At 39.0% G+C, this 131,403-nt stretch overlaps 4 protein-coding genes and 1 pseudogene across 7 annotated transcripts; 4 read left to right on the top strand and 1 right to left on the bottom strand.

The window, feature by feature from the left end:
• Nucleotides 1-10,733: 10,733 nt before the first annotated feature.
• Nucleotides 10,734-58,113, top strand: LOC104590383 (DNA/RNA polymerases superfamily protein). 4 transcript variants are annotated; one of them, XM_019196515.2, is made up of 14 exons: nt 10,734-10,937; nt 29,698-29,870; nt 32,438-32,611; nt 32,793-32,916; nt 33,017-33,117; nt 33,258-33,344; nt 34,611-34,706; nt 34,826-34,946; nt 35,384-35,512; nt 47,327-47,415; nt 47,686-47,797; nt 49,510-49,853; nt 56,413-56,750; nt 57,887-58,113. In XM_019196515.2, exons 1-14 carry the CDS (start codon nt 10,859-10,861, stop codon nt 58,005-58,007), a joined length of 2,088 nt encoding a protein of 695 aa, XP_019052060.2. In that variant the 5' UTR covers nt 10,734-10,858; the 3' UTR covers nt 58,008-58,113. The 4 variants fall into 4 exon arrangements, with proteins under 4 accessions (XP_019052060.2, XP_088750266.1, XP_010247336.1 ...); XM_010249034.3 differs by having other exon boundaries at nt 10,737-10,937; nt 47,324-47,415; XM_088894141.1 differs by having other exon boundaries at nt 10,845-10,937; nt 32,438-32,627; nt 47,324-47,415.
• An 8,779-nt stretch (nt 58,114-66,892) lies between these two features.
• Nucleotides 66,893-69,833, bottom strand: LOC104590384 (Phototropic-responsive NPH3 family protein). Its single transcript, XM_010249036.3, has 4 exons — nt 69,599-69,833; nt 69,404-69,473; nt 67,901-68,428; nt 66,893-67,747 (listed from the first exon to the last, which is right to left on the bottom strand). Exons 1-4 carry the CDS (start codon nt 69,730-69,732, stop codon nt 66,977-66,979), a joined length of 1,503 nt encoding a protein of 500 aa, XP_010247338.1. The 5' UTR covers nt 69,733-69,833; the 3' UTR covers nt 66,893-66,976.
• Nucleotides 69,834-80,002: 10,169 nt separating this feature from the next.
• Nucleotides 80,003-80,341, top strand: LOC148803772 (uncharacterized). Its single transcript, XM_088897777.1, has one exon. It carries the CDS (start codon nt 80,003-80,005, stop codon nt 80,339-80,341), a length of 339 nt encoding a protein of 112 aa, XP_088753903.1.
• Nucleotides 80,342-87,896: 7,555 nt separating this feature from the next.
• Nucleotides 87,897-88,717, top strand: LOC104590385 (Translation protein SH3-like family protein). Its single transcript, XM_010249037.3, has one exon. The coding sequence runs from the start codon at nt 87,979-87,981 to the stop codon at nt 88,417-88,419; it is 441 nt and encodes a 146-aa protein (XP_010247339.1). The 5' UTR covers nt 87,897-87,978; the 3' UTR covers nt 88,420-88,717.
• Nucleotides 88,718-123,545: 34,828 nt separating this feature from the next.
• Nucleotides 123,546-125,104, top strand: LOC104590386 (F-box/kelch-repeat protein At5g43190 pseudogene; annotated as a pseudogene).
• Nucleotides 125,105-131,403: the final 6,299 nt, after the last annotated feature.

Here is a 131,403-nt window from a genome sequence, read left to right as displayed (position 1 = left end):
CTTAGTTTTTCAATTCTCCCCCCATGTAGCTAGAATCCATAGAGAAGTGAAGCAAATAAAGTCTTGCAACTTACGTTTTGTTGACACCACCAACATTTTTGCTATAGATTGTAGCAAAGGGAAGCTCGCAGATAGCAATAGAGGCACCATAACTTGCAGTGAAATGTGACACATGCACACCACCGCTCCCAACAACTATCATGAAAAGGTCGAAATCGTAGTGTCGAGACTCCGTGTCATTTATATACTCCACTCGGACTGTGAAGCACCAAAGGGAGCTCTATAGTGTCCCGACTTTGTAATAATCGAGCCTTCACTCTTGTAATGGGTCCTCTATAGTGTCTAAGTTCTTCGGTGGGCATGGTGTATGCCCCCAACTTGAAAAAGATCTCCGCTTGCTTGGCATACATATATCCTAATATGAATGACCATTTCTTTGCTTCCATATATGATTTTGATTTTTGTGATTGTTTTGCTGCAAAACCAGCAAGTGACATAGAGACTTCAGCTTGAGATTTCTTAGTCTTCGAAGATCTTTTAGACCTGCGAACAGTATTAGAAGATTCTCTTGATTCCACTTTTGTATGGGGAGAAATTTGATTGAAAACAACTTTCTTTCTACGAAGGATAGAGTCGTTTCCACTTGATGACCCGAGTTCAATAACTCGAGGTTTTAGTTGCAATGGAGTGGAAGCATTTTCATTCTTTTCCTTTGAAACCTCGGTAGAGGTTTTGGAAATAGAGTTTTCTTCAGAGATGGTGACCATCATGACTGGTGCAGTTGAAGGAATGTGTAAATTAACTGGAATGGTACCAATCATGATTTGGGTAGGTGGAATTCCTAGCCCTGGGTTTGGTGATCTTAATTGGAGCAGTTACCCTTGATGTTGAGATCTTCGAGGTTGTAGAAACAACATTCTTGAGTGGAATAGTTTTAGGAGGCTCAAACCCTGTAGCCTTAACGGAGTTAAGCATAGCCTGTACATGTAGGCTTCTCCTTATAGGAGCTGTCTTAACGACCTTTTTCTTTTTCTCCTTCTTGATGTTCTTCTCAACCTTAGGAATTGAGGGCAAAGTAACAGCGAGGGGGTTCGTTTCCACTGTAAAAGTTGCCTTGTAGGAAGGTTTCTTCGAACACTTTGCCTTTCCCTTGTCCTTGGTAGTAAGCCGACGATAATACACAATTACTTTGGGAGCCATGCTTGTTAACCTGTGTTATAAAGAAATCATAAGTCTTTCAATAAAATCAAAGATGAAAGGGAGAATAGGGTCCCACCGGGCATGCCAAAATTATGTTTTGATCATAATTCATGAAAAAAGAACTTGAGTAGAATTAGAGTTTCCCTATTCACGGTGTATAAGTATGCACTATGTCTGGTAAAACCCCTTAATTATATTCCTTGAAGGAAATACCCTTTGATTTTGATTTTAGGTGAAAAAGATACTTTATAAGGGTTAAACCCAATAGCAGGTATAAGCAATCCTATCAACTTGGACTCTTAGTGGGTTATACCCATGAGTAGGCGATTGATCTGAAATTAAATATTTATAAATTTGAATTATATTTAGAATTGTTCTACATATTTTTTTTATTTTTGGGTTGTTTGTACGGTGGTAGTCTTACGAACAGCCCTCCTACTGATTCTTGAATGTCTTGTTTCAGTAATTTAATTTCAGATCATGTTCTTGAATTAAAAATCAAACCCTAGATTTATTCGAACCATATTGGACCAAACTGGTTGGACCGACTCTGTGGTCCGATGGGGCTGTTCTCAGTCCTAATTTTTCATTCATGGGTCCAGGAGTTGATGGTTAATTGCAAGATGCAATTCTGCCCACACTTGTAAAATCCAATTTTAATATGTTAAAACAGCTTTAGCCCATTTTAGCATAAAAGCTATATGGGTTGAACAACTTTTGCAATTCAGCACATATACCTAGATAATATTAATCAATAATATTATGAATTATTATGGGCTTAAATCATGGGTTTTATAGTTATTTAATTGATTGGATCAATTATGGTTTTCCTGCATGTGATGTATGGATGTGCGATGTGCAACGTTCATGGGCCATAAGCACTTGGCCCATGCTGATACGATAGTGGCTCTTGCGCACTCCATGGATGAATGCACATCATTGCTATGGTGTCCTAAAGATCGTTGGATGATCTCCATTTGTAGTGGGCCCCACACCAGCTTCCTTCCCAAGAGGAACCGTGCGGAACCCTAGCCGTTTAGGGCCTATCTAAATCTAGCTTTATGAAAGTCGGTGAGAGCCACTTTGGTTTGACCTAAATTAAACTAGGGCGTAATATTTCGTTCCCTCCACTAAAATATGAGTGAATGTGATAGAAAGATTCATATGATGAACTCTCTAAAAGCCTTCCATCATTAGCATGAAGATGGGTCATTCAGTAATGAGAAAATGCACCATAAAATTGGGCTATCCATTTGCTGCTGGATCTGTTGGGTTGTTTCATAAGATGATAGGGGTGTTATAGACCGATGTGGGAGGGGCCTATCCTAAAATGGAAGACTCTCTCATGGTACCTTGGCGTTCACAAATATGATGGGTGAGCACTCAATAGACAAAAAGGTTTAACCTAAAATGACAATGAACCTTGTATGACAGAGGCCAAAGGAAAAGCTCATAAGATGATTGGATATGATCCTTCACAGAAAGGTGGTGGGGTTATGCAGCTAAAAGCACTTCGCTCCATGCACCCTATGTGATTTCCCACATTTCTAGAAACATAATTCGCAGTCTTCGTCACTGAGATGGGAGGGAAATCTCAAAGATGAATAAATAAAAATGAAACATAGATTAAAAGCCATATCTATATAGATAACATGAATCAAATAAGGTTGTGGACTAATATTTGTTTTGCCCTTTATCAGAAATGTCAAACGGACAATTCGCTAAATTGTTGGACGACAACAAACTTAAGGGCCCAAATTATGCTGACTGGTACCGTAACCTTATGCTAGTCCTGACGTCCGAGAAATTGGACAATGTAGCTAAAAACTTGCCCCGAAACGTCCGGGTGATAGGGCTTTTGAAGCTCGTAAGAGGGACTATCAAGAATGGGAAGAGAAAAATTCCCTTGTTGAAGGGATGAGAGATCCATCCCATGGACGCCCAAAGATTGCGGAATAAGGGGCGAATTTCAAAAATTTTATCTCTCCCTTCAACTAGGAATCGTATTCCCTATTTAGAAAATCATATTTTCAAAGATCAATCTTGAACCATAAACTGAACCAGATCTGAACCAAAAGGAGTGGGAGAGGATTATACCTGATACGGAGAAATACTATCTCCCAATGGAGGTGTTCACGCCCAAGGAAGGATCCAAAATCTGCTCCCACTGAATGGCGCAGTGCAGGGTGGAGCAGAATCAGCAACGTTCTTCAAAAGAACTTGATCCTTCGTAAGGATCAACTGGACGACTTGAGTACAGCTCCAACCAATCTTTTCACAAAAGATTGAAATCAAGATCCAATCTTGATTGCTCCCAAGAACTGGAGATCGAACTGAAGGAAAGGCAAAAGCAGGAAGGTGGCGGCATGAGAGAATTCGCAGTATGCAGGAAATCTCTCAATCTCTCTTTCTTTAAAGAGAAGAATGCTATGGATGTTGTTGTGTCCTTCAAGGCTGCCGCCCCCTTCCCCTTTTATAATCTCAAAAGGATCAGCTCCTAATCAGATTAGGAGTTGCTAATCCAAATCATATTTGGGTTAGAAGTCCCTTAGTGATAAGGGATAATCCTTATCTTATCTGCAAATCAGATCAGCTGTCTCCTAATCTAATTAGGAGGTTTCCAGATCTAAATCTTTTTTAGATCTTGGACTCTCTGAGTGGATAGGGTCTAAGCCCAATCCTTTCAGCTGACCAACTTCAGAATTCGCCCCCTTTAGATGACTGATCAAATCAGCCCAGTTCGAAATGGGCTTAAGGCCCATTAAGGTTATGTACTCAAAAAACCTTCCAAATTGCTGCCCAGTTGGGCTTCCTTGTATGGAGTGGGACCCAAGCATTGATCTACACATTAGCCACAAGGGTTCAGCCCAGCCTTTGTTACAAGGCCTAGCCGAATGCACTGCTGAAGACAGTGTACCCCCTGAAACCCATCAAATGAGCTCTATGGGCCCAACACTTACACTAAGTGGTCCCTGGGCCAAGCCACCTTGTAACACCCAGGGACTGTGGGCAGATGCAAGATTAGCCCATCAGGCATTATCCTCAATGGTCTTACACTTAACCTCTCAGCCCATAATGATCATACACTGCCCGACAAGAGAGGACCTCTCCCTCGGCTGCAAGGAACAGTGTTGCACTCTCCACTTATATGGATCCCGGGAATTAAAACCTTATTGCAAACAATTTAGAAACCATACATATATACTTTTATATCTTATATAACATATATTTTGCAAAACAAATCTCAACGGTTGAAATCGGCTGCCGGCAGTCTTGGTTTCCATCAGTGAGAGTGCATCCCCGATCATTACCTTTGTCCGACAAAGGGGCTGATCCTGTCACTATGATCACCCACTCAGATGAATTCTCGGACTGTCCCAACATACCCAGGTTTTGACCCCCTCTAAGGATCTCACTGATTGGTACATCAAAGACAGCCCAATCCGACACCTAGTGTAGTATCATAATCGAGTGTAAGGGTTGGGTATAACTTTCCAGTTTTGCCCATCAATCTCCAAGGTCCAGGGCAATACTGGAAATCTGGTCCAGTTCAAAGATTCAATTAATCCTACACTGTATGTGCCTAGGGTCTCACCCTGGCAGCTGAGACAAGCCACCCCAACCGACTTGGTGGCACTACAGTGTCAGCCTTGTCAGGATAGGTCTCCCCAAACCGACCCACTGGCTGTGAACATTCTAAACTAACACGAGTCTCATTAAGTGTCCAGTTTAAGGGCATTACACAGAAACATACCAAGGGAACATGAATCAAATATGTATCTTTATTCATTTACAATAAACTCATAAAGTACATCATTCTGATTGAAGCTAAGGGCATACACAACTGTCTAACACTTGTCCGGTGCTACATCATAGCCTCCTTAGATAATCCGGTACAGCGACAGTTCGATCAGATCAAATTGTCCAAGGAAATCTTCGATAGTCTGAGGACGATGTATGAGGAGCATAATTGTTCTACTTGTCAGAAGGTCTTGAAACAATTCATGACGGCGTAGATGTCCAAGAATCAGCAAGTTCATGACCATTGTCTTAAGATGATGGGATACATCAATGAACTCGAGGCTCTTGGATCCGGACTTGATCATGTCACTAAGGTTAATGCCATCCTAAATTCTTTATCTCCTTCCTTCAATCAGTTCATCGTGAACTACAACGTGAATAAGCTAAATGTTAGCATCGAGAAACTCAGCAATATGTTGTAGGGGCTGAGGAACTGATAAAGAAGGATGAGCCCATTGCCATGCTTGTTGAATCTGGCAAATCGGTCAAGAGGAAGAGGAAGGCAAAGAAGAAGCCTCATAAGAGAGTTAGCAAGACCCAAAGGCAGAGGAAAGACAAAGCATCAGATATTTGTCACTTCTGCAAACAAGCCGACCACTGTAAGAGGAACTTACTGTCCTCAGTACCTGGAGACCAAGAAACAAGGTAATTTCGAATCCTTTGTCAAAGAAACCAATTTGTTGGTAACTTCTGCTTCCTGGTGTATTGACTCCGGAACTTCCACTCATGCATGTAATACATTGCAGGGGTTCCGGACAAGTAGAAGACTGAGTGATGGAGAGGTGATTCTTTACTTGGGGACTTGTACAAGTGTTGCAGCTACAGCCATAGGGACTGTAGAATTGTATTTCAGAGAATGATTAATTACACTAAAAGATTGTCATTATGTACATTATGATATTTAATGTAAATGAATAAAGTACATATTTGATTTATGTTATTATGGTGTGTTTCTGTGTAATACCCTTAAATTGAACACATATGAGACTTGTGTTAATTTAGAATCTTCACAGCCATTGGATAGATGTAGGGAGATTTATCTTGACAAGGCTGCCGCCAAGTTGGTTGGGGTGGCTTGTCTCAGCTGCTAGGGTGAGACCTGAGGTGCATACAGTATGGGTTTTCTTGAAACCCTGAATCGGACCAGAATTCTAGTATTGCCCTGGACCTTGGAGATAGATGGGCAGAACTGGAATGTTACACCTGACCCCTAGACTCGATTATGATATTACACTAGGTGTATGATTATGTTGTCTTTGATATGCCAATCAGTGAGATCCTTAGAGGGAGTGAAAACCTGGGTATGTTGGGACAGTTCGAGAATTCATTTGAGTGGGTGATCGTAGTGACAGGATCAGCCCCTTTGTCAGACAAAATGAATGATTGGGGATGCACTCTCTTTGATAGAAACCTAAACTGTCGGCAGTTGATTTCAACCATTGAAAATTGTTTTGTAAAATATATTTATATAGAGATATACATATAGATTATGGTTTCAAAATGTTTGTAAAAAGTTTTAATTTTCGGGATCGATGTGAGTAGAGAGTGCAGCATTGTACCTTGCAGCCGAGGGAGAGGTCATCTCTTGTCGGGCAGTGTTTGATCATTATGGGCTGAGAGGTTAAGTGTAAGACCATTGAGGGTAATACCTGATGGGCTAATCTTGCATCTGCCCACAGTCCTTGGGTTTTTATAAGGTGGCTTGACCCAAGGACCATTTAGTGTAAATGTTGGGCCCATTAAGAGCTCATGGTGATGGACTCAGGGGTTCACTGTTTCCTACAGTGAATTCAGCCAGGCCTTATAACAAAGGCTGGGCTGAACCCATGTGGCTGATGTGCATATCAATGTTTGGGTCCCACGCCATACAAGGATATCCAACTGGGCAGCAATTTGGAGGGTAAGTGAGCAGATTGACTTAATGGGCCTGAAGCCCAATTCGAACTGGTTTAATGAGATTAATTAAAAGATGGCGGTTCTGGGATTTATATCAGCAGATAGGATATGGGATTAACCCTATCCACTCAGAGAGTCTAGATCCAAATAAAGATTTGGATCAGGAAACTCCTAATAAGATTAGGAGGTTGATCTTTATCTGCAGATAAAATAAGGGATTATCCTTATCTCTTAAGGAGAGTCTATATCCAAATACAAGATTTTGATTAGGAAACTCCTAATGGGATTAGGAGAACCTCTCTTTAAGGCTATAAATAGGAGAGCAGGGTGAACTCTAAAAAAAACAAAAATCATCTAAGTGACTACTGATTTCCAAAGAGAGACAATATAGTTTGATTGCACTGTCTCCTTCTCTCCTTCTCTTGCCGCCATACTAGTTCGATCTCCACCTGTGGGAGCGATCGAGAAGAGTTCTTGATATTACCTTTTGGCAGAAAAGGTAATATGAAGTCGTGCTCTCTAGCCCTCCATCAGATTCTTGCTGAAGAATTTGGTTATTGTTGAAGAACCATCATGTTGATTCTGCTTCATCCTGCACTGTGTCATCTTCGATGGAATCAGTCTTTGGATCTTTCCTTGGGCGTGAACACCTTCATTGGAGGTTATATTATTTCGTATAAGGTATATCCCTCCACTCCCTTTTGGTTTCAGATTTGGTTTGGTTTAGGTTCAAGATTGATCATTGAAAATGCAATTTTCTAAAATAGAGAATGTGATTCCTACATGGGAGAAAGATAAATTTTTGAAATTTCGCCAAACCTTCCTATAGGGTTCGGTCATCCATATGATGGATCTTTCATCCCTTCATTGATAGTGGACATGACCCACTTTAAGATTTTAAACTTAAATATTTTGGCAATGGGCCCTACTGATATGTGGGACCCACTATGTTGATTTGTTAGTGGACGTGACCCACTTTAAGATTTAAAACTTAAATATTTTTACAGTGGGCCCCACTAGTTTGATTTGATAGTGAGAATTTAGATTATATTTTAGTTATCTATTTAGATATATATTTTTTATAACTAAGGTGGATAGGATCTACCGATTGAATCTTAACTAATTTAGTGGGTAATGTAATTCATCTTCTTAAAGTGGATAAGATCCACCTCATATGACAGTGGGTCCCTTTGTAATAGTTGGCAACAAACTGAAACAGTGGGGTCCTAGGGGTCTATCATTTACAAACGACAATATTGGTTTGTAGCAAATCAGTACATCTATCCTCCTTCTCAGGTCTGCAACACATGTGGTGTCCCCCTTTTAAGTGGATAAGATCCACTGATAGTGGGACCCAGCAGCCTACCATTTACAAGTGGCAATATTGATTGCAGCAAACCAGTACATCTGTCCTCCTTCTCAGGTCTACAACACATGTGGTGTCTTATTTTTAACTGACAGTGAGACCCAACAGTCTGCCACTTACAAGTGGCCATATAGTCTGCCATAGTAACATGTGCCCCCCTCTTCAAGTCTCCAACAGTGTTGCAACAGGTGGCAAAGTGCTAAACCAACACACCTGTTATATTTTTAGGTAGATAGTAGTGTGCAACAAGTGGCAAAGTGTTGTTATAGATCAGCACACCTGTCCCATTTTATGTGTATTGACAACACTGGGTTAGTCTACTGAAATATTTTGAGGTGGATAGAATCCATTGAAATATCAGAGGCTCCCCAGATATACATATATATTTAATTTGAAATAAGCTTTTGAGTTCTAACAGAACTCTAGAGAGAGAGAGAGAGAGAGAGAGAAAATAAGGAATGAAATAGATAAAATTTTAAAGTGATAGTAGGAAAGAATAAGATTTATACATGTATAAGCCTATCCTTACACCTCAATCAGTCGAACTTCAAATTCCCTCCTTTATTTTTTCTATTACTCTCTCTTCTTTGTTTTTTTCTCTTTCTTTCTTATCTCTTTCTCTCCTCCCTTCTCTCTATCTGCCACCCAATTCTCTTCTCCTCTCCCTCTTATATAGAGGGAGACAATTATGGGGTGGGGAGGTTAGAGCAACCTCCCCACTCTTCATACATGGGGTGGTTGCTTAACTCCGCCCATAACCAAAATTTAAAATTTAAACTTATGTGGAGTGGGCTAGCTATCAAATATGCCCCCATCGAGCTTTATTTATTTTTATTATTTTTTTACATCATATATTTTTAATAATAAACAATTGAGCATGCCTATAAACGGGCTCTTTGGTGTCTTCACAATTCTAATGGAATGATCGACTACTAATACAACGAATGATGTAATTCTTATTCTTGAATAACCTGGATAGTATTGATTACAAAGCCAACTAAATTCACTATCAAATCCAATGGACTGCTTCCCTTGAAAAACAAGCAAGCAATAAGTGTAATAGTGTATTCAGTAAAAAAAATAAAGGATTTCAATTTTTATGAAATAGAATTGTCTCTTAATTTGATATTTTGATCTAATAATGTTGATAGGGCATGAAAAATGGCCATTGGCAGCTGGGTCAACATTTCACTGACCCTACTCCTGTAGGTTGTTTATCTTGCAAGGTGGCATGGGCTTGTCACTGAAGCATTGGTTGTGGGCGTAAGCAGCCACAAGGAAAATGTTGACTGTCACCCTTGTGGTATCCCTCCACAAAGTTTGTTTGCCTTGAAATATGCATGCCTGAGACTCTGTAGGCCTAGAAAGCTGTATGGGGTGCCACTGAGAGCATTGATGTCTTGCCACTAAGAGCATTGATGGACAAGTCAAACCATTGCAACTTTGGTAATTGGCCTAAGCTTGCAAGGATGGTGCCCTTAACCTAGTTCCTTGAAATATCAACCCTTTCTAGTTCAATCAAGTTTGGGATTTGACTTGAAATTCTATTGCTTGCCAAGTTCACCAGTTTCAAACCCGAACCTTCACTGAACTCTGGAATCTCACATGTGATTTGATTGTTTAAGATGTCTACAAGCTCCATAGATATGATTTTGTTAGTGTTTAAAAGCGTTGATAATGGCCCATAGAGTTAATTTGAGTGGAGATCAATAGAGGAAAGCACATTTGGTAATGCAATCTCTAAAATGTTCAACCTCAATTGGTTGTATGTGAGCTTAATCTTATGTAAACTTGACATGTTTGTGAAGAAATTCAAAAACCCACCTTGAAGAAAGTTGTTAGAGAGGTCAGTGGAGTTCAAAAAAACCCCATTGTCCCAAGCATCGAATGTTACTTCTTTACCTGGCCGGAGTAAGCTTCAACGATGAAAAAGTCAACGATTGCCTCTTCTTGAGTCAATGGAGTGAAGGGACATTGAAAGAGGATGAAAAAATGACAAAGACTTTATAGGATTACTCTTTTCTGAGACGGATAGAGTTTGGATGAAAGATCAAAGAGCTGCATTCCTTGTACGATTGAGTTCGGGATTAGAAAAGGATAAATAGGTCGAAGGGAGTTTTTTGGTCGATTTTCAAATGATGGTATTCAGTAAAAATATATTAACTTACAAAAGGGTAAAATGGACATTTCAAAAAATTGATGCAATGGTTTAACGTTTTCCTTACGGAAGGGAGGTTTTGTCGGGGGAGGTTTTTGTTAAAATGAAACTAAAGGGGAGGCTTTTATGATTATCAGAAACCTTAGGGGATGTCTTTGCATTTTACCCATTTATCAAAAACGTCACCGGGTATAAGTATTTTACTATTTTACCTATTAAATAACACAAAATTGTTTATCAGTTTTGTCAACAACCAAACGTAGCTTTGAATTGGACGTCGAGGATCGAATGGGAAATTCAACGGAGGCAAACCAAAAAGACCGCGAAATGGATAAAAGTCTCTAGGTTTATAGTACAGGGCTGTATATCTTTTCCTCATTTCTCATTCCTTTTATCCCGTTGGTTTCTGAAGTCTGACAGACAGCAATTGGGGTAAGATGCAGACGGGCGAGACATCAGAGCAAGGAGCCAGGCCATGGCTATCATACCACACCGTATACACAAATGCCAAAGCAGGTATAGAATTCTTGATCGGTGTACAATTTTACGGTTCGAATAAATAAACCTATCGAAGAAATTTATCATTCAAATGGGTTCATCTCGGTGTTGTTTTTTCGACATTTTCTTTATATTCCATAAAAATATACCAATTGGGGGTTGGTATTGAAACAATATCTCGTTGAAAGTTGAAACTCTAGAAGGCAGGTTGGTGGCACTTACAATCATTATGAACTTATTTATTTGTTTTTTCTTTATGCAGAATGAATCATTAGATCTTACATTCTTTTGTGATTATTCGTTTGTTTTAGTAAACAAGAAATAGAGCAAATAAATAGACAACGACTACTAGATTGAACGCGGTTTGGCTATCTGTTCCTACGTCCACAGATGAACCCCGCCAAAATTTCACTAGGTTGTCAACTGGAATTACAAACCTAGCTTCTTCTTACTAGCTCTTGAAGAACAATAGTTCTCTCATTAACCGCAGTTTAATATCAATAGAGAACGAAAATACTCCGAACACCCTTGTATGGGCAGTAGTATCAGCAAATAATTGACTAACTCTACCCCTGCTGTTTGACTATTGTCTAATTGTCTTAAAGTACCCCTACTGTTTCTGACTTGCCATCGTTAAATCATAATAGAAAAAATAAAATATCGAATTTGCCCTCTACTATTTTTCAAAATTTCAAAATAAAACTCAATTGATAAAAAATTTCCAGAAGATGAATGACAGACGTTAAAGAGGAAAAAAATCAAATCAGGAACAACTGATGAATCTACAAACATATGGACTGAATAACAACTGACAAAACTTCTTTGAAAGAGAATGAGAAATCAAAACCACCTCTCCACACGTGGGTGCCAGAAACGTTCCCAGATGAAACAATGTATAGACAAACCTCTTTGAAAGATAACGAGTAAAGAAGAGATCCACGATGAGATATAACAAATAAAACAATCAAAAAGGGGGAAAATTGAAAAATCCAACCCCTCGTATTATCTTTGGTCAAAAAAATCCAAAATCTGATGCATTTGTTTCTATTGTTATTCCTTTTTTTTCATCTTTTATAGATCTCCCTATGATACTTAATGCATTTATTTTCTATCTGTTATTCCGAAAAAAGATCTTAGAAGAAGCACAGAAGCACAAGCGGAGGCCGAATGGGCTAGAAACAAAATGGGAGTGGGCAGGGGCAACGTGACTTCAAGGCGACAGTTTGGAACAAACATCGCGACTTTCCAAATTGCAACTTTCCATTCTCCAAATTGTCTTTCCAGATTCAAATCATTTTGGTTCAAAATGAAATAAATAGATAAGAGAAATTTTCTCCTTAGTTTTTCAATTCTCCCCTCATGTAGCTAGAATCCACAAAGAAGTGAAGCGAATAAAGTCTTGCAACTTAGGTTTGTTGACACTACCAGCATTTTTGCTTGAGATTGTAGCAAAGGGAAGCTCACAGATAGCAACAGAGTCACCATAACTTGTAGTGAAATGTGATACCCGCACACCACTGCTCCCAACAACTATTGTGAAAAGGTCGGAATCGTAGTGTCGAGGCTCCGTGCCGTTTTTGAACTCCTCTCGGACTGTGAAGAAATTATTCACTCCCCCATTGACTAAAATTGAATAATGGCAAGAAGAGAGGCAACCATCTATCCATTTACACCATTTGTCTCCAAAGCTGCACTCCCAAAGCACCTCTAATAGAAAGCTACACTACCAAATTGTAGGCCTTTTCAAGATCCAATTTGCAGACAAAACCTCGAGTTCCCGATCTTCTCATCTCCTCAACACACTCATTTGCTATTAAGATCTAATCAACTATTTGTCTTCCTTGAACAAAAGCATCCTGAGCTTGACTAGTGAGAGAGGGAAGCACATTTTTGATCCTCAAGGACAAGACCTTATCCAAAATCTTTTGTAGGTTTATTCCTCCAGTACTGATTGTTGGTTAGGTGAAGTTGTTGGACAATGTATGCCTCTAGCTCAATGAGAGCTCTTAAGGCAGCTCTCTTGACACTCCATGACCAATTGGTAATGGTGGCATGCCTTTTGATGCAGGATGAGGCATCTTATGGGTGAATGATGGGCCCATTAAAATTGCTCAGCAACCAAAGGCAGAGGTTATAACATTACTTATGGGAGTTAGGATTGTAAAGCAGAAATGCTTCTCCACTTCCATAAAAAATGAGGGCTTGTTTGTTTCTTCTAAACTCTTATATCTTAAGAGGAATTTTTTAATTTTAAGAGAAAATTGGGTGTTCGTTTCCTCTTATCTCTTATTTCTTAAAGTGCAATCATACAACCTTTTGTTTTCCAATTATACCCCCCAAAAGACAAACAAAAACTCTCATATATAGGGTCAAAATGGACATTTGATGATTTTCAGAATTCAGAATTTAAAACAACATTCTTTGCATTCAGAGTTCCAAGGAAAGAAAAGTTCACCAATACCAATATACCTCTTAATGTAATTATTGCACTTTTAGATGTCGGACTTCAGAGCAAACGAATAGGCCCTGACTCTTTAAACGCAATCAGGTGGAGCAGGAAAGTTGGCAGTGGACCATGGAGACTTGTTTATTTTTCAACAAGATAAGGGGAGCCATGGAGTTTATTATTTCAGCTCAGATCAGATTGATTCCAAGGGAACTAAATGTAATAGTTGATGGGCTTGCTAAATCAGGAATTTGCATTCCTGTACACCTTCTCATGTACCTTTTCTCTAATAAAAGTTTAGAGCTTCCTTAGAGAATTTTTTTTTAGAATTTAGTGAAGTTGAAATTGCAGGTTTGTCACTTTTCTTTTAGCCTAAGTTTTAGGTTGGCAAAACTTGTCATATTGGCATTTTGTGTCATTAGCTGTGACTCTCCTAAATGGATGAAGTCTGTATTGAACACTTGTTGAACTCCAATGCTCCATGGATTCTTGAGTGACAATTCCATGTGACACTTTATTTCTCTTTAATTATTCAACATAAATAAACAGCTAATGTACACAATGAATGCTATTTTCCTATAAAATGTTTTCAAGTAACAAAGACAAACTTCTAGACCTTTTCTAGAGGTTTATAATGTTAAGATTCAACAAATATGGATTGCTTTAGTAGTTTATTTATTTTTATCAATTTGTTTTAGTAGTTTATTCTTTCTATAAATGTGCTCATGAGTCCTTGTTTCTTTGTCTTGCTGAGCCAGGCTCCAGGACATGTGTCAGATTATGGTTCCTGTGTCCATGTCCATGTAACATCAGTCATTAGATAGGCTATTTAGTTATCTATACTAACATATGGATGGAATGACCTGGGGTAGTTGTATGTTGTGAACTTGTCTACATCTGGACATAACCAAAATTGATCTCCCCACTTAGCGGAATAGTGAATGTAAATTGATGGCTGTTCCTTGGGGATTTTAGGACCTGCAGAGGAGTTGCTTTTAGAGATGCATCATAGGAAATCTTCCTGACCTATTCAGGCCCTATTGGCTATGACAGCTTTCTCAGGGCTAAAATAAAAAGCATTATTACAAAAATTTAGGGTTATGATAGTTTTAGATGTTTAGAATATGGGGTGGAGGAAAACTCTTAGGTGGTAATCAGCTAGGTTAGGATGGTGGTGAGGACCCTTGGGAATTCCAAAGTTTTGTGAGGGAGTCTAGAGCTTTGGCATCAAAAGTTAACATCTTGCTTATGGATAGGAAGCTTCTCCTCCAGGATAGCTTTTTAACCGCAAAGGCAAGGTGCTTTGGCAGCTAATTCCTGGGGCTGTTTTTGGGTGTTTTGGATGGAGATGAACAGAAGAATGCTTGACAACTATAGGGACATCACAATTCACAGCTAAGATCTTCCCCTGGACCTCAGTCTACAGAAATTTTCAAAAATCCTCTCATACTTCTATTTTAGACCTCAGTTTTTTTCCCCTCTTTTGAGTTTTGTTCTTTTTTGTAAGTAAATATGAGAAGATTTCTACTTCAGAGATGCTCACTGTATGGGCCAGTTCCACCCTCTTCTCTGTTTTTTGGATATCAAAAAAAAAAAAAACACAAAAGAGTCATGCCATCAGTTAAACCATTAAAAATTCATTGGCACAACTACTTTTTGGCTTCAATGACAATACTCAAACCATCTTTTCCCTTTTTGGCCTTTCACATGTAGGGGTGGCAATTGGGCGGGTTTGGGTCAAGCTTCAACTCAACCCACCTAACCCATTAACATTTTAGCAAGTTTAGTTACATAAGATGTTAAAACTAACATATTCTAATCAACTTATCAAGACATAGCTTAATGGTAAAATTGTTTGTCTTTCATTTGGGTGTCTTGGGTTCAAATCACATTGAAAGCATTAATTTTTACATTAATAGAGGTGTATTTTCAATCCATGGCCGGGCTGCCCAACCTTGCCAATGGTTCAGTGAACTGACCGGTTCAGAGTGGTGAACTCCATTGGCGACTTGTCATATGTATATATATATATACAAACTCCATTGGCGACTTGTCAAGCTGGATTGGCTTGATAATGATCACACAGTGGAGTGGATGGTTGGTGCAGTATTCTGTGTGGACAGAACCTACTGTTTTAATGGCTGCAATCTCCAAATGGTCAATTGGTAGCCGATGTATTTACACCTCTAGAGGGTTGAGACAAGGGGATCCTCTTTCTCCTTTCCTTTTCACCTTGGTAGCCGATGTATTTAGTAGGCTCATTTCGAGAGCTGATGGGTTGGATATGTTTAGAGGATGGAGGGTAGGAAGAGAGGGTATTGTGGTGTCACACTTGCAATTTGCAGATGACAATCATTTTTTGTGAGTCTGGAGATCCCTCAAAGGCTAGAAACGTGAAAGTAGTAATAAAGTTGTTCGAATGCGTGTCGAAGATGAAGGTCAATTTTGAAAAGAGTTGTGTAGTGGGGGTAAATTTGGAGATGGAGGAATTGAGTGAGGTAGCAAAGTCCTTAGGTTGCCTTACATCTAGTTGGCCCTTGAAGTACTTGGGTATGCCTCTAGGAGATAATCCAAGAGAAGGAAGATTTTGGAATTCGATCGTAGAAAAATGCACAAAGAAGCTGGCAGTTTGGAAGAGAAACTACATTTCCCTTGGAGGTCGGATCACTTTAATTAGAGATACTCTTGCGAACTTGCGAACTTACCTTCTATCTATCTTTAGAATGCCACAAAAGGTGATTTTGAAGGTAGAGAAAGTCATGAGGGATTTCTTGTGGGAGTTAGGGGAAGGGAGGAAGGATCATGTGGTTAGGTGGGAAATAGTGTGTAGGAGGAAGGAGCAGGGGGGATTGGGATTAGGCAATCTAAGGAAGAAAAATACAGCATTATTAGGTAAATCGCTATGGAGGTGGCCTCTAGAAAGGGAGAGACTTTGGCATAAAGTGGTAAGGAGTGTGCATGGTGTTGTAGGCAATGGATGGGATGCTGGTGTATCTTGGCGTGCTACGCTGAAATCCCCATGGAAGTTTATTCATGGTATTCTTCCCGTTTTCCTGAACCTGATCAGGTATGATGTTAGTACTGGAGACAGGGTTTTGTTTTGGGAAGATGTTTGGATTGGTGACTGTGCCCTCAAGGACTTCTTTCCCTCCTTGTATTCCATCTCGTGTTTTAAATACGAGCCAATTCAAAGGTTTGTATCATTATCCTTTTCTTCTAGCATAAACTAGAATCTAGGTTTTAGAAGAGGTTTGAGAGATTCTGAGCTTGACCAGGCTGCTTTGCTTCTCAAAACTATTGATTTTGTTTGCTTGGACCCTCCTTCTGTAGACTCCCGCCATTACCTTCGGGTTCCTTTTCTTGTGCTTCCTTCTTTGCTTCCTTGTGCTCCTCTCCATTGCCTCAACCTTTTCATAACAAGGAAGTTTGGTCCAAACCTGTCCCTCCTAAAGTTGGAGCCCTTTGTTGGGAAGTCTCCCTCGGGAAAATCAACACTTTGGATGTTTTGCAAAAAAGAAGACCTAGTCTTTGTATCTCTCCTAACTGGTGCACCCTATGTGAAGCTAATGAGGAAAGTTGCTACCATATACTAATCATTTGTCCTTTTGTTGTAGGCCTTTGGGAAAAGCTTTTTGATCTTTTTGGGTGCAGGTGGACAAAACTGGTGCAAATTTGCATTCTTTTTGATCCTACAACTTTTAGGTGGCCAAAGAGAAGAGGAAGAGTTTTGTGGAGGTGTGTTAGAGTTGCTTTGGTGTGGACTGTGTAGGAGGAACGAAATGCTAGAATCTTTAATGACAAGGAGAGGGATCAAACATGTGTGTTAGAAAGTATCTTATGTAGGGCCATAAGTTGGGTAAAATCCTTGGATCTGTTTTCCACCTACACTTTCGATGACATAAGGAGAAATTGGGAACAACTAGCTAAAAGTTTTGCAATCAGAAGCAAGCCGATGGTGGATTGGAAGCCTCCTGATGTAGGCGTCATTAAACTAAATTTTGATGGTAGTAGTTTGGGCAACCTGGGGCCATCTGGAATAGGGGGAGTCTTCAGAAATGATGAGAGTCAGATTGTAGCTCCATTTTCTGGTCCTATAGGGTGGGGAGACTCTGTAAATGCAGAACTCCAAGCTGTGTTACAAGGAGTAGAATATGCAAGAGAGTTGGCAGTGAAGCATTTAATGATTGAAGGTGATTCCAAATTGGTTATTGGATGGCTAAAAGAACTAGAGACGACAGCCTGGCCGTACAGGGGGGCTTTGAGAAGATTTAAGTGGCTGACTTCAAATATTTAAGTCACAGTTCAATGGGAAAGAAGATCGACAAATGGGCTGGCAGACCTTCTAGCTAAACAAGGAATACATAGGAATCAACTCTTTCGGGCTCAATTGTAAGCTTTATGATGTAGTTTGGAGGCTGCACCCCGCGCCTCTTTGTGGGGAATTGTATGATGAATACTTAGTTCTTTATTTAATAAAGTTTTCATTATCATTATCTATCAAAAAAAAGAAAAAACTAAAGCACCGGGACTAGATGGTTTTATAATGGCTTTTTACCAAGATTGCTGGGACATTTTGAAACATGACCTCTAGAGAGTTTTCAATGAGTTCTTTGAGAGAGGTGTGATAAACCCTAGGTTGAAATCTACCTTTCTAGCTTTGGTTCCAAAGAAGAGTGGTGCTGTTCACTTAAAGGAGTTCGGACCTATTAGTTTGGTAAACAACATATAAAATTATTGCTAAGGTTCTCTTAAGGAGAATTAGGGTTGTGCTTCCTCACATCATTTCCTAGAACCAAGGTGCCTTTGTTAGTAATAGGCAAATTACTAATGAGAGTGTGGAGGACATGAAAAGGAGTGGGGGAAAAGGAATCGTGTGCAAGCTGGATCTAGAGAAGGCATGTGACTTGGTGGACTAGTCTTTTTTATTGCAAATTGTAGAGAACACTGATGTGGGCCCCACAGCTACAGTCCCACTGTGTTCGTATGGTAGAAGATGTTCTAGTCTGCCTAGGGTTAGCTATTGGTCATTTAGTTGTTTCAGTTGTTATTTATTTCAGTCTTATTTTTTGCTCTATTTGTTATGTAAAGACTTAGGGCAGATCTGTCCTTTCCATGTAATGAGCATAACCTATAAATATTAATTAAAGTGGCGGCGGCAGAACATTAAGCTTCTGCTCTTCTTTTCAACTCTTGTGTTCTATTGCTTCTCCTCCCTCTTCCTCTTCTTTCCTCTTACCTTTCTTCTTATTTTTGATCCTGAAATCCATTAGGGTTCAAGACTGATAACAATCCTGAACTTCTACTTGGTATCAGAGCTAGGGTTTCTCATGTGAGTCTAGTCCAGCCGACCACATGAGAACCATCTAAGGCTGGAAGCTGAGAAAGCAGGGTTCGTTGACTGGTTCTTGGAGATCTCCAGAGGATTAGCAGCTGTTTGAAGAAGTGCCACAATTGCAGCGAGTTGGTGATCAGGAAGAATCAAAGAAGGCTAGGGTTCGGGTAACCTTGGTAGGCAGCGAACTGCATCCTATTGTAAGTCTTTTATTTTCTAAGAGAGGTAATATCAGAGAAGATAGGTTGGACCTATCCAGCAAGGGTGGCCGAACCACTTTAGGGTTTTATCTCTCTATTCTCTAGGGTTTTGTCTTATCCCTGCGGCAAACCGTAATAGTTCTCCTCAACATTGATCAGTTTTAGGGTTTCATATTAACCCTAATACAAACCTTATCCGTATGGTACTGTCTGGAGTGTACGGCTTTTAGGACTGGTTAAAATCTCAAATTGGCTTCAGCATATCAGATTGTTCTTCAAACTGTTTTTCAGTTTTCTTTTGGGGTTTCGAACACTTCTAAAGGGGTGAAAACAGTTCGGACTGTTGCTGTTGTGTGTGGCTATTGATTTCAGATCAGTTTTATACATGTTTCATGCACATCTACTGTGAGTACAGATTGGTTCTATACTGATTTTGTGATTGTGGCTGGTAGTCCTAGTGCTGGTTTTGACTGTAGTAACCCTAATTTTGAGACTTCTGGTTCTTGACCGAAATGGAGTTTAAGAATTCGACAGAAGGCAGTTTTGGGAACAGTAGTTATGGTGGTGGTTCTGAGACAGGTTTTCAGATTACAACCGTAAAGTTTGATGGATCAAACTATTTGGAATGGGCCCAATCAGCCATGATGGCTATTGGGGGAAGGGGCAAAGTAGGGTATCTCTTGGGAGATGTGGTAGAACCTTCCAAGGGAGACCCTATGTATACCAAGTGGGTCCAAGAAAACTAATTGGTTATGACATGGCTCTGTAATTTTATGTAGCCCCATATCAGCCGAAATTACTTATGGGCAAAGACAGCCAAGGAGATATGGAATGTGATGAAAGAGACTTACTCCCAACCCCTTAATGTTGCCAGAGCATATGAATTGAAATGTGAGGTGAATTCCCTTAAACAATGAGAGAAACCGGTGTCGGTCTACTTCTCTACCTTGAAGTCCCTGTGGCATGAGATTGATCACTTAGAGACTCTTGAGTGGGGGAGTCTCAAAGATGCTCAGATACATAGAAAGCACATCGAGACAAACAGAGTGTTTGAGTTCCTGGCAGGACTGAATTCAGAATATGATATTGTGAGGCAGCAGATTTTGACCAGAGATAGTGTGACCCTCTCTCAGGCATACTCCTTAGTGCACAGTGAAGAGACCAGGAGGAAAGTCGTGATGCAACCTCAGCCGCTTACACCTGCCTTGGTAGCTGTCAAACCCAAAACAGAGGGTGATTCAGAGAGGGACAGAAAGAAGGAAGATAAAAGGGATGTGGTGTGTGAGCATTGCAAGAAACCTAAACACACAAAAGAAACATGTTGGAAGCTGCATCCACATTTGGTCCTGGCAAAGTTGAGAAATAAAAAGGGTAATGCTCATGTGGCTATGACTACTGATTCAGCATCCTCATCTGGCACAAGAGGCACACCATTAGAGACCTTAGCTGCAGTTCGGGCTGGTCTAATACAATTGGAGAAGGAAGTTGGCAGTTCAGCTCAGTTACCGCAGTCATCGTCAGCCCCGGCCACATTGGCCTTTGCACACTCAGGTACTCGAGCCTCAGCCTACCATGCCTCCGCTCCAGGTACTACTGAACCTTGTTGGGTAATAGATTCAGGTGCATCCGACCATATGACTAGCTTGCCCTCTTTGTTTACTACTTATTACTTATCTTCTGGTAGGGATAAAGTATCTATAGCTGATGGCTCTCTTGTCCCTATTTCTGGCAAGGGTGACATCAAACTATCGGATATTATATCCTTGTCCTCTGTCTTGCATGTTCCTAAACTGGATATTAACCTCCTTTCCGTTAGTAGTATTACCAAACATTTGAACTGCTCAGTAACTTTCTTTCCTGACCGATGTGTTTTTTAGGACCTGGAGACGAAGAAGGTGATTGGGACTGGCCGTAAGATGAATGGGATCTATCTGCTCGGGGAGAGTTCTCGTCGGGAAGAGTCAGTGGATAAGAAGTTACTTGTTTCTCAAGTTGTGAGTCCGGTTATGCTTTGGCATAACCGATTGGGTCATTTATCTTTTCGGTCCTTGAAGAGTCTGTTTCCTACTTTGTTTGAGTCTGTTGAGTCATCTTAGTTGAAGTGTGAAAGTTGTGAGTTTGCTAAACATTGTAGAAACTCTTATTCATTGAGTAATAAAAGGAGTAATAGTTCTTTAGATATTGTGCATACTGATGTTTGGGGGCCATATCACATTCCTTCTATGGGTGGGTACATGTATTTTTTGTTATTTGTTGATGACCACACCCGGTTTTCTTGGGTTTATCTTATGCGTTCACGAGATGAGGTGCCTGCCCTGACCCAAAACTTCCACCAAATGATCCTAACCCAGTTTGATGCCAGGATCAAAGTGCTTAGATCTGATAATGCAAAGGAATACTTTGCTAAGCCATTGGCATCGTATCTCCTTAATCATGGGGTTATCCACCAGAGCACTTGCCCTCATACACCTCAGCAGAATGGGGTTGCAGAAAGGAATAATAGGCACATCTTGGAGGTGGCTAGAAGTATTATGTTTACCTCCAATGTCCCTATTCGCTTCTGGGGTGATGCTATCCTTACGGCGGTATATTTTATTAATCGGATTCCTTCCCGGGTTCTTGATATGAAACCTCATTTTTCCCTTCTATACCCCAATGAGGAGTTGTTCACTATTCCTCTCAAGACATTTGGTTGTACCTGTTTTGTTCAGCTTCTCGGTCCCTATCACTCCAAGTTTGAACCCAAGGCCTCCAAATGCATATTTCTTGGTTATGCACAAACTCAAAAGGGTTATTGTTGTTATGATCCTGTCTTAGGGAAGAAGTTTGTATCCATGGATGTCACTTTCTTTGAGGAGACACCCTACTATTCTCGGGTCTCTCCTCAGGGGGAGAGTAGTGAGCATGGAGATTTGGGTCCTTTTCTTCAGGGGGAGTGCAGTGAGAACAGGGTTAATACTTTTGGGGCTGTTCCCTTACCTATTCCAGTTGGTGATGAGGGCTGCAGTAGCGAGGGTGGTCAGAGGGATCGGGTGTTGAGAGTCTATCACAGGCGATGCAGGCAGGTTGATTCCGATCATTAGCAGTCCCGGCTAGTTCCAACCTCTTCTACGGCTCCAAGTCCAGATATTGCAGTCCCAGGGCCCACAGAGACTCCTTCCATTGTTGCTACCTCACCCTCTGCAGATGACCTTGACCTTCTCATTGCCCTCCGTAAAGGAAAACGGCATTGCACCACATCTACAGCCCACTGCATCTCCTAGTTTTTGTCCTATGATCGCCTATCTCCCTCCTACAGGTCCTATCTCACCTCCGTTGCTGATGTCCCTATTTCGAGAACAATGCAAGAAGCCCTATCAGTCCCGGAGTGGATAGGTGCAATGCAAGTTGAAATGGATGCCCTGTTGAAAAATAATACCTGGGAGCTAGTTGACTTGCCCAAAGGAAAGAAACCAGTTGGATGCAGGTGGGTATTTACTGTGAAGCACAATGCGGATGGTTCCATTGAGAGGTACAAAGCTCGACTAGTTGCAAAAGGGTTCACTCAGACTTATGGTATAGACTACTTGGAGACATTTGCCCCGGTAGCCAAGATGACCACCATTCGGGTTCTATTATCTCTTGCAGCAAGCTACACTTGGCCTTTGTACCAAATGGATGTTAAGAATGCCTTCCTGAATGGGGACTTGCCGGAAGAGGTTTACATGCAGTTGCTTCCTGGATTCTATGATACAGAGGCAGGTAAGAAGGTTTGCCGACTCAATAAGGCATTGTATGGTTTGAAGCAGTCACCTAGAGCTTGGTTCGACAGATTCAGACTAGCCATTGGGAAGTTCGGTTATGTACAGAGGCCCAGTCAGATCATACACTGTTCATCAAGAGGGTGGAGTCGTCACTGACACTACTTGCAGTATATGTTGATGATATTGTGGTGATAGGAAATGACAACCATGAGATTGAGTCCCTCAAACAACTCCTTCATCAAGAGTTTGAGGTGAAAGATCTGGGTACACTACGGTATTTTTTGGGTATTGAGGTTGCTAGATCTAAACAAGGGATCTTTGTCTCTTAGAGGAAATGTTTTAGATATCTTGGCTGAAATTGGAAAGCTGGGTGTCAAACCTGCAGATACACCCATTGAACAGAACCACATGATTAGTGTAGAGAGTGGGGAGCTGCTTGAAGACAAAGTTATGTTCCAGCGGTTAGTGGGAAAGCTCCTATATCTATGCCTCACTCGGCCAGATATCAGTTATGCCGTTAGTGTTGTCAGTCAGTACATGCATTCTCCTAGAACCACGCACCTTCTAGCAGCAGAAAGAATACTAGCATACTTGAAGAGATGCCCGGGTAGAGGTATACTGTTCAAGAACAATGACCACATGAAGGTGGAAGTCTATACGGATGCCGATTGGGTTGGGAGTGTTGATGACAGAAGATCTACCTCTGGATATTGTGCTCTTGTGGGAGGTAACCTGGTCTCTTGGAGGAGTAAGAAATAGAGTGTTGTCTCCCGATCCAGTGCTGAAGCTGAGTACAGGTCAATGGCTAATGGAGTGGCTGAAATTCTTTGGCTGAGATCACTACTTGAGGAGTTGGGTATTGAGTATGAGAAGCCCCTGATGCTGTATTGTGATAATCAAGCGGCTATTAATATAGCACACAACCCAGTGCAGCATGACATGACTAAACATATTGAAGTTGATTGACACTTTGTACGAGAGAGGGTCTCATCACAAGAAGTGTCTCCCATACATCACCTCCAACATGCAGCTGGCATATATCCTCACCAAAGCTGTCCCACGAAAGAAGCTAGAGGTAGATCTATCCAAGTTGGGAATGATAAACATTTATTCCCAACTTGAGGGGGAGTGTAGAGAACAATGATGTGGGCCCCACAGCTACGGTCCCATTGTGTTCGTAGGGTAGAAGATGTTCTAGTATGCCTAGGGTTAGCTATTGGTCATTTAGTTGTTTCAGTTGTTATTTATTTCAGTCTTATTTTTTGCTCTATTTGTTATGTAAAGACTAAGGGCAGATTTGTCCTTTCCATGTAATGAGCATAACCTATAAATATTAATTAAAGTGGCGGCGGCAGAACATTAAGCTTTTGCTCCTCCTTTCAACTCTTGTGTTCTATTGCTTCTCCTCCATCTTCCTCTTCTTTCCTCTTACCTTTCTTCTTATTTTCGATCCTGAAATCCCTTAGGGTTCAAGACTGATAATAGTCTTGAACTTCTACTCAAATCTTGGAAAATTTTGGGTTCGGGGCTAAATGGTTTAAGTGGATTCAAGGTTGTTTAGAGTCTTGCAATTACTCTATCTTGGTGAATGGAGCAATGGTAGACCATTTCGCTGCAGTGAGAGGCCTTAGGCAAGGGGACCCCCTCTCCCCATTTTTGTTTACTTTAATTGTTGAAGTCTTGGGCAGACTAATTACTAGGGAAGATTCTAGACACCTAGTGAAGGGTTAGAGAGTGGGCAGAGATAGGGTACCAATCACTCATCTACAATTTGTTGATGATACCATTTTGTTTTGTGAGGGTGAGGAGATTAGTTGGGTCAAGAATTTGAAATTGGTGGTGCAACTCTTTGAAAAAATGTCAAACATAAGCGTGAATTTTGACAAAAGTTGTGTGGTGGGAATCAATATGGATGAGAGGGAGGTGGCAGAGGGAGCGGAAATTCTAGGATGTGTAACCTCTGAGTGGCCTCTAAATTATTTGGGACTGCCTTTAGGAGATAATCTGAGAAATAATAGCTTTTGGAATCCGGTGGTGAATAGGTTCACTAAGAGGCTAACTTCATGGAAGAAGAACTACCTATCTTTGGGTGGCAGAATCACTTTGATTAAGTCTACCTTGAATAGCTTGCTGATTTACTTCTTATTGGTTTTTAGGATCCCAGAAGGAGTGAGTAGGGTCTTGGAAAAATTGATGAGAGATTTACTATGGGAACCTATGGAAGGGAAAAGAGATCATAGTGTTGGGTGGGAGGTGGTTACCAAAAGTAAGGGGGTGGGTGGATTGGGTTTAGGAAGTATTAATGAGGCTTTACTTGGAAAATGGTTGTGGAGGTTGCCAATGGAAGAGGACAAGCTATGGGCTAAAGTGATTGTGAGCATTCATGGGTAAATGGTTGATGGTTGGGATGCTGGAGTTTTGACTAGGGCTACACAAGCTTCTCTTTGGAAATCTGTACATGCCATTCTTCCCTCTTTCTTGTCATTCATTAGGTATGACCTATGTTTTGGAAACCGGATAAATTTTGGGAACATATTTGGGTGGGAGTTGTGAGTTTGAAAGAAAAATTTGCTTCCTTGTATTCCATTTCTTTGTTTAAAAATGAGCCAGTGTCCACCGTTGTGGTACCTTTAGATTCTTGTCATGGTTTGGATTGGGATTTAGGTCTGAGAAGGGGCACTAGGGATGCTGAAGCCAACCGGGTTTCTGCCTTAATTCAGACCTTGGGTGGGGTGGTGTTGGACCTTGGGAGAAGGGATAGTAGACTTTGGACTCTGATCCCTTCGAGTGAGTTTTCTTGTGCTTTTTTTTTAAGGCTTTAACACAACCCTCTGATAGCTTGGGTATGGACTTTCCAATTTTGGAAGTTTGGGGTAAACTGATTCCCCCAAGGATTGGTGCTTTTCGTTGGGAAGCCTTTATGGGAAGATGTAATGCTTGTGACTTACTCCAGAAAAAAGACCTAATTGGTGCATCCTTTGTAAGCAAATGGTGAGAGCTTCTATCACTTACTAATTCTCTTGCTCCTTTGTTTCACATATTTGGGAATGGTTTTTCTCTTTGTTTGGTTGTAGATGGACACCCCCGGCAGATGTACAAAGTTTGTTTTTCCTCTTCCTTTTTCAGGTGGCCAAAGAAGAGGGGAAGAATTCTTTGGAGATGTGTCAGAGCTGCCATATGTTGGACAATTTGGGAGGAAAGAAATTCAAGGATTTTTAATGAAGAGAGGAATAAGGAGGCCATTATTGAAACAATTACTATTAGAGTGGTAAATTGGGCGAAGTCTCTAGAATTATTTGAGAATATCTCCACAGATATGTTGAGAAGAAATTGGAAAGAAGTGGCCACCTCAGCTCCTGTTAAAACCAAGACTAGCTCCCTTTGGTCTCCCCCAGTATCTGGTTTTACTAAGCTGAACTTTGATGGGAGTAGTGAAGGTAATCTGGGACCTTCTAGAATAGGAGGAACTTTTAGGGATGGAGAAAGGAAAACATTGTTCTTTTTCTTGGTCCTATTGGTGTAGGCGATTCTCTTCGAGCTGAGATCTTAGTGAAGGGATGGGATATCCATCACATGGACGCCTAAGTCTTGCGGAATGGATAGGACGAATTTCAAAAATTTCTCCCATCTTTGCAGGGAATCGAATTCCCTATATTTAGAAAAACATGTTTTTCAAGGATCAATCTTGAATCAAGAACCAAACCAGATCTGAACCAAAAGGGGTAGGAGGGAGGATGTACCTGATATAGAGAAGCAATATCTCCCAATGGAGGTGTTCACGCCCAAGGAAGGATCCAAAATCTGCTCCCACTGAAAATGACGCAGTGCATGATGGAGCAGAATCAACAATGTTCTTCCAAAAGAACTTGACCCTTCGCAAGAATCAACTGGACGGCTTGTGAGTACAGCTCCAACCAATCTTTTCCTAAAAGATTGGAATCAAGATCAGATCTTGATTTCTCCCAAGAATTGGAGATCGAATTGAAGGTGATGGCGGCGGCAGGAAGGAGGCGGCAAGAGAGAATTCGCAGGGTGCAGAAATCTCTCTTCTTGTGATTTTCAGCTCTGAAGAAAATTGAACATCAACCAATAATTGTTTCCGCCCCTTTCTTCTTTCATAATCTTAAAGGGGATCAGCTCCTAATCCCATTAGGAGTTGCTAATCCAAATCATATTTGGATTAGAAGTCCCTTTAAGTGATAAGGGATAACCCTTATCTTATCTGCAAATCAGATCAGCCATCTCCTAATCTAATTAGGAGGCTTCCAGATCTAAATCTCATTTAGATCTTGGACTCTCTAAGTGGATAGGGTCTAGGCCCAATCCTATCAGCTGATCCATCTCAGAATTCACCCCCTTTAATTGACTGATCAAATCAGCCAGTTCGAAATGGGCTTAAGGCCCATTTAAGGTTATGTACTCACTTAGCCTTCCAAACTGCTGCCCAGTTGGGCTTCCTTGTATGGCGTGGGACCCAAACATTGATCTACACATCAGCCACATGGGTTCAGCCCAGCCTTTGTTACAAGGCCTGGCCGAATACACTGTTATGGACAGTGCACCCTCTGAAACCCATCTTACGGGCTCTATGGGCCCAACACTTACCCTAAGTGGTCCCTGGGCCAAGCCACCTTGTAACACCCAGGGACTTGTGGGCAGATGCAAGATTAGCCCATCAGGTATTATCCTCAATGGTCTTACACTTAACCTCTCAGCCCATAATGATCAAACACTACCTGACAAGGGAGGACCTCTCCCTCGACTGCAATGAACAGTGTTGCACTCTCCGCTTACATGGATCCCGGGAATTAAAACCTTTTGCAAATCATTTCGAAATCATAACTTATATATATATATATATATATATATATATCTTTATATAAATATATTTTGCAAAACAAAATCTCAACAATTGAAATCGGCTGCCGGCAGTCTTGATTTCCATAAGAGAAAGTGCATCCCCGATCATTACCTTTGTCCGACAAAGGGGCTGATCCTGTCACTATGATCACCCACTCAGATGAATTTTCGGACTGTCCCAACATACCCAGGTTTTGACCCCCACTAAGAATCTCACTGATTGGTACATCAAAGACAACCCAATCCGACACCTAGTGTAGTATCATAATCGAGTCCAGGGGTTAGGTGTAACTTTCCAGTTTTACCCATCTATCTCCAAGGTCCAGGGCAATATTGGAAATCTGGTCCGATTCAAAGGTTCTATTAATCCTACACTGCATGTGCTTCGGGTCTCACCCTGGTAGATGAGACAAGCCACCCCAACAGTTGGCCGCACACCGGTTTCAGCCTTGGCAGGATAAATCTCCCCAGACTTACCCAATGGCTGTGAGCGTTCTAAACTAACACAAGTCTCATTAAGTGTCCAGTTTAAGGGTATTACACAGAAACACACCACAGGAACATGAATCAAATGTGTACTTTATTCATTTACAATAAATTCATAATGTACATAATTCTGATTGAAGCTAAGGGCATACAACTGTCTAACACTTAGCTGTGATGGAAGGAATTAAGAGGGCAAAAGAGTTGGGCTGCCAAAAGCTCATTATTGAAGGGGATTCAAAACTGGTCATAGGATGGCTGCAAAGAAAGGAAATTGGTCTATGGAAATATGGTAATGAAAAAAGATTGTTCAACCAGCTAGCACAAGGTGTGGAGATTCAGTTACATTGGGTAAAAAGGTGTGCTAATACATTTGCAGATACCCTTGCTAAACAAGGGGTGGGAAGGGAACATTTATTTTGGGCCATTTTGTAATTGCCTTGTATGTACTTTTCTTGGGGAGGGTTAAGAGAGTTTACCCCTCCCTAGTCCATTGTACTTCCTTTTCTTTCTTTCTTTTTTTTTTTTTTTTTTTTACTGAAAGTTGCTGATAAAAAGAAAACTTTGCTAGCAGTTTAGAGAACTGGCCGGTCCAGAGTGGTTAACTCCATTGGTGGGTCATCCAGCTGGATCAGTCTAACTATGGTCATATGTTGAAGTGGATGGTTTGACCGGTTGGCTGGACTGATTAACCTTGCTAAAGGTTCAGAGAACTGGTCAATCCAGAACTGTCAACTCCATCACCATACTGACCTGTCCGGTTGGACCAGTCTAAAATGATGGTTACAAGTTGAACCAACTGGTCTAGCCAGTTGAAAGAACCAGTTGGTCTTGCCAACGGGATGGTTCAACCAATTGACTGAACAAGTTATCCTTGCCAATAGGCTGGTTCAAATAGTTGACTGAGTTGGTTGCGTTTGCCAACAGGTCAGTGAATTAGCCATTTCTACTGCGGCATGTCATCTAATTTTGTTAAATATGTTTTAACATATAAAAATAGATAAAAATAATTTTTTTATCACACTTAATTTTGTTTAATATGATGAGCATATAACATGAGAGATATGTTCCGTTCTTTTATCATTTCCTAAACTTTTCTGTAACTTTCGTATTTTATTTTTTAATTATGACATCACAGGTTGTCTCTTTTGACTTGAGTAGTTGTATCATTCATATCTGGTTAATCTGTTGGGAACCCACAGCCTGACACAACCCAACCTATTTAAGTTGACCCAACGGGCGAATGAACCCGCTAAGTAAATAGGTCAGGTTTGGGCTGGTTCAACGGGTTGGGTCTGGATTACCATCCTTATTCACATGTCCTTGAGCATTCAACGCATGAAAAATTACCCAGTCGGTGGTTCAATCATTATTAAAGGTGCATATGGAAACAATAATCTTGGTTCCTGGCTTCCCCTATATTCCCAAGAGTGCATTTATTTCTAATTTTTCTTTCCTTCTCTTGCAACACTTATTTATCTTGACAGTCTTAAGCATAGTTAATCTTCTAGTTGCTTGTAAAATATCGATTTCAATTTAATTGATTTTTATCATTGTACAACACTCTAGAAGAACATCTCTATTTTGTACATTGAACTTTTTTCTTGATGGGCAATATCTTTCTTTAATCTCCCTCCTTATCGATAATATAACAAGGTGGTCACTTTGCTATGCTCATGGAGATTATGATACTAGACTATCACATATGTTTCAGGGATGGATGGAGTTGACAAAGAGAAAGTTCAGAGGATAATATATGAAACGAGTAAAGGATCCAAATATTTTGAGAATGAGGAACGCAAAGAGGAGTTCATAAGACAGAAGATTGAGAATATGCGTATTCAATGTGCAAAGCTCACAGCGATGGATATATCTCATTATCAAGGGGTATGCATGAAAAACATATACATGTTGTGTACCTGTTGTTTGTGTAATTGTATGTAACTTTGCTTATACTAAGTAGAATAGGGACTTGGCAGTACTTGTTGCTATTGTTAGTATAATGTGTACCCTCTCTTGTTTTGAAAAGGTTGACGGAAATGGGGTGATTGTGAGAACAAAATAATATTTACCTCATTCTTTCTTTCTACATTTTTTTTTTCTCTCGAAAATGTGCATGCTCAATGTGCAGAATCATAATGATAAATCCTATAAGATGGTATTAGGAGGAAGGTGGAAAGAGGGATTGGGGTGGGAAGACTAGTGCCAGGAATTCCTCTTTGTTAGGGAAATGGTCATGGAGGTTCCCTTTTGAGTTAGATAAATTATAGCATGTTCTGGTCAAGAGTATTAATGGTTTCCAAGGAAATGGTTGAGACATTGGATAATCTGCTAGATTGGTCTTCTCCTTGGAAAGTTATTTTGGCTCCACTGCCTCTCTTCTTACCTTTTGTCAGGTATGCTGTATCTTCAGGGAATAATATCTGATTTTGGAAGGACCTAAGGTAGGGGAATATGCCTTTTAAGCAGAAATTTTCCAACCTCCCCAATCTTTCTTGCATTAAACTCGTTGACCCTATCCTAATGCATTGTTTTTTGTGAGTCAGGGCTTGCTTGGGACATTGGTTTTAGGGGAGGCTTAGGGGAGTGTGAAACTCTACTTATTGTACACATCACCAATTATTTGGTGAAATCTTCCTTGATAATTCAATTGAAGATTGTAGTTTTTTTTGTGGTATTGAAACTCAGGCCTTGTGCCCCCATAGGGGCCGTAAATCTTTTTTTTTTTCCTGGCATAATACAACACTCTTTTCAGCAACTATTTAATATAACTCTTCTTCAAATGGTGGTGAGAGCTGATAGCGGGGCTCGAAACCGCATCTATTCTAGGACTACCCAGTTTATGTACCAACCGAGCCACCACTCGATTGGATAAGATCATAGGGTTTGGGTCCTAAAATCTTTTGTCTCTTTCTTGTCTTTCTCCTTTTGTTGTGCTCTTTCTCCTCCTTTCCTTAGTCTTGGTGGCATTCCTAGTGAAAGCAGTATGGAAAGGCCTTGCCCCCTAAAATTAGAGTTTTCTATTGGGAAGTATTTCATCTAAATGTGGGGTGAGGGTCAATTGCCTTGATAGAGTGCATGGCGTTCTATTTTCTTTGGGATGCGTGGCATTCTGCACATAATCATTCTTTTATTCATTAATATATTATTTCATAGTCACCAATAAAAAAAGTTTCGAAGTTGTCCTTTAGGCTTTAAGAGCTAAAGCTGCATAATAGTCAATATAGTAAGTTCAAGCAAAATTAAAACTCACAGAATTTGTACATGATTCTAATAGATCAACTGAATAATCTATTACATAAATAAAACTAGGATTAATGTCACATCCAAAAAGAATTTTGAGCTGGACCAAAATGAACATTATTTCCATTTGGCAGGCAATGATACTACTGCTCCACATATTTGCGATATTGTTACCTTTTCCTATAAAAAAATATTTGCGATATTATTGCCAACCCATCATGTTATAATACCATCTCATCTCTCCACATATTGTTGGTAGTTTTCACTAGGGAATATGATGATTTCAGTTATAGTTCATATTGGTACCCTTGGAAATGGAAATATATGCCTCAACTTCCAATGTAAGATTGGATTTTTTTTTTCATTATCAGCAAAAAGATAAATGTCCGTTACAAGCGTCCCAAGGGGAGGCGTGAGGTGCAGCCTCACTCTTTAAAAGAAAAAAAAAACAGCACAAAATTACAATTGGTCCCAATGCAACTGATCCCCAGTTACTCCTTGCTTGGCTAGATAGTCAGCAAATGCATTACCCTTCCCACCCATTGTATAGTCTAATTCATATGTTGTGTTACCCATTTGAATTTCTTCATTTCATTTTTATAACACCATATCACTGAGTCTGGATCTCTAAGCCAGCCCACTACCACCTTGGAGTCCCCTTCTATTACCAAATTCTCCAACCCTATCTCTCTTGCAATCTGTACACCTTGTAGGACTGCATACAGTTCAGCCCTTAAGGAGTCTCCATTTGCCATTGATCCTGAATAGAGTGCTCTTAAATTCCCATCCTTGTCTCTTATGGTCCCTCCAATTCCAGAAAGGCCTGGGTTGCCCTGACTGCTCCCATCAATGTTTAGTTTCATGAAGCCTTCAATGGGAGGTGCCCAAACCAACCGTATTTTAGTCTTCTGCACTGAACTAGAAGCCACTGAAAACCAATTCCTCCAAATGTCATCAAAGGAAAAATGTCTGAACAAATCCATAGTTTGTAGTCAATGTATAATTCTGGTCATTACACAAATGTAATGACCTCTTGCATTTCTATAATTCATCTGTGTTAACCTCTTGCATTTGCAATGTTGTCATTGTACTGTTCATCCACAAACAACATTGATATTTGTTTGAAGCATCCCCTCTCCTTTTCCTCTTTAAGGACATGCTGCTTCTTCTTCTGATGATCACTTGTAACTCTATGGTTGTACTGTTCCTAGGTAGCTGATAAAAGAATATCAGAGCTAGAAGCTGCCCGTGATCTGTCAAAGATTTGGCTACATGTAGATATGGATGCTTTTTATGCTGCTGTTGAGACATTGGAGAATCCTTCATTGAAGGGGAAACCAATGGCTGTTGGCAGCATGTCCATGATCTCCACTGCTAATTATGAGGTGTGAATTGCAAGCTGTAAGTTCCGAGAATGGAAGAGCTAATACAATTTGAAACTTACCATAAAATATTTATATGTCAGTGTAGATGCTCTACTTTAATCATAGGTTCCAATTTAAAGAATAGAAATTCTACTACTTAACTGCATGAACAAAATATGATATTATTACTTTGGATGTTTAGGCACGGAAATTTGGAGTTCGTGCTGCAATGCCTGGTTTCATTGCTCGGAAATTGTGCCCGGACTTGATATTTGTTCATACAAATTTTAAGAAGTATGCTTATTACAGTGAGTTAACTAGAAAAGGTTAGAAATTCTTCTTATATGGATAATTATAAAATGCTACTTAAAGTTATTGTTTTCCTAACAACTAAATTTAAATATTTATTTTTGTTCCTTTTTTTAGTTTTCCAGAAATATGATCCCAACTTCATGGCTACTAGTCTAGATGAAGCATACCTTGATATAACTGAGGTTTGCAAAGAAAAGGGCAGTAGCAGTGAAGAAGTAAGTTGATATATAAAGGGACTAATTAACCAATCAGAAAATGGTTCCTTTCCTTTGCTCCTTTAATAAAGATTGTTCCTATATGCTTTGTTGAATAATCCTTTATCAAGTTACCCTTCTCCTGTTATCTCATTGCTTAGATTGCTGAAGAGCTCAGGAAAGGTGTTTATGAGGAGACTGGTCTTACATGCAGTGCTGGAGTGGCACCAAATCGCTTGCTTGCTAAGGTTCGTTTTGGTTACCTTCTAACATAGTTGCATTACTAAGGATGATGAATACAAGAAATAATATGCTTTCCTGAACAGTTTCTGAAGAGAAGTTTAGAGATTCATGTTTCTGATCTAGAAATTCTTGCATCACTATGCAAGGGATGATCAGGTTCAACAATGTCCAGTTCATGTCATCGAGAAAAATAGTTGATGTACTAAAATAATGTCTCTTTTTCTTTGTGTTTTCTGAATGGATAAAAACATGAGGATTAAATTTGAAATATTTATGTTTGATAGCCAATTGGAAAAGAATTATCTGTTGATAGTAAAAAAATATAGGTTAGTCATATCATCTCCTTGGTATTAACAGTTTTTTTTGAAGAAAAGTAAAGTATAATGTATTAATTTAACAACTTGCTAGTTCTTGAGTCTTGTTAATGAACCCGTTTTTCTGTCTTTCTATGAGTAGTGATAGTATCTTTTTGTCGGGAAGCTTGCATGGGGAATTGGGGGGTAGGGAGCATTTACCTTCTCTAATGAGTGTTTGGAATGATGAACAGCAAGTAACATTCTAAGTTTCTGACAGCTACTTTTTCTTGGTTGAATTTTATGTACTTTTTTTTCCCTTTGCACACTGGCACTGGAATTTTAGATATAAGATTCTCTCTGGTAATGGGGGTGTATGGTGATTGACCATAAGTAATGCACTTATGATTTATAAACAGAATTGCCATATATAGGGGGCAGTATGAGTATATGGTCATTAAGTCAGCCAAGTTGCAATTATTTATTTAATATTTGTCTGAGCATCTGAAGAGTGGTCTTCTGACCATAGAAGAAGCACTGCCAAGTTAGTTGTAAGGATGAATGCTTTGCCATTCAACTCTATCAAGGGACATATTCTCTGTTTGTGAGACTTCAAATCATTTCATGCTACCTGAACCTAGATTCTTTTCAACCTTCTAGCTCTTCTAAAACCTTCAACCTTCATTAAATTGGTTCTTCTCATTGGTGTAGATGGTATTGTCCATGCACATGCCTAAACCATCTTAGGTTTATTTTCTCTCATTGTAGCACCTATTGGAACTACTCTCCTTTTGATTGCCTATCACTTTGCTCCAAACAACATTAAAGCCTTACAGGCATCATGTGTAATTTTCCTTCTAATCTGATTTCAAAAATTCTTCTTTTTTTTTTTGGTTTCGATCGATTGATTTCAAAAGTCCCCTTCAAATAATGCTTGTTCTTTCTAGAGCCTGAAATTCTCTTTCATATTTTTCATAGGTTTGCTCAGATATAAACAAGCCAAATGGACAGTTCATTTTACCAAATGATCGGATGGCCATCATGACATTTATATCGTCACTCCCCATAAGGAAGGTACTTTTGCAATCCTTGAGTGTATTCTTAGCAGTTTTGGCATTATTTATTTCCAATTTGAACTAATTTTTATAAAAGTGCCATGTTCGTAAGTGTTCTTTCTGGTAGTTTTGGCACAGATTGGAGGCATTGGTAAAGTCACTGAACACATATTAAGGAATGTCCTTGGGATCAATACATGTGAGGATATGCTGCAAAAGAGTGCTTTCCTATTTGCACTTTTTTCTCGTTCTTCGACAGGTTAACATACTGGTTATTGCTTTCAGTTTTTCTTTATATTCTTCATTGAAAGTACCCCCATTTGCAATTTCTTTCAATATGAGATGTAGAAATATTTTATCCTATTTACAAGGCAAGCATCAGAAGGGGTTTTGCTTGTGGCCATATATATTATATATAATTTTAAAAACTTGCACTGATATCACATAATTAATAAAGTAAAACTTGTTAAAATTTTTTAATGCATTTGGGAATAAGTCAAGATACATTTGAGTAATATTTTTTATCGGTATCCATGCAAATGGAAATACCAAATATGTCATGGAAATATAAAGAAACATGTAGATATTTTAAACAATGCTTATAGATCCATAGTTATGCATATCACAAGCATTTTATGCATGCTTTATTCTTTATCTGTTCTCCATCTTAGACAATGGATTTCTTTTTTATTGCAGACTTCTTCCTATCTGCAGGACTGGGCTTAGGGGGAACAGACAGCCCCCAAGTTAAGCTGCGAAAAAGTATCAGTAGTGAAAGAACATTTTCAGCCACAGAGGACAAGGAGCTGCTTTATCAGAAGTTAGGTAATCAAATGTCTAAGTCAAGAAGTTGCCTATTCCTCAAAGAAGGCCTACTGTATAACTATCTGCCAAAATTTTAACTTCTGATTTCAGTAAGCAAATAGTCATTGAGTCCTTTTTATGGACAAAACATAGAAAGCAGCATGCCAACAATCAAGTAATTAGTGAAACTCTTTGTCTCTTACAGATATTTATAATAAGGCACATCTGTTTCTTCTGGGAATGTTTATAATAAGGCACATTCTTGCCAATCTTAAAGCCAATCCCACTTATGCTCAAACTCATCAGCCTCCAAAACTTGTCTGAGGGAAGCAAAATGCTAAAATAACCCAAATGAACTTTTCTACATTTCAATGTTCAATGCAATTTTATTTTTTATGTTGATAGGAAATATTAGCATATTTTAGGATCCTGTGAGTAGATTTTCCAATGATTATGCAGAAAATAACATTTACAGCTGAACATGATGATCCGTACTAGTAAACTCGTACTCCTGAAAGCTGCCCACCTCAAACAAAGAGCATTGTTTGAGTCTACCTTAACAAAAATTCTTAGTCATCTACTAGAGAGGTGAAGGCTTTGGCAGTTGGGATGAATTCCTATTTCAGCTGAACCCAAGAATTGTGTATTTTGTTGCTGATTTGCTTGCCAGAGGGAGTAAGGGAACATTTTATTTGTTGGGGGTCTTTTTTATTGGTGTATGGGGTTGGATTTTTATTGGTCTTGCCTTGGCCTTCTGCTATTTTCTTTTCTTTGGATCCTTCTTTTCTCAGCTATTATTGAAGTTGTATTCCTTTTTCTTTTAATAAATTTTGTTATTGATAAGAGAAAAACCTCTATTCATCTTGAGTACACCATTCTTTCAACCAATCTATGTTACCCAGATATGGGAAAGACATTGCTAGACAAGGTATCAGATATGAAATTGACTCTAAAAATTGTGTTGAAAGTGTTAAAATAATTGATTTTATGTTTGTTAGGGTCTGTTTGGCTGATTAAAGCCTTTTTATTTTAATCTATTATTGTACTATCACTCAGTAGGGGCACAAGGGTCATTTCCCTTTTTATTTTTTCGCCCTATATATTATAATGAAGCTGGCGCCGCCAGTACTGTTCCATTGCCTCGACACTTCTTCTTCCTTCTCTTCTCTTCTCTTCTCTCCTCTCCTCTCCTCTCCTCTTCTCTTCTCTTCTCTTTGCTGTAACCTTCAATCAGATTTACTGTCAAGATGGTATCAGAGCATGGCCATTGAATCTGGGCGATCAAGTGTCTTCTCCAAGCTGCTGAATCTGGGCAGAACAGAGGAGTACATCTGGGTTGATCGAATCAGACCTGCAACTGGTGCCGCCCCATTTTTTTTTCTTTTCTTTTCTTCTCTTCCCTTGGTCGTGTACCAAGAGGAAAACGAATGGACCTGAACCACTGAATGTTGGCACACCCTTGTGAGGTTTTTCCTCTATTTGTTTTGGATCGTGTGATCCTGTACCTATGAAAGGCTGCTGTAGGTCACGTATGACCTGTTTTCTCTACTTGTTGGCTTGATGCCTTGTGTGTAAGGATCTCCCCTTGTGATTATTGCTTGTAGACCTGCTGAGAAAACTAGTAGGCTGGGACTGCTACTCTGTACAGGCCTGAAAATCAGATTTATCATCTTGTTTCTTCTGGAAATTGGTGCTGGTCTTGTGTTCAGATTAAGTCCAAAAATTGCAGTGTGGGTGGACTGATCACTTGTTGTGTGTGGAGTTTTTCGTTCTGATATAAGGAGGGATCCTAAGTTGAAATTTTTTGATAAAAAAAAAATGTGTTGACCATGTCTTCTGAGAATTCTGCTACTTCAGGGATTTCTGGAAATCAAAATGGGGTAAGTGGGGGAATAGATATGAGTTTCCCCATAGCTGTCATTCCCTTTGATGGTCTGAATTACCTTGGATGGTCTAGGGGAATAAAACTCTACATCATTGCTAGGGGAAAAATAGGATACATCAATGGGAAAGTGAAGGAACCGAAGAGCGGAAATGCTGAATATGATAGATGGAACCAAGAAAATAGTATGGTGATGTCTTGACTCTTGGTTTCCATGCTACCACAGGTGAGGAAAACTTTTATGTGGGCTGAAACTGCTTGTGAAATATGGGAACAAGCAAAGTCCACCTATTCAGAGCAGAGACACCATGCCAAGAAATACCAACTGCAAGCTGAATCGTCCACTTGCAAGCAGGGAGAAAGGAGTCTCTCGGTGTACTATTCAGATCTGGCATCAATATGGAAAGAACTTGATCACTAGTAGAATGTTAACTGGAAGTGTGATGAGGATGCAAAGGCATACAAATCACTTGTGTCTCAGCAACGAGTATTTGCCTTCCTCTTGGGGCTGAGTCCTTCATATGAGTCCATCAGGGTGCAGATCTTGGGAAGTAAAGACTTGCCATAAGTTTAGGAGGTTTATGCCTTGGTTCAGTTAGAAGAAAGTAGAAGAAATGTGATGAATTCTATAGAGGGGGAGCTAGTTGCTCTAGCTGTCTGGGGAAGTTCAGATACTAATGTCGGAGGTGGTTCTAAGAAGGGTGACTCTCAGAAGAGAACAGATAAGAGTAAGCTTTGGTGCACTCACTGCCAGAAGGCAAGACACACCAGATCTCCATGGAAAACCTAAATGGGCACATGATTTGGGTAAGAAGTCAACAACTGATTAGGGCAAGAAACGAAGTCAGCAGAATCTGAAAAGGTATAACTCAGCTAATATGGCATCTCAAGAGACTAGTCCCATGGTAACTCAGGAAAGGCATCCCAGTTCTGACCGTAAGGAAGAGATCATCAACTCCTTCCGTGACCATTTGGAGTTATATGGTAGGACTCTTCGCCAGATGGATACTGGTCCTACTCCTACCTCTTTTGCATCTGCTTCAGGTAACACTGCCATTGTCTTCCATGTGTCATCTCGTACCTCTGATTCCCCTTGGGTAATTGACTCCGGAGACTCAAACCACATGACCGGTAAGTCAAACTTATTTCAGGCATACAATCTTCTCTCTGGGAGAGATAAGGTGAGACTAGCTGATGGTTCTTTCTCCACCATAGCCGGCCAAGGAACCATATCTCTCCCACTCGGCCTTACCCTTTCTAATGTACTACATGTTCCTAAATTACCTATAAATCTGCTTTCCATTAGTAGTATTACTCACTCCTTGAACTGTTCAGTTACTTTCTATCCGTTTTCATGTGTGTTTCAGGATTTGGCCTCGGGGAAGACGATTGGTAGATGAAGCATGATGGGTGGCCTCTATGTGTTGGAGAATAAAGTTGGTCTTGTGGCTACAGAGTCTTTGAGTTCGTCCAGTGAGAGTCAAGCCTATTTATGGCATAGTCGTCTTGGCCATCTTTCTTTTGAGTCGTTAAAAGTTATGTTTCCAAAGTTGTTTGAGTCTTTGTTAGTGAGTCAGTTGCAGTGTCAAACATGTCAATTGAGTAAACATTGTAGAAGCTCTTTTCCTTTGAGAAATAAAAGATCTGAATTTCCGTTTCATATTATTTATTTTGATGTTTGGGACCCTGTTACTCTACCTACCGAGGCTGGATATAAGTACTTCATTACCTTGATCGATGATTACTCTAGATACACCTGGGTTTACCCTATGCGATCTAGAGAGGAAGTGCCTAAAATTGTGAAAGACTTTCAACGCATGGTTTTCACTCAGTTTCAAATTGAAATCCATATTTTCCAGTCGAACAATGCAAAGGAATACTTCCATGGTGATCTCACGGAATTCTTTGCTTTGAGTGGATCACTTCAACGAAGCTCTTGTGCTAGGACACCTCAACAAAACGGTGTTGCTGAAAGGAAAAACCGTCATCTTCTTGAAGTAGCTCGTGGCTTGTTAATTCATATGAATGTTCCGAAACGCTTTTGGATGGATGTTGTTCTGTGTGCTATGTACATCATCAACCGTATGCCCTCGCGGTTACTAGAGTATAAGGCCCCACATCAGCTTTTGTTTCCTACAGCTCCGTTGTTCTCCATTCCGATGCGTGTTTTTGGGTGTCGTTACTTTGTTCATAACTTGCCACCTACTCGGGGTAAACTTGATCCTCGTGCTATTCCTTGTATCTTCCTTGGTTACCCTCTATCTCAAAAGCGGTACCGTTGCTATGATCCTGTCTCTCATGTGTCCTTTGAGAATCAACATTTCTTCTTGGTTTCTCCTTAGGGGGAGAGTAGGGCTGAGGAGAAATAGGCTCAGACTCAACTATCTCTTCTACCTGACCCTCCTCCATTCCGTGTCTTTCTTCGCCGCCACAAAAGCCAGTAGAGTTCAAGAGCTATGGAACCTGACACTATGCAACCAACATCATCGGCTTCACCGGAGGTTGATCCTTCCCAACAGCCAGGTACATTTGCTTCTATTGATATGCCTGCTCCTCTCAATGTTGATTCCCCTGTCATTAATGATCTTGATGTTCCTATTGCTAAGAGAAAGGGTGTTAGATCTTGTACCACTAACCATCCTATCTCTCACTGTGTCTTATGATCATATTTCATCTTCATATCGTGCATTCCTCTCCTCTGTTGACAGTATCCCCGTTCCTAAGAATGTGGCAGAAGCTTTATCCAAACCTGAATGGACAGATGCAATGAAGGAAGAGATTGATGCATTACACAAAAATGGCACTTGGGAGTTGGTGGATCTTCCTGAAGGGAAGGAACCAGTGGGGTGCAAGTGGGTGTTCACAGTTAAACACAAGACTGATGGAACTGTTGAGAGGTACAAGGCCAGACTGGTGGCAAAAGGTTTTACACAAGTATATAGAGTGGACTATGCAGAGACTTTTGCCCCAGTAGCCAAGATGAACTCTATCAGAATCCTCATTTCACTGGCGGCAAATCTTGACTAGGAACTTCACCAATTGGACATCAAAAATGCTTTCTTGAATGGTGACTTAGAAGAGGAAGTGTACATGACCCAACCTCTAGGTTTTTGTGCTAAAGGCAGTGAACAGAAAGTGTGCAAATTAAAAAAATTTTTATATGGGCTGAAACAATCTCCTTGAGCCTGGTTTAGTAAGTTCCACTGAGCAGTTCAACAGATGGGGTTCAAACAATGCCAGTCAGATCACATACTGTTTGTGAAGAAAGGTGAAGGGAAAATTGCAGCTCTAATTGTGTATGTGGATGACATAGTGATCACAGGAGATTGGGAGGTCGAAATACAGAGACTAAAAAAGTTCTTAGCCACTCAATTTGAAGTGAAAGATCTAGGCCCCTTACGTTATTTCCTTGGAATTGAAGTTGTCCGCTCTCACAAGGGCATCTTTATTTTCCAACTGAAATATGTACTAGATCTACTAGAAGATACAAGCAAACTGGGGGTGAGACCAATTGACTCACCAATTGAACTTAACCATCATCTGGGAGACAGTCAGGGAGAGTTCTTGAAAGATGTGAAGAAGTTTCAGAGACTTGTAGGGAGACTATTGTATTTGTTTATGACCAGGCCTGATATTGCTTATGTAGTGGGTGTCCTTAGTCAGATACCTCAAGAAGTTTCCTGGAGCTGGTTTGTTGTTCCAGAAACATGGACATTTAAAGGTGGAGGTATATACTGATGCTGATTGGGCAGGGGCAGTTGATGATCGGAAGTCTACTAGTGGATATTGTGCCTTTGTAGGGGGAAACCGAGTCACATGGAGAAGTAAGAAGCAAAGTGTGGTGGCTAGGTCTAGTGCTGAAGTAGAATATAGAGCTATGTCTCATGGAGTTGCTGAAATCATGTGGATAAGAAATCTATTAGGAGAACTGGGTTTTACAGTTAGCAACCCTATGCCACTCTATTGCGACAATAAGGCTGCTATCAACATTCCAGCTAATACAATCCTCCATGATAGGACGAAACACATTGAAGTGGACAAGCATTTTATTAGAGAGAAACTTGTAAGTGGAGAAGTGTGCACCCCATATGTCAGCTTAGAAGAACAACTTGCAGACATCTTCACCGAAGGCCTTCATCATGTGCAACATAATGATTTGTGTGACAAGTTGGGCATGATTGACATCTACGCTCCAACTTGAGGGGGAGTGTTGAAAGTGTTAAAATAATTGATTTTATGTTTGTTAGGGTCTGTATGGCTGATTAAAGCCTTTTTTATTTTAATCTATTATTGTACTATCACTCAGTAGGGGCACAAGGGTCATTTCCCTTATTTTTTTTTCGCCCTATATATTATAATGAAGATGGCGCCGCTAGTACTATTCCATTGCCTCAACACTTCTTCCTTCTTCTCTTCTTTTCTCTCTTCTTCTCTTCTTCTCTTCTCTTTGCTGTAACCTTCAATCAGATTTATTGTCAAGAAATTGAAATACCTGACACAATATGACACCCTTGTACAAATATCTAGATATCATATTGTCGGCAAATTAAGAAAGGTGGGATTTGATTGATTAAGAGATTTGAATAAATTTAGGAAGGATTAGATTTGAATAAATTTAGGAAAGTCATATCCTAGGATTAAGGGAAAGATTTATTCAATCCCTGATTGCGAGAGATTCTAGGGGTTTGCCTTTCCTATCTTTTCTTTTTTAAGTTGTATTCTCAATATGTTTTTATCATCAATAAAGAAAGTTTTCTCCTTTTTTCCCTCTATATTTCGCCACATGGTATCAGAGCTTTAGGGTTCGATCATGAATTTTAAGGCCGCCATGGTTGGCTCTGGTTCAACCTCTTTGGATGCTACCAGCGGTGTGACGTCTTCGGAGGGAGGTATTTAGTTAGTGGCTATTTCTCTTTCTGAGAATTCTCTTCAAATTACCATTCAAAAATTGAATGAAAAAAAATTTATCGAGTGGTCTCAGTCCGTGCAGTTGGTGATCGACGGCAAAGGGAAACTCGTCTATTTGAACGGCGAAGTGAAACCGCCAGCCACTGATGATCCAAAGTACAAGCAGTGGCGTTCTGAAAATTCGATGGTTATCGCCTGGTTGATCAACTCTATGGATCCGGTGGTTAGAAAACCATTCATGTTTCTGCCGATGGCTCGCGATGTGTGGGAAGCTATTAGGGAAACCTATTCGGATTTGGACAATCATTCACAATTGTTTGAACTGAATACCCGAATGTGGAAGATGCAACAAGGTGAACGTGAAGTAACATCTTATTATAATGAGATGATGGCTGTTTGGCAGAAGTTGGATTTATTTGAAGAAGAAGAATGGGAAAGTCCGAGTGACAGTGCTCGGTACAAAAAGAAGATAGAAATAGGTCGGGTATTTGTTTTCTTGGCTGGTTTGAATAAAGAACTCAATGAGGTTCAGGGACGTATCTTAGGGCAAAAGCCCTTGCCTAGTATAAGAGAAGTTTTTTCAGAAGTGCATAGAGAAGAAGCACAGCGACAAGTGATGCTGAAGAATGTTAGTGAGACAAAAACAGAGAATGAAGGGTTCGCTCTTGTGGCCCAAGGTGCAGACTTAGAAGGAGATAGACGAGGAGGAAGCAGAAGCCTTGGTGTGATCGTTGTAGAAAGCCATGGCATACTCGGGAAACCTGTTGGAAGCTGCACCGGAAACCGATAGGTTGGAAGAAAAAATCAGGCAGTGACAAGTCAGGGGAGATGTCCGCACGTTTCAAGCAAGCAGTTCGGATCCAGGGCAGCAATCATCCTCAAAGTCTCTTCCTTTCACAAAGGAACAAATAGAGCACTTATATAAAATGTTTTAATCTCAGTCGTTAGGAAATTCTAACCCATCCTGTTCTCTAGCTCAGTCAGGTAATTTTTTCACTGCAGCCATTGCTTGTACTAAATCTAATGGCTCTTGGATATTAGATTCAGGTGCCACTAATCATATGACCGGCACTTCACAATTCTTTTCTTCATATACACACTGTGCATGGAATCAAAAGGTTAAAATTGCAAATGGTTCCTTTGCTATTGTTGCTGGGAAAGGAACTGTGTCTATTTCTCCTTCTCTAAACCTTAAAGATGTTCTGCATGTTCCTAACCTATCATACAATCTCTTGTCTGTCAGTAAACTAACCCTTGATTATAATTGTCGAGTTAATTTTTGGTCTTCTCGTTGTGAATTTTAGGATTTAACCTCGGGGAAGATGATTGGGGGTGCTAAACAGGATGGTGGCCTCTACCTCTTTAATAAAGGATCAACCTTTGGAAGGCAAGACCGACAGACTTGTTTCAGTTCTATCTCTGTTTCTAGTGACGGTGCAGTTTTGTTATGGCATTATCGATTAGGTCATCCTAGCTTTCAATATTTAAAGCATCTATTTCCCAAGTTATTCATGAATAAAAATCATTCAATTTTCTAGTGTGAATCTTGTGAATTAGCAAAACATCATCGTGCTGTTTTTCAGTCTCAACCATATAAAAAATCAAATCCATTTACCATGATTCACAGTGATGTTTGGGGTCCTTCTAGAGTAACAACTTTTTCTGGAAAACGTTGGTTCATTACTTTTATTGATGATCATACTAGAGTCACTTGGGTTTTCCTTTTAAAAGAGAAATCTGATGCTGAAACTGTGTTAAAAAATTTCTACAACATGGTTCAAACACAATTTCAGACTTAGATTAAAATTTTTCGAAGTGATAATGGAAAGGATTTTTTTAACAATGTGTTAGGGAATTTTTTTGCTGAGAAAGGAATTGTACACCAAAGTTCGTGTAATAATACACCTCAACAAAATGGGGTGGCTGAAAGGAAAAACAAACATCTCCTTGAAGTTATTAGAGCTCTAAGTTTTAAAACTAAGGTTCCTAAGTATCTTTGGGGAGAAGCTGTTTTAACAGCCACTTATTTGATTAACAGACTGCCTACACGAATTTTGGATTTTAAAACACCCATATAGGTTTTCACTGACTGTTTTCCAAACTCTCGGCTAGTGACAAACATTCCCTTAAAAATTTTTGGAAGTATGGCCTTTGTTCATAACCATGATCCTAAGCGTTCAAAACTTGATCCAAAAGCACATAAATGTATTTTTGTAGGCTATCCCACTAATCAGAGAGGTTACAAATGCTTTGATCCAGTTTTGAAAAGGATGTTTGTTTCTATGGATGTCACCTTCTTTGAAGGAACCTCGTACTACAGCAACTCCCATTTTCAGGGGGAGAGCAACACTAGTAAAGATGATTTTTTAGATGGTTCTGATTTAATGTTTGAATTTGTCCATAATGATGTTCCTCACAACCGGTCACCGAAAGAAAGTGAGGCAGAAAATACAAAATTAGTGGAAACAAATGAATTAAATATTGAAAATGTTGAGTCTACCAATGAACAACCTTTGGTAATGCCATCTCAAAATGAAAAGCTGAAACAACAGAGATGCGTGCGAAACAATATAAAGGCCTTGTATATTCAAGGGAATATCTAGCACAGAAAAGGAGAGGCACTATTCCGCAGCATCAACAAGAATCTAATAAGAGGTTGGATCATGAAATTCATGATAATTCTCCAAAAATTCCTGAAAATATTCCTCTATGTAATTCTGATTCTTCTAGTCAGCTTGATCTTCTCATTGCTCTTAGGAAAGGTGTTAGGTCTTGTACAAAACATCCTCTGTCAAATTTTGTATCTCACAAAAATATTTCACCTTCATATTGTGCCTTTATTTCACAAGTGTCTAGTGTATCCATTCCTAACAGTATCCAGGAGGCTCTAAATGTTCCTGAGTGGAAAGAAGATGTTTTCGAGGAGATGAGAGCTTTGGAAAAGAATGCTACTTGGGAGAAAGTGGATCTGTCGGATGGAAAGACAGTTGTTGGTAAAGGCTTTACCAACTCAGATGGATCCTTGGAGAGATACAAGGCTCACCTAGTAGCTAAAGGCTTTACTCAGACATATAGAGTGGACTACTCTGAGATCTTTTCTCCAGTGGCGAAGCTAAATACAGTTCGAGTACTCTTATCTGTTGCAACTAATCTTGATTGGCCACTGAATCAGCTGGATGTGAAGAATGCCTTTTTGAATGGAGACTTGGAGGAAGAAGTATATATGGAGCCTCCACCTGGTTTCACTGAGAAGTTTGGAACTAAGGTATGCAAGCTAAAAAAGTCTCTATATGGTCTTAAACAGTCTCCCAGAGCCTGGTTTGAAAGATTCACAAGGTTCGTTAAAAGTCAAGGATATAGTCAAGGACAATCTGATCATACTCTTTTCACATAGAGATCCACCAAAGACAAGGTTTCGGTTCTGATTGTCTATGTTGATGACATAATCTTGACTGGAGATGATATTGAAGAGATGAGCAGACTGAAGCAGAGCTTAGCCAAGGAATTCGAGATTAAGGACTTAGACTAGCTAAGGTACTTTCTTGGAATGGAAGTGGCAAGATCAAAGAAGGGCATTGTGGTTTCACAACAAAAATATATTCTAGATCTCTTGAAAGAAACTGGAATGAATGGATGCAAACCTTCAGACACTCCGATAGAAGTTAATGCTAAGCTTGGAGAAGTTAAAGATGAGGTTCCAGTAGATACGGGTAGATACCAAAGGTTGGTAGGAAGATTGATTTACTTGTCACATACACGTCCTGATATTGCTTTCGCTGTGAGCATGGTGAGTCAAATTATGCAATCCCCATACGAAGAACATCTTGAAGCTGTGTATCGAATTCTTAAGTATCTAAAAGGCACACCAGGAAAAGGACTCTTCTTCAAGAAAAATGAGAAGAGAGGGGTTGAGGTGTATATAGATGCGGATTGGGCAGGTTCGATCACTGATAGAAGGTCAACTTCGGGGTACTGCACATTTCTTTGGGGCAATTTAGTTACTTGGAGAAGCAGAAGCAAAGTGTAGTTGCTAGAAGTAGTGCTGAGGCTGAATTCAAATCAATGGCTCAAGGAGTGTGTGAGGTTCTTTGGCTAAAGAGGGTGCTAGCATATCTTAAGAGACTAGTGAGTTTTCCTATGAAATTGTATTGTGATAACAAGGCAGCTATCAGCATTGCTCATAATCCGATTCTACATGACAGGACTAAACATGTTGAGATTGACATACACTTTATAAAGGAGAAGCTTGAAGAAGGAATAATTTGCGCTCCGTTTGTACCAACCACGCAGCAAGTTGCAGATGTTTTGACTAAGGGCTTGTTGAGACGGCCATTTGAGCTTCAAGTTAGCAAGTTGGGCATGATAGATATCTTTGCACCAACTTGAGGGGGAGTGTCGGCAAATTAAGAAAGATAGGATTTGATTGATTAAGAGATTTGAATAAATTTAGGAAGGATTAGATTTGAATAAATTTAGGAAAGTCATATGGAAAGATTTATTCAATCCCTGATTGCGAGAGATTCTAGGGGTTTGCCTTTCCTATCTTTTCTTATTTAAGTTGTATGCTCAATATGTTTTTATCATCAATAAAGAAAATTTTCTCCTTTTCTCCCTCTATATTTCGCCACACATATCAACCAATCTGTTAACATGTTTGTCATATTAATCATTCTTTCAACCAATCTCTTTTCATATTGACTTGTGTTCTTTGCTTTATAGAGAATCAATTCTTCCATTTTCATCCAAAAAAATTCCATTAGTTGGAAGTTAAGATGTTTAGAAGTTTCTACAAGTCAGTGAAGTAGCTGTCACTAAAACAAAGGTGTGATAATCTATTTGGTTAGATATTGGGTGAACTTGTTTAAATGATATGTGTTCTTTTGAAGATCATCTTGGCTGTGTTCATTCAAATGAGTATGTACTATATAGTCCACTAGTACTATTGTTTGCAATTACCATGCCTTCGCTTGACTTAAGGTCCTTTTGTCAAGTAAGCCACCTTGTGCTTTTATTCTCACTCTTAAAACTCTTTTCTTTTGCAGCAGATATTGCAGAGACATTATCAAATGACATGCAGCAAGAAGGTCTTCGTGGTCGAACATTGACACTAAAATTGAAAACTGCAACCTATGAGGTACCTTTCTGATCTTCAAGTTCTTGTCCCCTCCGCCTAGTGACTTCTTTATGGTTTATACTTAATTTCTACACTGCTGCAGTTGAAGTTCCAGAGTTACTATAGAATTCATTAGGGAGTAATAAAATACCCTAGTGTAATTTTGGAAATATAACAAATTACATGTTAGTCTTTGTTAAGTTTCTCCTGAAAATTCTTATTAATTTCCATCAACATTATCTAATTATTCAGATGTTATCCCAGGTTCGCTGATAAATTTGCAATCCACAGGTTCGAACTAGAGCTGTGTCTTTGCAAAAATATATTTGCTCAAGTGAGGATATCTTAGATCAAGCTTTGAAGTTGCTAAAGTCTGAGCTTCCTCTTTCTTTGAGACTCATTGGTAGGGTAAACAACTTGCATTTTGGTGATCTATGTTTGTCATGCAATTGTTATCAAATTGGATATAGTTTGCTTAATTTTGTTGTATTTGCAGTATTTTACAATGGGTTAATGATTCAATGAACATCCTCGCATTTCCAAGTGTGAATTTTCTACTATGTTTATCAATCGTTGGCTTGATCAAGGTTCAAAATTTTGACATGATACACCACGTATTGGGGGTATTGTATCGTATATCTGTCTCCGATACCCCAAATAAGGGGTGTTTTGGATTTTGAGTGGTTTCAGGGGGTAGACATGCCTAAAACCGATCCCCTGAAGCAATTTAAAAAAAAAAAAACAAAAAAAGTTATTAAGCATCGAAGCACCTGATACGCCTGTTTGTGCATATTGGGTGTATCGATACTTTAAATCCTGGGCTTGATAATTTGGACAGCAAAATAATTTTGATTTTTATATTTTGGAGCCAATGGATGACAAATATGGTAAGGTACTTGTGGCTTATTTGATGAAAGCATATTTTATCTGATTATCACTCTTTAATAGGTACCCCCTTTAATAGGTACTTGTTCGATACAGTACCTAACAGGTAAAAAAATGCAAAGAACTTCCACTAAGAGTGCAGCACCCTTGGTTATTGCTAAGCTGCTAAACTGGAGTAATTAGTATCCAGGATGTCCATTATTTCCATTAGGATGTGACCAGAATAATCAATTTGAGAATGAATTGATGCTTCACTTTATGCTCATATTTATTTATTTATTATGCTGTCTGCCACGCGGTCCACGCCATTTTTCTTATGGAAAATGCCAACTTAATATGCTGTGTTTTATGCTTTAAACTTGGAACCTTAAGTGGAGGCACATTGCTGATCTGGTATTTGCTTAACTAATATAGATGTATTTCTGTTTGTTTTCTTATGGCACTTCAATTAGATAACTGACACACTCCTATACAAGCAATTATATGACCTTGTGACCTTGTATAGGTCTAGAGACTCCTAATCACTCTTCAGCTCAGATCTATAGATGGAATGACTTCAAAGTTTATTAAAACGATGATATTATGAGGGGCTCTCTTGAAATTTCAAGAACTTCCATCAGGAGAGAAATCCCTTTGCAAAGTTGGTTCCCTCTGTCTCAAAGAGCTATCAAATAAACTTTGATGGGTGCTCTTTGGAAATCAAGGATAGTGGGGGGCAGGTAGGGCCTTTTAGGATTAAGTAATGAAACTGCTATGAAGGCAGAGGTTTTAGCTTTACTGCGAAGATTGAGATTGATGTATACTGGATTTATGGAGGCTGGAAGTGCAAGGTTACTCACAGTTAGTTATTAGCTGGAAAAGTTGTGAGGAGGGATCTTGGTAGATGTGACGTCACATTAAAGATGCTATATCTCTTCTTATAATTACTTGATGAATCTTTTTTTTTGGAGTATAATGTTGGGATGGTCTTCCACAACTGAGGATGGGTCCTTTGATTGACCATGTTTTGTTTGTCTGTTTTCCTGATTGACTAAAAAACTTACCCTTGTTATTGATTTCATAGTTTGTGTACTGTGGCTTAGAATGGTTGTGATTTCCATGTCTTGACCATCCAAATTAAGATATGTATACAATGTGGCATATACAATATTTTGGTCAAGAGATGTTTTATTAATTTCCTTATTTATGGCATACTAATCCAATATGATGGAATCTGATTCTTTTTGGCAGGCCTGCGAATGTCTCATTTTGACAAACTTGGTCCTGCTGATCCAATGCAAAAGACTCTCACAAGTTTTGTTATCTCAAGGAATACTTGTGAAAAAGCTACAAGTTGTAGTAGATCCCTTGGTGCAGATGCCAGTGATAATTGTACCATGTGTGGGACTGAAACTGGTCTTTCAACTGATGACCATGAGATCCATCTCTTAGATCCAGGTTACGACTATAACTCCATGGAACCTTATCAGCTAAACCAATTATCATGTTCTGATGATGAGGGTTGTACACCAAGCAATGATGCTGGTGAAATGAAAAATCTTCATACACTGATGAGTAGTAAGTGCCCATCCAAGGTGTGTATTTGTGTTCTAATCTTAATTTATTAATAATTTTCAGTGATTATTGCACCTATTTGGTTGGTGGGATGTTTAAATCATTCCTAAACTGAACCAGTAACCCATGACTGAATTACATTGCTACTGTTGAAGTTTGACCTGCCATAGAATTCTGTCTTGTTCGTTGACTGTAGAGTAAAGTAGACAGCAAGAAGTAGGAGAGGAAAGAAGAAAAGAGAGAAGAGAGAAAAGAGAGAAAGGCTGGTTCGAATTAGGGAAAAAAGTACATCCCTTGATTCGGCCAGACCTATTATTATATTATTGACTTATTGGAAAAGACTTGAGTGCCCTTCTTTAAGTAAGAGGCACTCGAACTAACATAACAGTACACATCAGCATTCTCAACAAGTACAAAGACTGAAATACCCCTTCACTAACACCACTAACACTCCCCCTAAAGCTGGTGAGTATATATCATATAATCCCAGCTTGTTACATATGTAGTCCACTCTCCCCCGACTCAAGCCTTTTGTAAACAAGTCTGCCCACTGGTTTCCCGTACTAACATATGCAGTTTCTATCACCCCATTCAGCACCTTCTCTCTCACAAAATGACAGTCAACTTCGATGTGCTTGGTTCTTTCATGAAACACTGGATTGGAAGAGATATGAACCGCTGCCTGATTGTCACAGTAGAGCTTCATTGGAGTACTGATGTCATATCCTATCTCTTGTAGAAGGTTCCTCAGCCACACTAGTTCACAAGCAGTATGTGCCATGGCCCTATATTCCGCTTCTGCACTGCTTCTTGCCACAACTGTTTGCTTCTTACTTTTCCATGTTACCAGGTTACCCCCCAGAAAGGTGCAATAGCCTGTGGTAGATCGTCTATCAGACATAGAACCTGCCCAATCAGCATCGGTGTATCCTTCTACTACCAGTTTTCCACCACTTCTGTACAGCAAACCACGACCAGGAGCTCCTTTCAGATACCTCACAATCCTTAGCACTGCATTCCAATGTGGGACCAAAGGTTTCTGCATGAACTGACTCACCACACTAACCGCAAATGAAATATCTGGCCGAGTAATGGTTAGATAGTTTAGTTTGCCTACAAGTCGTCGGTATCTGCCAGCCTCTTCAAACACTTCACCTATATCACTGCTCAGCCTCGTATTTGTTTCCATAGGTGTCTCAGCCGGTTTAGTACCCAACAATCCTGTTTCTTCCAGTAAATCAAGCACATATTTCCTCTGGCACAAATTAATGCCATGCTTAGATCTTGCTACCTCTATGCCCAAAAAGTATTTCAACTTGCCAAGGTCCTTTGTCTGAAAGTGTTCCTGTAGGAATGCCTTCAATCTGTCAATGCCCATTTTATCATTCCCAGTCACAACGATATCATCCACATACACCACCAATATTATTTTACCTGCCGAAGAGTCAAGACTGAAGACAAAGTGATCAACTTGGCACTGTTTCATACCAAACTTCTTGACCACCTCACTGAACCTACCAAACCATGCTCGAGGGGACTGTTTAAGTCCATAAATAGCCTTCTTAAGTCTGCATACCTTACCATCCTCCCCCTGAGCAACAAACCCGGGTGGTTGCTCCATGTAGACCTCCTCGAGCAAATCACCATGCAAAAAGGCATTTTTGATATCGAGCTGATGGAGAGGTCAATCAGACATAGCTGCAAGAGAGATGACGACACGAACTGACCCTATCTTAGCAACCGGGGAGAACGTCTCCGTGTAGTCAATGCCATAGGTTTGGGAGTACCCTTTGGCAACCAGCCGCGCCTTCAGGCGCTCAACACGACCATCTGGCAAGTACTTAACACTATACACCCACTTACAACCGACAGCCTGCTTCCCAGGAGGAAGAGCGGTGAGATCCCAAGTGTGATTATGATGCAAAGCAGAGAGCTCTTCTTCCATAGCACGGCACCACTCTGGAGAGGTAAGGGCTTCCTGGACATCCTTAGGAACAACCACGGAGGATAACAAAGATATGAACTGGCGATGGGAAGCGGAGAGGTGGGTAAGTGAAACAAAATTGGAAATAGGGTGAAGGGTGCAAGTACGCTTACCTTTCTGTAAGGCAATAGGAAGATCTAGGTCGGAGGCTGGTGTCGAAGCTGGAGCTGGATCTGTCGACGGTGATGAAGCTGGAGGAGCTGCAGCCGGTACACGTGGGCGATGTGTATACACGTGACGGATGGGTGGACGGTCAACCAATGGTGGCACCGGAGGCAAGGACGTAGGCATGACTGGAACCAGAGGAGGTGGATCAGCCACAGGAAGAGGAAGAGGAGGTGGTGATGTGGGGGAAGCAGCAGCACTGGACCCCACGAAGAACGGAGTAGACTCAAAGAATGTAACATCAGCACATACCAAGGAACAACGAGAACTAGGATGATAACACTTGTATCCTTTCTGAGTTCGGGAATAACCAAGGAAGATACACTTCATGGAACGTGCATCTAACTTGTCAGTCCCGGGACTCAGATTATGAACAAAGCAGACACACCCAAATACCCGAGGAGAAAGCGGAAACGGAGACATGTTGGGGAATAAGACACTAAAAGGAGAACGACCATCAAGGATAGACGTGGGCATCCGATTAATTAAGAAACAAGAGGTGAGCATTGCATCGCTCCAAAAAGTTTTGGGAACATTCATGTGGTGCATGAGGGAGCGTGCCGTTTCTACAAGATGGCGGTTCTTTCTCTCAGCAACCCCATTTTGTTGCGGAGTATAGGTACATGAAGTTTGGTGTATAATGCCATGTTGGTCCAAGTATTCTCGAAAAGATGAAGACAAGTATTCACGACCATTATCAGAACGGAAAATTTTGATGTGAACACCAAATTGATTGTGGATCTCAGCATAAAATTTCTGGAAGATGGAAAATAATTCACTTCTTTCTTTCATTAAATAGAGCCACGTCATTCTTGAACAGTCATCAACAAAAATAACAAAATATCGGTATCCATTATATGACATCACTTTATAAGGACCCCAAACATCTGAATGAATTAAAGAAAAAAGACTCGACACACGGTTATCGACCCTAGAACGAAAGGGAACACGATGGTGTTTCCCAAACTGACAAGACTCACAATCTAAAACAGAAAGTTGACTCAATGAAGGGACTAAGGACTGCAACACTTTCAGCGAAGGATGACCAAATCTACAGTGCCACTGGAGAGGAGAAATGGATGACTGAAGAGCCGTTGACGTTCGTCCACCACCATCAAGATAATACAGTCCACCGGCTTCATGCCCTCCACCAATCTTCATCCCCGTCTTGAGATCCTGAAAAACACACATAGAAGGGTAAAAAGTGATGGAGCACTTAAGTGACTTGGTCAGCTTACTAACAGACATAAGATTAAATGGAAGCTTAGGTACATATAAAACAGAGGATAGGGATACAGGGTCTAGGTCAACACTACCAACACCACAGATAGATGACGTTGAGCCATTAGCAAGGGTAACAGATTGTGATGTTGAGCAATGAGTGAGAGATGAAAACACACCTGGAGTTCCCGTCATGTGATCGGAGGCTCCAGAGTCAATAATCCAAGGGTTGGGTGTGGATGCCAAACAAGCCATACCTGAGTGTGCAAAGGAAGCTGTGTTCTGCTGCGACTTGGATTGAACAAACCTCTCATACTCATCACGAGGAACACTCACCATCTCCTTGCCTGGACCATCTGAGGGAGTAGAAGGCATCGGGTCAGCTGACCGTTTCTCCTGTGTAGGGCTGAAACTGGTGTCACTAGTCATGGCATGGTTGGCCCACGTCGAGGGAGGACCATGTAAGTCATAGCAGTAGTTAATGGTATGTCCATCCAAACCACAGTGAGTACACTTCCGTGGACCCGAGCCACGTCCTCTACCACGAGCTCCCCCTGAATCTCTGCCTCCAGTACGACCACCACCACGGATATGTGTAGATCCACCACTACCACTCCTGCCAGGCTGGGTTCCTCGAGTCCCACTTCTGCCACCGCGGCCTCTTGACACTACAAATGCTGATTTATCGGAGACATTAGAGTCCATAGATCCAATGGAAGCCCTCCGAAGACGAGCAAACACCTCCTCTAAAGATGGAAGAGCAGATCCCCCTAGTATCTGGGCTCGTACTGGTTCATACTCAGACTTCAGCCCCACCAGAAACCGTGTTACATCAAGCTGCTCTCGCTGTTGCTGTTGAACTTTGACATCTGAAGTGAGAGGATGATAGACATTTAACTCATTACGGATATTCCTCACATTGGCATAGTACTCCTCAAGGCTCTGATTTCCCTGTTGCAGATTGAAGTATTCCTGATACAGTTGATATACCCTAGTGGTATTATCCTGACCTGAATACAGTTTCTTAGCATGATCCCACACCTCTTTTGCTGTGTCAAGAAACATGAAGTTCACACTGATTTTGGGTTCCATACTGTTCCACAACCATGTAATGATCTGTGCATCTTCCTGTTCCCAGTCTTCATACTCCTGAGAATTAGCGGGGGGTTTCTCCTCTCTTATATGCTTCACTTTCTTCTTCGCCTTCAGAAAAACCTCTACAGACTTGGCCCAAGGGACATAATTCTCTCCATTCAGTTTAATGGAGGTCATTTGGACATTCAGGTAGTCAGTAGATATCATGACACTAGGTTTACTATCACTGTTATCCGCCATTGCTGAACTCCCTTAATTCTGAGCACTGAATTAGGAGCACTACACACTGCACACTACACACAGACACTTCACCGAAATCTGCACACTGATTTCAACAGCTGAGAACTGCAACACCACAAACCCTACTCACCGAAATCTGTACACTGATTTCAGCAGTATTAAATGTTGAAAACTACAACACCACAACCCCTACTCACCGAGGTCTACACACTGATTTCAGCGATATCAAAAGCTGAAAACCACACTTGTAACACCACCAACATTAATCCACAACTATAGGAAGCTTCACCATTAAGTAGACATTATTGCCATTCGAATCACACACAAACCAGAATAAACCCTATCATAAACCCTAGTATACTGCAATCTGAATACCCATCATGCGAACTGTACTACACCTCTCATGTATTCCATAACAAAAAAAAATATATATAAAAAAACTTTACCTCATCGCCTGAAGGCCAACCATACGAAGGGCTGAGACACCACTGCACCACACGTACCAGCCCTAACTAGGGCTTAGAAACCACAGCAACCAATCACCAACGACACAATCGGAGGCATAGAGACCTCCTAGGGAAGAGGGCGATCACTCCTTTTCAGCCCTTTTCCCAGTCTCCAACTCACAACTGAGAATCCCAAGTGAAACCCTAATTCGAATGCGCAGAAGGCAGAATTCTAGCAAGTCTGATTTGGTGAACCTAGCTCTGATACCATGTTGAAGTTTGACCTGCCATAGAATTCTGTCTTGTTCGTTGACTGTAGAGTAAAGTAGACAGCAAGAAGTAGGAGAGGAAAGAAGAAAAGAGAAAAGAGAGAAAGGCTGGTTCGAATTAGGGAAAAAAGTACATCCCTTGATTCGGCCAGACCTATTATTATATTATTGACTTATTGGAAAAGACTTGAGTGCCCTTCTTTAAGTAAGAGGCACTCGAACTAACATTACAGTACACATCAGCATTCTCAACAAGTACAAAGACTGAAATACCCCTTCACTAACACCACTAACAGCTACTTTGTTTTGTTTGCAAGATTATTAAATTGGAATTGGTTGGGTTCCTAATTGGGTTAACTAGGGTAGCTCCCTAGATGACTTTACCTATTTCTGCCATGTGGATGAATCCTACGGAAAATCCAGATTTATGTTAGATGAGGATACTTTGGATTGTCCATGTGCTCACTTACACTCCCATAGTCCAGGTCAGCCCTATACTGTCTTGTATCGTATTTTCTTCGAAGTGTGATAATGTTCGGGCTTCCAATTTTGATCTGGAAAGTGCTATAATGAGGAGTTTATTTTGGGCAAGACTTTTCAGGCTGAAGCTCACTGTATAGATAAAGGGTGGAGAGTGAAACATTAACTAGTGGTCTTTGTGAGTGCCAAAACCCGTTATAACATGGAAGATTCCTGGGTTGTGTAGCCTTCTTTATTACATGACTCAACTGGGAGACTTGTCCCTTGCAACACAGTATAAATATATATTGTGGCATGTTATGACCTCAGGTATTATGTTTTTGGACCCACATATTAATTATAGTTCTTTTCTTTTCTCTAGAATCAAGCTGACAGGATTACAAAGTCCATACTCCATAGCTGAAAAGCATTGGATCCAGGCCCATTTTGTACTGAGAGTACACCATTTGACAAGCATTCGTGAGATAGTGACACCCAAAGAAGTGTCAGTCATAGGTTATGTAAATTTAGCTCACAAGTGAGCTAATCTAGCTTGGCTCATTTACAGCCCTATTTAATCTGGTGCTGACTAAAACATCCAATGCAACATGTACTGAAAAACCAACTATAAATCACACAAGACTATCTAGGAAGTCTAATGTTAATTTATATCATTGATAATTTGAGTTTTTTTGTGCAGCTTTCCCAGATTAATACCCCTGACTTGGTAGAATTCCATGATACCGATAAATTGCAAAAGGTGGAAGTGGAGTCTGTTGCTTTCTTTGGGAAATCCAAGGGAAACAGCGTCGATCAAAGGAACAAGAGAGGCAATCTATTTTATGATAAAACAGTATTGTCATTCAGTCAGGAAGGACAAACACTGTGGGTGGATGGTTATAAGTGTTCATTATGTGGAGTTGAGCTGCCCCCTAGTTTTGTTGAGGAGAGGCAAGAACACTCTGATTATCATCTTGCGGAGATGCTACAGAAGGAAGAATCTGAATCTAACTCAAGAGATCTCATGCTGGTGAATGGGTAAGATACCCTCATTCCCAATTTCATGCGTCTCATCCATCATTCATTATCTTAATTCTTATCATATGCAATTCATTTTTTTGCATTTTGGCTACAAGTAGCCAAGCTCATATAGTTCGGACAAGGCTTAGTTGAATTTGAGTTCCTATTTGGATGGACCATATGATTTGACTTTTATAAAAAGAAATACTTGAGATGTATGCACATCAAAAGACTTTACAAGGAAATAAGGGCAGTATAAATGATTTGAGCTTTTGCATAGTAATATTGTTCTTTATTTTTCACCTATAAGCTTCATTAAGCTCTCTTTATCTATATTTACTGTACTATATATTCTTTGAAGAATATAACATAAAAAATTTCTAAAAATTTATATTACCATGTTATCTACAAGTGCTTTTGTGAGTGATAATAGTGATCTTTATACGGTTGAGTCAAGCAAAATAAGATCCACGAGTACTTAATACATACCAAAGTCAAGAGTCTGATTGTTTCAGCATGTGTTGACTGAATCTTTAAACCTTGGGGACTGTTTCAACCAGTCCTCAATTGGCTTGTACTGCCCATGTAGGGGTCATGTAAATAAATTATGTTCGATATTTGCATTCTATCTGGTGTTAATTTTTGTGTTGATGGAATCAATTGTGATATCTTTCCTACCGCTTAAACCATCTCTCGTCCTTTTGTAACATTTAATATATAAGAGATTCACTTTACTGTTTGGCTTTTGTTTCGCAAGTGACTTAGTTGACTTTGTCCAACCTTATTGCTAGTTGATGTTGCTCCTTAATTTTCTAGAATACATCAATTCCTAGTTTGTAGGTCCCATTCTTGCCACCTTGTAAGATTGTGTTGAGGTAGGATTTGTGACCAACCAAGAATTAGGCTACCTTTTTCAGTGTATGATAATAGTTTACATTAGTCTTAATATTTTTGCTTGCTTGGATATCATTACCCAAGACCTGCATGAATTATTCCATTTTTTGCATGCTAATTTGAAGTCAACAGTGACTACATCTCTTGGTTGAATTTCTCAGCCGTGATTTTCATATCTTTTCTCCGTGAATCATGTCTGAAGCATCTAAATAAGCCATTGTATTCGTGTTTTAATCCAATTCTTTTTGTTTTTTCACCAGGTCTATCCAGAAGGCAAAGAGCTCTGGAGTCGGAAAACGTAAGAAGCAGAAGTCTCATCCAAAAGATGGCAAACACATACCCATCGATGTATTCTTCGATAGGAGAAATCAAAACATGTAGCATTATCTCTTTTTTTTTTTTAATTATGTGTAAATAGTAGCTAAGCCTTATACTTTAGCCTGTTCAGATGTTTGGCTTCTAACAATAAAGCTAATTATTTATGTTAATAACTGGAGTATTGGGATTTGTTCCAGAAAAGACTTTCACGTTTCTTTTCTTTCTCATGGTAGTCAGGTTGCTCATGGTGGTCAGGACCCAGGAGCAAAAGTCGAGATTCATTCATTGCAAATAGAGTAGATCGGCTTCAGTGCTCACAATACTGTGTTCACACGGTTCGCATAACCTTTTACAACTGTGCATTAGTAATATTTATGTACTTGTATGCTTTTTTTATGGGAGATATTCCCAATGCAAGGCTGCAGGGACTCTGGGAGAGGTGTTGAATATTTCATATAATTAACTGACAGTGGTAATAGTGGGAAAATTGATGAGGGTTACAAGTTCCAACACCCTAACAACTTGATCTAACACCACACATCTCGCTATAAAATTGGGATCCACCATAAAAGTGAAACCTGTCATGTATGAGATGTGTGGTATCAGATGTTTTTGGTAGAGTGTTGGAACCTATTTTGTTTGCAGGTGATCTGTACTCCCAAGCAAAGTTCAAAATTTTGTTATGTATCAAGCCGTATCAGTTTGTATGTATCATATTTGGGCCTTCCTGATATGCTCCTGCAGGGGGTGTTTTGGGTCAGGTGGTGGTTCAGGGGTTAGATGGGCCATAAACCTACCCCCTAAACCAGATTAAAAATAATAATAATAACAATAAAATAGTGAAACAGGCACTGATACAGACCGATATGCCCTACCGACATCAGTCTGTATCGATATTTTGAACCTTGCCCCCAAGTATAGGATGAGTGCCTGTATGAATAAATCATGTTAGTTTTTTTTTAAGCCAAAGAGGCAAAGTTTCATTCATATTACAATTACAATGTCAACAAATAACAAGAAGATTTAAAGAAAACATGGAAAGACAAACTAAGCTTGCTGTGCAAAGCAGTAACCATGAGCACCAGGAGTGAATTAGTTCAAGAAAATCTCTGCAAATGGCACAAACTCAAGAAACGCCAAAAAGAAGACATTCGGCCTCCAACAGAGACAAAGTAACAAGTGCAACTCTCTCGGTAATAACAGTAAAAGAAGATGCAAAGCCCTTAAGATTGGGGCTTAATTTGAAGAAAACAAAGTGCCATGGCAACCCCAAACCATAGAAAAACCATAACACCAGGGCTTACATGGATGCTGGAGAAGGCCCAAAGTCCCCTCCTGCAAATATGGGCTAAATACACAACAATTTAAATTGTGAGTCAAATGCTTAATAATTCAAATTGTAACACCAAATCACTCAACAGAATAGATAAGAAAGAAAACGTGCATGCAAAATGCCTTGAAAATAGGAGCAAGGCCACTATCTTGCCAATTTAAAATCTCCCTAAAAAGGTGGTTCACGATCAAGGAGGTACAAAATGCCACCCTAATTGAAGCACAAGAAAAGGAATTGATGCAACTGAATCTAGAAGAATTACTGGAAAACAGAAAGCCCAAAAACACCCCCATCCTCAGTAGCACTGGCATCATAGATACTCCCAAAATAAAATTGAAATGCAACCATTTCTGAAACCTCCTGTCCATCGTTATCAATGACGCTTGTACCCAAAAGGACAGGCTAATAGGTGATCATCAATCCTGGACGAGGAATAAGTGTGTTATCAACTTAAGCAGTTTAGGCGGTGTTCGGCACCGTGTTTCGGTCCCATCCATGGGATGAACACCCGTTCTGAAGGCTGTGGATGGGATCAGTCCCGTTCACACCCCAATTTCTCATCCATGGCAAAATCTCGTGGTTAGGGACCGTCCACACTTGATTTTTAATCCCCTACTTCACACTTTCCCTCAATGGCTGAAACCCTATTGTCTATTTTACATTTTAATACTTCTGTTAATAAAATATTAATTATTTTACTTAATTTTTTAATTTTTTTAATTTTAATGTTTTATCAATAAAATAATATTTTAAATATATATTTTTTTAAATTTTAATTATTTTACTATTGTTTTTATAAAAAATAATATTTATTGGTTAATATTAATTCATTGATGTATTTTTCAATATATTTATCATATAAAATGCAAAAATTAGATAATTATGATTAACTATGTAGATCAAGGTTTTCGAACCGCTGTTGACCCAGATGGTCAGACTGTTCGGCCCGGGAACTATCCAGGCAAGTGGTTCCGTTTTATCCCAAACCCGGTTTTTGGCAAAAAATTGTTGAAAAAGTCAACAACCCGTTGACTCGAGCGATCGAACCGTCAACTCGTTCAATGATTTTTTACCGTTTTTTTATTTTTTATTATTTTATTAGTTTTTTAATTTGTTTGTCAGAACGAGACACTCGTTTGAACTGGACAGTCAGACCATCGACCAGGAAATCAGTGGCCAGAACGGTTCCATTTCCGAGTCGTTTTTTAAAATGTTAATGTAGATCATTCACAAGTGTATATGAGATACATGAAATAAAAAAGTGTGGTGTGGACCAGTCCACACCATGCCTACAGAATGCTATTGTGGGTGTGGCCAGTCCACACAATTTATCCACAGTTCAGAACAGTTGTGGACTGTGGTGTGGTATAGATTGGTCCCTGCCACAGGGTGTGGTGTGGATCAGTCCACACTCACCAATTTCTTATCCACACTAAAGAACACCCCCTTAGTATCATAGAAACAAGCTTCATCCTTAGCCTAGAAGCTTCACATTAAGGAGCCTGATGGAGATTCATTTCCGCTGCAACATGACTGTCTCACCTTATCTTGTGCATTTTGCAAAATAATAAGACGGTAAAATACAAAAATCTCCCCTTAAGTTTATGACAATTATAAAAATCTCTTATAGTTTCATTGTAACAAATACCTCCCCCTGACCTTTTGAGAAATGTGACAAAACCCCTCTTACCAGCGCAGATGAAAAATGTATACATTTACAAAATTACCACTGGGGCATCATTTAAAGATATCATAAAATACCATATTTGCCCTCAATCGAGCAATCTCCCCATTTCCCTCGTTTCCGCTAACGAAGAAGCACTGGCCAGTAGCTTCGGCCATGGCCGTCAAACCATTCTCACTCTAGTGAGAGAGGGGATCCTTAGCTGAATTCGTTCATATTCATTTGAACATTGTTATGCCTGATCGTCTCATCAACGGCCTTCTCCTCGCTTTCCTACTCTACATTCTCCCTAAACAATCTTCCTTCATCTTGGCATTCACGACTTTGGAAGAAAACTTCAATTCCTTGAATCAGATAGTTGAGCTTGTGATTCTCGAACTGAAAACTTACCTCAAGGTTACTATTTTTTACTCGTTTCACGTCACTCACCTGTTCTTAGACCAGTGGTTTCGTCGAATACAAGCTCTAAGCGTTCATCTGGTAGTCTCACTACTGTTGCTGTGATCATCACTCTAGCTAGCTCTATTCCTCATTGTCTCGCTGCTTTTGTCTCAACTACAATTGCGAAATGGATTCCGTCTCTCCTGCAAATTGATCCCTCAACATGTTCCTGCACATTAAATCAAAGGATGCCTCTGCGAATTTGACATGTGCGAGTGGGATTAATGGACGTTTCAAACGTCCTTCCATTCTATTTTTAACATATATCAAATAAGGGTTTCTTCTCCCTCTTTCATTCAAATCTTTCCTCAACGAAATATAGAAATATGAGAGAGAATACGGGCATTAGGTGGTGCCAAAAACTTCTCGTTCGCAACACAGAACCATTCAAGCTCTTTTTTTCCAACCATATATTTTTGATCAATAACTACAACTTTCAATAATATTGAAAACATTAATAGGCAATACTCTATGATGTTTCAAAAAACAAATAACATCACATGCACTTCATAAAAAAAATCAAACAAGATTTAACAAATAGTGACACAAAATTGAAAAACAAAAAACAAGCAAGTAATTTGAAAACTTGAAAACCTCTCAATCTTTTCTCTAGATTCATAAAGAAGAGGAAAATGGCGTATTAAGACAAAAGCCCTTTCTCAATATTTTCTCCAGGTAATTTGGAAAGGGGCATATGTCGTTACTTATTTGCATAATGAAATCAAGAGGAAAAGGGGCGTATTTCGTCTCAGCCATTCAGTTCTCCGTCAATGCTGTGCTCAAGCATGCGGTTTTTCGTCGGTTCGTCTTAGGTGTGTTAAGTTTGTTATGGAAAGCTTTGAACTAAAGAGGAAGAAGAAATCCTTATCCCCTGTTTTTGATTGGCTTATTTCATTTAAGGAATTTGGTTCTCTATTGGTGGCATGCAGGGCTCAGGCATGCGACTTTCCATCGGTTCCTCTCAGGTGTGCTTAGTTTGTTGGAAAAAGCTCTGAATGAAAAAGAAACAAGACAGAAACCCTTATCTCCTTTAATATGTAAAAAACAGGATAGGAAGACAGTAGAAAATTAAAACATCCATTAATCCCATTCGCACATGCATGGTAAAATTGGTATTTAAAAAAATTGATGCATCAGCTAATGTTCTGGAGGGGGGAAGGAAGGATTTTGTTGATTTTCTTAAAAAGTGAGAGAGGTATTTGTTACAATGAAACTATAGGAAAGGTTTTTATGATTGTCAGAAAATTTAGGGAGGTTTTTGTATTTTACCTATAATAAAAACCTGCTCAACTCCATTCTTAGACATAGAGCGGTCCCGATTCACCAACTACATCAAAGAAGATAAAGAAAAAAAAATAGAGAAAAAAAAACAAAAAAGAGATGAGAGAGAGGGAGAGTGAGAAACCTCGCACACAAGCCAGAGTGAAAAACTTACCCCATTGGGTGAGAGGAAAAGCTCTCACATGGTGAGAGGGAACCCACTAGTACTAAGCCAATCCATAACTGTCGGGTTAGTATCATCATGTGAGTTACTGCATGGTGGATAATTGTTTTATTATAATATTTAATGTAGGGATATTTGTCGGGCCTTAGATCGCACCATGTGGCATCAACTAGATCAAATCCTGGCCGCACATGACCAATTGCTTCTGATGTAGCGCGATCCGGTCACTCCTATCTGGCACTCATGTGGTTCCTGGAAGATACCTGAGAAGAAGAAAGTTCCTAGAGGGAGTTACCTGGCGGGAACACTCCGATGATTAAGTTAGTACTTGATAGGAGAAGCAAGGAGAAAGATGAATGCTAAGAGTGAAGATAGCGTGCGTACCGAAGATGAAGAAGATCCCCCTCCTCCTTGATGCTAAGCTCCTTATAGCAGGAATTTGTTACCTCCTGCCCATTGGCCTCTGACAGGGCGGGTATAACTGCCACTGCCAACCTGCCCAGCCGTTATTGGCAGGGCTGAGGTGGCACGCGCGGGGCCGTCACTGTTGGGTACGTGTCTATCAGGCATAGGACACCTTCTAAAGGTGGCAGGCACGACGCTGCCTGAAGAGGGACACGACTGCTGTCACCAGATTTGTCGGGTACGGCGGTCGGGCAGGAGATCTTTCTGCCTTCCTTTATGCGGCTCGCTGAGCTGCCACATACTGGGGTGCTTCAAGGCAGATAGGTCCCTGCCTCGAAGCACCGAGGTGCTCCCTCCCAGGTGGGGAAAAGCTTGGCGTCCCTTAGGGGAGAGCCCGGGCTCTCCGAGCTAGGCGGGGGACTGACCCACCGAGGTATTAGCCCTCGACGAGTTGACTGTCTTTGACTTGGCGTTTCCTTCTTGTCGAGTCGAGATCACGCTGCTAGGCTGGACTGTTTACCAAGCCAGGTCATGCGCACGTGTTCTGGGTTCATGGGGTTGAGCCAAATCGTCCTCCATCAATTGCCCCCCACTCCAAGGCAATGTCATTTATAAAAAGGGGTGCTCATTTCAAGGTAAAAACACTTATTCTCTTGCATTTAGAATTCCAAAAGAATTATCCTTGACTATTAAGGACTAAGCTCTAAGCTCTTGTCTCTAGTCTGGTTCGACTCCTCTTTAGCACTTGGCTAATTTGATCGTCGAAGTCTCCACCCCTAAGATAACACTCGGGGCCTTTGACATGTATTCTTCTCTATTTACAAGTCAGACCCGTCGGTCTTGGACACCAACGAAATTCCCTTGTTGCCCTCAACCTCATATTTGACAACAACAATATTCTATGATCTAATGCTCGAAGTGGTTTTTTACCTTTTGATTTGTGGCTTGGTCGAAGGAAAGTTCTTATTGGTTTTACTTTGAGAAAATTTCTTAAACTACCCCCAAGTTTTAGGAAATTGAATAACTCTAGCTTACTGTTTAGCTATTATCATTGTATTTTAAATTTTCAAAATGAAACATTTAAAAATTTTCAGCTAGGTGATAGTTTTGGATTGGAAACATCTAATTTCTCCAAACAAAAAACTTCTAATTTCTTAATACAAATTAATTCACAGTCAAACCCTAAGTTTACCTATTATCTTAAAGTACAGCTTGTTCAAACCCTAATCTCAATCCCTTGAAGATCTACCGTGGTTTCGATCCCACCGCTGAAAGTTACATTTGGGAAACTTGCTTGGAATTATTGTATTGTCGTGGTTTCAGAGACACAAGGTTGTCGCTTTGATCCGCGGTGCAACTGGTAGGATTGGGGACCCATCTGTAAAAGCTTGGAAAGGCCTGAACTGGATGTCAAAAACATTAAAGAAGAACAAAGGAGGCATTGCTAATATACAATAACCACAATTCTGGGTAGATGGAATGGGATCAAAATAAAAACTCGAAAGAGGGTTTTGAAGGAAAACTAGCAATACCTTTTCTCGGTCCCAGATGTGTGGACGTGGTGAGGTTTCTCAAGATTCTTACTTTCCTGAGTATGGAGGAGATCAATGAGCTGGAAGAGAGAATGAAAAGACCTGGATATATTCCCAATTCTGCCCAAAGGAGTGAAGAGGGTCTGTTGGAATCCTTGAAGGCAACTGAAGCATTGAGGCCAGGAGCTGAGACTTTATTAGATTGGAAGACCAAAGGATTGCAAAGGAATGAGGATGTCCCTTGTGTATGGAGTAGATCATTGGAAAAGTTCTGTTAAGAAGATGATCATAAAAGGGTAATATTGGGTTTAAAAAAATTATATGTCATATGATGTCATGCATTAAGGGATTAGTTAATTGTCATAAAATTTGAAGATACTTTAAGACAATAGGTAAACAGTAAGAGTAGACTTAATCATTTTTTTTTTTTAAATTTAAGAGTACTTTTAAGAAATTTGCCCTTTTACTTTTATCTTCTTTTAGGCTGTGAGTATTTGCAAAATTACAGACATGGAAAATTATTTGGATCCATAACTGGAACCGTCTACATCAAAGTAAGGCTGCAAAAGGGTCAAATTAAATTAAATTTGATTCATTTATATTCAAATTTGATTTTAATCATTTTGACTGGATTTAAATGGAATTTGAATTGAATTCAGATTACAAATGGATATTGAATAATATAAATTAAACTAAAAAGGTCCAACTATTATATATTATTAGTAAAATAAACTGAAAAAATTGCCCGGAGACACTGATACAGGAGTTTTTCTGAAAACTTAAAAAATTTAAAATAAATGGTGGGACCCTCGAATACCTATTAATTAAAAAAAGAAAAAGAATAAGATAATATCAGTCATACCTATTATTAGTATATATATATATATATATATATGTGGGACCCTCTAATACCTATTATAATATCAGTCATACCTATTATTAGTATATATATATATACACAAATTTGCCTTTTACAAAATGCAATAAGGTACAAATGTGTGTAGCCTTATTACTCTAATGGGTTCGACTAAGATTTGATATCCGAAAATCAATTGACCAATAAATTAAAATCATAAACGTAATAGAAAATAAGGTATCATGGTCTTCAAAACCGGACCGGATCGGATCGGACGGTCATATAGGAAAAATTGGGAATCGGTCAGGTAACCGATTCTACTTTCCCCCAAAACTGATTTTTTTTCCAAAAACCGTTGATTTTGGTCAATAAACCACTGACTCAACTGATTAACCGTTTGAACGGTTTTAACCGTTTTTATTTTTTTATCAAAACGAAATGACCATTTGATTTGAATAGTCAAACCATTTGACCCGATAACCAAACCCTGACCGGTTCAATCTGCTGATCGGTTTTAAAAACCACGTAAGATATGAGTGAGTTTTGATCGGTCAAAACTCTTTTCATACCGTATCTTTTCCTCATCATAGATTTTCCCTATTGTAACATATGGCATCGGATTGCAAATTGAATTAATTTATATCATTCAAACATGGACATTAAATTAGCTAATAGTACGGTTGATAAAATCCACGGTGACAATATGGCATTAATTTGTGCACTATGGATGGTGTGACATTTTTATATTACAAATTTTAACAAATAAATATAAAATTTATTAACATATTGTCATATTGTAAACAAAAGCTTTTTTATGCTTTTATTTTGAAAAACTTATTTAATGGGCAGAATGTTGCTTGTTAAGAGGAATATTTGGCCAGACATGTGATTGATGATGGGTTGATCAGATGAACTAAACCATTCTCAGGTTGACCCAACTTGCTTGCCTTGGCCTTAGCTTGTTTGTTTTTCCAATGTCTTGACTCAACAACCACTTGCTGTTCGAAATTGAAAATAAACCCAATACTATCTTCCATTCAGATTTCATTTCAGGGAGGCTGCATTTTTGGGTCAACAGATCGAAAGCCAGTTTCATTGTTTGGTCATTACCAGCCAGCCAGCGAGAGAGAGAGAACCACAAACATATTGGAGTGCATATTGCTAATGCTACAGAATGAGTCATGACTGATTGAAGAGACTTTCATGTTAAGCACAATCTTCTCTCTAATTGTAAGGTTAGTACTCACTTTCGGTATTTTGAACCAAAATTGAACAAATAACTATTAAGTCGATCTGCTGTTAAATAAATTCGAAGAAAATTAAGAAAATAGTTAACTTTACACCAGGGAAAGATTCCTTCGGTGGTGAAAAGGCCGATCCTTCTTGATCACGACCAAGTCTTCGTCTCCATCCTCGTCACAATTTCCATCCTCTTTGCTTGAAATCCAACCATCGGATTCAGGTTTTGCCGTTGATGACGATGTTCGGAATGCACTCTTCAACCCGTTCATCAACCTCCAACCTAAACTCTTTTTGCTGTTTCGCAAATTATTCTCATCGCAGGATCTATCGGAAGAGGAAGAAGAAGATCCCCCTCTCTCTCCTTTATCACCGAACCGGAAGCTGGCGGAGGAGACTGATTCTCTCTCCCCCTTTCCGACCTTTTTCTCTGAGTTGAAGCGAAAGCTTGCTGACCGACCTGATTCCAATGCTTCTCTCTTATTCTCTGATTCCCGCAGCAGATTCTTCATGTTCATGAGCTCTCTCTCTAGGCTTTCAATTCTTGAGTTCGTCGTTTCCATTGATTCCTTAAGTTGCGCCACTTGTCGCAACGCTGCATCTCGCTGTAGGATTGCACCGAGCGTTACAGCTTCATTTTTGTCTTTGACTTGAACCTTGCGCTGATGACTGTTGATGGCGGAAGTGGCTGTAGAGATGACACAATGGCGTGTGTTCAGCTGCTCAACCAGCATGGCTCGGACTATGAATCTCAAAGGCATTCTTGGGTTCTGAACTGCGTGCCTGAGGAGGTGAGATGAGAGCTTGTTACAATCCACAGACCCGCACATTTTACTTTTCTCTTCTTCCGTTATTTTGACGCCATTTTCCTGTATTGCATTTCGTCCACACGAGATAAGGAAGCAGAAAATGTAATTTCGATAAATATTCCACTGAGAGAGAGAGAGAGAGTAATGAGTTCCTCAGATTAATTAGATGGCGCTTTTAACCTTGATCGAATTCGAATCCTACCAATTATTTACCTTGAGATAAAAATCGACTATTCTGTAGAGAAGATCGTGATTGAGAGATAATTTCTCGTGCATGGAACCGACGATCTTTTGAAATAAACCGACCGACAAAGATGTAAGGTCATGAATCCAGGCGTTAGTTTCATCGACACCGTCCATCAGACCCAGCGCTTCAATGCATCTGCTCACCAGAAACCCCCTTTCTTCCGCCTCCGGAAGCAACTCCAGACACGAACGGAGCACGATGGTCGCGTACTCACGGTTAGCGGACACTGCCTGACAGAAGTAGATTTCCGTTCTCTGGCGCAAATTGCCGTCGTTGACTCCATCGCCGCAGTTTTCCTCGTTCATGTCAAGCAACTCCGCCGCGATTCGTAGAGCAGCGACATTGAAAGGTGTTATGACGACATCGGAACCGTAACAGAAGTCGGCAACAAGGGAAAACGTCTGTGCCGTTATGCTCAACGGCGGGGAGACAGTTATTTCGGAGCATCCCGACAGGTGCCGTTTCAGATAACCGCTTCTGGACGTCAGAGGATCCTATACGGAGAAAGTGATGCAAGATAATAAATGCCCTCTGTGTATTCACTAATTACTGAAAACAACCACTCTGATAGCGAGTAAAGTTGGAATTTGGCAAGCTTTGCCCATGGTCTAATTAGAGACGTGTCACTCAGTTTTAAGTCCACGTGGCCGGAGAGCCCAGAAAAAAAAATGGCGTTGGCGGGCAAGCTTATAATTTCAAAAGGGGAATGCCGATGTGGGTCCCTGGGTTTCAAAAATGAAGTACATGGCCACGTGGCAATAAAGTTGAAAAAGAAATAAATCTTATCGCGCCCGACGGAGCTTACCCACGCGCGCCCTATAACACATCCCACCCGTGTATTGGAAATATCTCTCCTGACAATTATAGGATATGTTCCCAATGCACGGTGAGATATGAATGTGGGGCGCCGGTCGAAATCGGATAGAAGGTTCAGTTACTAAATGGAACTACGTTTCAAGTAGTTGGTTCACTAGTCCGGTCATCAGTCTGTATGATCCTTTTTTTTTGTTTTTTATTTATTTTCGAAAGCCCAGGCAGTCTGGATCGGCCGGCCATCAAAATATCAAATCGACAAATCCTATTCTATTTCTACCAATATCATAATTTATAAGTGTTGAAGCACCTGAACAAACAATGAGAGTAAAAGCAAAGGAATTTTGTAGCCTTCATTAGATTATTTTAAAGACTTTTCTTTCATTCTGTGCTGGCTAATTAAGTGGCTATATATGAAAAGGAATTGCTAGAATCATCTAAACTAAAGAATTTCTCTACTAAAGGCAAAAGCAGAAGGATTATTAGGGGCAATGTCAACAAAATAATTAAGTAAAACTCATGAATAATTTTACAAAGTTTCTTGATGGTAGGATGCATAGCACAATCTTCGTAAGTAGCAGGCGTTCTGGTCTCGCCAGAGAATCAAGCTGATTATATTGCTTACTCAACAAACCAAAAATTATGAGAAACAATACCTTGTGGAGTTGAAAAAGTTGGTCTTGAACATGTATCGAGACGTCGGTTTCAGCCCCGATAGCCAGCGACCTGAATATTAGATCAAATGAAAGAACAAGGAAAATTTTAGAACCAAAGATCTGGGTATAGCACGACAGATCGGTGCAACTAAATCTACAAGAAGAAGAAGAAGAAGAAAAGGAAGAAGAAGATACCATGTTTGGACTCTAGTTTGAAGGGGTGTTGGGGGAAGGGTGAGAGTAGGTGAAAGAGAGGGGGAGTTGGAAGAGTCTTCATATTCCTCCTCGTAGATGGTCTCCACCACCCCTAAATCTTCCCAGCCCCTCATTCTCTCTTTCTCTCTCTCTCTCTCTCTCGCTCTCGCTCTCGCTCTCGGGATGGGGCTCTCCGCTCTCCTCCTCCTCCTCCTCCTCCTTGCAATAGCACAAATTTGCAAGGCTGCTTTTCTATTGATAATATTAATGGACAGTAGGGTTATTGGGAGGAGAGTGGTTGTCCACATTTAATTGGCGTGGCATTGAATGCCTCCATGTGAGAGACCATAAATGCTGCATTCACTCTCTTTACCATTCTCTGCAACTATATATATTTTTTCCTTTTCTTTGTATTTTCAATTTCTTATTAAACGTGCAATGGTTAGTTACTTCCATTTGCAGCATCTTGGTACAAAGCATTATATTAATCAAATCCTTTTTCTTTTTTGAATAAATCAAAATATGTCAAAAACTCTGAAAATGCGTATATGCAGTGAAGACAAGGAAGGAAAGGATAAGCACAATCTCATATATAGCAGATGAGATGCTCATCAAAATTGACCTTCATATTGCTCTATAGAGGGCATTACAGATATAATGATCTAGAATTCTACATCCTCTACCTCAAATTTGACCTTACATAAGTTCTATTTTCTAAAAATTCATTTTGAGGTGTTTCAGGCGCGCGCTGTCATGGTTTAAATCAAATTATAGAGCAATGCTCCGTTTTCAGCTCAAATATCAATTGTTCCTCGAATTTATCAATTTGCATGATTTTCTCCCTTCATTTAATTATGACCTACAAATTTAGTCAACAGTGTGACATTTGGAAATTAAAAGTCTTTTTCTTTTAAAGAAACCTTTTTATTTTTCTTAGATCTTCACGAGTTCATTTAGGTGGATGATTATCAGAAGAACGTCCACAGAAGCGGATGAGCGAGGTTGATCATTTGAAGACCCCATTAAGTGAATTCCTTACTATTTTTTAATGAGAAAATAAAATTCAAACGATTCCTTACTTGCATTTTCCTCTATGTACAATCTAAGTAAGGCATTGTGCTATGTGCATGCTCATTCACAACCATCCATGGCAAAATTCAATTCACAATGTAGTGATGATCGTATAGAGATCGGATCACATTCTATATCAACGTTATGTATAAAAATATATATTATTTGCAGCTTTCAAAAATGCAGTTAACTTACAGATATAATGCTTTCAAGTTTCATATATACATCAAAACAAAACAGATCTTCATTGTATTAGATAGCTGCAGGCTCATAGCTAGCACTAGGAATATTACCCAAATCAGATGGAGCAATAAAATTAATAATACAGTGAGCCCCATGGAATGTTTCCATGTCTGTTGAGGTATTCATGGCGTCTCAAACCTAATATTATTCCTCTTTTTCACTGCAATGTCAGTAACCGTCCCTAGCTACCATGTAAAAACATCAATAAGAGAGACTATGTCTAACTGCTAATAAATATTGTGGACGAGAACTTTGAATGACAGTAGCAGGGATTCATATATCCAACTGTCCCATCTGATGAGGGACCCTCCGAATCAATTGTGTCCTGATTATCTTTGTTAGCTATATCCTAATTTTTTTAAATTGTTCAAAAATAAATAAGAGTATTGATGATAAGTGCATGAGGATAATATCTTTCTAAGGGTAAATTTTTTAAATTATTCTTACTGTTTAGTTAATTGACTAATTGTATTTTTATTATTTATTTATTGTCTAAAACCATCTTATTGGTAATTGATTAGCTCTACCCTTCTGCATATGTTAATTTTCTATCAAAACCCGTATACATGTAATACCAAGTGCATATAATTTTTTTTTTTTTAAATCCAAATTCCTCTCTCTCCCTTCTTTTTCACCGTCTTATTCCTTTCAGCAGCGGCAAAACCAAGTCAACTAGGTCTCTAGGGCAACATCTAGTAGGAGAGTCAAAGCGTTTTGAGGTGTCATGTATCTAAGAGCTCAGCTTTGTCCACGTTCTTGTTGATGGTATTGGTGGACCAGACAATTGTGACGACGTCAAGATGGCAAAGGCGGATGATGACGCTGTCAAGGTTTCGTTTCTTCTCTAGCGAGTCCAGAGAGACTTATTCCGGCTTCTCTGTTGACTTTATTCCTTTTAAATCTCGTAGCGGTAGGTTTATTGGACGTTTTAATTTTTACCGATCCTTCGTCTATCGTGTGTGCCACAGGTATAAATCCGGCCGTACCGCCTGCAGTCCGGTATGAATTTGGACCAATTCGACACGATGGTTTATGGGTTATGTCAGCTCCGATATGATCATGTGGGTCATATTGGACCGAGGGTTTTAGGTTTGTGGATTGGGCCAATACGGCATGATTGAGCGGGCTGTGCTGCCCGCAGCACGGCTCATATATATTATTTATATATAATATATAATATATTATAAATTATAATTATATAATTTATATAATATATAATTTAATAAAATAAACAATTATTTTCAATTGTATTGTACTAATTTATTAATTATTGTATATGTAAGCAATTGTATATATCAAAATTCATATAAATTTAAAATTTTAAGTTTTTTTTTCAATTTTTTTTTTTAAATAAATAGCTTTGACCTGGTCCACAGTCCGGCCTAGCCCAAGGCTTGGCCCACGAACCAACTCAACCTGCGGCACGGCATTGGTCCACATGGGCTTAGGTTGTGGGTCGTGCCAAGCTGACCCCCCAAGTTATCCCAGGGGAGGGTGGCACGGCCCACACTTTGCGTGGACTGCCTGCCATGACACGACCCGTTTTACACCTCTAGTGTGTGCTTTGCAATTTTGTAATTTTGTTTTATACAATGGTGATTTAAAAAGGTTAAATACAGTACCATTTTACAAAGTTATTAGAGAACTGAAAACAATCGATCGAAGAAGGCGATAATGATGTGGAGTAGTTGAATCTTAGGGAAGATGAAGCCGGTGAAATCAAGAGTTGATGTTGTTGAAACAACCTAGATAAAGAAATTACTGCATTCGAGCTGTTGTCTTCGTTTATGATCGCACTGGAGTAAGGCTGCAAATTGGGCCGAGTTGGCCCGAACCCAACTCGAAAAAGTTGGGTTGGGTTGATGCTCGGGTTAGGGTTAGGGTTGATCCCTCGGGCAACCCGAACCAACCCGAACCCGACTCTATAGTATATATCATATATAAATATATGTTATATATAATATATCATACATTGATTTGTTTATATGCATGATAGTTGTATAGCCCCCATCACATACTATCATTTATTTCTTTTAAGATAATCACCTCACTTAATTTTAATTGGAAATACTAAACCCTTAATAACATATTTTATATTTTTTGAATATTCAATTCTTTATTTCCTCTCTGGTGCTTGCCACCCATAGCTTGCTGCCTATAAAAGATCTATTATAAATCATAACTCATAATAAACTATAGTCATTTTAAACACTTTTTTTTTCTAAATTTTGTACTTAGAAAACCAAAAAAAATATCAACAAACAAATACTAATAAAACATAGGATTAATATATGTAGTGAAAGTTGAGTTAAGATCTTAGATTAAGAAATTCTACAAGATTTTAAGGGATGGGAAGAAGGTTGGGTTGGGCCCAAACCAAAGTTGACTTCGGGTTGGGTTGGGTTAGGGTTGAAGGTATTTAGTTAGGGTTAGGGTTGGGGTTGGGGGTTTAGAACTTAGGTTGGGCTAGGGTTGGCCTCAACCCCAACTTAACCCGGCCCGACTTGCAGCCTTATACTGGAGTCATTATCAGATGACCCATCTTTGAAATCCGGAAAAATTGAAGCTCCCACCACCCCTAAATGTATCTTGGAGTCGCTATCGGTCCAACCAAAATGTATCTTGAGCTTTCAAAATCTACTTATATATACCTTATAAGATGATCCCACATAATAAAAATAAGCTAAATAAAATATTAAAGCTGTTTGATATGTAATCAAATTCTTTTATAATCCCATTTTTACCTTTGTTCTTCCTTCTTCCCCCTCCTAACCAAGCAGAGGCTGCAACTCTATCAAAACAAAGATAACTAGGGGGTGTTCAAATTCAGTTGATAAACTAAAAATCAAACCGAATCAAACCGAATAAGCTAATTCGGTTCAATTAATTTGGCTATCGGTTCAGTTTGATTTTTTATTTTTTCTTTAAATTGATTTTTAGTTTTGGTTCGGTTTGACTGAAAGTTTTAACCGAACCGAAAACCAAATTAATGCTGTTATTTAGTTAAGTATATTAAACATTGATGTTTTATTTAATACTTTATGCTAATTAATTATTGTATTTTCCAATGAACAATTAATAATAGTTAATTGAAACCTAAACTCATTATTAATTGTTAATTAGTCATTAATTATTAATTATTTTTGAAAATGGCCAATTCGCCAATTTCCCATTGACATGAAGCTTTGGGCCTATTTTATCTTTTAATTAATAATAACTAATTAATTAAAACTATTGGGCTTTAGGGTATTCTAACTTTTAATTAATAATAGTTAATATTTATTTAATTAAAATCATTGGGTTTTGGGGCCATGCATTTTAACTTTTCATTAATAACACTTATTAAATGCTTATCATTTATATAGAATTAGAGTCCAACTGAACCAAATTCGATTAGGGTCGGTTCTAAATAATAATTCGGTTCGGTTCGATTAGAGAAAATGATAAAGCCGAATAGCCGATTAAATCCTCAATTTGAACCAAGTCGAATCGACCGATTGTACACACCTATAACAGCCACCATGATCAACAAGATGCAAAGATGCAGATCTGAAAGAATCGAATGACTGATATAAAAGAAGTGAGATTGCTAGAGACAACCAAATCTGACAAGAAGAAATGATAGGATGTAGCGATGAAGATTACTCAAAACGGAAAAGGAACCTGGTTTTGCTCTTACTTCAATGTTTGAACAAAACGAAAGAACCCGGTTTTGCTCTAAAACTTTTGCAACCACTATAACAGCCACCATGATCAACGAGATGCAAAGATGCATCTTTGTTTGTTCGGTTTGGAGATCTCCTCCATTCCTTCCTCTCCTCTCCTAATTGGACTGAAAATGAAGGAACCTGGTTTTGCTAACTGAAATCCTCTCTAAAAAGAAGTCTTCTCAAAGGTGTCTGAGTTGGAAGTTGATGGCTTCATCTTGCTAGCATTTCTGAAGATTTGTAACATTTTACGATGGAATCCTCATCTTTCTTAGTTCCTAATAAGTAAATTCAAACATTCAACTTTTTTTTTTCCTTTTTCGGGCAATGAACTCATGGTTTGTGGATAAAACGTGTGCTCATCCTTTTCTCTTATTTTTGGAAAAAATAATCAAGTATCCAATTCCGAGCCAGACCCATGAACAGGTCTAGTTAGGATGGTTCTATTGATTCAAGCCTTGATGAAAGTAATTCCAGAAAAAAAAAGAAAAAGAAAGAATATAGTATGTTTTGAAAATTTAATGAATAATTAAGGGTATTTTTGTCTTTTAAATTTTTCTGTTAAATTTAACATTTAAAAGATCAACAAGGTATATGTAAGTAGGTTTTTAAAATTTAAGATACATTTATATAGTTTCCAAAATATAAGATATATATATATATATATTAACCCATAATTAATTAATTAATTTTGATATGATGATGAAGAGAATTTGTTGTGTAACAAAATGAAGAGATACAAAGATGGATACTCCAAATGGTAAATGCAAATGCTTATACATAGTCAAAGAAAATTTAGCAAGCTTTATGATATAGATGTTTTCTCTTTTTTTTTTTTTTTGTTTGGGTTCTTTGGTCAATGCTCATGCTGCACCTCCTCAAAAGTCGAAACAAAGAAGGTATACATTGTATTGTTTCTTCGGTAACATACTGACTACATTCCCTTGGAGGATTACTGTTTAAAAAATTTATTCTTCACGCATCAAGAGAATAATGTACGTAGACACAGCATCACAGGTCTGACCCTCTTAGTCACACACTATATACAGCCTGGAGCTTCATGTGAATAATGAATTCAACAAATGTGCATGATAACTCAATTTAGTCAGATATCTCAGATTCCATGTGCCAAATTCATACTGAAGCAAGATCCAAACCTGTAATGCATAAATTGCAAACTTGGCCAAATTAAGGGAGAAGGTGCTACGGATTGACCAAATGATCAATTGACATCAAGGAAATCTGACAAAGCTTCACAAATATAAAGCTCGTATTATTTATGGTTTTTAAAATCGGATCGGATTGGACGGTCGGACCATCAGTCAGGTGAACAGTTCTATTTTTTCTTAAAATCGAATTTTTCCCAAAAATCATTGATTTTGATTAACAAATCGTTGACTCGGGTGATTAATCGTTCAAACCATTCAAACGGTTTTAGTTGTTTTTTTTTAATTTTTTGTCAGAACATGCCAATTGTTCTATTTGAACAGTCGAACTGTTCAACCAAGGAATTAGACCCCTGACCGGTTCGTTATCCAGGTCGATTTTAAAAACCTTGGTATTATTATTTTTCTGTATTTCTTTTCAAACACTATGTTACTTAAACCATAAGCCGGTATTCCTTGAGTAAATCCAACTGGACCAACCCTGTGGTTTCCTTAGACACCCTATGGTTTCACCTATTTACTAAAAACTACCATCTAGTTTTCAACTTTTCATATTGTTAAAACACCCTTTATAGTTTGGAATCATCTTATTTTTGTATATATAGGGCTGTCAACGGGTCTGGGTAGAATCGGAGCCGATGCAACAAGAAATACTAAGGACTTGAAACTGAATCAGACCCTACCCGATAGGGTCTGTAATTTTAGACCTAGAACTGAACTGCTTGTTTTATTGGGATAATTATTGGGTCAGGACAGGATAGAATTGGACAATATATCAGGAACCAGAACTAACCCATTGACAGCCCTATGTATTTCCATATAGGAATGGTCATATGACCTCTTAAAATAAGTGAAAAAATATAAAAAGGCATGGATCTAGGATTTTTTTTTTATCTCGTAAATACTCCTACTAGTTCTCATATCAACCTTTTAGGAAACAAAACCCTCCCCTCAAATTAAAAAAAAAAACCTTGGACTCATGTCCTTTCACATTTTCCATTATATGAAAAATGCTAAGGGTATTTTCAAAAAAAAAAAAAAAAAACTCATACCCTTTCACAATTTGCACTCATCGTATCACATAACCTGAAAGATGGAAACACAAATGGTTCAACAGGGTCGATCAAGCAAAGTAATTACAAACCATAAGGGTGTTGTTGTAGTAATATAAAAATTAAAGGTTTTAATAAATATGTGAAACTATAGAGGTGTCCAAGTAATTACCCATCCATCATACCAAATCTTTAAAGAATACAGAAATAACAACAAAATTTGTAGACTTGTATACCAAGCATTCTAACTGTAGCCCCTAGACAAATGGGGGCTTTGTTAAGATGTACACCCGCATTGTGTATCGCTTTGACGAAAAGAAGACTTAATTAATTTTTGCCAGGTCGGATTTGGATGTCAATGTAAGAGGGCATTGTCCAATGTGACTGACTGTGTGAGAAAATTAAAGGGCAAAAGTATTAATTAGGATATTAAAATGTAATTAGATGTTTTTGATTTGATAGTTTCTTTGAGTAAAAGTGTAGCGAGCTACAAAATGATGGGATTGTCATATTTCCGATGATGACAAGAGAATGGAAGAGAATCTCACATCAGCTACTTAACTGTGTTCTTAGTTACAGTCCAAGAAACTGTAAAAAGGTTGTTCACCGTCTAACCAGATTTGTCCTCTCTTGTACTCGAACAATTTCTGGGTCTTCTTTCCATCTTTTATTTGGTATTCAGTGCTATGCATCATTAATATTTTTAATAACTTCCGTCAACAATGGAACAAACCAGTTAATACACCAACTTGAAGTTGACTGTTTTTAGCCTTTCGGGCTTAAAAGTATATGTTCAAATACAAATTTCCCCGAAAAGGCAATGACAACAGAAATAATAAAGATTTCTAAAATTTGCTCAATTTATCAAAATGAAGTACTATGTTTAAGAGATCTCTTCAATTACCACATTTGGCAAAGCTTTGCCCAATTTAGGATGGTTTTCATTATTATATTCATCATCATCATCACCACCCATCACAATTAATCAAAGATTTATAAGTGCCTCTTTGGGAGTTCTTTCACATAGGGACATATGACGTTTCATGAACTGAGAAACCCGGAATATCATGAAGCTGTATTTGTTAAAAATCTGAAAAGCTGGAATTATACTTATAGAAGCCACAAAATCCACTTTCCAGTGAAATTATCTCGCATAGCTTTTCCCAAATGACTCAATCAACACAGAAGACCTTCCAAATGGGGAAAACTCCAGGGGGTTGTTTGGTAATGTGTATGGCTTTGTTTTTGAAAACAAAAATAACTACTGTATGAACAAACACTATATAATTTTGCTGATGTGGCAGTAAGTTCAGCTGCTCAGGTTTAAGTATTTAGTCTTCTGATAAGTTCTTTTTTTTGGATGTACATGAACCTGACCTGAATTTGCCCCAATTGCAGCACTACATCCAACCCAACAACCTAGGTCGGATTTAGCACCTAAAATAAAGATTAAAAGCTTGGACCCAAGTCTGGCTTTGGGCCCATAAATACATTATATTAAAGGAAAAAAGCTATGCTGTCGGAAAGGCATGGTAAGGGATGAGTTTTGACCAATAAATCACATGTGAATTTTGATAAATACCATCTGATTGGTTACTACTTTTATGATGCCGGTTAAGACTACAACTTAGGTAGGATGAACCTAAATTCAACCCTAACCCAAACTGAAAAAATCGGGTTGACAATTGGATTGGGCCTAGGATTGAATTTTGCCAACCCGACTTCACTTTGGTTTTACCCAACTATATATTGCTATTGTGGATATGTATTATAGTTCCGTTACATATGACCATATCAATTTGTCCCAACTCTTAAGCCCTAACCCTAAAGACATGTTGCTATTAGTGTTTTTCCTTCCATAAGTTTATGTTTTATCACTACTAATTTCACGATTTTAGATTTTCAATGGAAGATCTATTATAATCCGTAATAGATTCTGATCATTTAAAACATTCATTTTTTACATTTCAACTTAAAAAACCAATAAAGAGCATCAAATAAGAAAATACCAATAAAAAGATGTGGATAGTCTATGATCATAAAAATTTAATGCATGTCTTAGTAAAAGATTAACTCTACCCCTACTGTATCCCTAAATTTTTGATAATTGACTAAATACTTCTTTGTTATTGATGCTGTTAATGGATAGATGGAAAAGATTATTTTGCATATCATTCTTCTTTAAATTTTCAAAATAAAACATTTGAATAATACCTTGACGCTTTTTTTGATATTTTCAAAGGAGAAAATCCCAAAAACAAGAACAACCTTCCCACACCAACACACCCTCCAAGAACGGAATTGCCATTTTGGTTGCTTTAACAATGGCAGCTTTGTTCTTGCAAAAGTTGAGAAGGAAAAGGTTGGAGATTCAGATCAAATTAACAGGGGATGTAGTATAAGTAATATAAACAAGGGAAACGCATTTTAAAGAAATGGCAATAAAAATGTTAGTTGATAAAATGGATTGAAATGTTATAAAAAAGCTGAATTGTTTGTCGAAACGAAATGCTCATCGGTTGGAAAAAGTGTTACAAATGCATCGGAATCACATAATATGAATTCTCTATGAAGTTTATCTGGACACGAATAAAACAAAACAAAATGTAAAATGTATTGATCTTGTTGGAATATCAAGAATACCAAGAACAGTTACTACAATTGCCAATATCAAGATTAATTACCACAACTGTCTCTCTTGCCACGTGTAGAAAATTGTTATAACAACTATAAACCCATGCCTATATATATCACATGTATCTTCCTAAATTAATGAATTCAATAATTCTTTTCTTCTTCTCTAATACTTGTCGTCATGGTATTAGAGCGGTAGTTCTTCCGCCGTCACATGCTTTGTTCCAAAATCTTGCGTCGGAGTTATGTTCTCGCTCTCCTCAAATCCTGTGCTGAAAGCTCTGGTTTCCAACGTCTTCCTCCAAGTTGTGCACCAGGGCTGCTCTGTTTCTTCTCCTTGTTGTCACCTTTTGTGCTCTGTTTTTCTATCTCCTGCTTTTTTTTTTTCACTAAAGATCCAGACTATAACCACCAGTTCGCAATGGAGAACACAGTAAACTCTCCATACTTTTGCATCCATCTGATAGCCTTGGAGCTATTCTTGTATCATGCCAGCTCACTGGAGACAATTTCCCGATGTGGTGATGAGGCATGACTAATGCTTTGAGGGCAAAGAATAAATTCATCTTTGTCAATGGATCTTTACCACACCCGGCTTCCAATGAGACAGATCTAAATGCCTGGATTAAGTGCAACTCCATGGTAGTTTCATGGATTTTCAATTCATTGAACAAAGAGATATACAACAGTGTGGCCTTCATTGAATCAGCTGCTGATATTTGGAAAGAGCTCCAAGAATGGTTTTCTCAGGGTAATATCCCACGTATCCATCAACTGAAGAGAGACCTTGCTCTTCTTCAACAAGGTGAATCATCGGTGACAACATATTTCACTAAACTATGGACTCTGTGGGATGAACTCAACTCCTAATGTACAACATATGGAACAACTAAAGCCCTTGCAAGAGCATGACAGACAGAAACTACATCAGTTTCTCATGGGACTCAATTAGTCTTTTAATGCCATTCGATCAAGTATTCTCGGATCCGAGCTTCTGTCCTCACTGAGTAAGGCTTATGCCCTTGTCACTCAAGAAGAGCAACATCAATTAGTGGTTTCTCCTCTTGCACTGCAACCTGAAGTAGTAGATCTAGCAGTAAATACTTCCAAGAATGATAATCCTTGATCAAAATTCAAATGTGACCACTGCAAACTCACAGGCCACACCAAAGACCGGTGCTATGCTCTTGTAAGCTATCATCCCAATTTGAAGAGACTGACAAAGCTTCAACACAACAAGCCAATTCTTCCAAGACTGACCGATCAACCTCTTGTGCCTTTGTTGATGAAAAATCTATTGCATCTGTGGATCAAACATCTCCACTAGTAGGTATTACCATGCACCAATATTCACAACTCACTTCCCTATTACCGAGAGTCATCTAACTTCGTTGCAAATGTCACCGCTGGTAAGCACTCCACACCTTCTATCTAATAGAATATGTATACTGGTGCATCTGACCACATGATATCATCTCCCTCATTTTTCTATCATTCTAAACCAGTTCATACCTCCATTCGACTACCCAATGGTTTTGTCACTCATGCATCTCTCCAAGACTTTGCTATAATTAATTCTTACATCCTTCATGATGTTCTGTTGTGCCTAACTTCCATTACAATCTCCATGAAGAAGTTTACCTGTCCCAATTACGGTCTTGGAGCTTGAATCCTGAAGAGTGCAAGAAGAGGCAAAAGAGGTAGCCACACAGTTTAGTTGCTGTGTTATTTTACTAACAGATAGGATATTGCAATGAAAGTTAGGAACAAACAAAACATCATGAAGGATGTAAGAATTAATTACAACAAAGCCTTGGAGAGATGCATGAGTGAAAAAACCATTGGGCAGTCAAATGGAGATTCAATGAAGGCCACTTTGCTCTTCTTCTTCATCCCTGACATATTGGTTGGATTGTGAATCATCAACAAAACCATTAGGTTACGCCTCTCGAGCCCGTATGGAACTCATCCCTGACATATTTGCTTTCAACTTAGACAAACATTGTGATACTTGTCATAGAGCATAACAAGCTTGTATTCCTTTTCCCGTTAACATTTGGGGTGGTTATAGAACCCCCTCACATTCTAGGCACTGTAAGGGTGGTTATAGAACCCCCTCCTTTTGTTCATGTGTTTCTATACCCCAACAAAATGGGGTAGAAGAAAGAAAGCATCCTCATATATTAGAAGCGGCCCAGACCTTGTGTTTCCAAGCTTCTTTGCCTATTTCATTTTGGGGATAGTGCTTACTCATTGTAGTCTACATAATCAATTTGTTGCCCACACCCTTACTATCTAATGTTTCTCCCTATGAAATGCTATTTCATCGGAAACCATCTTATGACCATTTGAGGGCATTCGGTTGCCTATGTTATGTTCAAGTCATCCCTCGACCCTTGGACAAATTTGCTGCCCGATTTGAACCTTGTATATTTTTGGGCTGCCCACATGGCCAAAAAGGATATCGGGTTTATAGCCTTGAAACCTGATGCATCTTCACAAGCCGAGACATTGTATTCTATGAAGATTGGTTTCCCTTCCATGATAACCCATTACTTGTCCATCCTAAATCATCAACGGTGGTTCCTCTTCCTCTAGATCCTTCTAGTGATTATGATTTTCTACATGCATCTGCCCCTTCTAATGAGAACACATCCCCTATTACTATTCAACCCACCACTACTGATGTGACCCAACCCATCCCTAATTCCACCCATTACTCATTCTCGACGACCCCGTCGCCAAACCACCATCCCTAATCACCTTAATGATTAAATTTACCACCAATTGGCAATTGCCTTCTTTCACTTTTACAATCCAACCATGCCACTTTATAAGTTGAACCCAGAACCTGTGCACAAGCTGCTCAAGATCCCTGTTGGTGGCAAGCCATGATAGATGAGATTTATGCCCTTGAAAGAAATAATACTTAGACGATTGTGCCCGATAAGCATCCCATTGGTTTCAAATGGGTGTACAAAATTAAATATAAGGTAGATGGTTACATTGAGTGCTTCAAAGCGCGACTTGTTGCAAAAAGCTATGCACAAATTGAAAGCCTCGACTACCATGAAACTTTTGCTCAAGTTACAAAATTAGCCACTATTCATTATCTTCTTGTCGTAGCTGCCATCTAAAGTTGGGACCTTCATCAATTAGATGTCAATAATGCTTTCTATCGTGGAGACCTCCATGAAGAGGTTTACATGATAGTTCCACAAGGATTTGAGACTCCATATTCAACATACGTTTGCAAGCTTTAGAAATCTTTATATGGTCTTAAACAACTTTACCGCATGTGGTTTGTTGAATTCACTCAAGTTCATACATCTTTGAGGTTCAAGCAATCTTCCAATGATTATTCCCTTTTTATTAATTGCTCCAACTCCTCGTTTGTTGTTGTACTTGTGTATGTGGATAATGTCATCATCAGTTTGAATCACATCTCTCAAAACGTATATTGATAAACAATTTGGCATCAAAGATCGCAGATAGTTACGGTTCTTCTTAGGCCTTGAAGTTACTCACTCTACTTTTGGCATTTTCCTCAATCAACACAAATATGCTCTAGACATTGTGCATGACATAGGACTTCAAGATTGCAAACCAAGTTTAACTCCCATGGAACAACAAAATCACTTTGTTGATGATTCAAGTCCTCCATGTTCCGATCTGGCACAATATCATCATCTTGTAGGTCAACTTGTATACCTCACAACAACCTGCCCGGATCTTTGTTTCATTGTTAATTGCCTGAGCTAGTTTATGCATGATCCTCGCCAAGAACATTTTAATGCTGCTCTCTGAGTTGTTCTCTACATCAAAGGCACCCTCTCTACTAGCATCTTCTTCTCTGCCATGAACACCATTCAGTTGCATGGTTTATGTGACTCAGATTGGTCCAGGTGTCCTCTTACCCATCATTCCACCATGGGATATCTCACCTTGCTCGAAAACTCACCTCTTTCTTGGAAAACGAAGAAGCTAAACACAGTTTCTTGCTCATCAGAAGAAGCCGAATGCAGGGCCATGGCTGTTGCCTCTTCTGAACTAGTTTGGCTATGAAGAATACTTGTTGAACTCATTGTTACTCTCATTGAGCCTCCAACTCTCCATTGTGATAGCAAAGAATCTCTCCACATTACAGCAAACCTAGTCTTCTATGAACGCACAAAATACATAAAAATTGATTATCACTTTGTGTGTGACCTAGTCCAATGTGGAGACTTACTCACTGCTCACGCGTCAAGCATTTTTTGACCTGCTGATTTATTCATCAAGGCCATTCCATGGAAAGTGTTGTCGTTGCCTCTAAATCTTCCTTCTTAAGCCTCCAAACATCAATGGCTGCTTCCTTCTGTCGCAATCCCTCTTGAAGTTGCAATCTATTAACCACTCCCTAAAGCTCCTCAAAAACCTCAAGTTTCCTCGTCTCAACCCTGGTTTCATCCTCCAATCCGGTCTCCGATGTCTATGTCAAGTTCAAAAGTTCTGACAACCTTCCTCTTTGACCTTGACCTCTGTTGCTTCTATTTCTACTTCAAGCTCTGCATCTGCACCGGCGAACCAATGCCAAAGTCTTCCTCATGACAGTTGTGAAAAACTCCACACATCATGGCAAATGCCGCTCCCTAAATTGCAAGCCACAACCACAAATTCCCTCCCCTAATGTGTTCGAGCACCATAGATCCAATGTTGTTCTGCTGATACCTCATCATTTTCTGGCTGGTTCTCAAGTTTAAGAGATTACACCTACATTCTGTAGAGAGAGAGATTCTATTTATATATTTTGAAAATTTAAAAAATAAAAGAGGACAAAATTGACCACAAATAAATAATATTAGATTTTAAAAAAATTTTACATGTCATATTATGTCACATGTAAACGGATTGTGATGAAACACTAACAGACGTTAAACCGCTAGGGTGGACTTATGATTAGTCAATTTTCTAAAACCTAAGGATAATTTAAGAAATTTACACATTTTACGAGATTTTAAGAATATGAGAGAAAGGTTCGATTGAGTTAGGGTTGACTAGGTTCCGGTTGAAAGTTGGATTGCATTAGGAGTAGGATTGGGGTTCATAACCTCGATTTTTACACAAGGTATCATGTAGTGGAATCCTATATTTAATATATCACCAAATCAACCCAAAACAAGCTAACCCAACTAAAAAATCTGGTGGTTTGGCTAAGTTTATTTGGTCAACTAATGAATTGCGTTTGTGAATCCCCTCACACACACATAACAGACGCACACAGAGACGAAACATTGACGTTGTACAAGGGTTGGATTGCCAAACCATCGGCCCTAATCTTGTTAATTGTAGGCTTGGCTTGAAGAGAGGAAGCACAACCCAACTAAATTACCTAATTATACACATGCATGCTGATTCAACACGGTCGCCATCTATTCTATATTTGGTACGTTGAACCAAATTGCTATTAATGGGTTGGTCGCTAAAATGAAAATAAAGAAGAGCAGCACTAAAAGCACGCACCAGATTGTCTATTGTCTTCAGTTCTTAATCCCCATTTTTAAGTGTAATTTATTTATTTTTCTGTTGATTAGTTACAACTATTGGCAGTCTTGGTCTCTTAAATACCAAATTCCAGAAATCGATCGGTCCTTATCTACTACTCGCGCGATTCCCTCCTACCAGCTACTCGCTCTCTTCTTTTGTCATCTCTCGCAAACTAAACTTGACTTTAGATTCTCCTCCCTGGTCCTTACCTTAATTAGTTCCTTACCCACCCCGAACCAGTTCTCATCATCTTTCGTTCCCATGTCTTCTTCCATCTGCCTTCGCCCCATTTGACCCAACTCTTATCACTCAGCAACAGAGACCTTATATGAAAACTATATGTAGAATTAATTACTTGCACCTCTATATATGAAACTGGATATATAGTATAATAAGATTTTTCATAAGAATGTATGTGAGGAGTAAAGTATATACAAGTCAAACAATGTACAAGTAATAATATAATATCATCCAAACAAATCAACCATTTCTATCTTCTGACTGATTCCCTGTTTCTCGAATCGTTACTTGTATTCTTGGCACAAACACAAATACATATATATGCACAGAGATGCATAATACAGAAGTAAAGATGTCTAAGCTAAGCCTGATTGAATCAAGTCTCCTCTGTCTCTGTTTAATGTGTATCACCGTTTCCCTGGCTTGTCCTATAGCTCACAGGCAAGCCCTCCTTCAATTCAAGCACTCGCTTATCAGAAACTCATCCACTGATGAGATTCTCTTTGACTTGGAGTCATGGAATTCCAGTCCCGATTGTTGCCAATGGGAAAGGGTCGTCTGTGATTCTTCCAACTCGGCTCTGAAGCCTGTTATCGCCCTGGATCTCTCCAAGTTATATCTTGGGTCTTTCGCTGTCATGGCGCCAATCTTCAACATAAAGAGCCTAACCAAGCTTGATGTCTCCAAGAATTTTCTACAAGGCGAAATTCCAATCTGGAAACTGGCTCGGTTGAATCGACTGGTTTACCTTGACATGAGCTACAATAATCTGAGCGCTTCTATTCCTTCTCTGCTGTTCAGCTTAAGAAATTTAGAACACCTGGACTTGACTGGTAACTCATTCTGTGGGGAGCTTAGTAGTCATGTGCGCAATCTTTCAAAGTTGAAGTTCTTGGGTTTGGCTTGCAATTCTCTCAGTGGTGAAATCCGCAAAGAGATTGCAAAGCTAGTTCGACTGCAAAACTTGTGGCTCCATGGTAACAGATTTTCACGCAAAGTTCCGAATTCGATTTTGTAAATGAGAGGATTGCAGTTCCTAGATTCTAAGCTTAGAAACAGGGCCCTCGTGAAAGCAACTAGACAATGGGAGCTGATAGCTACAGCTGCCTAAGACTAGGAGGAGAGGATGAAAATGGAAACCAAACTGCTAGAGCCACTCTTGGCTGGAGGATGCTTTAAGCTGAAGATTGGTGGATAGTTCATTAATAAATTTGATCTGAATCTCCAATTAAACTTACGGAGGGGTTTGTTCAACGGTGTCAACACAGGGATTTTAGAAACTGTGATTTAACAATTATCTTTTCTTTTCTTTTCATTTTTTATGTTGTGTATTTGATGATAAAAGGAACCGAATTTAGCATTTCATCGGAACAAGGCTGGTGATGCTAGCTTAAGGGTTTTGTACAAACATTTGTGATTTATTGCTCAAATATTCATAGCTGTATTTGAATGATTTCTTCTTATTCCTTGAAAACAAAGTCCTGGGCCATAAAATTCTATTAAAAGAAATTAATTCTTTTTGATATTTTATTGCAATTGTTGTGTTCTCAGGACGACCAATAAACTTCAAGGAAAGTATTGGTTATTGATAATATATATAAGCAGGCTATTAACGTCTAAACTCACAACCCCACCATGTAAGGTCTGTGCATTTCTTATGCTCTGTTTGGTTGCAGGTAAAATGAACGATTTCCTCAAAACTGCTATTTCTACTACATGTTTGGTGACTCGTTAGGCGATGGCGGGGAATGAATATATACCTTTCAAGAAAAATGAAGATTGTTATAAGAAAATGGCATTCTTAAATTTCTATGAATCATTTTCCAAACGGAGCTTGATCTTACACAACTTTTGAATATTTTCCATGCAAATTGTTCAATAAATCCTTTTTATTCATAGTTCTTAATTGAAAAGGTAGAATTATAGATGTATGGACCGTCAAAGTTCGCTGCGACATGTAATAAGCATATATCTATTTTATTTACGAAGCTCCAGAGTCCAGAGTCCAGTCCAGACCACTCGGCCCACTCACCTTTTGCCTGGGCCGCACCCTTAAAAATTTCTCTGTGGACTAGAATAACCCTATGACGTGATGGGCGTTTTATATCTCCTAACCCAGGTTGGCCAAGCCCACGAGAAGCCCAAAAGTGGTAGAAAGGAGGAATCTTAAAATACATAAGGCTGTGTTTGGTGAAAGGAGGAATCTCAAAATTGTGGCCGTGCAAATGATATGAGCGTAAATTCTGACTTATTTTTTTTTTCCAAATTTTAACTTATTTTATCTGGTTGCAATACAAATGAAATAAATTAAGACAGAATAAAGAAAAATTTAAAATAAAATTAAATAAAAATTTGCATTTTTTTCACTACTCCCATGCATTTATATTAATGCAAATAAATTGAACCGTAACCAAACACAACCTAAAGGAAAGGCATATCCTTCCATTTAAATTTGGAGGATGCAAGAAGGCAATGAATAATCTCATCCATTAGATTCGGTTGGATGATGAAGAGAATAATGTCATTCGCTTAGAATAGACAAACATTATGTGTATACGCTATACACGCTGAAACAAAGGAAACAAACTTCCTCCTGCGTAACTCCGTTCCGCAAACCCTAATAACCAGAGTGAAAGTATAAATACAAAACCCTAGTACGAGACACACCCTCTGATTTTGTTTCATTTGGAGCCGGAGAGAAAGCTAGGGAGGGAAAGAAAAGGAACGGATAAGAGGCGAAGATGAAGTACAACCCTAGGGTTTCCAGCTCGAGAAGAAAGAATCGGAAAGCCCATTTCACGGCGCCATCGAGCGTCCGTCGCGTTCTGATGAGCGCTCCCCTCTCCGCCGATCTCCGAAGCAAATACAACGTGAGATCTGTCCCCATTCGCAAGGATGATGAGGTTCAGGTCGTCCGTGGGACTTACAAGGGCCGAGAAGGGAAGGTCGTTCAGGTCTACCGCCGTAAGTGGGTGATCCACATCGAGAGGATCACAAGAGAGAAGGTTAATGGATCCACCGTCAACGTCGGCATTAACCCATCCAAGGTCGTCATCACGAAACTCAGGCTCGACAAGGATCGCAAATCTCTCCTCGATCGCAAGGCCAAGGGCAGAGCGGCTGCTGATAAGGACAAGGGCACTAAGTTCACTCCCGAGGATATCATGCAGAACGTCGATTAATGAATCTTTCTTCCGATCTCCATTCAGGTTCTCATCGGTTTCTACCTCTTCTTCTGGCCTTTTTTTGTTTTCTTGAGATACTGTAATCTTGTTAAGTAAATTTGGAGAGAAAGAGAGAGAACCAATAGTTTCTTGAACGTTGGATCTGTTTTTTCCCTGCGGAATATACAATGGTAGGATTTTATCTTAAATCTGAGAATTTGGAATTTGGATTTCGTGCATAATTATTGGTTTAGTGGATCTGAAGAATGTAAAATTGTAGTTATTAGTTAATTGGAAGCGGGAGCTTATTGTTTGAGATACCGAGTATGCGTGTAATGTGAGTGGTATATTTTGGCGTAGCTTCGCCGGAATTTGTGAGGGAATTCAATTGCAATGGGTAGGTCATCGGAGGAACTGCATGACCAGATCATACAACTTATTCGTGTGATAACCAAAAGATTTTCTGTATTCACCTTTAATCACATCGTGTTTGATAATCCCAAAAATGAATCTCTACTGACTCGGTGGGTGTCAGTCGTTATTGATCCATGACACTTTAGCACTACTTAATCTTCGTTAAACAAGCATATTTCCGATATATTTAGTGGTTTTCTGTCAGACTACTTAATCGTTCTTCACATGGCCCCTGGTCCCTGATAGGAGAATGGTTGGTCGAGCTGTTCTTTATGCACAGGTGGTGACATCATATGGACTCTGATCAGATAAGCTCTTCTGAGTTTTAAATACTATAATCTAGAGCATAATAACACTATCGAGGCCCAAAGTTTCAAAACCTAAAATCGGGGGCGTTGATCTTTTTGTGCGTTAGAAAAGCATGTTCAAACGCAATGTTAGGAGTTGTTTGGCAACTCTATCTATTAGATCTTTCAACAGCACAATAGACAAAATGATTCGCCGAGCTTTTGTGGTCTTGTCTTCATAGATCAAGACCGTTTTGGTTTGTCATGATCTACCGGGCTGTTAAAGACAGTTGGTGGAAAGACCAAAAGCTTCATTTGAAGCTCTCTGTTTTTGTCTTTATCGGTCTTTCTCTGTGTTGTCTTTTCGTTTTTCCGTTTATGCAATACAAAATAGAAAAAGGCTTTTTTGGTCTTTTGGGTTTTCTGCAGACCAAAAGACGCATCTATTTGATGTGCCAAACAACACCTTATTTGTGATTCTAGGCACTCGAGTGCCTATGTAAGATTTGACTTGGTTAATTGCCAGAGGTCATTGTATACTAGAGTATTGGTTACTGGCAGCAACTTGTAGCCTATTGGGCGTCTGGGAGACTATTTAGCATTTCATTAGTTAAAAGTTACAGAATTGCCTGCCGGAGATTTTGGAGTGGCGCCTGTTACGGGGATAGTTTACCGTGGAAGAAACCTTCCACTAAAGTCAGTAGTACTGGATCATGATCTCAAGTCTAATGGCCGAGGCACTCTCTTGGCTCAGACCGATCCATGGGAGGCACCGCTTACGTGTTAAAGGGAGACAACCATAATGCAAGACGACTATGCGCTGAAGAAGTGACTTGGCACCGATGTGATGGACATGTCCCTAACGTAAGCCTGACTATGCCTATTTTGAACCGTAACATTACGGCCTACAACTACTTTTTGGAGTAGGAAATTGTTAGAAACCTATGCCAAGCTCTTGGATTTGATTATGGATGTTGGCTCTGGGGTATCAGAAACATGCATGTGGAAAATGTTGCCTTTTTATTTCTTGCATTTAATGTCATTTGAGCTCTGATCTCTGAGTCCTCGTTCCACTGGACCTTGTATTAATTTCTTTGGTGTAATTGGAGGACGATGGCGGGTTTTGGTGAAATTCCTTAGTCCTACGGTCCTACCTGGTTTGATGAAAATATAAGTATGTGTATTTTCCTTTTCAGATAAAATTGTCAAATGTCCCGAGTTTTGGTTATATTTTAATTATTATTATTTTTTGGTGAGACATTGAGAATGAGGCTACGCATCCCCCGAGGAGGGGCCAGTAGACTGTTGTTGAGACTTGAGAGCGTTTTTGGGAACGTTACTATGAGAGTATGAGAGGGGTAAAATAGTAATTGCCTGTTTTTTCTTTTTACCAAAAGGATAGACATAGGCAGGAATCGGTTAATGTGTTCAGCCCAAAAATGCTGTACGCTCTTTTTCTCTGGATAGAGTTCCTAACTCTTTCTCAGAGGGCATCCTATCTTTACTAGTACATTGCAGCCGCACATCTCACAGTACGAGAAAATTATATGACATGTAAGAGTTCAGCTTCGTGCAAGACTGTTTGAACATCCTTTACAGCCTTGCATTGGTCCATACTTGTGTGTTTTATTTTATAGAGACTGTTCGAACAACACTGAATCCAATCTCAGATATTTTCAATTCACGGTGGATAAAGTGTGGGTAGAGAGTAGTGGTAGGAAATCTTGTTTGCAATGTGACTGGTTAGCCTAAGACTTATGCACGAGGTGACATTTTTTCTAAAGGGTACGTTTGTTTGGGGTGGAAAATCAAACCCGGGTAAGCTTTATACCCCGATTCGATTTTATTGATGTTTAGTAAACATGTAATTTTACAATAAAAATCGGTGTAAAATTACATTTTAATTTATAATTTACATCGATAATTGCCGCTCTCTCTCTCTTTCTCCCTCTTCTCTTCTTTTCTTCTTCTCCCCCCCTTTTTTTCTCTTTCCATCACCGCCGCTGGTTGCAGCAGCAGATCTGAACCCCTATGGCCTGTTGGGTTGTTGAAGTTGTGAGCTTTGTCGTTTATGGTAGATATCGTGTTTTAGGACTTGTTTCGTGGTTTGTACTTTTAAGGGTTTGGTTTGGTGACAAGGTGAGAAACAATGAAGAGGTCAAGAGAACGTGTCCGATATGAAATGGTACATCTGTCTCTCTTCCGGTATGAAATGGTACATTTGTCTCTCTTCTGGTATGAAATGGTAGATCTCCGGAGAGGTCAATGGAGAGGTGAGGCAAAGTGGTAGATCTGTCTCTCTTTGTTCTCTCTTTCTCTCTTCTCCTTTTTCTTCTTCTTCTTTCCCTGCTTCCCTCTTTCTATATAAATCATCTCACCGAATTTACACCTTGACAACCAAACAAAGTAGGTGTAAATTTTCAAAATGAACCGGTTTTAATTTCTACCAATCACTAAATCGGTTCATTTTTTCCATGGTGTAAATTTTGAATTTACACCTCAAACAAATGCAGCCAAAAGGTTTAATGGGTCTATATTCCCAAGTACAGTAATAGCCTAGTCCAACCTTTCCGCGGCCTCAAATGGTGGAGTTTTTTTTTTTAAGTTATCAATCATATATTCTCTCTATCTTGTTTCGTTCTTCAATTAGATTTGAAACATCCATTCCAACTTTATCAACTTCAAAGGGAATTGTGAGATAGGTGGTACATTGTTGTTAGTATTTTCATGTTGGAACCTTGCTCTAGTGCTACCGATACCCACACAATTAGGGCGCATACAAGTTCCACTTCGCACGTGTCCACATCAACATTTCAGATTATTATTTTGTCATATTTGTTTCTCATCCTCCACTCCAGTTAGGCCTGTAAATGGATTGAATTCAAATTGAATTAGGCTAGATTCGAATTCGAAATCAATTATAAATACTAATATCCGAATTTGATTCGATATCTGATGGATATCAAATATATCAATTCAAATTCGATTTTGATTATTAAATCGAATGTTTGATTCGATTCAAATTCGACCGATTGACTTTTTGAATATGAATTCGAATAGATTGGAATCCAATCCGATTTGATCAAACTGACTAGAAACCCAATAAAAGCACTCTAAAAGCAATATTATAATCAAACTGACTAGAAACTAATATATTAGAACATTTGTTAATTAAATTCTTAATCACATTCCGCAAAAACAACTTCAGACTATAGAATAAAAGTCAGAAAATAAGGAATTAAATGAATGTACCTTGGCAAACACACAAACAACCCAATAGCCAAACAACAAAATATGGATCATTGATGTGCAAAGTCCTGTACAAAAAAGAAAATTAAGACTTTTGAGAACTAATCTTTATTTCTTAATTCCTACTTATCCTAAAAGATGAATTAATCTTTATTTTTTCCAGTTAAATGATAATGGATAAAAGGAAAAATATTTAGGGTTGAGACTACTTATCTCCTACTTAGACAAGTTTGACAAGGACAAAATACTAAACTATTTTAGTTAACGCAACAACTATTTCATTATTTCTATCAAGTGATCTGAGGAAGTGAGGAGGTGCCAATCATATGTCCCCCAAAGAAGAAAGTTTGCATTTTATTTTGCATGTATACATATGAATTTCTTGCACTTGCTTTTCTTTATTCTCACTAATTAAAATAAGCCAAAGAAGACAAATAGATTGAATTATGAGACTAAACACCACCCAAGTTGTAAATTAGAAGCAAGGGCCTGGTTCAATGATTAACCTAAAAGTATAAACTAAGACTTGAACACCAGACTTTATGAGTGAACCTATTTCATGAACTGTAGGTACCTCCAAGTTAAGCATGTAGTATAAAATGAAAGATAAAGTCTGAAGAAAGCACTAAATCCAAGAAAAAGGAAAAATGATGAAAGCAAACTCAGAAAAAAGCTACCAAAATTTTAACTCTTAATTTGTCTATAAACACATTGGGCTTTACTGGAGATGTTTTCTTTTCAATAAATGATAAGCTGAAATTTTTGTAAATTTTCATAAGAGTAGCATTAGATATTTCAGCCATGTTCAGTTCAATTGACATGTTCAGACCAACAAAGCACAAATCAACCATGTGGGCCCGACATCAATAACACAGAATATGAAAAAAAAAATGTTATTCATCTATGTGTAATCATATATGATCCAGGACTCGATGAATCTAACTCATCAATCATACATGGACTTGATTGGGATTGGCATAGTTTTAACTTTTTTTGGTATATTCTGCTGTATCATAGCAAGTATCTATGAACCAGTTTGTGCACCAAAAACTGGCTTTGAAAAATCAGAATCAGAATGCAATGTAAATATGAATCAATTCAAAAAGAACCAATGCAAATTCCACTTTTGGAACTTGAAAAATAAATTATATTTCAAAAGGTGGGGTAGGTTGGCTCTAATCAAGGCTATGCTCTCCAATTTTCCCAATTGGCAGTTCTTTGACTCAAATTACAATTGAACCCCCAATAAAAGAGCATATTCAAAACCTTATTTTCTTATGAATTTCTACAAAATAAAGAAAGGAAAAAAGGGGAAATAAAACTTCAGGATTATAGCTAAAGAAGCTGGTTTTCTACTAACAAGAAACTATTGGAACTTACCATAACTGTAAAATGAGTTTTATATTCAAAAAGGCTGGTCTTGTCCAAAGAATATGTATTATTTGCTAGTCTGACCTAGGGGGAGAAAAAAAGAGCTCAATGTAAGGGATTGCATCTTAAATGTAATTAAAAGGGATTGTTTGGTGAGGATTGTTACTTGCCTCAATGCAAGCTCCATTGCTGAAATGAAGTTGGATTGTTAGATGACACATCCCATTCCCTCACTTGCCTATCACCTAAGGCTGCATTTGGATTGGATTCTCACATGTTGAGCCAAAATCAATAAAAATATGTCAAAAATCAGCAAAACAATGTGCCAAAAATAAATCTTGCATTTGGATTGGATTCTCACTTGTTTTCCCTCAACTTCAAACCAAAAGCCTGCAAAAATTAAAACCTATTTAATAAAACTCTTTTGAAACTATACTTTAAAAAAATAAACATAAAGATGTCAAAACTCAAGTATTACCTATTCATTGCTTCCCTTATTAATCAAAGCATGGACTATTCAATACTTCAACAACCATAGTCAATTAAAGAGAAGGAGAAACATAAGTTGCTTGATTACTTTAGGTTATAGCAAAGACTCACTAAGTGTCAACTCAACAAAACCAAAAAGAAAGAAAGAAAAAACTAACTAGCATATATCAAAATCAGTCCCAAATAGTTTAAAATAACCATTTTATCCATACAACCATCATAAAAACACTATAAAAGATAGTTCAAGGCTTCAAGTCTCCAAGGAAAATGACTAAAGTTCAAGCTAATGAGCTATCCTTCATGCAAATGACCAATTAACTTGTTTAAGGCTCCAAACTATCATTCATTTAAATGACCAAAGTGTAAGCCTACAAAAAAAAAAAAAATAGCAAGAAAAGTATAAAACCACATGTTAGTCAAAATCTTGGAAAACACCAATCACAATTCATAAATATTTAAAAGAATAAAAATTACTTTCAATCTTACATATGCTAATTGGATGCACCACTTGCATGAGCACAATTTCCATCAAAATTTATGCTTGCACTTTCACTTCCACTTGGATTTGAGGATGGAGTCATCGGAGTTTCAATAGATTTACCGATAGGAGACATAGAAGAAGCACATGCTTCATCAAAAGAAACTAAAACATGAATATAGTTACTACATGGAGCTTTTGGTTTAGGAGGTGCTTCAATCCAATCTTGTGCACAAATCAAAGCCTCCATTGTTTCTAGAAGCAATGAACACCGATAAGGATCCAACACTCTACCACCTATGTTGAATGTTGACTCTAATGCTACAATGGTTGCTTGAATTGCTAGGACATCATGAGCCATTTTTGAGAGAATTTTGAACTTAGAAAAATTAATTGACCACCAATTTGGCACATTAGAATTCAGCATTTATGGAATCAAGGACTCCTCCAAGTATTGGTCCAATTCTGATTTTTTGTATTAGAACACTGATGTTGTTATTTCATCACTTGTGCACCATTTTTGAAAGCTTTTGAGATACTTCTTCTTACTCTCTTGCATCACACCTGAAGCTGAACTTGTTATGGATGATTCAAGGGGACTATTCTCTTCATTAGGAGTGGATGAGGTATCATAATTTGCATAGTGAGAGTAAAAGTTATAAAGGCATTCACGCACTTTTGCAAGTTCATCTTCTCCCACATAACCATAAACCCTATGCAAATTATACCTCACAAGTGCCAACTTGTATCTTGGATCAAGAACCACTATTATTGCCAAAGGTAAATTAACCTCATCCCAATATTTCTTAAATTTTTCCAACATTTTTCCAGCCATTGCTTGAATATAATCGTACTTGCTCAATAGCCATTCATCAATCTGCACACGAATCTCACAAATATCAAGAAAAAACAAGTTGGGTGTTGGATATGTAGTCCCTAAAAATGCATTATTTGCCTCATAAAAATATTCCAAACATTCATAAACAACTTGACCAATATCCCACTCCTCAAAAGATGGATTAAGATTATATTTTTTATCAATTTGTTTCAATCGAGCAAATGCAGTCTTATACTCAAGTGCAGTTTTGAGCATATCATAGGCTGTATTCCGTCTTGTGGGGCAATCTAAAATCAATTCCTTTTACTACAAATCTTCAATTGGATTTTTGCCATTTCAAATTTCAGATTTCTTTGGCTTGAAGCTTGTAGATATTTGATTGATTCTATGATTTTTCCCATCAAGTGCCTAACATCATCCAACCCATCTTGCACAATGAGGTTCAAAACATGTGCTGTGCAACGCACATAGAACAATTCTATTGACAAAAGAAGTTTACCCTGCCTAGGAAGCCACTCCTTCATGTTTTTAATTACAACATCATTCTCATAAGCATTATCAATAGTGAAAGCCATCATTTCACTATCAAGGTTCCAATGCAAAATAAGATCTTTGATGACTCTAGTAAGGTTTACAGCATCGTACTTCTCTCTGATAGCTCAAAAACCTATAATCTTCTTTCTCAATTGCCACTTATCATTAATGTAATGTGCAGCTAAACAACAATATCCAATATTTTGCCCTGATGTCTACATATTAATAGTGAAACTAACTCGGGAATTAAGCCTATCAAGAATGCCATAAAGCGTATCTTTCTCATCCTCATAGATTTTCATGCAACCATTCTAAATTGTGTTGCGTGAAACCATTTTAAACATGGGATTAAGACCAATAGCCCAAACCTCAAGAAACTCATGCTCTGCCATGCTAAATGGTTGATTATGTTTGATTAGGTATCTTGCAAAGTCATATCTACTCATTATTGAATCTGATGAGGGGCATTTTGGTCAACCTAATTGATGGTGGACACGTGGACGCTGTCAACAACACAACGTCCCACTCAACAAGATAGCTCGCCAACTTAACATGTGGCAGCCGACATCAGGTACACGGCCGAGCTAGAGCAAGCTCAGCCCACAACGTCTAGCATAGTAGAGTAGCTCGCCAAAGTAACACGTGGCAGTCAGTATCTGGTATGCGATTGAGCTAGGACGAGCTCAATCCTCTAACAGCTCTAGCTCGCTTGAAACAGTCCCGAAGGCAACGCCTGCATAAGCGCTGTAACCGCAACACAGGGAGCGGTCCACCGAGTTGATCGCCTCAAGACCAGTAGGCGCCCTGTAACCGCCACACAGATCTAGCAATCAACAGACCAGTACACCCCAGAATTTAGGGAAACAACTCCATACAAGGCTCAAAGATGTTACCCAATAGCACCTGAACCTCAAGCGGCTATAAAAAGACCCCAGGACCACTTCAATAAGGTATGCGCACATAAGCTCTCACTCTCTCCTAATTTCTCTGATTGAACTACTTACTGACTTAAGCATCGAAGTGTCTTCCGGGTAAAATTTACCCAGGCACTCTAACCTCTCTTTCGTTTCAACAGATCCCAGCTCAGACCCTCAGCTCGGCTCACCACAGATTGAACCCGGTCCAAGCCACCTCATCAAACACGAGGGAGTGAATAGACTCTGTGCTTCATCTATTGATGGGCATATTTTGTGCTAAATCAGGATCATATCTCCATCGCTCTAGTTTGTCAACATTTCTAGAGCGCATACCTTTGTTGTCACTTACATTTCTAGAAATTGTCAACATTTGTTGTCCAATTTCTCTTTGTCTTTCTGGTAATCTTTGTGGACATCTTGAGACATGATTATCTAGATGAGTGGTCCCACTAGTGCTTGCTGCATTAAAATCTTGTTTACAATAATTGCAAACATCCCTTTCCTCATTTTTTGCATTAAGGATTATGTCAAAATGCTTCCACACTTTAACAAATGTTCTTTTTCTTTTCTTGAGACTAATGGGGGCAATGCGGCACTAGGACTATTCACATTTTCACCATTTTCACTATTGCGTTAGGTCCAATGGTAGATTAAGAAGGATTAACCGATCTAGGCATATTTAATATTTTCTTCAAAAGTAAATATGAAACCTAAATAAAGATTACACAAAATAAAGTTTAAAAGATATTAGAAGTTTAAAACTAGCAAGGTAAATGGATAACCATTAAATAAAATTACTAGAAAATGAGAATCAATAAATATTCATAATATCATTTAGGAATTAGGACAAAATAAATTTGCAACATAACCACTATCTACATGAATAAACCAATCCCTAAGTTGTAGTCTATTCTATCTATTCTATCACATTTAAAACTACTAGAAAATGAGAATCAATAAATATTCATAATATCATTTAGGAATTAGGACAAAATAAATTTGCAACATAACCACTATCTACATGAATAAACCAATCCCTAAGTTGTAGTCTATTCTATCTATTCTATCTCATTTAAGCTGAAAAATCTAGCTCATAAGTCATAACCAAAAACTAATAAACCAATAAATCATTATCTAAATCATTGTCAGAATTCAAAAATCTGTAATCTATTCTATCTCATTAGAATAGGAAAATGAATAAACCAATTCCTAAATCTATAATCTACTCTATCTCATTTAATCTAAAAAATCTAGCTCAAAACTAGAAACCAAAAAACCAATAAATCATTATCTAAATCACTATAAGAAATTTGTAATCTGTAATCTATGAAAATCAAATTACCTTGTGAAAAGAGGCAGGGGATTGATGGCAGCAGTCGTGGGTTTCGACGGTGGGCCAAGTGTGAGTGTGTGACAGCGGCAATCGTGGGATCCCGGTGGTGCGAATGCGATGTGTTCGGGTCATGGCTGAGCTGGTCCTGAGAGACACGTGGCTGCCTAGTCATCGCCCAGTCAGCCCAGTCGTGTTAGCTTAGCTCGGCCAGCTTCGCGGCATACATGGCCTCCTTCGCGACCTAGGCCGATCTACGCTATTATTATGGCCTACCATCTTATCCTCTCATCCACGTCAGCTACACATCATGCGGATGAGCATGTCTACGGATAAGGAGGAGTAAGGAAGACAACTCCACCGGGGAATATGACTCTATCCCAAATACCTCGGTGGCCAACCGCACCCCGACAACCCCGGAAGCTCAATCCAACCAGGACACAGAGGTACTCCATGCTCAAGGTAAAGGAGTCGAAATTCTGACACTCGTACTTCCTCCTTGCTCGGTCCAGCACTCTCCTAGCTCGGCCTAACCTTCTGCTACCTCCTACTGACTTGAGTGTTGGAGTACCTACCCGGGGATAGCTCATTGGGCCTCTGACTTCTCCTTTCTTGATCACAGGTCTTGAAGTGTGGCCTCGTCCTTGTAGCCCGACACCGCCCTATTGGCAAGGACTATCTGGTTGCTCTCCTCAGTTCGTGTACCACCTTGGATTGAGCAGCATCGCGATGGTAGTGACTAGTGAGCTGTATTTGGCCGGTGATGCTGTACTGTTGTAGCACAAGGCTGGTGATGTTGGACGGTTGAGGAACTTGAGGCGTTGAGCTTGATCTTGAGCAGTGGCGAAGGAGACGACGTTGAGCTTGAGCTATGGCCGGTGACTGGTGCTCGACCGCTATCATTGATGTTGTCGTCGGCGATGGTGGTTGCTTGGGTGGCGGGTCATAGTCTCATTGAGAGAAGAGAGATAGAGCCATAGAGGAAAATTAAGACTTGAGACTTGAGGGGCGACTAGAGTCTAGATGAGCGACGACTAGACGGAGCAACGGAGGATGAGGGGCGGTGACCGGTGATGGTAGTTGCTCGGGCGGCGTACGACGACAGTGAAGGGAGTGACAGAGGGTTAGGAACTTAGGGTTTAGGTTTTGAAACTTGATGCTAATGGAGAGTGGAGACTAGAGAGGGGTAAGGTTCGACAAAAGACTTAAAACTCAAAAGGTTTTGATTTTTTAACTCATTTCTCATTTTCTTTTTTCTTTTCTTTCTTAACCTTTATATTATACATAACTAGTTTGGATATTTATCGGATTAATGTATATCCAAATTCGATCCGATAATTTATTCGGTAAAAAAATAATATCTGAATTCGACCGAATATCCGATTCAAGTCATCTGACACGTGAGAGCCGTTAGATCGTGCTACACCAATTGGTGTCGTCTGTGGGAACACACTGCAAAAAGCTAAGTTCTTGTTTCTGAGCATCTCATATTAATACTCATGGCTTCATCAAGTAACCAACCTTCTAATAACAATAATAACCAAGTTTTTGGAGGACATGAATAACTCGGCATGATCCCTGAAGTCCCTTTAGTGACTATCAGATAGATTAATGTACCATTGACTTTGTCAGTCGTTCAACTCGCTCTGAATCCAACCTTGGCGCCATCTCATGTGAATGTGCCTCCTCCATCCATCCGTGGCTCCCTTCGGAGTTGATGTGCGCCAGTTCTATGACCTGGTGCAATGTGTTCGTGGAATGAATGAACAGTTGAGATCCTGGGAGAACAAGTTCCCCACCTTAATAGGGGGCAATAGCAACTTCAACAGCATCAGACCTAGTCCCAGTAGCAAAACCACCGAGTACAATGTCCTTGACTACACTAGTAGCAAAATGCTAGATTGAACCATAACCTGACCCCAGTTAGATCCCTAACCAAGTCTCTAATGGGGTTCCTGATCAAAACCTCAATCAGCCCCCAGTAGAGAACCAAGTTCCTAACTAGAACCGGAATCAACTCCTGGTAGAAAGCCAGGCTACTGCCCCTATAGGGACTAAAGCTGCCAGTTCCTCTGAAGGATCCAAGAAAAGGTGTCGTAGATGTGCTCACCACACCTCAAAGAAAAGTTAGCTCGCTCCATCTATGAGAGTGATGGACAAAAAGGAAGAAAGCAAAGCAACCAATCGAGTAGGCACTTCTTCTGGGCAACCTATATCTCGGACCTCACCGCTAGCCCCCGAGATACTTATAGCCCCGCGGCCAAAGAACTTTAGGGCACCTAGAGTTAAAACCTACAATGGAACAACAGATCCTGTGGACCATGCCGACAACTTTCAAGCATTGATTCAGCTACACGGGGCCAATGATGCGAGTTTGTGTATCGCCTTCCCTACAACTCTTCGAGACACTGCTCAGTTATGGTACTCAGGATTGGCCCCCGGATCCATAAAAAGTTAGGATAAACTTGCCAACCTTTTTATCACTCATTTCGCCACCAATAAGAGGCATTCCAAATCTACGACCTGCCTAGTGAATGTCATCCAACGACCCAGTGAGATGCTCCGCGAGTACATTAAAAGGTTTAACTTGGAATATTTGCAAATCCCCAACCTTGACTCGGTTGGGAAATTGAGCTAAACCCTTCAACCTCTAAGGAGAGATTCCTTGTCAAAGCTGACAAGTTTATCAAGGCAGAAGAGGTGTTAGGATCGTAATCAGAGTTGTCTGGAAAAAGGAACCGAGTAGAAGAAGAAGCAGAAAGTAGCAAGTTGCGGCAAAGAAGCAAGTCGTCTAAAAGAAGTCGGTCACTGCACAGCTGGCGAAGCAAGTCACCGAGAAGGAAGAGCAAATCCCCCCATCGGAGTTCAAGATCAGGTCGATGGTCTAGAACCCCTCCTGTGCATATTAAAACTTATACCGCCCTAAATGCAAAAAGTGGCAAAATATTAATGAAATAAAAATAGTAGAATATGTAAGATGGTTGCCTAGGATGAAGGGCGACCCAGCAAATAGAAATTCAAATAAGTATTGCCATTTCCACCGTGACGTCGGTCACGATACTGAGAACTGTAGGAACCTCAAGGACAAAATTGAAGAACTGATCCACCAGGGGTACCTTAGATAGTTCATTAAGAGAGATGAAGCAAGCCGACCTGTCGAGAACGAAGGGAGGCAACCAAAACTAGTAGGGAGAAAGAAAGAGACTAAGCTCCCCGGGACCAACAACAACTAAAGCGGCCTGTCCGGGGGGCCATCAACATGATCATCGGCGGGTTGATTGTTGCAGGGTCTACCACCTCGGCAAGAAGAACTTCAATCCGAGACCTTAAGAAGAGATAATCTATTTCGTTGAAGATGACACACACAATATACAACATCCACACGATGATGCTTTGGTAGTGAAATTAACAATAAATGATTTCTAGATAAAAAGAATTTTGGTTGACTTGGGGAGATCGGCTAATATAATTTTCCAAGAAGCATTCGAGCACATGGAGCTCGGAAAAAAGGACTTACAACTAGTCAACGTACCCTTGGTTGGCTTCAGCGGAGAGGTGGTCCGACCCCTTGGCCGGGTGAGGGTACCAGTTGTAGCAGGCTCAGCCCCCAACTTGGTCCAGTTTGATCATGACTTCCTTGTGGACAGTATGAAGCTCGGGAGCCTACCATGTCGGCCTACTTGGCCAAGGTAAGGGAGCTCTTGCCCAACTTTCATTCTTGGCATATCCAGCAGACCCCAGGATTAGAGAACACCGAAACCAACATGCTCTCGAAGTTGGCTAGCACAATAGACTCCACAAAAAGGTGGCAAAAGAGGTAATCCCTGTGCTGATAGCAAAGCTGAGCTGGATGGATCCGCTTAGTAGAGTTTGCTCATAATAGTTTCAGATGAATGCCTTGTGAAGAAAAGTAAAAGAAGCTGAAAGGTTTCAGCAGTAGAGAAGAAGAAGAGAGGAGAATAAAAGAGAGTGGGATGTTGCCAGAATTGAATTGATCGGGCTGCCAACCCCTCTTGATTTATATACTTAAAATAAAAGAATGGAAGATACATGAATACCCTTAGTAGGGCAGCTACTTTAAGTAGCTGAACAGTCACAACTTAAAATAATATAAACTAATGGGCCTAGGGCCCAATTACTTCCAAACTTAACAACTTCAAAATTAAAATAAAAGGTTGGGCCCAATAACTTAAAATCGGCCCAACTCAACACTCCCTCTCAAGTTGGGAGTAAAATGACACACATTCCCAACTTGTATAGATCATGCTCCATCTTGTTCCTTGCAACACCTTTTGTAAGAACATCCGCAAGTTGCAAATCAGAAGCATGCATGGGAGACAAACTTCCTTGAAGTCACCATTTCTCTTATGAAATGTTTGTCCACTTCAATGTGCTTTGTCTTGTCTGCTGAACTAGGTTGTGGGCAATGTTAATTGCTACCTAATTATCACAGTACAATATCATCGTTTCTTCTACCTCAACACCAATCTATCCTAACAAGAAACAGATCCAGAGAAACTCTGAAACTCAATGTGCTTTGTCTTGTCATGCTGAACTAGGTTGTGGGCAATGTTAATTGCTACCTGATTATCACAATACAATATCAGTTCTTCTGCCTCAACATCAATCTATCCTAACAAGAAACGGATCCAGAGAAACTCTGAAACTCAATGTGCTTTGGATCTGTATTCAGCTTTTGCACTTGGCCTTGCCACAACTGTTTGTTTCTTAATTTTCCACAAGACAAGATTACCCCCAATAGTGCAAACTCCTGACATAGATCTCTTGTCATCAAGGCATCCTACCCAATCAGCATCTATATAAGCCTCCAGCTTCAACTGTCCATGGTTAGAAAAAGTATGCCTCTGCTTGGGTGTCCCTTCAAATAAGCAAGAATCCTATCAACAGCCTCCCAATGCTGAACTCATGGGGCTTGCATGTATTGGCTCACCACACTCACTGCATAGGAGATGTCTGGTCTTGTCATACATAAATATAGCAGCCACCCCACAAGTCTCTAATATCTCCCAATGTCCTTTACTAGCTCACATTCTGATGCATTAATTCTATGATTTTGATCAATAAGAGTACTGGCTGCCTTTGTTCTAAGTTTCCCTATTTCTTGTAAAAGGTCCAGAACATAATTCCTCTAAGATATGAAAATTCCATGCTTTGATCTTGCAACCTCAATGCCCAAGAAATACCTCAGCTCCCGAAGATCCTTAATTTCAAATTCTCTATGCAGATTCTTCTTCAAATTGTCAATTTCACTCAGGTAATTTCCTGTAACTACAATATCATCCATATAAACAATCAGAATTGACACCAGGGACCCCCTCCGCTTCACAAACAAAGTATGGTCTAGTTGAGTCTAAGTGTAGCCAACAGCAATCAAGGCCTTCCTGAACCTGTCAAACCATGGTCTGGGAGACTATTTTAAACCATAAAGTGACTTCTTCAATCTGCATACCTTCCCCTTTTCAGCATCACTGTAGAAACCAATGGGAAGATCCATATACAGTTCTTCTTGCAAATCCCCATTCAGAAAAGCATTTTTTACATCAAGTTGGAAAAGGGGCCAAGAGTATGTAGTAGCAAGAGAGAGAAGGATCCGAACATAAGTCATCTTTGCAACTGATGCAAAGGTCTCTAAGTAATCAATGCCATAGGTTTGAGTGTACCCTTTTGCAATTAATCTGGCCTTATACCTTTCTATACTTCCATCTTCCTTGTATTTAACTGTATAAACCCATCTTCATCCAATAGTCTCCTTGCCCTCAGGTAGATCCACAATCTCCCATGTCTAATTCTTAATTAAGGCTTCCATCTCTTCTTGCATAGTTGTCTTCCACTCAGGTTTGGAGAGACCCTCACTAACACTCTTGGGTGTAGACATGGAGTCAAGGGAAGAAAGGAAAGCACGATAAGAAGGAGAAAGTCCACTGTAGGATAGGTACTGTGAGATACAATGAGCAGTACACTTTATCTTCCATTTTCTAAGTGCAATAGGAAGGTCCAGGTCATCTATAATGGGGTTAGTAGAATTAACAGGAACTGAAACATTAGAGGGATCAAGAGGAATACCTAAGTCCATGTCAGCCAAATCTAAAGTCTCCAAGGAACCGATAGGAAATGATGTGGGTTCTGTTGCAATGGAATCAACCTCCCTGTAAAGTCATAGATGTTGTTGTGAGTAACATTGAGAAGTAGGACGCAAGGGAGGTGGTAAGATAGGTGACAAAGGAGGATCAGACACAGGAGTGGACACAGGGACTGGAACTAGAAGAGGAACAAACTGCTCACTCATTTCCCCAAAATACTCCCCCTGAGAAGAACCCTTCGAAAAAAAGGATGTGGACTCAAAGGTGACATCCATAGTAACATACAGACTCCTAGAGACTAGGTCATAGCAGTAGTACCCTTTCTGATTTTTTGCATACCCAAGAGAGGCACACTTCTTTGCCTTCGGATCGAGTTTCAAGCGGTGAGGACCAAGAACGTGTGCAAAGCAAACACAACCAAAAACCTTGAGAGGGATGTGGAACATCTCCCCCTTAGGAAAAATGAGGCTGAATGGGGTGCTGAATCCAAGTACACGAGAGAGCACCCTATTAATCAGGAAAACTACTGTGAGAACTGCATCACCCCAAAACCAAATTGGAGTAGTGGATGTGATCATCATGCTTCTTGTAATCTCAGTAATGTGTTTGTTCTTTCTCTTTGCAACACCATTCTGTTGTGGACTGTAAGAACAATTGCTCTGATGGATAACTCCATACTCTAATAGATATGAAGCAAGGTTCTTCTCAAAATATTCCTTGGCATTGTTTAACCTGAACACCTTCACTTGTACCCCAAACTGTGTTAGCACCATCTAATGAAATTGTCGAACCAAGGACGGTACCACATCACGTGACCTCATTAAGTAAATACAAGAATAACATCAAAATTAGATGAACACGGTATGGTCCCCACAATTAGTATGGTCCCCACAAATAAAAGAAAATATTGGTAGCCACCCATATAAGGAACATGGTATGGTTCCCACAATCAGTATGAATAACATCAAAATTAGATGAACACCTTTTATTACTAGCTTTAAATGAATGTCTACAATGTTTTCTAAGCTGACAACTTTCACACTCTAAGCTAGACAAATTAACAAATTCAAATAACTTCGGAAACAAGAAACACAAAAAAGAAAAAGACAAATGTCACAAACGATTATGCCAAAGCATAATCTAACTCATAGACTCTGACTCAAAATCCCTACTAACATGATGACTCTGATGATGAGGAAGCGCATCCCGGAGGTAGATTCTATTCACCTCATGACCACTCCTAATCATCTTCTTTGAAACCAGATCCTACAAAACACAACGGACAGGAGAAAAAATACTGAGCAATTCAAGTTCTTAGTCAAACTACTAACAGATAATAAGTTAGTACTCAATTGGGAACATAAAGGACAAAGGGTAGGGAAATGGAATCAGTAATCTTGACAGACCCCTTCCAGCAATGGGAAAATGAGATCCACCGGCTGTGGAAACTCTGTCTCTGCCATAACAGAGTTGGTAAGAAGAAAAAATAGTGGAACTATGAGTCATGTGCTCTAAGGCTCCAGAATCTATAATCCAAGGAGGTCCCTCCTTACCTGTAGTAGAAACATAGTTTGCAGTGGCATGTAAACTACTTGTATGAGCAAAGGAAGTAGAATGTCCACCACCAGAACCACCTATACCTAGCTATCCACCTGTTACCGAATTAGGGCTGACTGTATCTCGCTGATTTAGTAACTACCCATATCTCTCAAGTTTGGCCCTCACTGTAGTAGCTGCAACAAACTCCAAAGTAGTTGTAGTAGGGGGGCCAGGTAAGTCACGAGTGACTGCCATGTTAGCATTTCCCTTTTTGTTTTTGAGTCTATTCGGCACAAGGTGAGGATGAAGCTTCCAGTAGGTATCTTTCATGTGTTTAGGCTCCTTACAGTAGTCACAAATCAGATCCTTCTTATCTTCCTTCTTGGTTTCACTACCACCTTGGTCTCCACTTTGTTTAGGTTTCACAGTACTGACCATGGTTGACTGTTCAAGACCTGAATTCCTCATCATTACATTCCTCCTACTCTCTTCTCTTGATACAAAGGCATATGCCAGAGAGAAAGTAACACTATGCCTAGAAAGGATATGTTGCCTTGCAATGTCATACTCGGGATTGAGACCACTATCTCCCTATCAATCTCCTGTCATAGGGTTTCCCAAACCACCATCTCCAGATGGTCAATCTCCTGTCGTAGGGTTTTAAGGGCCGGGAAATAAATAGCAATAGGTATCTCCCTATCTGGTAGAAATAACCTGGTTCCTTAACTGATACGCCCTAGCAACATTTCATTCTGTGAGTAGGTTTCTATAACTCCATCCCAAATTTCCTTAGTTGTATTTGCCCACAAAAAAAAAATTACTTATATGGGGCAGCATAGAATTGCACAGCCAAGTCGTTACCATATAATTTTCTTGTACCCACCGGGAACTGTTAGTCTCAGGTTTCACTTCCTCACTAGTGATATACCCCAACTTCTCACGAGCACCAATGGCCATCTTTGCAGATTGTGACCATTCTAAAAAAAATTGTACCATCAAACTTAACTATAGTGATGGTCCCAACCTCGAAAAGGTCTTCGACACCTCCTTCCACCGGTCCCATTTCACTCCCCGGTTTGTTCTCAACTCTATGAACCTCCATAATCCCAAAAAAGAGTTAAAAGATCACTTTAAGATGAAAGAATATGAAATAAAACCCTTCAGGCACCATAGACACCCTTCTAGTACCTTAGATGATCCCCCAACAAAAGATTCCCTTTCTATGAGAGGGAGAAGAGAGAAAAGAAGTAGCCGCTCCCTCCAGAGGCCTCCAAAACAGATGGGACTTGAACCACCCCCTTCAAAAAACTCCAAGGAACCCTAAAAAATTAGGGTGCCACTTCGTAGGTCAAAATTGAAGAGTCCTACAAAAACAAGACTCTTCCCCTTTCTCCAATTCTTCCTGAATTTGATGGGAAACCCTAGACTAGCTACATGGAAAAATAGATCCAAAAAAGAAAATCCAAAAATTGGGCTTTCCTGAGGTCTTCGATCAGTCTCTTATATCACCATGCAGTTGGCCGATCTAGGGCTGCATGATAAAGCAGCTCAAGAAACCTTTGTCCTACTCTAATATCAAGTAGAATTTGCTGATAATAGTTTCAGATGAATGCTTTGTGAAGAAAAGTAGAAGAAACTGAAAAGTTTCAGTAGTAGAGAAGAAGAAGAGAGGGGAAGAAAAGAGAGTGGGATGTTGATAGAATTGAATCGATCTGGCCACCAACCCATCTTGATTTATATACCTAAAATAAAAGAATGGAAGATTACATGAATACCCTTAGTAGGACGGCTACTTTAAGTAGCAGAACAATCACAACTTAAAATAACATAAACTAATGGGCCTAAGGCCCAATTACTTTCTAACTTAACAACTTAAAAATAAAAATAAAAGGCTAGGCCCAATAACTTAAAATCGACCCAACTCAACATGTTCGTTTGCACCGCAAGACCCTGCCAAAAGAGCGTAACACAACCCGGAGGGTAGAGCGACAAGCAACTCGCTACGTGATTGTAGACGAGCAATTGTACAGAAGGATGTTTGCACTCCCTTACTTGCTTTGCCTACGCCGAGCTTAAGCAGATTGGGTGCTACGGCAAATTCATGAAGGCATCTACGGAGAACACTTGGGGGGTAGGGCGCTCGCCCAAAAAGCACTGCGATAAGGCTATTATTGGCTTACACTAAAAGTGGACGCAATCGAACTAGTGCAAAAATGTGATAAATGCCAATGACATGCCAATATCCTGCATCAACCAGCTGCCGACTTGAAGTATCTCACTTGCCCATGGCTGTTTGCACAGTGGGGAATTGACATATTGGGCCCCTTTCCACCAGTGACCAAAACAAGAAGATTCCTAGTTGTAGCAGTTGATTATTTCATGAAGTGGGTAGAGGCCGAACCGCTTGTAACTATTATATCTTGGAATGTTCAAAATTTCTTTTGGAAGAATATTGTATGTAGATTCGGACTACCAAGGGTACTGCTATCGGACAACAGCAAACAATTCGAAGATATAAAGTTTTAGTATTGGTGCGCAAAGATGGGTATACAACAGAACTTCACATTAGTCGCTCATCCTCAAGCTAACGGTTAGGCTGAGGTAACAAACAGGGCAATCCTCCATGGCCTCAAAGCTCGGATTTCTCGAGCTAAAGGTTTTTGGGTGGATGAGCTTCCTAGTGTGTTATGGGCCTACCGAACAACTGTCAAGACGATGACTAGTGAAACACCCTTCAACCTGATGTATGGAACTAAAGCTGTGATCCCAATAGAAATCGAAGTGCCAGCCTTGCGACCCGAGGCATATGATGAAGAGATTACTGAGGACGATCTACGAACCAACCTCGACTTGATAGAAGTTCATGATTTTGCCTACATTCAGACTATATGATACCAACAGCGAGTGGCTCAGTACTATAATGTCCGAGTCAAGAGACACCAATTTAGAGTTGACGACCTAATACTAAGGAAGGTTATGGTGCTTGAGCCCGGTGTAGGAAAGCTAGGTCTGAAGTGGGAAGGTCCTTATAGAGTCTTTAGAGTGATTGGTGAAAATGTATACGTGCTCGAAACACTAGAGGGGAAGATGGTACCCTGCACATGGAACATAGACAACCTAAAGAGATACTATTTGTGAAAGGAAAGAAGAGTTTCAAGCTACATCCACGAATTTGTAAAATTTTGCTAAGTATAAGAAGAAGTCTAAGGGATGCCAAATCGCTTTCAGCACTAAAGTACTTAGGTCGACCTCCCAGCAGCTCGGTTAAAAGAATCCTAAGGGATGCCAAATCGCTTTCAACACTAAGGCACCCAGGCCAACCTCCTAGCAACTCGGTCAAAAGAATCCTCAGGGATGCTAAATTGCTTCCAACACTAAGGCACCCAGGCTGACCTCCCAACAGCTCGGTCAAAAGAATCCTAAGGGATGCCAAATCGCTTTCAGCACTAAGGAACCCAGGCCGACCCCTAGCAACTCGATCAAAAGAAGTCTAAGGGATGCTAAATTGCTTTCAACACTAAGGCACCCAGGCCAACCTCCCAATAGCTCGACCAAATTTTGATATATAAAGTCTTAGTGTTTTCATCAAAAGAAAAATCATGTATGTATGGAAACAAAGCAAATTTCATTAAGTTTCTAAACTAGATACATCAGAGAGAGAGAGAGAGAGAGAGAGAGAGAAAGAAGAAAAGAAAAGAAGAGAGGAAAACCCTCAAGTAAAAAAGTTTGGAGAAAATGGGCATGCAGGCCCAAGAAACATCATCTTATAGGAGCATGCAGGCTCCTAGAAACATCATCAAGAAAGTAAGAGAAACACCCAAAATTAAGGCTAATCCATTCTTCATCACCACCCTACAACTCATCGTCGACATTGTCACCCTCTCTAGTGAGCTTGTCCGGCATGCCATTAACAGAGAAAGTGTCGAAGTCGAAATCAAGGTGTAGAGTTTTCAAGTAGCGGCAAAAAAGCTTAAATCCCCTTCTCATTATGGGGACTGCATTCTCCACCTTCTCCTGGGCGTACTCAGAGGAATCACAGAAATGTTCGATGGCTGCAATCTCTGTTTGGTGGATATCTTCAATATACTTTGTCCGCCTCTCTTCCAATTGGCGCTCCTGAGTAGCAATGGCCTCTCTGGCCTCATCTAGCTTGCGCTGCATCTTGCCACGCAACTGGATAAATCATTGATGATCTTCTTCGGTGCCGAGTTGAACCCCTGCATTTGTGACTGTAGAGCATCGATGTTCACTTGCAGCTTGTGCCTCTCTCTCCGGCCAGAGGTGACCTGATCTAGCAGAACCTAGCCCATAATGTTTGCCTACTAGAAAAAGAAAAGTACGGCCAGTACAAGAACTACAGAATAAGAACATAGAAGCTTCAAAAAGCAAAGAGACAAACCTGAAGAATACACTAAGTCATCCAGGCACCGATGTCAGCTGTGTCCAAGCCACGATAATCTACACGTCTTTAGGGAGAAGCATGCCTCTTCACATCCGGAGGGCGACGTATGGATCGTTTAGGTGGTCAAGTACAAAAACATTAATGTTTGGGACGAAGCGAGGAATGTTGGAAGTGTAAGGATCGGTAGGACATTCCTCTTGGCCGACCTGAAGTAGAAAGGCAACAGGATCCATAGAGCCCTAGTCAGTGCTTATAGGGTCGCCCTTTCTCAAGGTCAATGACATTTGGAGCAAAATCCGTTGACCTCTCCTCGGCATTGGCCGAGGTACCTTCCATGGATGAGCGCTTGGTCCTCCTCTTCTTGCTGGATACTTTCTTCTTGGATGCCACCAGAAGTGATTCCATGCTTGACATATCTAAAAAAACAAGAAAGAAGTTAGCAGAGCTAAAAATTAAATTCCAAAAGAAAAGTACAGAAGGGAAATCCCCCGAATAAGCATATGCTTGGCCAAAAAATTCCTACTTTAAAGTTCTGACACACGAGGCATTGGACTTCATGTCTCAATTGGTGTCCATGTTCTAGCCGGTACTATGAAAGAGGAGGAAGTATTTGTTCTTTCAATCTTTAACTTTTAAGGGAAAGCAGTCTAAAAGCTTGTGGCCTTTGCGGAAAGGAAGACGAAAACAACGGGAAACGCGGGAAACATTTTTCATAACACACAACCCAGAAAAAATGTCTAAATCTAAAGGAAAATTGTGGTGATGGCATAAGGAAATCAAACCTACCAATGTTCAGACAGCATTAGGATGAAGCTAACCTGAAGAGACGTTGTAATAGGAAAGTACGAAAGGAATGAAAGGATGTAAGGGAAAGCGAAGGCCGGCGACTAGCACCTCCTCAAAGACACAGACCTCGTCTCCGCTGTGACTCTAGGGAAAATGATCAGGGTCGGGCTAGATGCAGTCAAACTCACTAGGAATCTGGTAAAGAGTATACAACTCGACTATACGCTCTCCGGATCGCTCGGAGTGATCAAAGGGAGACTTTTCCTCTCGAGCCTCCACCTCGCCCTCTGGTTGAGACGACGAAGTCTCGGCTTGAGAGCCCTCCTCATATCGTGGTGAACTCCTCCTTCTCACCCATGGAAAATTCATTGACTTACTTACCCTCAGAAGGCTCGAAAGACATATTTACAAGGGAAGTTACTCACCGGGTGAAAAAGACAAGAAAACTGGCACAAATGACGAACAAGATTACGGCAGGTGAATAGACAACAACACCTCAACCGAGATCTCCTATGATCTATCACCCTCTTCCTCAGAGAAAAGTCCAAAAATAGTGCAAGTGGGACCTCAGTGGGGACCCCATATTTATAGTCTACTGGGAAGAAAGATCAACGGCTGAGGTGCGCTAGCAGCGAATCGATGGTGAAGAAGATGTCACCGCGCATGAGCTATTTTGAATTTGAATTTTGCGTGCCCATTGAGCGCACTCCTTTTCAAATTTAAAATTTGAATTCTGCTGTAGTCCTGCCTAGTTTCGGACCAGATCAGGTGAGCGAGCCAAGCGACCTATAAACCAACTGGACCAATTACCATATTGAGAGCTACTCCGTTCGCCAAGCTGACGCTGGCTAGAGAGTGGGGGGCAATTGATGAGGGATAATTTGGTCCTCTGAATGGTATCACAACACGCGGCATTCAAGTGACACCTCGACACTGAGTAAGCAGATCACTTCGACAAGTCAGCTCGTAGCACCTTGCCTAGGCCGATCAAGAGTATCTTGGCCTAGCCGAGCTAATAGGCCTCTGAGCTAGGAGCGACCTACTTCCAAACTGGTTGAGCTATGAGAAGTACCGCCGGCAACCTACAAGGCATGCTCGCTAACTTATCACATAGATTCATTGCCAGTTCAGGATCTCTGGAGTATTAATGAGTCAATCGTTAGGCCAGCCTACCCGCATCGCACACATCAGAGTTAATTGGATGGACCTCAGCCCCTTGCACGGATTACGTAACCAATGTCATTACTCTCCTGACTTAACAGAAACAGCTCCACGGGAACTTGAGACTTGTTGCAAGAGGTCTCTGATCACTCATACCTATATAAATGACTCATTTTCACTTGAAGAGGTACGCACGATTAAGCTCTCGCACTATCTAAATCTTCTGAAATTCCTAAGAACTATTCACTGGCTTAAGCATTGGAGTGCCCACCTCGGGTACAAGCAACCCGAGCACTTTAATTCTCTCTTGCAAAACAACACAGCTCGGCCACTGATAAGGCAAGCATCCAATTCGGCGTCTGAGTCATCTGACACGTGAGAGCCATCAGGTAGCACTACATTACCTCTATTCAACTCCCTTTGTTTAGTCATGAGTTGAAAGATATTCTTGTCTGGAAGCATTCAAAATTTGGGAATCTGACATCAGCCTTGGCTTATAATCATTTAACTATTCATGAGGCACAATCTTCATCTTCCTCTGTTGCTTTTGGTACTATAACTTGGACATAATTCTGAAAAACCAAACATCTGGCAATATCCAGTTGGGGCTTTACCTATTGCAAGCCTTATTTCTAATTATGCTAAACAGATGAATCCATTATGCCCTCTTTGTGAAATGGTGGAGGAGTCCACCAACCATTTATTCTTCTCTTTTCCAATAATCGCTAGAACATGGTTTGCTTCCCAATTTTCACTTCGGGTGGATTTAAGTCCCTATTGGACAACAGGATTAACTACTTAATTGGTTTGAAATGGACAGTCCTACAACCTCTTCTTCTTTATCGATGATAGCTAAGGGGGCAATTTGCATGTGGCAGATATGGAAGGTAAGGTGTAAGTTAGTGATAGAAGACAAAGCATTCAACCCGTTATCAATAGTGTTTGCAACACAATCACAAATACAGTTTATATCCTTAACAATAAGTACTTCTCATCAGTCTTCTATGTCCTGCATTACTCAATAAAGCTTAGTCAGATGGGAGAAACCTCCTCTCAATTCTCTTAGGCTATGTTTAGTTGAAAGGAAAAAGTAGGGAAAGGAAGAGAAAGGTAGGGAAACCTTTACAAACGTTGTATGATTTCCCTACCTTTCCTTTCCTTTCCTTACTTTTTCTTTCAAACCAAGCACAGCCTTAAGTTGAGCTTCAATGGGGCTACTAATTCACAACCTGGAGGAGCTGGGTTCCTTCTTCGAGATTCTTGTGGAAAGTTTTGTTAGATTAGTAAAGTTGAGGATTGGTGATCCTCTAGAGATTAAGGCTCAAGCTGCCCTTTTAGCTCTTATGTTTGCTCAAGGAGTTAGGCCTCTCCTCATTTATTCTTGAGGGTGACTCTCTTATCGTAATTAAGAGTTTGTTGAACTCTAATTTCTCACCTCCTTGGAAGATCAGACACACTATAGAAAATTGCAGACTCATCCTTTCTAGATTTCCACACTGCGCATTGGGCTCTACATTCGACAAATTATGCAGCTCACAAGCTGGCCAAGCAAGTTTTATTAATTTCTCATTGTTTAACTTGGTCCAATATTCCTGATTTTTTATTTGAAACTAATCTTCTGAGTGTAACACCAAGCAAATTTCTTAATGAATTCAGTCGTTGGCTCCATGTTGATCGACCTGATTGTCTTAAAAAATACAAAATACAAGGTTTTACGCTCTCCATATTTGTATTTATATTCTTATCAAACTGAGCATAACAGAAAATATAAGTAGAAAAGGCTTTGACAATTTTAATTTTGTTATGAGAAAAACACCAAGAGAAAAATGATGGGAAAATGTGATCGTATTTGGTCGTCTTATAGGCTCTGTATGACTTGATCAATGATTTTTTAATGGAGTTCAAGACTTGATGAGTGATGAGTCTCTGCTTTTATACTTTTACTAGTGAATCTGTATTAATTACGGGGAATCAGTAATGTTAAATTTACATTATGGAATCAATATTGTTAAATTTATATTTATTAATATTTCAAGTAATTATTAAAATTTCAAGAAATATTTATTTCAAAAAAGAGTTTTTTAATAATTATTAGAATATGGATAGTTTGTTATGATAAGTAAAGGGTTAATAATTAACTAAGATTGATAGAATGTAGGCAGAAGTGGTTGTTGATAACCACTTTTGCATTTTCTGCACTTTTTTAGGAATGGATTGAAAAGGGTGGTAGTGGGTTGTGGGCTTTAGTAGCAATTTCTTAGAAAATGCCACATGTCTATCTTTCTAAAAAAATGAGAAGGCCATGTGTCTGAATGGTAAGGAACTGTAGCCTGATAGTGGGTTGTGGGATTTAGCATGAATTTCTCAAAAATTGTCATGAGAAGGTCACTTGTCTGAATGGTGGTAGTAGGTTGTGTGCTTTAACAACTTCTCTCAGAAAATGCCATGTATAAGCCACGTATTCAAATGGTGGGGGGTTGTAGCCTGAAAGCCTTTCTTTAATATATATATATATATATATATATTCCTTTGCTTTGGGTTTATTTTAGGGAAAATCCCTGTTTAGTACCTTGTACTTTGGGCCTAGTGCCACTTTGGTCCCTGAAGTTGAAAACACAATGATTCAATACTCGAACTTTCAAAATGTGTCAATCCAGTATTTGCCATTAACTAGACGTTAAGTGGCATTTGAAAAGACATAAATGCCTTTTGAGTGTCATCTAATTGTCTTTATCAACCATCCAAATATTGACAAAAAAATGAACAGTCCAAAAATCCTTGCTTCTTCTATTCAAGAAAGTTGGGGTCACATCTTAGTGGACATTTTGGTGACTCCAACTTTATTGAATAGAAGAAGTAAGGATTTGAGACTTTTCATTTTTATCAATGTTTGGATGGTTGACAAAGAAAATTAGATGACACTCGAAAGGCATTTGTGTCTTTTCAAAAGCCACTTAACAACTGGTTATTGGACTGGTTAACAACAGGTACTGAATTGGCACATTTTGAAAGTCCGGGTATTGAATTATAGTGTTTTAAAGTTTAAGGACCAAAGTGGCACTAAACCCAAAGTACAAGGTACTAATCGGGAATTTTCCCTTTATTTTATTGCCGATAGAGGACACTTTTTAATTTTATTGAAATAAAAGTGCATAAGGCAATTTCATTGAGTCGAGGTCTCTTGCACATGGCATCCTGCATAGTTTCATGCACTCCGAATAATAGTGTGACATATTAGCATTGAATCATATGTATATCTCACATGTGAATGGATCATTAAGAGGTGTCTTAACATTTTCTCTTATTTTTTGACTTTCTTTTTTTGTTATTGGGTGCTTTGGCAATGTAGACGGAGAGATCTCTCCCTATCTCTGAAATGGTATAAGGGATGTGAAGGGCTGAAATAGTCTACTGTAATCAGATTGGATGAATTAGGTACCCATGCTAATTAGATTGTTTTACCTTAGGCAACAAACAAGATCTAATTCAGGAACCACTTAAGATCGATAAAAATGACAGTGAAGTCGAAGAGCTTCAGTCTCAATCCATTTCAAAGAGAGTGGTTTCCAATGAAGTCTAAAACGTCAAACAAAGAGCAATAACTCGTGCCAATCCACTCCCATTTTGTTTTGATCAATGACGGAAATGGGAGAGGAAGGCGAAGCCTTCATTCCTCTCTCAGTTACTCTAGTTTTGACTAGTGACGGAAATGGGAGGGGAAGCATCTTTCTACACTCTTTGTTTCTGTTATGTCTCCTCATCTTGAACTCTATTTAATTTTTTCTTTCTAGATTTATGTTTTAAAATTAAATAAAAGAAAAAGGGGCAAGCTGACCCAATCGATACATGAGAGACAAGAGTTCTTCCTTTTTGGTTCAACGGCTTTTAACACTACTTGGGCATCAAGTGAATACCGATGAAGCATCGTAGAGACAAATAATAAAGTATTGTTTCTCCAATTGTACTAATTTGTTGGGTCCAGCCCATTATGAGACATTGACCCATGTTACAGTCCATATTCCTTCGGCCCATTGTTTTTGTCTTCAAAACTAGGGTTATATCTGATCTGTGTAGTGTGTTGAAAGCAGAGAGCAAAAAGAGAGAAATCGAAAAAACTGTGCTGTAGATTTTCAGTGCGCAGCGTTCACCAAACGGCCGGAACTTTTCGATCCACCATCCGACTGATCTGAAACTTGGATAACAGGTGAATGACTCATTGTTCCTCATTCTGAATGGTTGGATCTTTGATCGGAGTTCTGAATCGTCGGTTATTTGAGGTCGAACAGAAGCAACTTGCAGCTGGTCAGGAAAAGAAAAGAAAATAGCTCGCGGCAGTCTTTATCGGACACTCTAATCAAGGGTCATTTGTGGTCCGATTTGGCTGAAATTTGGTGGGCTTATTCGGAACTCAAGGACTACTATCTGAACAGTGGAGATCTGATTTAGAATAATGGAGTATCCATTTTGTGTTCTGAACAATAGCCACGTTTGTGAGATTTCACAGCTTTTGATATTCTTATGTATATGTTTGAGAATCTGTATTTGCTCTAAGTTTGTGAGAATATTGTGGTGTTTGAGTTGGTATAATTGTTACCTCAAGTTATTGGTAGAGATTTTGGTTGGGTCTCCTTAACCCCGTGGTTTTTACCCTTCACATTGGAGGGGTTTTCCACGTTAAATATCGTATGTCTCTCTTTGCTTGGTTTATGATTATTTTTGGTTGATATCTTGTTTGGGATTGTGCTAGCTAAATATCAACAAGTTTGGTTATTTGAGAGAGAAATAGTTTGTGGATAAACTTGGTTTCTACCCAACAGAGTGGTATTAGAGCTTGGTTGATTGATTTGGTGTAGCTATGGATATTAGCACAAGTAGAATGATAAATTTGAATGGCACAAATTATCATTTGTGGAAGAGCAAGATGAATGATCTTTTGTTTGTTAAAAGTTTGCATTTGCCTGTATTTGCTTCTGAAAAGCCTAAATCCAAAAGTGACGAAGAATGGCCATTTGAGCATGAACAAGTATGTGGATTTATTCGTCATTTTGTTGATGAAAATGTGTATAATCATATTCAACATGAAACACATGCAAGATCATTGTGGAGTAAACTTGAGAATTTATATGCCTTTAAGACTGGCAATAATAAGTTGTTTTTGCTTAAGAAAATGATGCAGCTCAAATATAAGGAAGGAAACTTCATGGCTGATTATTTGAATGAATTTCAAGGAGTGATTGATCAATTGTTAGGTATGGGCATAAAATTCGGTAATGAGATTTTGGGTCTCTTGTTGCTTGCCACTTTACCGGATTCTTGGGAAACTTTTCGTGTTTCACTTGTTAATTCTACCTTTGATGGTAATGTGACTTTGGAATATGTTAAAAGTAGTGTTTTGAATGAAGAGATGAGAAGAAGGTCTCAAGCTTCATCTACACAATCTGAGGTTCTTGTCACAAAAAATAGGGGGAGAAGCAAACATAAAAATGAAAGGGGTAAAGATAAAAGTAGAAGCAAGTCAAGATCAAGACACAAAAATCTTGAGTGCCATTATTATGGAAAGATTGGGCATATAAAGAAATATTGTTACAAGTGGAAAAGAGAAAATAAGAGTACTAATAATAAGCAAGGGAAAAAAGAACATAAAAATAATGATCATTTTGCTACTGCCACTGATGATGATCTTGTTCTTGTTTATGATGATAACTTGATAAATGTTGCTTGTCATGAGACAAGTTGGGTGATTGATAGTGGTGCTTCATTTCATGTGACTTCAAGAAAAGATTTTTACACATCTTATACTTCAGGAGACTTTAGGGTTTTGAAGATGGGGAATGATGCAGTTGTACCGGTAGTAGGCATTGGAACCGTTTGCTTAGAGACCAACAACAAAACAAAATTGGTACTGAATGATGTTAAGCATGCTCTTAGTGTTCGCTTACATTTGATTTCTATAGGAAAGCTTGATGATGATGGTTACTGTAACTTCTTTTGCAATGGAGAATGGAAACTCAAGAAAGGAAATCTGGTTGTGGCACGAGGTAACAAAGTTTCTAACTTATATTTGTTGAATGTTTCTATCTTTGCAAATTTTGTGAATGCAGTTAATGGTGACGTCTTATCAGAATTATGGCACAAGAGGCTTAGTCACATAAGTGAAAAAGGGCTTGACTGTTTGGCCAAGAAAAATGTTTTGTCGGGTTTGAAAGGTGCGACACTGAAAAGATGTGTTCACTGCTTGGCTAGGAAGCAAAAAAGGATTTCTTTCAAGAGTCATCCTCCATCCAGGAAAAGCAGGTTTCTTGAATTAGTACACTCAGATGTTTGCGGTCCATTAAAGGTAAAGACACATGGTGGTGCACTTTATTTTGTTACTTTTATTGATGACCATTCAAGAAAACTTTGGGTTTATGTTTTGAAATTCAAAGATCAGGTGCTTGACGTGTTTAAAGTTTTTTAGGTTTCAATTGAACGAGAAACACGAATGAAACTTAAATGCATTCGCACTAATAATGGTGGTGAATATTGTGGTCCATTTGATGTGTATTGCAGACAGTAGGGCATTAGACATCAGAAAACACCTCCTATGACTCTTCAGTTGAATGGTGTTGTAGAAAGGATGAACAAAACACTAGTTGAAAGAGTCAGATGCTTATTTTCAGAGGCAAAATTACCTGGATCATTTTGGGGTGAAGCATTACTCACTGTAGCGCATGTTATTAATTTGTCCCCTACTGTTGCATTGCAGGATGATGTTCCTAACAGAGTTTGGTATAGGAAGAATGTTTGTTATGATCACTTGCATGTATTTGGATGCAAGGCTTTTGTACATGTGCCAAAAGATGAGAGGTCTAAGTTAGATATCAAAACAAGACAGTGCATCTTTATTGGGTATGGTCAAGATGAGTTTGGCTACAGGTTTTATGATCCATTGAAAAGAAACTCGTTAGAAGTAGAGATGTGATCTTCAAGGAGGACCAAACCATTGAAGACATCGATAAGGTAGAGAATGCAAGTACCTCTCAGAGCAGTGGTGATTTGACTAATGTTGACCTAGTTCCTTTGACACATGTGCCAGATGTGATTGAGAATGATGTGGAAGCTGATGATCAACATGGTATAGAGGATTTTGATGTTTCCTTAGATGATGATGCAGTTGAACAACACCAGGTTTCTACTGTTCCATCTGATATTTCACTTCGGAGGTCTACTAGAGACTGACAGCCTTCCACCATGTATCCTTTTGACCAATATGTTCTTTTGACTGATTGTGGGGAACCCGAATGCTATGATGAGGCTATTGAAAAGTGAGAACAAAAATGAGTGGTTCAATGCTATGAAAGATGAGATGAAGTCTTTGTATGACAACAACACCTTTGAATTGGTAGAGTTGCCTAAGAGCAAACGAGCATTAAAGAATCGATGTGTTTACAGGTTGAAGACAGAGGAAAACATACCACGATTTAAAGTTAGATTGGTTGTCAAGGGCTTCAGTCAAAAGAAATGTATTGATTTTGAAGAAATTTTCTCACCTGTTGTGAAAATGTCATCTATCAGGACTGTGTTGAATTTAGTTGCTAGTCTTGATTTGGAAGTTGAGTAGATGGATGTGAAGACGGCCTTTCTCCACGGTGACTTGGAGAAAGAAATTTATATGGAGCAGCCTGAGGGTTTGTAGTTAAAGGAAAGAAGAATTTTGTTTGCAGGTTGAAGAAGAGCTTGTATGGTCTCAAGCAGGCTCCTAGACAATGGTACAGGAAGTTCGAGTCTATCATGATTCAACAAGGCTACAGGAAGACTACTTCTGACCATTGTGTATTTGTTCAGAAATTCTCTGATAATGATTTCATTATTTTATTGTTGTATGTTGATGATATGCTCATTGTTGGTCACAGTGCTTCTAGAATTGACAAGTTAAAGCATGAATTGAGCAAGTCTTTTGCAATGAAAGACTTAGGGCATGCGAAGCAGATTATTGGCATGAGAATTTTACATGACAGGAAAGCTAAAAAGTTGTGGCTGTCTCAGGAAAAGTACATTGAAAAGGTACTTCAGCGTTTTCACATTGAAAATGCTAAAGCAGTAGGTACGCCTCTTTCTGTACACTTTAAGTTATATAATTGACAGTCTTCCTCTAGTGAAGAAGAAAAGAGAGGCATGCAAAGTGTTTCTTATGCATCTATAGTTGGAAGCTTAATGTATGCTATGGTTTGCACGGGGTCAGATTTGGCTCATGCAGTTGGTGTGGTTAGTAGATTTCTGGCTAATCCAGGTAGAGAGCATTGGAATGCTGTGAAATGGATTATGAGATATCTCCGTAGTACTAGTGGTTTGAAGCTTTGTTTTGGATTTGAAAAACCTGTGCTTGTTGGTTATACAGATTCATACATGGCCGGAGATTTGGACTCAAGGAAATCTATATCAGGCTATTTGATTACTTTTGTAGGGGGAGCTGTGGCATGGCAATCTAGATTGCAAAAGTGTGTTGCATTATTCACTACCAAGGCAGAGTTTATTGCTATAACCGAAGCTTGTAAAGAGTTTCTTTGGATGAAGAAATTCATGCAAGAACTTGGTTTCACTCAAGAAAGGTACATACTACATTGTGACAGTCAGAGTGTCATTCATCTTGGTAAGAATCCAATATTTCATAATAGATCGAACTATATTGATGTAAGATATCATTGGATTCGAGATGTTTTGAACTCCAAGTTGATTGAACTTGAAAAGATTCACCCTAACAAAAATGCTGCTGACATGATGACAAAAGTGGTGCCTTGAGAGAAACTTGAATTGTGTGCCGAAGCAGCCGGCCTTAAATTTGGATAGTTGTTTTTGAAGTGTCTCCCTTCTCTCATGGGCTGGAGGGGGAGAATTGTTGGGTCCAGCCCGTTATGAGACATTGACCCATGTTACAGCCCATATTCCTTCGGCCCATTGTTTTTGTCTTCAAAACTAGGGTTATCTGATTTGTGTAGTGTGTTGAAAATAGAGAGCAAAAAGAGAGAAATCAGAAAAACTGTGCTGTAGATTTTCAGTGTACAGTGTTTATCAAACGGCCAGAACTTTCCCATCCCACGTCCGATCGATCTGAAACGTGGACAGAAGGTGGAAGACTTATGGTTCCTCATTTTGAACGGTTGGATCTTTGATCGGAATTCTGGATCGTCGGTTATTTGAGGTCGAATAGAAGCAACTCGCAGCTGGTCTGGAAAAGAAAAGAAAACAGCTCGCGACAGTCTTCATCAAACACTCTGATCAAGGGTCATTTGTGGTCCGATTTGGCTGAAATTTGGTGGGTTTGTTCGGAACTCATGGACCTACGATCTGAATGGTGGAAATCGGATTTAGAGCTTTGGAGTCTCCATTTTGTGGCCTGAACAGTAGTCACGTTTGTGAGATTTTTTGACTGTTCTTTTCACAGCTTTCGATATTCTTGTGTATATGTTTGAGAATATGTATTTGCTCTATATTTGTGAGCATATTGTAGTGTTTGAGTTGCTGTAATTGTTATCTCAAGTTATTAGTGGAGATTTTGGTTGGGTCTCCATGGCCCTGTGGTTTTACCCTTCACATTGGAGGGGTTTTCCACGTTAAATATCGTGTCTCTCTTTACTTGGATTATGATTGTTTTTGGTTGATATCTTGCTTGTGATTGTGCTACCTGAATATCTACAAGTTTGATTATTTGGGAGAGAAATAGTTTATGGATAAATTGGTTTCTACCCAACATAATTAAGTTTTACTTTCTTGATTGAACTATATTGATGATGAGTAAATAAAATTTATCCCACTCAAGCAGATTAAGAGGGTGAGAAAAGAATAAAAATTTGGGACAATAAATCAGAAATAATACATAAAAGGAATCAACTTATAAGAAAAATACGAGATCAAATCTGTCCCCCACCAGATTCATCACTTCTGATATCATCATCAGGGCTTGAATGTGCTGTGGGACGTTGTGGGGGGCAGATTTGCTCTCCGGAAATACATGATTTAAAGCCGGCACATGAGAGATCTACACATGATTTAATATCGATATGGTGTCCTATGATTGAATGTGAAGTTGATTTAAAGCCTAACAAACACCGGCGTACTTGAGCAGTTGAGCTACTCCAAACGTCCGTAGCTATCCACCTTCAATCATTTTGAGAACTTTCGTTGAATCAACGACGAAAGCCCACTTCTTATTTGCTAATAGCAACTTAACAAATAGCAATCTACGTACTTGACGGTCAGGTCGTGTCTTGTCTAAAACCATTGGCTCTGGTTTTACCCCCAAATTCACGCTTGAGCTTTGGAACCATCTTGGCAAAGTCATCGTAGCAGATGTAAAGGAGCATTCGTCTTCCGGAATGTGACATAGAGATTGGGCTCACATTCTCATGGTCTTGCTCTCTAGACTTGAGATTTGGGAGGAATCTGATTCGATCCAAGGAAACAGTCAACTGCCTAAATGTATGTCTTATCAGGCTACAGATACGAGCTATGAAAATTTGATAGGAGTCCTGGATTTGTTCTCACAGCGCATCTTACAACATGTTTTGGGCGGATATTAAAAACATCTTCCATATTTATATTTATTATTAATAAAAAGTTCTCAATTCAGGAAGATCGGATCTTTTCCTTCACACAGGGCGTCTCACACCGACTTTACATGTACATCCTATCATGCATTGAGAACATCTCTCATACTTATAAGTTGTTATTCACAAAAGATGTTCTCAATGCATGATGAATGTGCTTGTGGGACGCCCATTTGTGAGGAACAGATCCCGTTCCCAATTAAGCTCGGATTTGTTCCTCACACCGATCCTACAGTTACATCTTTTGTATTAGTATTTATTAGTCATTGGGAGGTATTCGAAATACATAATGGGATGTGATTGTTATGGTAGGATGTACGTGTGAGGCGCCCTATCTAAGGAGCAGATCCGGCCTCGAGGAACAATGCCAATTCGTGGATTCACATCTCTACACCGTGGGATGTGACTGTGAGTTAGATGTGAGGTGCGCATTCTGAGTAGCAGACCCATCACTGGGGGATTCGCATGCGACAATAGTCGCAGGAAATCATTTCTCCCAATTTCATGGAGGGCGCTATCACAGTAGGGACTTACAACACACCGGACTCGTTTTGAACACGCCAGTGCTTTAATCCGACACCGGCTTGACGTCATAATTTGTTTTTTTTTACCGAACACTGGCGTGTTCAAAAATCACTGGGGGTCATCAGGGTTGGGTTGTTCCTTTTCCAGTCTCCCCTATCGCGCACGTCAGTACGTCACTCAACTGTAGCAGATTCGTGTTCTTTACTCAGAATCGAATTTGCCTCGACAAATTCTGCAGATATGGATTATTTTCCATCTGATACGCATGTAGTTATATATACAAAGAGCGAGCGAGCGAGAGAGATTCTCCTAACACATACAGATGCCTGTAATGATGTTGAATTGTAATTCCCAGAGTCTTTCAAGTACACCGGAAATGGAACCCGAAATCTGGAGCCAGTTGCCGGAAGAGCTTCTCGAACGTGTGTTGGCGTTCCTCCCTCTCAAAAACTTCTTTAATCTCCGATGTACTTGTAAGCGCTTTAATTCTCTCCTCTTCTCTCCATCTTTCATTTCTATTCACTCTAGTGTTTCTTCGTCTTCTCCTCTTGGAGATCGAGCTATAGTTCCTCCACACTTGTCGCCGTTTCTTCTACTCTCTCACCCCCAGTTTGACTACCAATTCCCTCTTTATGATTCTATCCTGGGCCGCTGGCGTAACTTATCTCTCTCCCTCACTCTTCCTTCATCCTACGTACCAGCCCACCTCCTCTCCATCTCCAACGGCCTCCTCTGCTTCTCCCGCCCCAACTCATCCTCCTTCCTTGTTTGCAATCTCGTCTCCAGATCATCGAGGTTTATCGAATTCCCCGCCTACCCTTTCTCATTTGAGTTTCTTTCTCTCATTCCTTCATCCAATGGGAATGGCTACAAGATGTTTGTGCTCTCGGTTGGTTCTTCCTCGAATACTGCTTTCGTTTACGACTCGAGGGCGAATTCATGGAGCCAATTCGAGAGCTCCCGCCAGATTCTCAACAATAATTCTCACCAAGAAGGGGTGCTTTTTGATGGGCACTTGTATTTTACTACTCCGGAGCCGTTCTCTATCGTGGGTTTTGAATTGGAGACGGGGAAATGGGCAAGGCCGATCGATGCGGAGCTGCCGGGAGAGCTGACGTTCGTTCGATTGGTGAATAGCGGCGAAGGGAAGTTGTACATGGTCGGCGGAATCGGGGAGCATGCGATATCGAGGAGTGTGAAGTTGTGGGAGTGGGGAGAAGGGAATGGTTGGGTGGAGGTGCAGAGGCTACCGGAGATGATGTGCCGGAAATTCACGTCGGTTTGCTACCATAACTACGAGCACGTGTATTGCTTCTGTCACGACGGGATGGTATGTGTTTTCTGCTACACGTGGCCGGAGATCTTGTACTACAAGGTGTCAACGCGGAGCTGGCACTGGCTGCCTAAATGCCCTTCCCTGGGTGAGAAGTGGATCTGTGGCTTCAGATGGTTTTCCTTTGTTCCTGATCTGTACACTTCGGTCTGATCAATGTGTGCGCTCTGTGCATGTGCTTGAGATCGAGAGAATGCGTTTACTTTCAGTTTATATTTTGGTTTAGGTTTATCTAATACAGAGTCATGATCAGTCAAGTTAATTTGTTAGTAAGTTAACTTGCTTGGCAATGGATAGAACACCTGCTCCTCGTCTTAGAATGGATAGAATCATAGAAATGAAAACTTGATTTATACGCAAGTTCAAAATGATTATAAACTTACTCTTAAATGAATATATTCCTAATGAGAGTGGTTTAAATTATTCTTCTTCAATTATTTCCCTTGTATCTGATAATTGGGGAGGAAGAAAAATCAGCTACCTTCGTGGTTTCAGTCTTGGGCTAAAACTGTGAAATCGTGAATCACGGCTTTCATATGTATTTCTATGGCCCCGAGTTTGGATTTCTTCCTCACAGCCCTTGCAGCTGCACATCGGAAATATTTATGTATTTGTGTGTTTTTATTCACAGGGAGATGTTCTCAATTAATGGCTCCAGGGCCGTGACGTGGCTGTGAGAAGGAAATCCGATTTTGTTCCCTTGTGAGCTTGTCTGAATTCTGAAACCAAGTGGATTTAAGACAATTCATTTTAGGTTTCAGAGGATATATCAATGCAACCAACAGAACAGGGCATAGCAATTCATATGGATCGGGGTTAAAATAAGGCAGTTAAGAAATTCTCTATTTTTTGAATTTTTTATTTTTTATTCTATTTTATTTTTGAAACAATCAATGAGATGCATTGATCTCTTCTCCTAAAATTTCTTCTAAACTACCTCTCCCATTATCCCCCACTTTCTCCAAAATTATCTCTAATTCCTATTTATCCTCTCCCCTACTTTTTATCTATATCTATCTAAAGAAAGTTTGGGTTAAAAATTTAGGAATTATTTAAACATTCTGACAAAATTATATAATAACTTTAAAATATTTATTAAAAACATAAAAAAATAATTTTATATTTTTACAAAATATATCACGAAATTATGTTTTTCCGGATTATCTATTTAAATGCTTTTCAAATATTTAATAATATGTAATAGCTATAAATAAATAAAATTCAAATAACAAAAATTTTTAAATATCTTATAGATTATTTAAATATTTAAATAACTTAATATTTATCATAACTAGATTTTAAATAGTTAAAATAACGAAATTATGTAATAAATTTAAAAAATTTCATTGAAGTAGAAAAATAATTATAACATAATATTGAAACTAACTATAATTTAATATATATTATAAAATTAATATTTAAATATTTTATATATTATTTAAGTATTTAAATAACTAAATATTTTAAATACCAAAATATTTAACATAACTAGATTTTAAATAGCTAAAATAAAGAAATTATGTAATAAATTTAAAAAGTATAAAAAGTATAAAAATAATTATAACATAATATTGAAATTAATAATAATTTAATATTTTTACATAATATTATAAATAACTAATTTCACTTATATCAAGTAATAATTTGAGAAAATAACTTTCAAAATTTAATATTTATTGTGTTTCAGTAATTATTTGTTGTTTTTGTGATAAATGTATTTTCAATGATTATGTATACATTTATTTTGTTTTGTTATTTAACAGAAAACTTTCAATAATTATTGGAGATTAAACTACTATTTCTGAATTTTCAAAATTTAATTTATTGTACTTATTGTTTTAATTGTATTTTGATAATAACTCATTGATTAATATTTATTACAAATTAAACTATTATTTGAGATTATACTATTTATTGACTAAGTTAATATATTTTTAGTACTTATTGTATTTTTTTCATTATCAATTTATTTTCAATAATTATTGGAGATTAAAGTATTGTCATTTATCAGAGATGAGACTATTAATTTAGCTAAAATTATGAGTGTTCATAAGTTAGTTTAGTTGGGTTGTAGGCTATTTGGTCAACCAAATTGACTTGGTCAAGTTGGGGAGTTGGTCAATTGAATCCAGCTGATCTTTTGTAAAAATCGATTCACTCAAGTTGTATCGGTTTGGGTCGATTTTTTGGTTTGATTAGTCAGTTAAAAAGATTTAAACTTAAAAATTTAATTTAATTTTAAAAATTACAATGCAATTATTAAAAAAAAAATTTATAAATTAGATTTATGATATAAAACATTTTAGACTAAGAAATATGAGAAATTTCCCACTTTTCCATATTAAATGTTATATTTAAAATATAAAATATTAATATATATCCATAGTTAGGTCGTTTGATTTTGGTCGGTTTACAAATGGTCAAAGTGGAACTAATCCAATTTGGTCGAATTAGGAAATTTTTTAACCAAAGCCGACCTAAAATACTAGTAAATCGACCAACCCTGGTCGAGTTGATCGGGTTGGTCAGTTTCATCTGTTTGATGAATAAACCTAATTGAAATGAATTATTGTTATTTTTGTATTATAAAAAAATTATTAAAACTAGTATATAAAACATGAATAATTATTAATTACTTAAAAAGTTGAAAATATAAAACAATTGTATACTCTTATGTGTTTCTATTAGGGTCATTTACCAGAACGCACTTTATAGTTTTCATATTACTAAAATATCTCATATATTTTACAACTTATTTACTTTTACCATTAAGCCCATGGTTTTTTATTCCAAAAATACTCTTAACACTTTTTTGTACATAAAACAAAATTGATCAAATATAGCCAATAGAGTAGTTGTTTGTGCCTTATTAAGGGCAAATATGGTATTTTTATTTTTATTTTCTTTTGATTAAATTTATTTAATTGAGCATTAGGGTCAACACTATCATTTTCCACTGTCATCTAATAGAAGATTGATTAAATCCATTGCAAATTATAAGTGGTGTTTTAGTAAAATGCTAACTATAGGGTAGATTTTAGTAAATCCATGAAATTATAAGGGGTATTTTAGTAAATGACCATTTCTATTATTTAGCTTTTACTTAATAAATCCTGTGCATCGCATAGGTCCCCACTAGTTAAAGATTAAAGAAGAAGAAGAAGAAGAAGAAGAAGAAGAAGAAGAAGAAGAAGAAGAAGAAAGAAAGAAAGAAAGAAAAATAGCATATTTTTGAAAATTTAATGAATATATAATGATATTTTTGCATTTTCACTTTATCCGTTAGACTTAACTTTTAAAGTTCAGCAAGGTATAGCGCTCTAATCGCATAGGATTCAGCAAAATTTGAATCTGATCCGATCATTGAAAATTTGCAATCAAATCTGGTCATCCATTTGGATTTGAAGACCTTAGATTCATATTTGAATCCTAACAAACTCATATTGGATTCAGATTTAATCCAATTCTGCTTTTATTTTTAAAATACAAAAAAGAAAGTATATTACTTTTCAACATATATATAATAAATTATGTAAATATAACAAACTGAATTTATTATATACAAATTTATATATAATATAATATATCAAATATATTTTTTATAATTTTAAATATAATATATAAAATTTATATATTAAAACCAGTAAATATTATAATATAATCGGATTCAGATTTTAATCAGATCAGATGGGTCAAATCCAAATCCGATATGATTACATAAAAGCGTCATCCAAATCCAAGATAATTAGATTAGATGTTGAATTGGGCCTCGGATTTTTGGGCATCATTGATAGGCCTAACAATATCTATATATATACAAAAGGAATATTTAAATAGTTTCCTAAATACACATGATATATATAAATAACCATCCCTTTCTTTTTATTTTATTTAATTAATCATTTATATATTTAGGTTTTAGACAAACACAATTCTAAGCGACTGAATATCATTCCTCATAACGGGGAAAAAGAATATAGACAAACATTTTTTACTTTTGTTCATAACAAAACCCTTTAGAAGTTACAAGGAAAATTAGTGCGAAGAACTTTCTTCAACATCTTTAGTTGGCATAAAAAATTAAAACTATGGCATTTTAGTAATTTTCCCAAATTTATATTTTATCTTATAGATCACATCTAAGCGTTTATTGTATATTTTACGCCTGCCCACTCAGTCTTCAAAGTTCAAACCTGAAATGGACGATTGACACAGTTAGCTATCTGCTTTGCTATCCTGTTCTAGCAATCTGATCTAGTTAAACAATCTCCATCAGCAACCCTTCAATCTGATCTCTAGTGTAATCCCATCATCATTTATAAACAGCTTCAACAAACCGTGTTAGTATCCAATAAAACATGGGCATATTCAAAAAATAAAAACCAAGGTTTTTAAAATCGATCCAGAAATGGAACCGCTATGGGCACTGTTTCCCGGTTTGGTGGTTTAACCGTTCGCGTCGAATGGTTTGATCTGTGACATCATAAATAAATAAAAAAACAAAAAATATTTATATATAATAAAAATACCATAGAAATTTAAATAAAATACAAAAAATACAGAAAAAAACAACATATGAAAAAATAAAAATAATAAATACTGAAAATACAAAAAAAATTCAAAAAATACAGAAATTTTTCCAAAAATATAGAAAATTTTCCAAAAAATATAGAAAAAATATGTAAGCAAGAATATGTAATGTCCAGTCATAGAACATGAACTTGTGCAACATGTGAATTACTTACAGCATTTTACAGTTGTGCACCATTACCAAAGCTTGATTTTCCAGCTGGGATAGGAAGAACTTTGGAATCACTAATGGGGTCAGAGACAGGACCTGTTGGAATCTCATCAGCTGATTCACGAAGAATAGCATTAAACATGGCCACATCTAATCTATTCATGCATTGCTCCATCACCTGGATATGGAGAAAAAAAGATTGCCATGTCATATTTAGAACTTAGACCTGACTATATATTGATAGGGCGAAGGAGAACAACTACTAGAATATCAGTGCAGAAAGACAGATACCTGAGTATGATATAGGAAGTGAACTATATGTGGCTACTTATAAAGGAATTCCATGTTCACTCTACATGTAAAAGGGTCCATGCTTAAACTATCACTTAACAGCATCCATGCAATGGTCAATCCATACAATGCTTAATGCTTATGCACCCAGATTAGCACCGGATAATAAAGGCCAATTACAAATAGCAGCTGGGGCACTTGATTGGCGCAAGTACATTAGGAACAAATAATGAAAATATAGACTACCAGCCTAGCCAACACATGCAAACAACCACACTCATAGCCTCCAGCTCGAACAGGGCAAAGCTTTTCACAAGCATCCCTGAAAGCTTCTTTCCAAAGGTGTAAAGAAAAGTTCCCCGGTTCTTGGTCACCCAAACTCCTTGAGTTTGATGCCATTAGTTTATCATTTTCTATCCTGGTGGCAGACTGCATATATGGTGTTAGAGTTTGGAGAAACAAACAGAAAGCCAGGTCAGAAAGCTAGCAGTAATTCAAGATGCTTAATCTAAAAAAATCTGAAACGTTAAATTAGGGGAGAGGTGGAAAACACTTGGAATTGACCTGCCACCACGCAGATTCAATTATTCGGGAGAAATCCAGGCTTCAACCTTTTCCAATGCAGTTACAAATGTCTGCAGATCCTCCCAGTGCAGTCGGGCAATCGGGCTTGGTTGCAGGCAAATTGCCGCTGCAAGCCTGCAAGTGCTGTTCCAGGAAGTTGACAGTGGGTTTGCTCGCCAATGCCCAATGCCGAGTGCCGTTGCAAGTTCACCGTCCGCTGTTGCAAGTGTTGGTGAGGGTGACTCTTTTCGCCACTACAAGCTTGTCGGTCGCCATTGGTGTATGTTGCCGTCGAATGCCAAAGGTGATGGCCGTCATTGGTGGTCGGTTGGTAGGGTGTAAAGGTTGAGAGGACTGAGGAGGGAACTCGGGAAGGGTTAGAATTCTAACCCTAAAGCTAAAGGGAATAAGGGATTCGAACTGGGTTGGGATATAATAGGAATTTTATTTTTTATTTTTTTTTGAAACATTAAAAATAAAAATACTAACCCGTGAACCGCTGCCTGGGTCAAATGGTTTAGCGGTCCGACTGCTGGGCCAGCAGTTTTCTGACCTTTTCAACGTTTTTTAACAAATTCCACATTTTAGTAAAACTGGACATGGGGGGCTGACTGGTTACTGGTTTTCCAATCCAACTGTCCGGTTCAGTCCGGTCCGGTTTTGAAAACCATGATAAAAACCCTACCAAAGAGAAGATCACCTTGTCTTCTGATTTTATTTATTTATTTTTGACGGATACCTTCTCTTTTGAACTTGAAACAAACAGAGATCGTGTCTGTTTTCTTGGATGTAGACCTGTTCATGGGCCATGCTCAGACTTGGGTGTAGCTCATGCAAATTCCTTGTAAACCCAAGCCCGACACAGTGTAAATCAAACCCGAAACCCGGCCCATAAACAGGTGTACTTGGATGTATTAGGAAATTCCTGAGACTTGGTTGTAGCTCATGCAATTTCCTCGTAAAACATCCAAGATGTACGGTCTTCAATGGGACCTAAACGTACAGGTGGCAATTGGGTGAATTATATTGTGGTGGGTTGAACTACAAACCCACCTGTTTACTAAACCAA

Source organism: Nelumbo nucifera, chromosome 1 (assembly GCF_055504915.1).
Source record: "Nelumbo nucifera cultivar China Antique chromosome 1, China Antique-T2T, whole genome shotgun sequence".
Lineage (NCBI taxonomy): Eukaryota > Viridiplantae > Streptophyta > Magnoliopsida > Proteales > Nelumbonaceae > Nelumbo > Nelumbo nucifera.
The sequence above is the reverse complement of the archived record's forward strand: the minus strand, read 5'-3'. Positions and strand labels throughout refer to the sequence as shown.

Excerpts from the sequence above, each read along its gene's own strand:
- LOC104590384 (XM_010249036.3), bottom strand. The coding sequence starts at position 69,732 with ATGAGGGGCTGGGAAGATTTAGGGGTGGTGGAGACCATCTACGAGGAG. Across the intron at positions 69,474-69,598 it reads CAAACTAGAGTCCAAACATG|GTCGCTGGCTATCGGGGCTG; the intron begins GTATCTTCTTCT and ends TCTAATATTCAG. Across the intron at positions 68,429-69,403 it reads AACTTTTTCAACTCCACAAG|GATCCTCTGACGTCCAGAAG; the intron begins GTATTGTTTCTC and ends TTCTCCGTATAG.
- LOC148803772 (XM_088897777.1), top strand. The coding sequence starts at position 80,003 with ATGACTAATGCTTTGAGGGCAAAGAATAAATTCATCTTTGTCAATGGA.
- LOC104590383 (XM_010249034.3), top strand. The coding sequence starts at position 10,859 with ATGCAGACGGGCGAGACATCAGAGCAAGGAGCCAGGCCATGGCTATCA. Across the intron at positions 34,707-34,825 it reads CGTCACTCCCCATAAGGAAG|ATTGGAGGCATTGGTAAAGT; the intron begins GTACTTTTGCAA and ends GTTTTGGCACAG. Across the intron at positions 49,854-56,412 it reads GTAGTAAGTGCCCATCCAAG|CTTTCCCAGATTAATACCCC; the intron begins GTGTGTATTTGT and ends TTTTTTGTGCAG.
- LOC104590385 (XM_010249037.3), top strand. The coding sequence starts at position 87,979 with ATGAAGTACAACCCTAGGGTTTCCAGCTCGAGAAGAAAGAATCGGAAA.